General features: G+C 39.4%; 3 protein-coding genes and 1 long non-coding RNA gene across 8 annotated transcripts; 3 read left to right on the top strand and 1 right to left on the bottom strand.

Annotated features, from left to right (window-relative positions):
• The first annotated feature begins 64,333 nt into the window (after positions 1-64,333).
• On the top strand, positions 64,334-83,310 carry ctps1a (CTP synthase 1a). 2 transcript variants are annotated; one of them, XM_081377530.1, is made up of 18 exons: positions 64,334-64,572; positions 65,580-65,760; positions 66,797-66,967; positions 67,631-67,731; positions 68,746-68,862; positions 68,984-69,067; positions 69,150-69,230; positions 71,917-72,068; positions 72,244-72,376; positions 72,516-72,604; positions 72,783-72,877; positions 72,959-73,021; positions 73,112-73,155; positions 73,243-73,339; positions 73,421-73,476; positions 80,954-81,050; positions 82,437-82,581; positions 82,765-83,310. In XM_081377530.1, exons 2-18 carry the CDS (start codon positions 65,583-65,585, stop codon positions 82,847-82,849), a joined length of 1,788 nt encoding a protein of 595 aa, XP_081233656.1. In that variant the 5' UTR covers positions 64,334-64,572; positions 65,580-65,582; the 3' UTR covers positions 82,850-83,310. The 2 variants fall into 2 exon arrangements, with proteins under 2 accessions (XP_081233656.1, XP_081233657.1); XM_081377531.1 differs by having other exon boundaries at positions 64,420-64,572; positions 65,583-65,760; positions 82,765-83,255.
• A 740-nt stretch (positions 83,311-84,050) lies between these two features.
• On the bottom strand, positions 84,051-86,271 carry LOC308697874. Its single transcript, XR_014031003.1, has 7 exons — positions 86,194-86,271; positions 85,708-85,769; positions 85,124-85,215; positions 84,899-84,945; positions 84,637-84,673; positions 84,375-84,461; positions 84,051-84,207 (listed from the first exon to the last, which is right to left on the bottom strand). It is a non-coding gene; the product is annotated as an uncharacterized lncRNA (long non-coding RNA).
• A 1,240-nt stretch (positions 86,272-87,511) lies between these two features.
• rab42a (RAB42, member RAS oncogene family a) lies at positions 87,512-91,538 on the top strand. Its single transcript, XM_081375924.1, has 2 exons — positions 87,512-87,797; positions 89,346-91,538. The coding sequence occupies exons 1-2, from the start codon at positions 87,583-87,585 to the stop codon at positions 89,770-89,772; spliced, it is 642 nt and encodes a 213-aa protein (XP_081232050.1). The 5' UTR covers positions 87,512-87,582; the 3' UTR covers positions 89,773-91,538.
• An 8,000-nt stretch (positions 91,539-99,538) lies between these two features.
• On the top strand, positions 99,539-118,957 carry gmeb1 (glucocorticoid modulatory element binding protein 1). 4 transcript variants are annotated; one of them, XR_014030871.1, is made up of 11 exons: positions 99,539-99,667; positions 102,083-102,234; positions 102,410-102,465; positions 102,734-102,855; positions 102,934-103,037; positions 104,613-104,761; positions 106,374-106,505; positions 106,643-106,780; positions 108,851-108,973; positions 117,090-118,374; positions 118,478-118,783. XR_014030871.1 is itself a non-coding variant. In XM_081375698.1 (11 exons), the coding sequence occupies exons 2-11, from the start codon at positions 102,104-102,106 to the stop codon at positions 117,902-117,904; spliced, it is 1,809 nt and encodes a 602-aa protein (XP_081231824.1). In that variant the 5' UTR covers positions 99,539-99,667; positions 102,083-102,103; the 3' UTR covers positions 117,905-118,951. The 4 variants fall into 4 exon arrangements, 2 of the variants coding, with proteins under 2 accessions (XP_081231824.1, XP_081231825.1); XR_014030872.1 differs by having other exon boundaries at positions 117,090-118,359; positions 118,484-118,782; XM_081375698.1 differs by adding an exon at positions 115,070-115,108 and having other exon boundaries at positions 117,090-118,951.
• Positions 118,958-144,179: the final 25,222 nt, after the last annotated feature.

Below are 144,179 nucleotides of genomic sequence, written 5' to 3'. Positions count from 1 at the left end.
AGAATGGGTGCTAAGGACAGGGCTATACTCTGCAGTTCGCTCGCCGCCCCCTGCGCTTTCAGGCGCGTACCGAGACGAGAGTGAATGTAGAAGTAGCACATCTACTTCGAGCAGAAATAGCGACACTTCTGTGCAAAGGGGCTATAGAACCGGTTTCCCCCTATGAGCGAGTCGGGCTTTTACGTTATTTCCTCGTTCCCAAGAAGGACGGAGCTCTCAGAACGATTTTGGATCTGAGATATTTGAACAAAGCTCTTATGAGAAGACCGTTCAAAATGCTCACAAATTCTCGCGCAAATTAGTCCGAGGGACTGGTATATATCTCTCGATCTAAAAGACGCGTACTTTCAGATCCAGATAATACCCCGTCACAGGCCATTCATGAGATTCGCCTTCGACGGTCAGGTTTATCAGTACACCGTCCTGCCTTTCGGCCTGTCGTTGGCACCCCGTACATTTACGAAGTGCATGGACACGGCTCTCGCTTCCCCGAGGGGTCGGGGAATGCGAATTCTGAAAAACTTGGACAATTGGCTAATTCTAGCACAGTCAGAGGCCGAACTCATCGCCCACAGAACAGTGCTTCTAAGCCACCTGGACAGCCTGGGGCTCACGGTCAACTGGACCAAGAGCTCATTAGTGCCCAGTCAATCAACCTCTTTTCTGGGTTTGGATCTGGACACTGTGGCAATGACGGCCCGCCTGTCGACACAACGCGCGCGCTGCATTCGACACCTGGCCGCGTCCTTCCAGCCGGGCAGCACCGCACCTCTCAAGACATTTCAGAGGATACTGGGTTGTATGGCTTCAGCTGCAGCAGTGCTTCAGCTGGATCTGTTACGTATGCGCCCGCTACAACGCTGGCTGAATGCCCGAGTGCCTCACAGAGCCTGGGCTTCCGGCGGCATTCGAATCAGAGTGACTCAGAGCTGCGTTTCAGCACTGAAGCCCTGGTTAGCAGCCGACTGGTACCAGCGGGGAGTGACAATGGGAGCCATCTCACACCGCAAAGTTATCTCGACGGACGCTTCCACCTCAGGTTGGGGCGCTCTTTTCGAGGGCAAACCGGTCTTTGGCCAGTGGTCAGACCAGGAGAAATGCCTCCACATAAACTGTTTGGAGATGATAGCGGTCGAGAACACGCTCAAGCGCTTCCTCCCATTCATACTGGATCACCATGTGCTAGTCCGCTCGGACAACATGTCCGTGGTATCCTATGTGAACCGACAGGGCGGTGTCAGATCCAGGAACCTGTGCAAGCTGACAGAACGCCTTCTCGTGTGGGCTCACCGCTCGTTGCGCTCGCTGAGAGCCGCGCACGTGCCGGGCCACCTGAATGTCGGTCCAGACAGACTGTCCAGAGACATCATTCCCCCGGGAGAATGGTCCCTGCACCCTCAGACAGTCCAGTTTCTCTGGCGCCTATTCGGCAGAGCAGAGGTCGACCTCTTTGCGTCGAGAGACAACGCTCACTGCCCGAAATTTTTCTCGAAAAGCGAGGACGCGCTGTCCCAGACATGGCCCAGCCTCCCGCTGTACGCTTTTCCCCCGATCTCCCTGTTACCACAGGTCATTACGAGGATCAGGGAAACGCACCACCCAGTGCTTCTTATAGCCCCGCGTTGGGAGAACCAAACCTGGTACCCAGAGCTAGTGAGGCTGTCGCACTCATCCCCATGGCCGATCCCGGTGAGAAAGGATCTCCTCTCTCAAGCCGGTGGATCGATCTGGCATCCCCATCCAGAACGATGGTCTCTGCATGCATGGGTAATCAACGGATACCCGTTGACCTGCCAGAAGGGGTCGTGAACACGATCACGCAGTCTAGAGCTCCCTCCACGAGACGGCTCTACACGTCTAAATGGTCAGTGTTTTCTAAATGGTGCGCTACTAAGAGCTTGGATCCACGTGCATGTGGGGTCCCACGGGTGCTCTCCTTCCTACAAGAGCTGTTGGACAAGGGCAGGTCCCCTTCCACGCTCAAAGTGTATATGGCGGCTATTGCAGCGTTCGCTGAGACGACGCGCGGCCAGGCAATAGGAAGGAACGAGCTTATTATCCGCTTCCTCAGAGGAGCTAGACGGATGAATCCCCCGCGGCCCCCCTCGGTTCCTATTTGGGATCTGTCCTTGGTCCTGGAGGCCCTGAAAGCTTTTCCCTTTGAACCGCTTGAATCCGTGGATTTAAAGTACCTGTCGCTCAAAACCGTTTTTCTGATAGCTCTGTCTTCAGTAAAATGCGTGGGGGATTGGCACGCGCTATCTGTTAGCCCTGCATGTCTTGAGTTCGGATCGAACAACTCGAAAGTCATTCTCAGACCGAGACACGGTTACATCCCCAAAGCGATTGAAACCCCTTTTAGGGCACAAATCATTTCCCTTTCGGCTCTGCCAGTATCCGATAATGTGGACAGTGATAACCTCCTATGCCCTGTCAGGGCGCTGAGAGTTTACTTCACGCGCTCTGCCGCTTTCAGGCGTTCCGAGCAGCTCTTTGTTTCCTTCGGCGGACGCACCAAGGGTCTCGCCGCCTCGAAACAGAGCCTGTCCAGGTGGATAGGGGACGCGATTGCAGCAGCTTATGCCTCCAAACACCTGCAGTGCCCTCTGGGTATCAGAGCCCACTCTACTAGAGGCATGGCCTCTTCGTGGGCCTGGTCCAGTGGAATTTCTATCCACGATATTTGTATGGCGGCGGGCTGGGCCTCCCATCGACATTCGTGAGGTTTTATAACCTGGAAATTCCCGCCTTACAGGCTAAATTGTTGTCAGTATAAGTGACATGTATGCTCTGCCCAGTCGCTTATGTGCAGACTACGTTCACATGCTGGCGATTTTTCTGGTATGGTACTTAGGGTGAAGTGTTTTATACTCAGACCGACTGGGCCGCTCTGTTTCTCATTCCCCGTTACGCGCTGTTTACCGGTGCTGGCCCGCGCTGCTGGCCGACCCGTCTTCCACTCTGTTGCGCTGGGGGTTATTCTCTTCGTAAAAGACCGATGGTGTCGCTCTTTTCTTACCCTAATGTGTGCTTATTTACTGTGTGGGCTCGCGCTGCCGGCCCCACTGTTTTGCACTGATATATACTTATAGACCGGCCGCGCCGCTCTATTTTATACACTGAGTGAAGTGCTTTGTACTGTGTTGGCCCGTCTCTCCGACCGGCCACCTGTTCCAGCAGAATGTTTTTCCCCGGTCTCCCTGGGATTCATGTGCTGGATGCTCGGCGCGCACGGCGTTGACAAGGGGTTCCCGTAGCGTAAGCAACTTACGCAATACGAGAGAACCTCTCATAAGAGAACGTACTCGGTTACCTAATGTAACCTCGGTTCTCTCTAGAAGAGGGAACGAGTATTGCGTAAACTGCCGTGTCGCGCCACGAGCTTTTGCGCTTCAGACTACGAAAACCAGTTATTCAGCCTGTGAGCCCTCGTTATATACACACTGGCCACACCCATCTTGACGGTTATAATGGTGTGGAGGGCACGAAGCGCCCTCATTGGAGGCCACGTTTCACGAGGCTCACTGATAGGCTTAAGCAGTTGCCGCCGAGCAGCCAATGAGCACGCTTAAACAGCCTGCCTTGGTCTGCCGGCTGCCGGCTGCCGCACTGCGTTGACAATGAATACAAAATTAAGGATAATTTTTGGCTTCAGATCTCGAAGAAAGAAGACTTTCCCGTAGCGTAAGCAATTTACGCAATACTCGTTCCCACTTCTAGAGAGAACCGAGGTTATATTAGGTAACCGAGTACGTTTTCACTTTTGCAGATCATTAGACATGGCATTGGATAATTCCAAAGCATGGTGGTGTCTAAAGATGAAGATCGTTTTATTGTTAATTCAAGAGAAGTCTGGATAACAGGGGATAAATAAATTCACCATTTAAACTAAAGATAACTTTAGAAATGCTCCTTTGATAACAAATGGATAGAACCGAGAATGGGAAATACAGAGTGAAATAGGAGATTTCATACTACACTACTTACAAAACACAACCTCACAAACAAGGAACACTCACTTTACTGATTTACAACCCCAAGAGATAGGATCCTTTAACATCAACGTTTGTTTTAGTTTGTTGTTTTGGCCGGGAACTTGAGGAGTTAAGCACTTAACGAGTCGAGGCACTGGTAGAAGAGTTATTACTTTTTCTTTTCTTAGATGATTGGGGTTTATTTTAAATGCTTACACATATACGTTAAATGACACATAGTATGCAGGGACATAACATGGGTTGAGGTTCTTTGTTCTTTGTTTTGTTTTTGTTTTCCTTTCTGTTTCTATTCTTCTGTCCTTTATGTATATTTATTGGTCTGCTATTTCTCCTCACTATCACTTCAACAGGGTCGCAACCTGGGAATGATGGTGTGGAACTGACTGTCGTAGTTCCAGTGGAGGGACTGAAAACTAAAAATTTATTTTTTAGTATTATTTTTCTTCATTCATTTTCATAATAATTTCATAATTTATTTTATGAGTCAGAGTATGTTGTACATGTGTGCTGAACAGAGAAATCTGGAATGAAGACCACCTCTCATGTAACCTTATTCTTCTATGCTTGTTTCTCTCCTATGTCGGATACATGTATAAAATAATAAATAAAGATCTCTTGGCAAAATATCTGTTGTAGCTTCCGTGATTCGACAATAACAGTGAAAGCATGATTTTCAGATCTACACCTATCATCCTCCACCATGTGTTGGCTGTTCAAAAAAGGCTACATCTATGATGCCCTGTCTGGGCCTTGGATGCCTATGTACGTAGGTCCTCGGGTTGGATAAACTATTTATGTGTTTCGGGTCACCTAAGAAGGTTTCCCCTGCCTCTAAGTAGACAATTAGCAGGTGGATTGTGGAGGGTATTCTTCATCGTATGATGCGCGCAGTTTGCCCTCACCTCTCCTGATAAAAGCCCACTCGACTAGAGGAGTGGCATCCTCTAAAGCCTTGCTAAGGGATTTCCCTTCAAGAGGTCTGTGATGCTGCTAGCTGGGCCTCCCCGCACACCTTCAATAGATATTATAGCTTGGATCTGCCGGGTTCTCAAGTCTTCTCGTCCTGAGCTGTGCCTGACAAGCTTCACACAAGGAGAGGCATTATTAAGTGTGGTGCAGTGGGTATTAGTATTGTTAAGTGTCATCTTCGATGCAGCGGGAGTTCCCTCGAAAGGGAATGTCTCAGGTTACGACTAAAAACCTTGTTCCCTGAGAAGGGAACGAGATGCAGCGCCACTTTGCCACACCTCATGAGGTCCTGAGAAAGACTAGCTTTGACCTATCAAAAGCCAACACTGTTTTGTGCCGGTTCCCCTTTGTAGTTTCTGTGTATGCCGTCACGTGGCGTCATGACACAACACCAATCGAGATTGGACTAGTTCCATACATTTCAGACACCATTACACTGGAGGCGTTCCCTAAAGTGTCATCTTTGACGCAGAGTCTCGTTACAGTCGCAATCCGAAACTATGTTTATTTCCAAGGCACTATTCTGGCAGCTCGGGTTGACCAGTAATCTATTTGGGTGGACTAGTGCTCCTTATGTGACCTCGGACCTGAATGGTACTGTCACAACGCTGTGTTGTAGGACACTCATGAACACGATGATGAAGGCAAAGGCAGATAAACCCAAACAAAGAGAACGGCTTTCAACACAGGTACGAGACATGCACATACAAACAAGGCTAATTAAATACACACACCTGAACTTTAGAGAACTAATCAAAAACCATGGCAACTAATTTAACAGTGGAAAAAAGTGCATACTGAAAACAAAGTCCAAACTCAGTAAGACTGTGACAGGTACTATATTAACTACCATTTGGTGGGTAGCAAGCTATGGTAGATAATTAAAGTTAGCTAGTTTTGATTTGCCTACGAATCTCACAACTGTGGGAATTTAGCTGCAATTCCTGTGTTCATTGTAACAGCGACTTGGTTAAATAATTTTTTTAAATCTATCTTACAGTGATTTTGCATGACATTTTTACTTTGGGAGCCATTGAGCTCTGTAGGCATTATATTAAGCATTTGGTAGATAAGAGAGAGACTAAATTAAAAGTGAATAAAACATGAATAAATGAATTTTCCTCAGGCTTTTGGCTCAGGCAATGAGAGAAGAGTGACAGTAACACCCAGAGAGCAGAACAGATGATTATGTTTCCTGTTTTGTCAGTTCATCTCTGAACAGCTGTGTCTTCACTTTAATCATGTTTCACCTGCAATCAGCGACTTGAAGAGAAAAAAAGAGAGAGTTGAAGAAAGAGGGAGGAGAGACACATTCACCAGGGATGAGCTCAATCAAGCTGTTAAGGATCAAAACCAATCATGCCACATCATTAGCATAATGAACCGAAAAAACAGCGTGAGATGGTAAAAGTGTGATTTTTCAGCTCCACATTAAAATTACACATTTAGAAGATTTAACAGAAGTTTCAGTCATTTTGTAGAATAAATCACTGTGTTTCGAGTTTTTATATGAAATTAGTGCAGGCTAGGTCCATTTCCATCATTCAACAAATTGCTGTGCAAAACGGACAAAATAAGTCAAGCTTAAAGTCGGCATGAAATGGAACTTGCAATATAATTTTCTTCCCTATTGTGATGTATATCTGAGTGAAATGTCTTTTTCCGATTGGGAATTGGATCATTTTGGTTTGCTATTGCTGTGATCTCAAGTGGGTGAGAGCTTGTCCCTCCCTTGTGCCAGTGAACACGTCATCAACAAAGAGAATAATTATTTTGATTAAAGATTGAGGGCACATGAATACATGTGCAATTGCAATTTTTATTCCTACAATGGAAGCCAATTGTCAATAAAATGGTTTGGTCATCAACATTCTTCAAAATTGTTTATTTCGTGTTCCACATGAAGAGAGAAGTGCATACAAGTTTGGAACTCGAATTTCATTGAATTTGAGTAAAAACAAAGTTCATTATATTTAGCAATCGGCAAAGTTATAACAAAGCTAAAATTTGGATTAATAATGAGGAAATAAGAAGAGTGTATGAAAATTTTCTAATAGATCATAAATTATGCTGGAAACCACATCTAAATAATATAAAAACAAAAATGTCTAAATCCATTGCAATATTAAATAGAATAAAACATATTTTGAATGAAAAATCATTATATTTATTGCACTGTTCACTCATATTTCCATACATTACTTATTGTGTGTAGGTGTGGGGTCATATAAAACTAATATACATCCAATATATATGTTGCAAGAACTAATACAAAAAATAGATTTATATCTGTCAAACTGTCACGTGTCAGTTCATGTTTGGACTTTCAGTTCGTGTTTTGATTGGTTCCTTTGTTCTTTTCCTGCCACTCCTTTGTTTATATGGTTACTGTCATTATAAGTTAATTTGTCCCATCTGTGTCTGATTAAATATCTCTTTTCTGTTTGCTATTTAAGATGCACCCTTTCTTTCAAACTTTGTCCTATCTCTGTTGCGTTAATGTGTGTTTTCCCTGCTTGTTAGCTTGTTCCAGAGTATTATTATTAAAGTTTGAGTTTGTATCTTTAATCAGAGTCTTCAGTCTGTTCCTGAGATAACCACAGTGTGACAGAAAATCGGACCACCCAAATGGATGAACGAGTAATGTTCCTTTTAGGGTTTTACCAGCTCCCTCGATAACAACACCCTGAGGACCCTGTTCCAGATTGGAACAAACTTCTACCACCCTATTGACCTCCCAGACACCACAGGGCTGAACTGGAGGGAAACCTTGATTCGGTTTCTGGGGAGCGTTGTGTCCCGGTCTCGAACCAAGCCCATCTCTGAGTCCGTTCCCAAGTCTCATCCCAAGATGGTTACCCTTCCCTAGTCTCGTCCCAAGATGGCTGCCATTCCTGAACCCTAGGTCAAAATGGCTGCCGCCAAGCCTGAGCTCTCGGTCAAGATGGTTGCCGCTTCTGAGCCCTCAGCAATGATGGCCGCGCCTGAGTCTCCTGTCCCCATCCCCGTCCTCGTCCACAGTCCTGCCACACAAGGGACATCATGGGCTGGTGCGAACCAAACAGCATCTGAGAGAGTTGTATTGGTGGCCACGAATGGACAACCTTGTAAAATCCTTTCTGCGTGTGTGACCTGCCAGGCCAGTGATAAATCGGCTAAAACATTCACAGCTCCAATGCAGCCAGTGGAGTTCATAAAAGGCCAATTTCAACATGTCACTATTGATAGTGGGACATTTTGAGAAGGGAGCTACTGACTAAGTTTTCAATAACACCGATTGACTATTTCAGCAAATGGCCAGAAGTTGGTTTTGCTCCATCAGTAACAACAGAGACTGTTCTGAAATGTATGACCCCTGCATCATCAAGACAGACAGTGTACCACAGTTCACTTCATCTGAATTTGCTGATATTGTTAAAAGCACATACAGACAAGTGTTTATCAACCTCAGGCTAATGGGGCCATTGAACGGTTCAACAGGGCGCTTTAGAAAATGTCTTCAGGCAGCTGAGATGTCTCGTAAGCCCTGGAAATATGCAGTCCTGACCATGAGGAACAGCAATCGAGCAACACCCCATGCTACAACGGGTGAGGCAACTTTATGCTCATGGTTGGCCCCTTAACTTTTTGAGCGGTACGGTCCCACATATGGGATTTAGAATGTTCAGTGATGTCACACAAATGTAAATCTGACTGACAGGACTCTGAACTGCGGCGCAAACAAACATGGCGTCGCCATGTTGATGACATTGTGTCACGTGACAAGCATGACACATTGCCATGGAAACAATAAGGGAAAACGATCTAAAATAACGGTCGCCTTGAAAAAAACTCACTCTGAGGGCTCAATGAAAGTATTTTAAACTTGCGTGAAAGGGTTAAGAGCAGAAAATGGGTATGTTCTTCTGCATGAGAATAGCCCTGATCAATTAATTTAAGTCAGAGCTCATGTGACACAAAGACAGAACAAAAGCAATACTGATCGTAAGAGAGTATCTAAATTTCTTACGCTTGCAGTTGGAGATAAGGTGAGAGTGAGTAAGCCCCCCTCTTGAGATGTTGTGTTGAAGTATACAATACTTGATGTTCAATTCAGTTCAATTCACATTTATTTGTATAGGGCTTTTCACAATACACCTCGTTTCAAAGCAGCTTTACAGAAAAGCTTTTTTTTTTTGAGTAATTAAACATTGTATCGTTAAAGTTGGTATTATACCTTATATTGCTATCATATACTGTTGTGTACCAACATTAACACATCATTTCCCCAAAATCATGTTTAATTGGAGAAATGAGATTTGACTTGGGAGCAGGGAGATACGAGGTTACTTTGTCATTGATAAAAATGGTACGGACACAGACATCGCTGCTGCCAGCCTTTTGCCTTTGAGCCTTTTGACAAGAGACAAGGCTTTAAGAGCTATCACATGATTGTGGTAACATACATCTTCCTAAACTCTATTTTAAACGTTTAAGAGATATGAGTGATGCAATACCAAAATACTAGGCTGTCTAAAATAGGCAGAAATTAATCTGCACGCAAAGTCGGCGGTCGCATTGAGCATTTTGACAAGAGAAAAGGCTTCAATAGTTAACCAAAGCTAACCACTGTGGTTACATACATCTTCCTAAACTCTATTTTAAAGGTTTAAAAGCTATGAGTGATGCAATACAAAAAAAACAATGAGCTGACTTAGGCTGTCTAATAGGTGGAAATTTGCCTAATCTGCACGCAAACTTACCTTTGTGGCTCACAGCTTCCTTCTGCACCGAAGCATTACAGCTATCGATTTTTAACAAAACAGGCCTACTCAAATGTATCTAACCTAACTATTTTAACTCGTTATTGTCTAAAAAACAGACAGAGTTATCCAAAGATAGGCTTACTTGGCGCCAGTAGACAGCCCTTTTTTTCCCATAAATAAAAACCTTGCTACTTGGGGTATTTTACATACACAGTGCCAAGAGAGGCATAGTTTAGAAGTAGGCCTAACAGCTGAACTTCGAGTCAGTAAAATAATAATAAAAACAATAATATAATGGTGGTATCCAAAACATTCAATTTATTTCAATTATTATATTAGATACATTTTAAAACCTCAATACATAATAAGCCTAGTAATAATAAGCCTAGTAATAAGTAGATATTTAAAATACATCAATTACTGATATCATAGTTTAACACAGATAAAATCATAGTTAAGGCTTGCTTTACTAAGCCCATTACTGAGTGTATTTGTGTTTGTGAATTGCGTGAGCCCTTGTCTGTGTGCATGTATCTGTGAGGCTCTGTGTGTGTTACATTACCATCATATTGACTGTGTTAATACGGCATCCTATATTAAGCTAGTGAAGCAAATTGTCGCAAAAGCAGTGAAAGTCCTTTGGGATGATTTCAGGGTTCGTACACATTTTTACCATTAAATTTCTATGACTTTTCCATGACTTAAAGGTAAATATTCATGACTTAATGTTCCATAAAACATCTGTGTATACATGTGAAATAAGAATAAAAATCCGTGTTCAAATTTACTACAGCATATCTTGAATAAAATAAATGAACAAGCAATGCGGTTTAATACAAAATAAATATTTATTTAAATAATGCTGACACAGTAGCACAATAAAAATAAAGAAATGTCAAACCCTGACAACTCCTTAGACATTTAACATAAATCCATAGGAGGCTATTAACATAAATCAATGGGAGACAACAATGTAAAACCGAAAAATAAATAAAATAAAAGTGTCCAGCAACATTGTCATTAACTTTAAATGAAGGAAATTTGACTTGGCTGGATAACCATTTTTAACAAGTTAACATTTGTATTTGAATTGTCCATTCCCCAAAAACAATCAACAGAGTTTATTTTTTCATTTCTGCAAGCTTCTCGTCAATCTGTTTTCCAATTTTCTGCAGAGATGCTTTCTTTTCTTTTGCAGTTTGGCAGAAACTGTTGGATTTGGTGATAAAGGTGAGATTGCTTGAAGATTCTGCCTTTTCAGCATATTCATCTGCTGATTTCTCAAGAGCACAAATCTGCTTCCATTCTAACCCTCTTCTTTTTCAAATCATCTAGATCATCTGTGAGGGCCTTCCTTTTCCAGTCAACAGCTTGCTGTTCTTTCTTTTTCTTCTCCTCTTCTAAGTAGCCATGGTACTTCTGCCTGGCTCCTGCAACCGAAAGAAGCAGCTCTTTTGTGATCTCTACCTTGGTTATGCCCCCTACAGATCTGACATGGTCAACAATGAGCCTCTGAGCCACCAGAGACCTCTCCCTCTGATTCTCAACAATTAACTCTTTGTTGATGGAAAAGCCTCTTTCCACACTGGCCTGTCCATGTGACAAGACAAGCAGAATCTTCACAACATCCCACACTTTGGAAAATGATGGTTTTGTCCCCATTGTGTTTTTCGGGTCAGGTTCCCTGAACTTAGCCTGCAGAGCAGCCAAATCACAAAACTCCCTAAATTCTCGAAGGATGTCATCACACATAGCCTCATTTACATGTTTAGTTCCTACAAGTATGTGCAGCATTCTTCTCATTTGACTTGCGCACAGTTCTTTACATTCAGCCATACGTCTCGGGTCAAGGCACTGCATGCTTCTCACTAATGTGTGATGCACTGGAGCTTTTTTCAGCAACTTCTCAAGGAGTGCAATCAAGAGTTTCTTGCAGTCCATCCTAATCTCTAGCCTCTGCCTTTCTGAAATGTTTTTGGAAGACTTGAGTTGGTTGAGAGTGACTTGTGCTGCAAATCCAGTATCAGTCTGAGAACTATCCTTGTGCAGACTGCTGTCCTGAAAAGGGACCTGGAGGAGCTTTAGTGTAGATGTGGCCATTTGCAAATGCTTTTCCTTCAGAAATCGTCCCATGAGGCCTGCAAAAAAGTTTTTTTTTTTTTTTTTTACTTTATTATTCAGTTTGATCACTTCATTTGCAAATTTACAATCAAATAAAATTTTCTAAATTACCTTTTGAGCTAAACACTTTTATTTTGTAAACATTTAAATATCAATTAATTTATTGGACTTCAAGAAGGAACATTACAATAACTGTGTAACGCTAGACAAATGAAATATAGTCTAAACAATTACCATTCACATTACTTTAAATAATCATATTTTATATTTTAATTATTTTTTTATCTCTATGACAGAGTATTTACAGTCATTTCTGCTGTTATAAGGGAAAAAGCGACAATAAAATGAAAACACTTTGCCAGTAGGTGTCGCTCAAGTAAAAGAAAATTATAATAATAATTCTCTAGACTTTGCGTTTAATTCATTCCATTGCCCCGTGTCTCGCATTTAGAAACACAAAAACGCGCTATTCTTTTTTAACCTACTTAAACTTATGCAATATCTTGCTCTAGATAAGTTGCGAAACGAAAACCGACAGAAAAAAGGCCAATTTATATATTCGCCTGCGTTTCTAATTACTGCAATGTGTACAATAAAACATTAGCAATCACACAATCCATGTTTATCCTTACCTTTAATCAATTTGCACATGTCATCAGAAAGGAAAGGCAGCATGGGCTGGTCTGACTGATACATGGTGAGGAAGGTGTCGATTTCTCTCGCAATGCTGTTAAATATCTACACTTTCACTGGAAAGAGAGGATCAGCACATCGCATCTTCACCTCATCAAATGACTTCACTTTTGGATTGAGAAGTTCACCTCTCTCTACCATGTCGATGTATTTTTTGACATGTGACCAGAGCAGCAATCCTCTTTCTGACACATTGACATTTTCAATCCACTGATGCTTGCAAAACTTGACCATGGGAGTGTCACATCCGGTTGCTGTCACAAAATCTTTGTGACGAGCAGGGCAATCATGAAACAGCCAATACAGGCTAGAGAGTCCGTGTTCAACTTCCCATCCACCGGATTTACATCCATGTCTGAACGCATTGTGTAATATGTGCAACCCGCTTGAACCTATGTTGATTAGTGACTTTCCCCACATCATTCTGCACTTGCTTCTGGAGAGTTTCAAATACTTTCCAATTCACGTTCGTCCCGTCCATTGAGATTTGGACAAGATTGATTCCGATCTCAGAAAGCAAGTTGTTGATTTTTTCTGCGATGTCTTGAGCTGATGAATGGCCCATAAACTCTGAGCCGATGTATTTAGTCTTCACCTCGGACACGTCCCATAGCCTGACATGCATGTCTAACTGTTTAGCCTGTAAATAGTGATTCAGGCTTTCATCAAATAACATGACATATACTCTTTGCTTTGATACACTAGCCAAAGTCAGTTTCTTAAAATAAGGAGCCAGTCCAAAAGTACACATATACATGGTTCGAATTACGTGGGAGCCAGTGGGAGCTGAGCTCCCATAGAGAGAGGATGAGCTCCCATGAAAGCAGTAAAATCATACACCTGTGGGGGTCTCTAAAAATCATCAGCACCATTATTTTAAATTACAAATAAAGCACTTTTTCCTTCAGACTACTGTAGCATGACTTAAAAGATAGGACAAGATGCCAAACACATGGATCTCACGGGATCTCGGATCGTCATCACACTACATCCTTATGCTTAAATCAAGTGATCAAAGTGCTCGTTGCCGCTGCGATCAGTGGCGCGGATACTGTGTTTGTTTGTGGCTCGCGCATTCTTCACTCAGACGCGCGCTTCAATCCGTTGTGGAGAGACTCTATTCGTTCCAGTGAAATTACAAAACAAAATGCACACAAACGTGTCTCTGCCTGATATACAACCACTGATAAACATAATCGGATTTGACAAAAAGAAAAAAGAAAACCTATACGAGTACGGATTCGAACCCAAAACCTCTGACACGCTTGGCAAAAGCTCTACCCCTGGACCACTTAAGTACACGCTAAAATATGTTGGAGCTGTTTATATCAGACCTCATTAAACGACAAATTAAACCAAATGTACTATTTAAATTGAATTGTGTTTTTTTTTTTATTAAATTTGTATTATATTTACAAATTTTTATATTACATTTTTAAGCTACACCGCCCCTGCTCATAGGCTACTTTTTTTTTTTTTTTAAAGAGACCCCCACAAAGATGAAATCATAATTCGAACCCTGCACATATATGAGCACTTGCGTTCACCGGATGTAAATCTTGCAGCTGTCTGACTGTCGGGGAACATGACCTGAAAAAGCTGGCTTATGTCTTCACAAGACTTGTAAGAATAGTGAGAATTAGCCACTTTTAGCGCCCACAGTACCTCTGCAGTTAGGGTTTCATTTCTGGACACAGCACTCAAAATGGTCCCTTGCTTTGTGGTGGAGGAGAGGGAAGCACTGCAGCTGGCAGAGGGTGTCACATCAGTCACCTAGGTGAAAAAGCCAGCGATCAGGTTGGAAGCTGACTGGCGCGCAGCTGCAGCGACAGACTGGCGCTTTGCACCTTTAGCATGGGTAGATAGCGCTGCTTCTCCCATGTTCGAAAATTTTGCACGTCCCGGGTCCTGGTCTTTCTCAAGCCATGCATTATACTTTTCAGATTGAAGCCAAACATTATTAAATCGACATTTTCCTGGCACTGCTGATTTTTGCTCAGCTGCAACTGAGTTGCCGTAACCCCACGCAGAGAACATAACGTCATGTGATGTGACTGATCGCCCAAACGAAAATAGTATTGCAATTTGTTTAACCAATAGTATCAATTAAACAAATTCAAGTACACAGATATTTTGAAAAAACAAATATTTTCCAAAACTTTCTGAGTTTTTTCTGAGTTTCCAAAACTTTTCCAGGCCTGGAAATTGCCATTTTAAAATTCCATGACTTTTCCAGGTTTTTCATGACCGTACGAACCATGGACTTCCTTCAGGTCTTGGAGGTGTTTGACACAGACATGGTTGCTGCAAAAAATAAATAAATAAAGGTTGAATGACCCTAAGTTATACGGGATGTTTACGTGATAACGAGGCAAGAAGCCAGCTAGCTTGCTTAAAGTGATGAACATGACGGCAGCTACTTGTTGAACATGACGCCATCCCTTGACATTGTAAGCTACAATCCTGACATAGTGCATTAAATCATTATGTTGTTCCTCAGACAAGCGCCAGAACTAGCGGGGGTCGATTTTTTTTTTTTCTTTACGCCCCACAAAAATCACGTTAGCTATCTCACCAAACATGACGACAAAACCAGTGCATAGTGGCAAACTAAGTCAACGGCAGGCAATTTGTGTGCTTTAAATTCATTATCCTCGTCAGAAACAAAACCATGGAAGATTTCAATCAACAAGATAGCTACCGTCCAATGCTAGACCTAGCAGAAAGAAAAATCTAGCATCCTCAGAAACAATACATTACACCTTAGCACTACCATAACTTCAAGATCGAGATAAAACTGTTGTATAATATATAAACTGTTTTAAAATTATATAATTCATATAACTGAATCATGATTAACCAGTGTTTTGAGGGCATTTACCTCAGAGGACGTGTTGCTCGACGAGGATTTCTGTTGAGCAGGCAAAATGCAGCGAAGCTCCCGCGGGGTGAAGAAGAGGTGGAGTTACGAGGCTTCTCAGACAGCTGAAGTGTCCAGTCAAGTCAAGTCAAGTCATCTTCATATAGCGCTTTTAACAATGTAGATTGTTTCAAAGCAGCTTTACAGAGATAAACGTATAATTTAAGGTAACAGAGATTGTTTTGGCTTTATAGCGGTTCTTTAATAAAGTTATTTTCCAGCTAAAGTTAGTTTTGATTGATTCGCTTCCATCGCAACGATCATTTGTTATTAAATTTGGGGCCGCTAAGACAATTCTCTCTACACAGACTTTAAACGCGAACCTGTGAGAAACGCTGATGGTGTCCACATGCGCATTAAGAATTGGTTCTATAGTTATGTGCGTTTGTATATATGTGCGCAGGTTTGGAATTCCCTACAGACCAAGCCTAAACAAAGTACTTGCGTTTCTTTATAATTTTTGATACAGAATTTTATTTTATTTTATCAATTCGACGACGTTTTATCTGTAGAGTGGTAAAAGGATCCTCCATAGGGAGAGACTAGTTGGCACTTCAGCACTGCGTTGGATCGGGTCCAGGCGCAAGTCCTTCATCAGATCTTGATACGGCCTGGATCCGGCAGGCTGCTGGAAAACCTCGGGATAAACAAAGACACTAAAACTAGCGCAGATGCCATTCTTCCTACGATGCAACGAGTACATCAGGACTTACCAGTCCAGTGGAGTTAAGAGATTTGCTCTCAAGCTATTTTCAACACTTTAGATTGGTTAATAATTTGTAATCAATAATCACAATCATAATTGTTCATAATCTGACCAATAGCATCGATTTGTGAAAAAATATGAAATTGACAAAATTTGGACATAGGAGGTTTCCGACCGACAGCGACGAAATGGAAAACAATTAGTGTAGCTGCAGTTCATAACATTAAGCAAGGATAGTCATGTGCATTTGATCTGATATAACTGGAGTACAAGGTTTTGAGATGCATTATATGAATGCTTGGCTAAATTTAAACTGGGAGAGTCTGAGCCCTGAAAATTATCGGGGAGGCTATTCCAGAGTTTAGGAGCCAAATGCGAAAATGCTCTCCCTCCTTTAGTGGACTTAGATATCCTAGGTAGTAGGTACTGCCAGAAGTTCATAGTAATTGCTTACTATAACACATATAATGTGGAATTGCAACACTAGGGGCTCTAGTGAGAAATTATGTTGAGCAATGTGGAGAAGAAGAATAAGGTTTTAGTGTTTGTTGTACACCACATAGGGTGCTTCTCCATATCCCTCCTTGTCTCCTCTCTCCTCCGTCCTCCGTCCTCCATCCTATGACCTGGAAACCGATCGAGCTCAGCCATCTTGAAGGACATCTCAATTCTCTAATTGCACCATGAGGAGGCGAGGATCGAGGAGTGAGGAGGCTTCCTGAGGAGTCATGAGCGAGGATACACAGGTGTATCCTTTGCGGAAGAGTTTTATCGACTAAAACGTGATGCACATATAAATTCTCCTCCCCCATCACATCTGTCACAATCATTTTCATTCATACTTTACCTTTGCAGTTTATACAAACCACACATCTCATATTTCAACAGGACATCTTGCTTTATTATTATTTATTATGAATTTCTTAAATAACTAAACTTTAACAGTATTTAAACAGTTAAACAGTATACTTTTACAGTATTCCAATGTATAAATAAGCTTTCCTTCGATTCCTCCGTCCTCGCTTCTTTTCCTTGCAGTCTTCCCTCGCATCCTACAGGGGGTGGAGCTGAGACGCGAGAAAAGGAAGCAAGGAAAGGAAACGAGGATGCACAAATAAGAATTGAGAAGCACCCATGGAGTGTGTTCTTTAAAAGGGTAAAAACACCACAAATTTGCATTTTTCAGATGTATTTCCAAGAAAAAAAACATTGTCTTATATTCGGAACAATACGGTAATTTCTATTTTTGTGTGAACTATTGCTTTAATAATTTACTGTCAAGTTTGGATAGCAACTTGCAAATTTCACAAATAATACAATCTTTTAGAAATACTTGTTTAGTTATAGCCCTGAAGCCCTAAAAAAGCATTTTCAAAATAAACTAACTAGCTTCCGGCAGACGGCTGTACACAAGTCGACTTACGCCAAAAGAGTAACACTTGATCATGTATGATGTAGCATGTAGGAGTAGCGTATACGCTTTGACATCTCTCGCGGTTCAAATAAACAGGGCTGGGTAACCGCGTTCGACATTACGTTGTGCGTCAAGTTCAAGGTTAGTCTTTCGTCATAAATCGATGCATATGGCCATCTGCCGGAAGCTCATTATTTTAGTCTATAAAGATTTAAATATGGATATTTTTCTTACACAAACGCATCGCTTCACTTCAGAACCCCTTTATTGACTCCCCAGAGCCGCGTGGAGCACTTTTAACATGAATGGATGCGCTTTGATGGACTTATTCCATCAAAATATACCCATTCACTCCCATTATAAAGCTTGGAAGAGCCTGGACATTTTTTTAATATAACTCAGAATGTATTCGTCTGAAAGAAGAATATTATATACACCTAGGATGGCTTCAGGGTGAGTAAATCGTGGGCCAATTTTCATTTTGGGTGAACTATCCCTTTAAGTGAACATCATTCTTATACTTTACCATATGTATAATTTTTGCACTTTAATTACTATGTTCCTATTTAGGTGTTAATTTTCATACTTGAAATATACCTTTAACTGTACTTCAAAACTTTTTATTTGAGAGCCAGCAGCAGTATGTTTGATAATTTTCACAAAACTTTCATGGCCCCCAGAATATTTTGTTATATGAATATCTGAACATACAATAAATCATATATATATAAAAAAAAAAGCTTTAAAAAAATCTAGCTTCATGCATTCATTTATCAACACCTGAATGTGGGTAAGTTTCATAAACAACAAAATTTTGAACAAAATCTGAGAAAATTGGGTTTTTGTCAAAGACTATCCAGATCAGATTCAGACAGGGCCGGAGTGGGGCCACTTTTCAGCCCGGGAGTTTCAGGCCCAAGACCGGCCCACTTTTTCCATGGTGGAATTCCAAATTAGCACTTTTTTCAAATTGGATAAATGAAGCAACAGTTCAGCTCGTACTATTGTGTAGTTAGTATTAATACCATGGGTTAACAAATAATGTAAAGGTTAAATAATAATTCACTTAGACTTTATAAGAAGCATAAGAAGCAATTGCAACTTTTTCACACAATTCTGACGTTATATTTCGCAATTCTGACTTTATATTTTGCAATTCTGACTTTATAACACGCAATTGCTACTTTATATCACACAATTCTGACTTTATATCTTGCAGTTCTGACTTTATAAGCAATTGCGACTTTATTTCACACAATTCTGACTTTATAATTTGCAATTCTGACTTTATAACACGTTTTATGATTTTATATCACACAATTCTGACTCTAGGCTATATCTGGCAGTTCTGACTTTATAAGCAATTGCGACTTTATATCACACAATTCTGACTTCATATTTCGCAATTGTGACTTTATAACACGTTTTATGACTTTATATCACACAATTCTGACTCTATATCTTGCAGTTCTGACTTTATAAGCAATTGCGACTTTATTTCAGGCAGTTCTCATTTTATATCTTCCAATTCTGACTTAATAAGAAGCAATTGCGACTTTATATCACGCAATTCTGACTCTATATCTCACAATTCTTTATAACACGCAATTGCAACTTTATTTCAGGCAATTCTGACTTAATATCTCACAATTCTGACTTTTTAACACGCAATTGCGACTTTATTTCAGGCAATTCTGACTTTATATCTCGCAATTCTGAGAAAAAAAGTCAGAATTGCGAGATGTAAACTCGAGATAAAAAGTCGCAATTATCTTCTAAAATGTTTTATTCTGTGGCGGAAACAAAGCTTCCATAGCTTACCTCCTGGCCTCTTCCTCCCATCCATCCTCCCTGACGCGTACCGTTACGGCCGGTGTAGCAGTCGATTCTGTTCCCTATCGGAATTCCTGTTCCCCCTGAACCAGCCCTGAACGAGCCGTGTCTCCTGACAGCGCATGCGTCAAAGCCTTAATAAACATTACATTGAAATCTGTAATAATGTTTTAAATTTGAAAATAAATAATCTGGATTGAATTGACAGATGGGGGAAAATTCGCTTCTAATAAAAATAAAAAATAAAAACAATAAAAAACGCTTAAATTTCGGGAAAAAATACAATCCTTTTTTAACCTTTTGGCTTCTCGTACATCCAGTTGTGCTTCTTGCTCGTATTCAGTTCTGATGGTACGCATGGTAACTCGACAACTACGCATGATTTGTAGTATGATTTGCGTAAAGGGAACAGGAATTCCGATAGGGAACAGAATCGACTGCTACACCGGCCCAGCTATCAGTAGGCGCCGGCGGAGCCGCGGTAGCCTCCCTGAGAAAACGTTTTGAAAAGACGGGCTATGGACCCAACCATTTCTATAGGAGGGGAGGGGAGAACTCCCTCACATGGTACAACCCATGCTGAGTTGCGCGCTGTGGTGGCAGAATGCGGAACGTGTCCTAATGTAACTAATGTGACATTGAAATGTAAAAAAATAAATAAAAAAAAATTCCTCGACCGGCCCAAAAGTGAAGCGGCCCACCGGGAATACTCCCGATTCTCCCGATTACCCACTCCGGGCCTGGATTCAGAGCGATGATCAAGACCTAGATGGAGTAGATCGAATCCATCAACACCCCCAAAGCTTCACAGTAGTTACCTCTTCATGGGTTCGACATTTCATTCTGTAACGTTTGGCAGTTTTGATGCTGTTTACTGTCTGATGATCGCATTAGATCACATGCACATAATATAAGCAATGCTTCTATCGATTGTTTCTGCTTCTTCTTCGGCAGTATATTGGTCCGGAGATTCTGTACTCTTTCAGAAGATGCATAGTAGCGTCCCCAACCATATATCAGTGAAAACATGGATTGCCGGGAAATTCCATCAATGGCGGGGAAGTGTTGTGTCATAAATGATGGAAAAATCTGTCAATGGCAGGAAATGAGTTAAGTAGATTTTAAGTGAATTGTGCCTGTGAATTTCTTCTGTATCGTAGCATTATTGAACCAGTTCTTATGTATGGGGCTATCTGTTTTTTTAAATATGTTTTCAGACACTAAGAAAAAAACTAGAAAAGATAACAGTTAGCCAGCAAAATAATTGGTGTTTCAACTCCCAGTTTATTTTACTGTGTTTAGTCATTTATGATCAGTAAAGTGATGACAATTATAGATGATTCTGAGCATCTTACATCATTTTACCCCCCTCCCTTCTGGCCATAGGTAAAGAATACCCATGAGTAGAAAGGCCAGTTAGTAAGATCTTTGTCCCTACAGTCATATGGGTTTTAAACAAACTATCATTTCAATGCACATGAGGATCAGCTACTGGTGTGTTATGCTTTTGTCATCCTTTTATAATTTTGTTTAAGTCTGAATGTCCTAAGTGTCATTGTTATATATGCATCACTTTGAAAAAGAATTTCCTCTTTGAGGAAAAATAAATACATCTATCTAATTCCTATATACCAGCTACCAGTGGACTACAAATTCATACTCAGAATTAGCAACAAATCTGTTTTCTTTATAAATCAATTTTTTCAGACAATGTAAGTTTATAAGTAAAACTATGTGAAAAACAAAAACATTAATAGGCTACTCAATCAAATGAGTAAACAACTACAAACCAAGAACTAAGAATGGTTATTTATACTTTTAAGTATTAGCCAAATTTACTTCGACTTTTCTGTCAGTACAAGTTCAAGCACTTAAATTACACTTAAGTATATTTCTGAGAAGTACATAAAAAGTAGACTGAAAGTATACTTTCTTATTTTTAGTTTGTAAGAAGTATACTAATGGCACACTTGAATAAAGTTTTTTGTAAAGGAAGTGTTTGAAAACATGGAAACTGAAGCAGAGCAGGACACAAGCCCATACGAGGATGGGTTATCCCTGTGCTCACAACATGATCTTCACCCCATCACAGTCATTTGTGTGTCCTTTAAGATACATTCAGTCTCTTTGTTTGTACTGTGTGCAAGTGCTGCCTCCCCACTGATAAAGCCTATTCTTCTTACATCTCCTTGTTTTCTCTTGCCCTGCCAGTGGTGTGTCACAGGAAACGGCATTCTCAACATTCCATATCATCTGATTGGCAGATGTGTGCAGCGCCCATAGAAATGGCTTCAGTTCATTGGCAGTGCCTTCCTAATCTTTAATGCGTGCACTGCACTGGAAGATCACTTGATATTCCACCTCTGGCATATGCTAACCACACTTCCGTATGGACCACAGGGACATTTCCACTTGAACAATTTGGCTTGTTTTTTTGACTTGGTCATTGGTGGCAGTGTAAGGATGATTTTAAAGACGCATGAAGTATTTTTTTCCAACAAAGTGGACACTTTAAAATGTACTAACATGAGATGAAGACATCAGTGGCTTTTTTATGGTGGCTGCAATGTTAAGACCACACAAGTGGCTGTGTCTTGCCATTTGAGTCAATACAAACAAACTACAGATTAATTTATCCCAAACTCCCATATTTTCCAGACAATATCCGCTTATGTTCTGCACCGTCAACATACAGTACTATCACATTAACAGTGAAGGTGCTCCAGAGCAAATGTTGTTGTACTGAAGTCTTGTTTTATTTATTTTTTATATACAAGAAAAGATAGGTATATAGGACTGAAGAGTGTCTTTATCTGGTAAAAATAGTAAGAGAGCTTATTCTATTCTATTCTCTTACTATTTCTCTAAATACATTATGTAAAGTAAACTTTAAAATAATATTTTCAGCTTGCTAGCTAAGGGTGCTCCAGAGCTAGCGTGTTAGCTAACTGATCTGTTATCTAGCTATGTATACCAGCTACAAATGCAACCTAAAAGCATGATGGGAAATGAGGCACTTGATCCACATATTAGCACTCACTGACTTACAACAACCATGATGTTTGTATTGCTCTGTATGGACACTTTTGAAATGACAGAATAAATGTTTATCAAATAGGCTACTGCAGATTATGTCTGTGGACTGTGGCAAGCAGGGCTCATTTACACTTGCGCCGCCAGCCCCGCTCTGTATTAAAAGCTATAACTGTAACCATAACTATTTTAGCATACATCAGCAGACGATAACTTTGTTTATCATAAGCACACACTTCAGTTATGTTGCTTGCTGCTTTAAATGGTCAAGCTCTTTAAAGTTGGGTGGATTCTGATTGGCTGTCAATGATTTTATCATTCATCAGCAGAAAAAAAAGAAAGAAAAAGAAAAACTTTCTGAAAGTGATCTTAAAGCAGAACTCGGGCAAACTCTAGCGAACTCTAGTCACTTCTTCGCTGATTTTCCCTTTTGTTGTCGCATGTTTTCCCCACGAGCTCCCCCTACAGCTGTGGGGTGTATACACTCACCTAAAGGATTATTAGGGACACCATACTAATACTGTGTTTGACCCCCTTTTGCCTTCAGAACTGCCTTAATTCTACGTGGCATTGATTCAACAAGGTGCTGAAAGCATTCTTTAGAAATGTTGGCCCATATTGATAGGATAGCATCTTGCAGTTGATGGAGATTTGTGGGATGCACATCCAGGGCACGAAGCTCCCGTTCCCCCACATCACAAAGATGCTCTATTGGGTTGAGATCTGGTGACTGTGGGGGCCATTTTAGTACAGTGAACTCATTGTCATGTTCAAGAAACCAATTTGAAATGATTCGAGCTTTGTGACATGGTGCATTATCCTGCTGGAAGTAGCCATCAGAGGATGGGTACAAGGTGGTCATAAAGGGATGGACATGGTCAGAAACAATGCTCAGGTAGGCTGTGGCATTTAAACGATGCCCAATTGGCACTAAGGGGCCTAAAGAGTGCCAAGAAAACATCCCCCACACCATTACACCACCACCACCAGCCTGCACAGTGATAACAAGGCATGATGGATCCATGTTCTCATTCTGTTTACGCCAAATTCTGACTCTACCATCTGAATGTCTCAACAGAAATCGAGACTCATCAGACCAGGCAACATTTTTCCAGTCTTCAACTGTCCAATTTTGGTGAGCTTGTGGAAATTGTAGCCTCTTTTTCCTATTTGTAGTGGAGATGAGTGGTACCCAGTGGGGTCTTCTGCTGTTGTAGCTCATCCGCCTCAAGGTTGTGCGTGTTGTGGCTTCACAAATGCTTTGCTGCATACCTCGGTTGTAACGAGTGGTTATTTCAGTGAAAGTTGCTCTTCTATCAGCTTGAGTCAGTCAGCCCAGAGTCCTGCACGGGTCTGATTTTGTAAATCCGCACCCGCCCGTACCTGCAGTGTTTCAAACCGCATCCGACCCGTTATCCGTCAACAGCACTAATTAAAATCCGCACCCGACCCGACCCGCTTAAAATAGAACCGACATCCGACCCGAACCCGAAATAAAATCAGTTTAGCCAATCACATTGTAGACACAATTACAAAAATGTTTATTGCCAGGTCATACAGAAGTTATAACGACAAGAATTAACACAAGGACAACTTCAGCCGAAGCTGTCAAAAGGCCGGTAACTTACAAGAAGAAAACTGAGCAGCCTTCAACAGACGCGGTTACAACACTATCTGGCACGCAATATCGTTTAGCCTACATCTGACAATTTTGCGTTCAAACACGCCCTGCACACCACACATACTTAACAGTGTTAAATATGAAAAATACTGTTTGATAGAACTGCTTGCTTTGTTAACTTACCACAGTTATCTGCGTGTTTCCTCGGCGATGAAGCTCCACATTTGCGGCTATCCAACACGAAACTGCATGCAGCAAAGCCTTTCACAATATTGTTTTCTTCAAATAACTCCTAATTTCTCCCACACACTGGACTTGACTTTTGATGACGTATTGTCGACAACTTTACAATCTCCACTAGCTTTCTTTTCTTCAACTCCTCAGCATCTATCTCGACGACTGCAAGCAGATCGCGCGCGCGGTTATGAGGTTTTTTTTTTTTTTTTTAAATGAAAGTAGCCTAGGTAACGTTATAGATCCTGGGGAGCGTGGCGCATGGGCACAAATAAACTGATGTGTATTTCAAATTATTTTATCAACTTGAAATACAGGAATATTTTTGTAGATGTGTTCCTAAAAATATGCATAATATTTTTTATACGTTTTACATTTGCATGTGAGTGTTTTAAACCCTGTTTAGACCCGTGTTTCCCCCGTGTCCGACCCGACCCGCACCCGTATCCGACACAGTTGGATATTTTTCACCCGTTTGAGAAAAAATTTGCGGGTCACCCGTCGGGTACCCGCGGGTACCCGAACCCGTGCAGGACTCTAAGTCAGCCCATTCTCCTCTGACCTCTAGCATCAACAAGGCATTTTTGCCCACAGGACTGCCGCATACTGGATGTTTTCCCTTTTCACACCATTCTTTGTAAACCCTAGAAATGGTTGTGCGTGAAAATCCAAGTAACTGAGCAGATTGTGAAATACTCAGACCGGCCCGTCTGGCACCAACAACCATGCCACGCTCGAAATTGCTTAAATCACCTTTCTTTCCCATTCTGACATTCAGTTTGGAGTTCAGGAGATTGTCTTGACCAGGACCACACCCCTAAATGCATTGAAGCAACTGCCATGTGATTGGTTGATTAGATAATTGCATTAATGAGAAATTGAACAGGTGTTCCTAATAATCCTTTAGGTGAGTGTATTTCACAACACTCACTGTCGTAATAAAACTCACTTGATGTGGCCTCCTCCCCCTCTCTACCGCTGCTCATGTGCGTTTGTTATGATTGGAGCAAGCCAACTGTATCGTGTATCGAGGTGGGTAATCTGGTAATACATCATACATGCGTGTGTGTTTATGTCGAATTGCCGTAAAGCAATTCGTGTTTCGCGCTCACTCTCGTTCTCGCTTCTCACGAGACTTCCAATTTATATCTTGCCGGGACGGTAGTCCCCAAGTTGCGTTTTCCGCCTGGGAACACTGGGGGGAGCAGGGAAAGTCACCAATATCACCAGAACAGGTTGTTTAACCATCCAAATGATTTCTAGACAGTTTTATTAAGTTAAAAAGTTACCAAGTTCTGCTTTAACAACATTTCACATTAGAGTCTGGAATACACTATAATATTTGGTTTTCTTTTATATGTTTCTGCTGACAGACACAGAGGGCCTACATAGTGACAGCAATTATTAAAACAGATCATGTGCTGTGGCAAGCTGTTTTCGTATATTCGTACACTTAGTGTTATTGGCTTTATATGTGTAAATAAGAATTACAGGGATTACAAATGTGTGAAATTTCTAAACTTAATTCACCATTGAAAGAAATAAAATCAATGGTCTTGTCTTCACAGTCATTTCTCACTTGGAACAACAAATTTATGTATTAAAAGACCAGTGAGAGAATCATAATAGGGGTATTTAACCTGCGAGAGAAAGGAGAGGAGAGGGTGAATGATTCATGTTTCTCAGTATCTAAGCTCCAGGAAAAGCACCAGCTGTCTCTAAATCGCTGTGAGAGAGAGAGAAAGCGCAAATGCAATAAGATGATGTCTGGGTGGAGGAGAGGACTCTGTGCCCAGAAAACATGGAGATAGCTCACAGTGTAGAACGCCTGTTCAAATGTCATCGGTTCTACATAATGATACATGACAGCAATGGAGTGCAGGCAAGAGAGCAATAAAAGTACTAAAGACAAACAATGTACAAAGAGCAATGATGTATATGAGCTAATGAAATACTCCAGAGTGTGGATCCATGTTAGCCTACATTAAAATATGCTGCATTTTAGCCTCACAAAGCAAAAAAAAAAAAAAAGGGATACCATGGTTTGTCTGATTAACCTTCGGTCTTTCCTCATTAACTGTACTTGCATTACTGGAATATAGCTGCTTGGAAATGTTACCAAGACAACCGGCAAGTAAACTGACTTGTCTTGAAACGCATGCCAGATTTTAATGGTATAAAATATACCTGGAACTCTTTCCCACAAAAAAAAAATAAATAAAATTAAAGCTGCAAGCAGCATTTATCGGGGTTCAAGCATTTAAGGCCTTTAAGCACATAAGCATTTAAGACATTAAGATTTATTTAGAAAGCTTTTAACCACTGAAATAATAGATGGAAAAGTCCATTTACAGCCAATACAGGCAAGCTTTTTAACAGTTATAGCGCCACCTATAGTCCGATCTCCATGATATTTTGCATGCTTGTTAATGATGTTGTGGCACATATGCTCACCAATTTTCGTGAAGTTCTGAGTTTTCGTTTAGGATTTATAGGCTTTTGAGTGCATTTTGCCACGCCCATTTTCTTTATGACCCAATATACCCATGCGCAAAATGCAAAAGTTCAACTTTTTTTTGATAATTATTGATCTAGAGTGTCCAGAGAATTGTCCTAGACTGGTCTGGTTTCGATCGGGCGAAAAACCTAGGACTAGTTCGTAAAAGTAGGTTTTTAACATAATTACGAATATTTAATAAACGGTTTAATTGACAGCATTAGTTCTTGAGGCAAAGTTGTTCAGCATGAGCAGATCTATCAGATGATATGCATTTTGTGACAATAAGTGTAACACCACGTGATTACAGAGCCATAAAACTCGTTAGCGCCAACTAGTGGCCGATTTCTTTCAAAACTCTTACAGACCTCTAGGGCCATGAGTCGAACATGCCCATCGAGTTTCGTTCCGATCGGCCTCCGTTAACCTTGTTTAATAGGTGCTCAAACCTCATTGGCCAATGGCGGCCATGTTTTTCGAGATATGCCAATATCCTTTTAGACATACATGGCCCCTTGGGCCAAGACACTGCATACCAAATTTCAAGTCAATCGGACTAACGGTCAGGTGTCTACATGTTTTTTTTGTTTTATAGCGCCACCATGTGGCCAATCGACGCAATTTTTTTACTGTGACCTCAGATTGACCTTCTACACATGTTTACCAAGTTTGGTGAAGTTTACTGAATTACTTCTTGAGTTATAGCCATTTTAGTAAAATAGGCTCCTCCCACAACGTTAATTTTGCACCCCCTAGCGACCGTGAATTGAAATTTCAACTTTTTTTCGATAATTATTGATCTTCAGACTCCAGAGAACAATTCTGCACTGGTTTGGTTCCAATCGGGCGAAAAACCAGGGACTAGTTCGCAAAAGTAGATTTTCGACAAAATTCAAAATGGCGGAAAATCTATCATGGCGGAAATAAAATCGGAGATATACGTTTTGTTCGTCAGGCGTCCAGCTTTCCAATGATATAAGACACTTGAGTCTATGACTTACGGTCTAGGAGTTATGAGCAGTTTCGCGCTTTTGGTTGCTATAGCGCCACCTATGGGCCAATCGGGGTCATAATTTGATAACCTCTCCTCGATTTTTGTACTACCATATGGCAAAGTTTCAAAGCTCTAGCCCTTACGGTTTGGGCTGCACGATGCGTTTTATGGCAGAATAATAATAATAATTAAAGCTGCAAGCAGCATTTATCGGGGTTCAAGCATTTAAGGCCTTTAGGCACATAAGCATTTAAGACATTAAGATTTATTTAGAAAGCTTTTAACCACTGAAATAATAGATGGAAAAGTCCATTTACAGCCAATACAGGCAATTTACCATAGGAAATATGTGTTTTTTAAAGCTTTTTAACAGTTATAGCACCATCTATAGTCCGATCTCCATGAAATTTTGCATGCTTGTTAATGATGTTATGGCACATAAGCTCACCAATTTTCGTGAAGTTCTGAGTTTTCGTTTAGGATTTATAGGCTTTTGAGTGCATTTTGCCACGCCCATTTTCTTTATGACCCAATATACCCATGCGAAAAATGCAAAAGTTCAACTTTTTTTTGATAATTATTGATCTTGAGAGTCCATAGAATTGTCCTAGACTCGTTTGGTTCTGATCGGGCGAAAAACCTAGGACTAGTTCGCAAAAGTAGGTTTTTAACATAATTACGAATATTTAATGAACGGTTTGATTGACAGCAATGGTTCTTGAGGCAAAGTTGTTCAACAAGAGGAGATCTATCAAATGGTATGCATTTTGTGACAATAAGTGTAACACCACGTGATTACAGAGCCATAAAACTCGTTAGCGCCAACTAGTGGCCGATTTCTTTTAAAATTCTTACAGACCTCTAGGGCCATGAGTCGAACATGCCCACCGAGTTTCGTTCCGATAGGCCTCCGTTAACCTTGTCTAATAGGTGCTCAAACTTCATTGGCCGATGGCGGCCATGTTTTTTGAGATACACCAATGTCCTCATAGACATACATGGCACCTTGGACCAAGACACTGCATACCAATTTTCAAGTCAATCGGACTAACGGTCAGGTGGTTATAGCCTGTTTTATGTTTTTTTCATGTTATAGCGCCACCATGTGACCAATCGCCGCGATTTTTTTACCGTGACCTCATATTGACGTCTTACACATGTGTACCAGGTTTGGTTAAAATACCTCTTTTACTTCTGGAGTTATAGCCATTTTAGTAAAATAGGCTCCTCCCACAACGTTAATTTTGCACCCCCTAGCGACCGTGAATCGAAATTTCAACTTTTTTTTGATAATTATTGATATTCAGACTCCAGAGAACAATTCTGCACTGGTTTGGTTCCGATCGGGCAAAAAACCAGGGACTAGTTCGCAAAAGTAGATTTTCGACAAAATTCAAAATGGCGGAAAATCTATCATGGCGGAAATAAAATCGGAGATATACGTTTTGTTCGTCAGGCGTCCAGCTTTCCAATGATATAAGACACTTGAGTCTATGACTTACGGTCTAGGAGTTATGAGCAGTTTCGCGCTTTTGGTTGCTATAGCGCCACCTATGGGCCAATCGGGGTCATAATTTGATAACCTCTCCTCGATTTTTGTACTACCATATGGCAAAGTTTCAAAGCTCTAGCCCTTACGGTTTGGGCTGCACGATGCGTTTTACGGCAGAATAATAATAATAATAATAATTAAAGCTGCAAGCAGCATTTATCGGGGTTCAAGCATTTAAGGCCTTTAAGCACATAAGCATTTAAGACATTAAGTTTTATTTGTAAAGCTTTTAACCACTGAAATAATAGATGGAAAAGACCATTTACAGCCAAAACAGGCAATTTACCATAGGAAATATATGGTTTTCAAAGCTTTTTAACAGTTATAGCGCCACCTATCGTACGATCTTCATGAAATTTTACATGCTTGTTTAGACTGTTATGGTACATATGCTCACCAATTTTTGTGAAGTTCTGAGTTTTCGTTTAGGATTTATAGGCTTTTAAATGCATTTTGCCACGCCCATTTTCATTATGACCCAATATACCCATGCGAAAAATGCTAAAGTTGAACTTTTTTTGATAATTATTGATCTAGAGAGTCCAGAGAATTACCCTAGACTGGTCTTGTTCCGATCGGGCAAAAAACCTAGGACTAGTTCGCAAAAGTAGGTTTTTAACATAATTGCGAATATTTAATGAACGGTTTGATTGACAGCAATGGTTCTTGAGGCAAAGTTGTTCAGCATGAGCAGATCTATCAAATGATATGCATTTTGTGACAATAAGTGTAACACCACGTGATTACAGAGCCATAAAACTCGTTAGCGCCAACTAGTGGCCGATTTCTTTCAAAATTCTTACAGACCTCTAGGGCCATGAGTTGAACATGCCCATCGAGTTTCGTTCCGATCGGCCTCCGTTAACCTTGTCTAATAGGTGCTCAAATTTCATTGGTCGATGGCGGCCATGTTTTTCGAGATACGCCAAAGTCCTCATAGACATACATGGCACCTTGGACCAAGACACTGCATACCAATTTTCAAGTCAATCGGACAAACGGTCACGTGGTCATAGCCCTTTTCATGTTTTTTTTCATGTTATAGCGCCACCTAGTGATCAATCGTCGACATTTTTTTACTATGACCCCAGATTGAACTCTTACACATGTGTACCAAGTTTGGTGAAGATATCTCATTTCCTTTTCGAGTTATAGCCATTTTAGTAAAATAGGCTCCTCCCACAACATTAATTTATCACCCCCTAGCGACCAGGAATCGAAATTTCGACTTTTTTTCGATAATTATTGATCTTCAGACTCCAAAGAACATTTCTGCACTGCTTTGGTTCCGATCGGGTGAAAAACCAGGGACTAGTTCGCAAAAGTAGGTTTTTGACAAAATTCAAAATGGCGGAAAAATTTGCATACCTGAAATAAAATCGGAGATATACGTTTTGACCTTCAGGCGTCCAGCTTTCCAATGATATAGGACACTTGAGTCTACGACATACGGTCTAGGAGTTATGAGCAGTTCCGCGCTTTTGGTTGCTATAGCGCCACCTATGGGCCAATCTGGGTCATACTTTGATAGGTTCTCCCCAAATTGAGGACTACCATTTGGCCAAGTTTCAAGGTTCCAGCTCTTACGGTTTGGGCTGCACGATGCGTTTTAGGGGAGAATAATAATAATAATAATTAAAGCTGCAAGCAGCATTTATCGGGGTTCAAGCATTTAAGGCCTTTAAGCACATAAGCATTTAAGACATTAAGTTTTATTTGTAAAGCTTTTAACCACTGAAATAATAGATGGAAAAGACCATTTACAGCCAAAACAGGCAATTTACCATAGGAAATATATGGTTTTCAAAGCTTTTTAACAGTTATAGCGCCACCTATCGTACGATCTTCATGAAATTTTACATGCTTGTTTAGACTGTTATGGTACATATGCTCACCAATTTTTGTGAAGTTCTGAGTTTTCGTTTAGGATTTATAGGCTTTTAAATGCATTTTGCCACGCCCATTTTCATTATGACCCAATATACCCATGCGAAAAATGCTAAAGTTGAACTTTTTTTGATAATTATTAATCTAGAGAGTCCAGAGAATTACCCTAGACTGGTCTTGTTCCGATCGGGCAAAAAACCTAGGACTAGTTCGCAAAAGTAGGTTTTTAACATAATTGCGAATATTTAATGAACGGTTTGATTGACAGCAATGGTTCTTGAGGCAAAGTTGTTCAGCATGAGCAGATCTATCAAATGATATGCATTTTGTGACAATAAGTGTAACACCACGTGATTACAGAGCCATAAAACTCGTTAGCGCCAACTAGTGGCCGATTTCTTTCAAAATTCTTACAGACCTCTAGGGCCATGAGTTGAACATGCCCATCGAGTTTCGTTCCGATCGGCCTCCGTTAACCTTGTCTAATAGGTGCTCAAATTTCATTGGTCGATGGCGGCCATGTTTTTCGAGATACGCCAAAGTCCTCATAGACATACATGGCACCTTGGACCAAGACACTGCATACCAATTTTCAAGTCAATCGGACAAACGGTCACGTGGTCATAGCCCTTTTCATGTTTTTTTTCATGTTATAGCGCCACCTAGTGATCAATCGTCGACATTTTTTTACTATGACCCCAGATTGAACTCTTACACATGTGTACCAAGTTTGGTGAAGATATCTCATTTCCTTTTCGAGTTATAGCCATTTTAGTAAAATAGGCTCCTCCCACAACATTAATTTATCACCCCCTAGCGACCAGGAATCGAAATTTCGACTTTTTTTCGATAATTATTGATCTTAAGACTCCAAAGAACATTTCTGCACTGCTTTGGTTCCGATCGGGTGAAAAACCAGGGACTAGTTCGCAAAAGTAGGTTTTTGACAAAATTCAAAATGGCGGAAAAATTTGCATACCTGAAATAAAATCGGAGATATACGTTTTGACCTTCAGGCGTCCAGCTTTCCAATGATATAGGACACTTGAGTCTACGACATACGGTCTAGGAGTTATGAGCAGTTCCGCGCTTTTGGTTGCTATAGCGCCACCTATGGGCCAATCTGGGTCATACTTTGATAGGTTCTCCCCAAATTGAGGACTACCATTTGGCCAAGTTTCAAGGTTCCAGCTCTTACGGTTTGGGCTGCACGATGCGTTTTAGGGGAGAATAATAATAATAATAATAATAAAAATCAGTACAATTACAATAGGGTTTCAGCACTTCGTGCTTGAACCCCTAATAATAAAAATCAGTACAATTACAATAGGGTTTCAGCACTTCGTGCTTGAACCCCTAATAATAAAAATCAGCACAATTACAATAGGGTTTCAGCACTTCGTGCTTGAACCCCTAATAATAATTAAAGCTGCAAGCAGCATTTATCGGGGTTCAAGCAGTTAAAGCCTTTTAAGCATTTAAGCACAAAAGCATCAAAAGTTAAGATTTATTTAGCAAGCATGTAACCACGGACATAATAGATGGAAAAGACCATTTACAGCCAATACAGGCAGTTTACCATGGGATATATATGGTTTTAAAGCTTTTTAACAGTTATAGCGCCACCTATGGTCCGATCTCCATAGAATTGTTTACTCTGACCTCAAATTGAACCCATACACATGTGTACTGAGTTTGGTGAAGATATCTCATTTACTTCTTGAGTTATAGCCATTTTAGTAAAATAGGCTCCTCCCACAACAATTTAGCACATTCTAGTATTATTTACTATGATTCTAGCATGATTTGCCATATTCTAGCATAATTTACCATGATATACTACATTCTAGTATGATTTACCATTGTTTACTGTGATTCTAGCATGGATTACCATAGTTTATCATGATTTATCATAGTTTACCATGATTTACCCTGTTCTAGCATAGTTTACCATGATTTACCATGTTCTAGCATGATTTACCATGATATACCACATTCTAACATGATTTACCATAGTTTATTATGATTTATCATGGCTTACCATGATTTACCCTGTTCTAGCATAGTTTACCATGATTTACCATGTTCTAGCATGATGTACCATGATATACTATGTTCTAGAATGATGTACCAGGATTGTAGTATGATTTACCTTGATACACCACATTCTAGTATCATTTATTGATTTACCATGTTTTTAGTGTGATTTAACCATGATTTACCACATTGCTAGCAATTATGTGAAGTATCAGTAAAAATGAAGTGATAAACTCTGACAAAATATGATTGTGCTACAATAGTAATTGTTATATAAGTGATTTTTTAGTGTTTTATTGTTATATAAGTGATTTTTAGTGTCTAATGAATGCAAAAGCATATGTGGGTAGACATTAATAAGTAGAATGGCCAGCAGAGGGCAGTAGAAGACCACATATTGGCTCACTTTCACTTTAAACTTCTTGATTTTCACCATTTTTCTGCACTAAAGCAAACCAGTTTTTCCATTTTAAATCCATAATGCATGTTAACACACACACACACACACACACACACACACACACACACACACACACACACACACACACACACACACACACACACAAGACAAATGTTGTTTTTTCAATGCTATTGGGATATGTCATTATGAAAATATATTTGAATGGTCTATAAACATTTCACAAAGTCTTTGTAAGCTATTAATCAGATCATTCAGAATTTATTCAGAAACCTAAGACTACACACACACATTATATTGTAGATACAGACATTTGAAATATATGATGTGATCAAACTGTCAATACTAATAATTTAACAGATGGATTTTTGACTAAATGTAATTGTAAATGTTAAAATAGTGATTTTATAAAGTCTAAATATAAATTATAGAACAATATGACAACATGACTATTTTAAACAGCAGGGGGCAGTAAAATACCACTTCTTGGCTTAATATGTGATTGTCACGGTCACGTTCTTCAGCCTTCATCTGTGTGTGCACTTCATTCCCCAGAATCCTCCATGGCGCACACCTGCACTCACTCACCCAATCACCAATCATCATCACCTGCACTCCCTCATTAACCACCCTTTATATTCAGCACTCTCCCTTCACTCCTTGTCTGGTCTCGTCGATGTTCACCTTAACATGACCCACAGACTTCCGAACACTTACCTGGATTCCTACCTGTCATTTCATCCTCTCCAATCCGTCCTGCCTGCCATCCTGTTCTGCCTTCAGCCTGACATCATCTGCAAAGAGAAAGAAAGACAAGGACATTACCAACCAGCTAAGCATCCACTGTTATTCTGTGTTTCTGTTACTCACCATCTGTCTGCATCTCCACACTCCCTGAAAATAAACTATTAACCTTACCATCTTGTCTGCATCCTCTGTAAAACCCTGACAGAAGACCAGACCCCACGAAGCATGGAAGTTGCTCACTTCACCCTAACCCCAGCTGATCATCTGATTCATTGTTTTCAAGATGGGTGCTCAATCGAGGAATATGTCGCCGGCTTTCTGGAGCTTTCTGTTGGGGTAAGCTGGACAGATGATGTCCTAAAAACAGTATTTTGGGGCGGACTGGATAACCATCTGTACCAGCAAGCTCCAGCGGAGGCAATCCCAGGCTCATTTGCCCAGTATCTAGATCATGTGTTGTGGTTGAGTGGCTCAAGGTTCACCGTAGGTGAGGTTGAGGACATCGCCACTCAACCACCATCTCCAGCCATCATCATCCGGAATTCAGTCACCAGCACTAGCGGGCCCGCGCTTCGCGCCGGTCCAGCCGAGCCCGCACTTCACGCCAGAGCTGCCGAGACCAAGGCAGTAGGCTTCGTGCCCGCCGCCCCTGAGTCTATGAGCGCCTGCCCGCCAGAGCCAGAGCCAGTCGCCTGCCCGCCAGAGCCAGAGCCAGTCGCCTGCCCGCCAGAGCCAGAGCCAGTCGCCTGCCCGCCAGAGCCAGAGCCAGTCGCCTGCCCGCCAGAGCCAGAGCCAGTCGCCTGCCCGCCAGAGCCAGAGCCAGTCGCCTGCCCGCCAGAGCCAGAGCCAGTCGCCTGCCCGCCAGAGCCAGTCGCCTGCCCGCCAGAGCCAGTCGCCTGCCCGCCAGAGCCAGTCGCCTGCCCGCCAGAGCCAGTCGCCTGCCCGCCAGAGCCAGTCGCCTGCCCGCCAGAGCCAGTCGCCTGCCCGCCAGAGCCAGTCGCCTGCCCGCCAGAGCCAGGGCCAGTCGCCTGCCCGCCAGGGCCAGTCGCCTGCCCGCCAGAGCCTGTGAGCGTCATTCTCCCCGAGCCAGAGCCAGAGTTTTCAAATCCCTCTTCATCGCTGGTTCCGTCCAGCTCAAATCCCTCTTCATCGCTGGTCCCATCCAGCTCAAAGCCCTCATCGCTGGTCCCGTCCAGCTCAAAGCCCTCATCGCTGGTTCCGTCCAGCTCAAAGCCCTCATCGCTGGTTCCGTCCAGCTCAAAGCCCTCATCGCTGGTTCCGTCCAGCTCAAAGCCCTCATCGCTGGTTCCGTCCAGCTCAAAGCCCTCATCGCTGGTTCCGTCCAGCTCAAAGCCCTCATCATCGCTGGTCCCGTCCAGCTCAAAGCCCTCATCATCGCTGGTCCCGTCCAGCTCAAAGCCCTCATCGCTGGTCCCGTCCAGCTCAAAGCCCTCATCGCTGGTCCCGTCCAGCTCAAAGCCCTCATCGCTGGTCCCGTCCAGCTCAAAGCCCTCATCGCTGGTCCCGTCCAGCTCAAAGCCCTCATCGCTGGTCCCGTCCAGCACAGAGCCCTCGCCGCTGGTCCCGTCCAGCACAGAGCCCTCTTCGCCGCTGGTCCCGTCCAGCACAGAGCCCTCTTCGCCGCTGGTCCCGTCCAGCACAGAGCCCTCTTCGCCGCTGGTCCCGTCCAGCACAGAGCCCTCTTCGCCGCTGGTCCCGTCCAGCACAGAGCCCTCTTCGCCGCTGGTCCCGTCCAGCACAGAGCCCTCTTCGCCGCTGGTCCCGTCCAGCACAGAGCCCTCTTCGCCGCTGGTCCCGTCCAGCACAGAGCCCTCTTCGCCGCTGGTCCCGTCCAGCACAGAGCCTTCTTCGCTGGTCCTGCCCAGCCCAAAGTCTACACCGCTGGTCCTGCCCAGCACCAAGCCTTCACTGCTGGTCCTGCCCTGCACAGAGCCTTCACTGTTGGTCCCATTCAGCTCAACGCCCTCTTCACAGCTGGTCCTGTCCAGCTCAACGCCCTCCTCACAGCTGGTCCAGTCCAGCTCAATGCCCTCCTCACAGCTGGTCCTGCCCAGCACAGAGCCCTCATCGCTGCCCAGCACAGAGCCCTCATCGCTGCCCAGCACAGAGCCCTCATCGCTGCCCAGCACAGAGCCCTCATCGCTGCCCAGCACAGAGCCCTCATCGCTGCCCAGCACAGAGCCCTCATCGCTGCCCAGCACAGAGCCCTCATCGCTGCCCAGCACAGAGCCCTCATCGCTGCCCAGCACAGAGCCCTCATCGCTGCCCAGCACAGAGCCCTCATCGCTGCCCAGCACAGAGCCCTCATCGCTGCCCAGCACAGAGCCCTCATCGCTGCCCAGCACAGAGCCCTCATCGCTGCCCAGCACAGAGCCCTCATCGCTGCCCAGCACAGAGCCCTCATCGCTGCCCAGCACAGAGCCCTCATCGCTGCCCAGCACAGAGCCCTCATCGCTGCCCAGCACAGAGCCCTCATCGCTGCCCAGCACAGAGCCCTCATCGCTGCCCAGCACAGAGCCCTCATCGCTGCCCAGCACAGAGCCCTCATCGCTGCCCAGCACAGAGCCCTCATCGCTGCCCAGCACAGAGCCCTCATCGCTGCCCAGCACAGAGCCCTCATCGCTGCCCAGCACAGAGCCCTCATCGCTGCCCAGCACAGAGCCCTCATCGCTGCCCAGCACAGAGCCCTCATCGCTGCCCAGCACAGAGCCCTCATCGCTGCCCAGCACAGAGCCCTCATCGCTGCCCAGCACAGAGCCCTCATCGCTGCCCAGCACAGAGCCCTCATCGCTGCCCAGCACAGAGCCCTCATCGCTGCCCAGCACAGAGCCCTCATCGCTGCCCAGCACAGAGCCCTCATCGCTGCCCAGCTCACAGCCCTCATCGCTGCCCAGCTCACAGCCCTCATCGCTGCCCAGCTCACAGCCCTCATCGCTGCCCAGCTCACAGCCCTCATCGCTGCCCAGCTCACAGCCCTCATCGCTGCCCAGCTCACAGCCCTCATCGCTGCCCAGCTCACAGCCCTCATCGCTGCCCAGCTCACAGCCCTCATCGCTGCCCAGCTCACAGCCCTCATCGCTGCCCAGCTCACAGCCCTCATCGCTGCCCAGCTCACAGCCCTCATCGCTGCCCAGCTCACAGCCCTCATCGCTGCCCAGCTCACAGCCCTCATCGCTGCCCAGCTCACAGCCCTCATCGCTGCCCAGCTCACAGCCCTCATCGCTGCCCAGCTCACAGCCCTCATCGCTGCCCAGCTCACAGCCCTCATCGCTGCCCAGCTCACAGCCCTCATCGCTGCCCAGCTCACAGCCCTCATCGCTGCCCAGCTCACAGCCCTCTTCGCTGCCCAGCTCACAGCCCTCTTCGCTGCCCAGCTCACAGCCCTCTTCGCTGCCCAGCTCACAGCCCTCTTCGCTGCCCAGCTCACAGCCCTCTTCGCTGCCCAGCTCACAGCCCTCTTCGCTGCCCAGCTCACAGCCCTCTTCGCCGCTGGTTCCGCCCAGCTCACAGCCCTCTTCGCCGCTGGTTCCGCCCAGCTCACAGCCCTCTTCGCCGCTGGTTTTGCCCAGCTCACAGCCCTCTTCGCCGCTGGTTCCGCCCAGCTCACAGCCCTCTTCGCCGCTGGTCCAGTCCAGCTCAGAGTCCTCTTCGCCGCTGGTCCTGTCCAGTCCAGAGCCGCCTTCATCACTGGTCCTGTCCAGCCCAGAGCCGCTTTCGCCCCCTGCCTCTTCCAGTCCAGTGTTAAAGCCTGATATTTCCCCAAAGGAATTTTGGGGGGGGGGCTATCAGTCTTCTCCGCCATGGCCACCCGAAGGGTCCTCTCCGCCATGGCCACCCGAAGGGTCCTCTCCGCCATGGCCACCCGAAGGGTCCTCTCCGCCATGGCCACCCGAAGGGTCCGCACCGCCATGGCCACCCGAAAGGTCCTTACCGCCATGGTCCCCTGCTCAGCCTGTATCACCATGGTCCCCTGATCAGTCTGCTTCACCTTGGTTCCCTGCTCAGTCTGCACCGTCCTGATCACCTCCTCTGTCTGTCCTGCCACCATCCTGGAGTCCGTACTCCTGAACCTGCTCCACCTTCCCGTCACGGACTCCAGGATGCCCACCCTCCCTCCCGTATGCTGCCTTCTTCGGCGCGGGACGCGCCTTACGGGAGGGGGGAGTAATGTCACGGTCACGTTCTTCAGCCTTCATCTGTGTGTGCACTTCATTCCCCAGAATCCTCCATGGCGCACACCTGCACTCACTCACCCAATCACCAATCATCATCACCTGCACTCCCTCATTAACCACCCTTTATATTCAGCACTCTCCCTTCACTCCTTGTCTGGTCTCGTCGATGTTCACCTTAACATGACCCACAGACTTCCGAACACTTACCTGGATTCCTACCTGTCATTTCATCCTCTCCAATCCGTCCTGCCTGCCATCCTGTTCTGCCTTCAGCCTGACATCATCTGCAAAGAGAAAGAAAGACAAGGACATTACCAACCAGCTAAGCATCCACTGTTATTCTGTGTTTCTGTTACTCACCATCTGTCTGCATCTCCACACTCCCTGAAAATAAACTATTAACCTTACCATCTTGTCTGCATCCTCTGTAAAACCCTGACAGTGATTATATTCATATCATTTTCACCTTTTTAACTGTTATAGAGGCAAATTTTGTCAGATCTGTCTGAAAATTTTCATGCATGTTCAGAGTGATATTTCACATGTTCTGACTTGTTTTTAAGAAGGTTTGAACATTCATTAAAGAGATATAGGCTTTCGGGGACACTTGGTAAAGGCCACATTTTGAAGTGAACCTATTATAGCTATCCAAATGAAGTAGTTCAACTTTTTCTGACAATTATTGTTCTAGTGAGTCCAGAGAATTGTATTGCACTAGTTTTTAACATTATGATATGAAAATTATATATTCAGAGATGGAAAAGACCATTTACAGTCAATACAGGCAGTTTACCATAGGAAATATATGGTTTTAAAGATTTTTAACAGTTATAGCGCCACCTATCGTCCGATCTCCATGAAATTTTGCATGCTTGTTAATGATGTTATGTCACATAAGTTCACCAATTTTTGTGAAGTTCTGGGTTTTTATTTAGGATTTATAGGCTTTTTAATGTATTTTTCCATGCCCATTTTATAAATGATCCTATTACAGCCATCCAAATGCAAAAGTTCAACTTTTTTTTGATAATTATTGATCTAGAGAGTCCAGAGAATTGTCCTAGACTGGTCTGGTTCCGATCGGGCAAAAAACCTAGGACTAGTTCGCAAAAGTAGGTTTTAGACATATTCATGAATATTTAATGAACGGTTTGATTGACAGAAATGGTTCTTGAGGCAAAGTTGTTCAGCATGAGCAGATATATCAAATGATATGCTTTTTGTGACGATAAGTGTAACACCACGTGATTACAGAGCCAAAAAACTCGTTAGCGCCAACTAGTGGCCGATTTCTTTCAAAATTCTTACAGACCTCTAGGGCCATGAGTCGAACATGCCCATCGAGTTTCGTTCCGATCGGCCTCCGTTAACCTTGTCTAATAGGTGCTCAACTTCATTGGCCAATGGCGGCCATGTTTTTTGAGATACGCCAATGTCCTCATAGACATACATGGCACCTTGGACCAAGACACTGCATACCAATTTTCAAGTCAATCGGACTAACGGTCAGGTGGTTATAGCCCTTTTCATGTTTTTTTCATGTTATAGCGCCACCTAGTGTTCAATCGTCGCGATTTTTTTACTGTGACCCCAGAATGAACCCATACACATGTGTACCGAGTTTGGTGAAGCTATCTTATTTACTTTTTAAGTTATAGCCATTTTAGTAAAATAGGCTCCTCCCACAACGATTATTTTGCGCCCCCTAGCGTCCATGAATCGAAATTTCAACATTTTTTCGATAATTATTGATCTTCAGACTCCAGAGAACATTTCTGCACTGGTTTGGCTCCGATCGGGCAAAAAACCAGGGACTAGTTCGCAAAAGTAGATTTTCGACAAAATTCAAAATGGCGGAAAATCTATCATGACGGAAATGAAATCGGAGATATACGTTTTGTTCGTCAGGCGTCCAGCTTTCCAATGATATAAGACACTTGAGTCTGCGACATACGGTCTAGGAGTTATGAGCAGTTTCGCGCTTTTGGTTGCTATAGCGCCACCTATGGGCCAATCGGGGTCATAATCTCTGAACCTCTCCTCGATTTTTGTACTACCATCTGGCAAAGTTTCAATGCTCTAGCCCTTACGGTTTGGGCTGCACGATGCGTTTTACGGCAGAAGAATAATAATAATAATAATAATTAAAGCTGCAAGCAGCATTTATCGGGGTTCAAGCATTTAAGGCCTTTAAGCACATAAGCATTTAAGACATTAAGTTTTATTTGTAAAGCTTTTAACCACTGAAATAATAGATGGAAAAGACCATTTACAGCCAAAACAGGCAATTTACCATAGGAAATATATGGTTTTCAAAGCTTTTTAACAGTTATAGCGCCACCTATCGTACGATCTTCATGAAATTTTACATGCTTGTTTAGACTGTTATGGTACATATGCTCACCAATTTTTGTGAAGTTCTGAGTTTTCGTTTAGGATTTATAGGCTTTTAAATGCATTTTGCCACGCCCATTTTCATTATGACCCAATATACCCATGCGAAAAATGCTAAAGTTGAACTTTTTTTGATAATTATTGATCTAGAGAGTCCAGAGAATTACCCTAGACTGGTCTTGTTCCGATCGGGCAAAAAACCTAGGACTAGTTCGCAAAAGTAGGTTTTTAACATAATTGCGAATATTTAATGAACGGTTTGATTGACAGCAATGGTTCTTGAGGCAAAGTTGTTCAGCATGAGCAGATCTATCAAATGATATGCATTTTGTGACAATATATCTAACACCACGTGATTACAGAGCCATAAAACTCGTTAGCGCCAACTAGTGGCCGATTTCTTTCAAAATTCTTACAGACCTCTAGGGCCATGAGTTGAACATGCCCATCGAGTTTCGTTCCGATCGGCCTCCGTTAACCTTGTCTAATAGGTGCTCAAATTTCATTGGTCGATGGCGGCCATGTTTTTCGAGATACGCCAAAGTCCTCATAGACATACATGGCACCTTGGACCAAGACACTGCATACCAATTTTCAAGTCAATCGGACAAACGGTCACGTGGTCATAGCCCTTTTCATGTTTTTTTTCATGTTATAGCGCCACCTAGTGATCAATCGTCGACATTTTTTTACTATGACCCCAGATTGAACTCTTACACATGTGTACCAAGTTTGGTGAAGATATCTCATTTCCTTTTCGAGTTATAGCCATTTTAGTAAAATAGGCTCCTCCCACAACATTAATTTATCACCCCCTAGCGACCAGGAATCGAAATTTCGACTTTTTTTCGATAATTATTGATCTTCAGACTCCAAAGAACATTTCTGCACTGCTTTGGTTCCGATCGGGTGAAAAACCAGGGACTAGTTCGCAAAAGTAGGTTTTTGACAAAATTCAAAATGGCGGAAAAATTTGCATACCTGAAATAAAATCGGAGATATACGTTTTGACCTTCAGGCGTCCAGCTTTCCAATGATATAGGACACTTGAGTCTACGACATACGGTCTAGGAGTTATGAGCAGTTCCGCGCTTTTGGTTGCTATAGCGCCACCTATGGGCCAATCTGGGTCATACTTTGATAGGTTCTCCCCAAATTGAGGACTACCATTTGGCCAAGTTTCAAGGTTCCAGCTCTTACGGTTTGGGCTGCACGATGCGTTTTAGGGGAGAATAATAATAATAATAATAATAAAAATCAGTACAATTACAATAGGGTTTCAGCACTTCGTGCTTGAACCCCTAATTAAAGCTGCAAGCAGCATTTATCGGGGTTCAAGCAGTTAAGGCCTTTAAGCACAAAAGCATCAAAAGTGATTAAGTTTTATTTAGCAAGCATGTAACTACTGACATAATAGATGGAAAAGACCATTTACAGGAAATACCATAGGAAATATATGGTTTTAAAGCTTTTTAGCCGTTATAGCGCCACCTATGGTCCGATCTCCATAAAAATTGGCATGCTTGTTAATGATGTTATGTCACATATGCTCACCAATTTTTGTGAAGTTCTGAGTTTTCATTTAGGATTTATAGGCTTTTTAGTGTTTTTTTGCCACGCCCCTTTTCTAAATGACCCTATTACAGCCATCTACATGCAAAAGTTCAACTTTTTTTTGATAATTATTGATCTAGAGTGTCCAGAGAATTGTCCTAGACTGGTCTGGTTTCGATCGGGCGAAAAACCTAGGACTAGTTTGCAAAAGTAGGTTTTTAACATAATTACAAATATTTAATAAACGGTTTAATTGACAGCATTAGTTCTTGAGGCAAAGTTGTTCAGCATGAGCAGATCTATCAGATGATATGCATTTTGTGACGATAAGTGTAACACCACGTGATTACAGAGCCATAAAACTCGTTAGCGCCAACTAGTGGCCGATTTCTTTCAAAACTCTTACAGACCTCTAGGGCCATGAGTCGAACATGCCCATCGAGTTTCGTTCCGATCGGCCTACGTTAACCTTGTCTAATAGGTGCTCAAATTTCATTGGTTGATGGCGGCCATGTTTTTCGAGATACGCCAATGTCCTCATAGACATACATGGCACCTTGGACCAAGACACTGCATACCAATTTTCAAGTCAATCGGACTAACGGTCACGTGGTCATAGCCGTTTTCATGTTTTTTTCATGTTATAGCGCCACCTAGTGATCAATCGTCGCGATTTTTTTACTGTGACCCCAGATTGAACTCATACACATGTGCACCAAGTTTGGTGAAGATATCTAATTTCCTTCTCGAGTTATAGCCATTTTAGTAAAATAGGCTCCTCCCACAACATTAATTTATCACCCCCTGGCGATCAGGAATCGAAATTTCGACTTTTTTTCGATAATTATTGATAATCAGACTCCAGAGAACATTTCTGCACTGTTTTGGATCCAATTGGACAAAAAACCTAGGACTAGTTCGCAAAAGTAGGTTTTTAACTAAATTCAAAATGGCGGACAATTTGCATACAGGAAATGAAATCGGAGATATACGTTTTGACCTTCAGGTTTCCAGCTTTCCAGTGATATAAGACACTTGAGTCTACGTCATACGGTCTAGGAGTTATGAGCAGTTTCGCGCTTTTGGTTGCTATAGCGCCACCTATGGGCCAATTGGGGTCATATTCTCTGAACCTCTCCTCGATTTTTGTACTACCATCTGGCAAAGTTTCAAAGCTCCAGCTCTTACGGTTTGGGCTGCACGATGAGTTTTACGGCAGAAGAAAAATAATAATAATAATAATAATAATAATAATAATAATAATAAAAATCAGTACAATTACAATAGGGTTTCAGCACTTCGTGCTTGAACCCCTAATTAAAGCTGCAAGCAGCATTTAGCGGGGTTCAAGCATTTAGGGTCTTTAAGCACATAAGGCAGTTTAGTGAGTTGTCTGAGTTTTTGTTTAGGATTTACAGGCTTTTGAGTGTTTTTTGCCATACCCATTTTCTAAATGATCCTGTTATGGCTACCCAATGGGTAAAGTTAAAGTTTTTTATATAATTAATAATCTAGAGCTTCCAGAGAATTGTACTGCACTGGTATATTTCCGATCGGGCGAAAACCTAGGACTAGTTTGCAAAAGTAGGTTTTTAACATAATCGCAAGTATTTAATGAACAAATTGATTGACAGTAGTAGTTCTTGAGGCAAAGTTGTTCAGTATGAGGAGATCTATCAAATGATATGCATCACGTGATTACATAGCCGTAAAACCTGTTAGCGTCAACTAGTGGCTGATTTTTCAAAATTCTTACAGACCTCTAGGGCCACGAATCGAACATGCCCACCGAGTTTAGTTCTGATCGGCCTCCGTTAAGAGTAAACTAACAGCTTTGAATTAAAATGGTGAGGTATCCTGTTGTAAACATCAACCATGCCTGTTGACAGTTCTCTTTTGTGGGAAGGGAATGAAAAGTTCTCAAATCCGCAGCACAGCCTCAGACATAACATTTATATCCATGATCTGCCATTTTCACTATTGTCCTTGCTTGCTTCTTCACAATACCTGCAGATCTTCTGATGATTCGGCTGTGCAGGTCCACATTAACACTGCCTGGCCTAGAACATGGACTGGAAAATGCAAATTTGGGGGGTATAAATATTAATGATCCTGACTCCAACGTCACAGTCGGTGTTATGGTGGGATTCACTCATTTTTCAGCGGTCTTTTGCAAACAAGAGATTTACACATGAAGGAGGAAACAATGGTGTTTGAGGCTCACGGTATGTCAGTTCCATGTCCAGAACTCTTATCATTCAACTATGCCAAGATAAATACAGTTTTCAATTGTATGGCACCTTTAAAATAGATGATTAGTAATATAATGCTTACTTGGAGTCTGAAATGGCTTTAACAAAAGAAGAAAAATATTCTTAGATTTCTGTTCATTCTAATCATGTACAAATAAAGTAGCACAATAAGATTACATTTATTTGAATGCATTAGTGAGTGTGTGATTGTGCTGTGTGTGCAGCGTGTCAATACTAAAAGTGAAGGTTTAGTTGATATCTTTGGTGATAATATCTGTAGTAATCATAAAAAAACAATTAAGAAATAAAGAATTAAAATTACAAATAATATTCTATTAAGATATGAGTTACAATAACATGATTTGCAATAGTAATAATATCAATAATATATGCACAACACACACAGATTAGACTATCAGGTCTGTGTTTTACAAAAACATTAGTATTGCAGCCAATGTGAGTCTGTGGGATTTATAAACAGACAAAATATTATTTGAAATGTTATTTTAATGATTTTATTAAGTTTAAACAATATTTCAAATGGAAAATATTGAAAAATTTCAAAAAAAAATGAAAAATAATATTTTAGTGAGCAGAATGAACCAATGAGTGTTCTTCTTCTGGTGGTTAAAATGTAAATGAAAACAATAATACTTAAACAATAATACTTAATACACTAACCATGCTTGAACACACACATGCACACACATTTTGTTGTAGATGTAGATATTTAAAATAAAAGATAGGTAACAAAATGATAATTGCAAATCTCCTCTGTATAACACCATTTTCAGATTTCAAATTAATTACTGAGAGGCAGAATTGTTCAAACTGAGAGCTCAGTAAAAATGAAGTGATAAACTTTGACAAAACATGACTGTGTTATAATAGGTGATTTTCATGCAAGTAATTTTATATAGTCCAAAAACTAATGCAAAAGCACAGATGAAAATATTTTATTAAGTAGAATGTCCTGCTTCCATAGTAGAAGACCACTAATTGACTCACTTTCATTTGAAAGACTTTTTTATCCACCAGTAAAACAAAGCAGTTTCTCCATGTTCTTTCCATTAAGCATGCTTACACACACAGACACACACACAGACACAAACACATCCACACACACACACACACACACACACACACACACACACACACACACACACACACACACACACACACACACACACACACACACAAAGACAAATATGTTTTCAATGTTTTTAGGATGTGATATTGTGAAAATATCTTCATCTCCTCATCTTGAACAACTTTGCCTCAAGAATCACTAATGTCAATCAAACCGTTCATAATCATAATAAAAAAATAAAATATATACAAATATCATAATAAAAAAAAAACATCATAATAAAAAAGATTGCTTCTTAAAGCATTTGTTTATTTCCCAATACTGAAGCGAATTAAAAGATCATGCGTAATCCTGCTGCTCCCTCTAGTGGACAACAGTGGTATTATAGCTTACATTTTACAGTTGAAGTGTTTGAATGAATGAATGGGAATTTGTTTTTTTACTTATATCTCAGGAACCAAAAGGCGAAAAATTCTGAAACTCAGAGCATAGATAGTGCTTGAGGAGCCCTGTTGAATGAGACCATCAAGGTGTTTTTGGGCGATTGGGGCTGGGAGTTATGACTGTTATAAGGCATATCTGTTCGGGCTATTATCTCTGGAATGCCCAGGGCAAATAACACCACATTTGAATCGAAGCTAGCCAAGGACGCGCCCTTTCCAACGAGCTCTCACACAATGTTCGGGGTGGTCTGGGTCGGGAGTAATGGCCGTTCAAAATCGGGGGTCCCGCGGATTCGCGATGCGCGGGGGGCGCGCTCCCGAGGCCCGCGACGACACGTTTCGATCAAGAGCCCGGAGAGGTCCTCACCATCAAAATTTGAGCGCGCAACGACTTTCCGTTTTCGAGTTATGAATGAATTTGTATTCGGGGGCGTGGCTTAAATGCCGTTATACTTTCGTTTCATTTCATTCATTTACTTTCGTCCATTTCCATATCTCAGTGTAACACAATTGTCAATAGTAATACTCAATAGATGAGTTTTGACAAAATGTGATTGTAAATGTTAAAATAATGATTTTATAAAGTCTAAATATGAATTTTATAACAATATTAGGGAGTAGTATGATGAAATGACAGCAGGGGGCAGTAAAATACCACTTATTGGCTTAATATGTCATTATATTCATATAAAATCACCTTTTGAAGAAGTTAAACTTTTTTTCTGATAATTATTGATCTAGAGAGTTCAGAGAATTGTGCTGCACTGGTTTTGAACATTATGATATGAACATTATATGATAAAAGATAGAAGACACCATTTACAGCAAATACAGGCAATTTACCATAGGAAATATATGGTTTTAAAGCGTTTTAACAGTTATAGCGCCAACTATGGTCCGCTCTCCATAAAATTTTCCATGCTTCTTAAGCAGGTTATGACACATATGCTCATCAATTTTCGTGAAGTTCTGAGTTTTCGTTTAGGATTTATAGGCTTTTGAGTGCATTTTACCACGCCCATTTTCTAAATGACCCTGTTAGCCATGCGAAAAATGCAAAAGTTCAACTTTTTTTTGATAATTATTGACCTAGAGAGTCCATAGAATTGTCCTAGACTGGTTTGGTTCCGATCGGGCGAAAAACCTAGGACTAGTTCGCAAAAGTAGGTTTTTAACATAATTACGAATATTTAATGAACGGTTTGATTGACAGCAATGGTTCTTGAGGCAAAGTTGTTCAACAAGAGGAGATCTATCAAATGGTATCCATTTTGTGACAATAAGTGTAACACCACGTGATTACAGAGCCATAAATCTCGTTAGCGCCAACTAGTGGCCGATTTCTTTCAAAACTCTTACAGACCTCTAGGGCCATGAGTAGAACCTGCCCACCGAGTTTCGTTCCGATCGGCCTCCGTTAACCTTGTCTAATAGGTGCTCAAACTTCATTGGCCGATGGCGGCCATGTTTTTTTAGATACGCCAATGTCCTCATACACATACATGACACCTTGGACCAAGACACGGCATACCAATTTTCAAGTCAATCGGACTAACGGTCAGGTGGTTAAAGCCTGTTTTATGTTTTTTTCATATTATAGCGCCACCATGTGGCAAATCGCCGCGATTTTTTTACTGTTACCTCATATTGAGCTCATACATATGTGTACCGAGTTTGGTGAAGATACCTCATTTACTTCTGGAGTTATAGCCATTTTAGTAAAATAGGCCCCTCCCACAACGTACGTTTTGGCGCCCCTTAGCGTCCGTGAATCGAAATTTCGACTTTTTTTCGATAATTATTGATCTTCAGTTTCTAGAGAACATTTCTGCACTGGTTTGGTTCCGATCGGGCGAAAAACCAGGGACTAGTTCGCAAAAGTAGGTTTTTGACAAAATTCAAAATGGCGGAAAATCTATCATGGCGGAAATGAAATCGGAGATATACGTTTTGTTCGTCAGGCGTCCAGCTTTCCAATGATATAAGACACTTGAGTCTACGACATACGGTCTAGGAGTTCTGAGCAGTTTCGCGCTTTTGGTTGCTATAGCGCCACCTATGGGCCAATCGGGGTCATAATTTGATAACCTCTCCTCGATTTTTGTACTACCATCTGGCAAAGTTTCAAGGTTCCAGCTCTTACGGTTTGGGCTGCACGATGCGTTTTACGGCAGAAGAAAAATAATAATAAAAATCAGGACAATTACAATAGGGTTTCAGCACTTCGTGCTTGAACCCCTAATAAAAATCAGCACAATTACAATAGGGTTTCAGCACTTCGTGCTTGAACCCCTAATAAAAATCAGGGCAATTACAATAGGGTTTCAGCACTTCGTGCTTGAACCCCTAATTAAAGCTGCAAGCAGCATTTATCGGGGTTCAAGCAGTTAAGGCCTTTAAGGCATTTAAGCACAAAAGCATCAAAAGTTATTAAGATTTATTTAGCAAGCATGTAACCACTGACATAATAGATGGAAAAGACCATTTACAGCCAATACAGGCAATTTGCCATGGGATATATATGGTTTTAAAGCTTTTTAACAGTTATAGCGCCACCTATGCTCCGATCTCCATAGAATTGTTTACTGTGACCTCAAATTGAACCCATACACATGTGTACTGAGTTTGGTGAAGATATCTCATTTACTTCTTGAGTTATAGCCATTTGAGTAAAATAGGCTCCTCCCACAACGATTTGCCACATTCTAGAATTATTTAATATGATTCTAGCATGATTTACTATCATATACCATGTTCCAGAATGATTTATTAGGATTCTAGCATGATTTACCTTGATACACCTCATTTCAGTATTATTTACTATGATTTACAATGTTTCTAGCATGATTAACCACATTACTAGCAAATATGTGAAGTGTCAGTGCAAATGAGGTGATGAACACTGACAAAATATTATTGTGTTATAATAGTTAGTTATATACGTGATTTTTAGTGTGTGTGTCCAAGTATGAATGCAAAAGCACATGTAAAATATTTCATTATTAAGTAGAATGGCCAGCAGAGGGCAGTAGAAGACCACTTATTGGCTCACTTTCACTTTAAACCAGTTTTCTGCACTAAAGCAAACCAGTTTTTCCATGTTAACTCAATGCATGCTTACACACACACACACACACACACACACACACACACACACACACACACACACACACACACACACACACACACACACACACACACACACAAACACACACACACACACACACACACACACACACACACACACACACAAACACACACACACACACACACACACACATACACACACAGCATAGTTAACCGTGATTTACCATGATATACCACGTTCTAGTATTATTTACCAGGAGATAAACGACAATCTAGTATTATTTACTTTGATTTACCATGTTTCTAGCCTGATTTATCACATTACTAGCAATTATTTGAAGTGTCAGTGCAAATAAAGTGATTAACACTGACAAAATATGATTGTGTTATAATAGTTATTGCTATATAAGTGATTTTTTTTGTGTGTATTCAAGTATGAATGCAAGCACATGTTGAAATATTTCATTAATAAGTAGAATGGCCAGCAGAGGGCAGTAGAAGACCACTTATTGGCTCACTTTCACTTTAAACCAGTTTTCTGCACTAAAGCAAACCAGTTTATCTATGTTAACTCAATGCATGCTTACACACACACACACACACACACACACACACACACACACACACACACACACACACACACACACACACACACACACACACACACACACACACAGAGCATAGTTAACCATGATTTACCATGATTTACCACATTACTAGCAATTATTTGAAGTGTCAGTGCAAATAAAGTGATTAACACTGACAAAATATGATTGTGTTATAATAGTTATTGCTATATAAGTGATTTTTAGTGTGTATTCAAGTATAAATGCAAGCACATGTGGAAAAATTTAATTAATAAGTAGAATGGCCAGCAGAGGGCAGTAGAAGACCACTTATTGGCTCACTTTCACTTTAAACCTCATGATTTTGACCAGTTTTCTGCACTAAAGCAAACCAGTGTTTCCATGTTAACTCAATAATGCATAATTGCTACATATGCTACACACAATAATGCTACACACACACACACACACACACACACACACACACACACACACAAATGTTTCAGTGATATTGGTGTCACATTCACCTTCATCACATTCACCTTCTGTCTTCATCACATTCACCATCTGTCGTCATCACCTGCACCTGCTCCTCATCACCCTCCTCATCATCACCTGCTCCTCATCATCATAACCGTCACCTGTTGTCCTTGTCTTGATCTGTGTATTTAAGTTCCCCTCTCATCCATTATCATTGTCGGTTATTGTTTGTGCACTAGCACTCTGTTATGTTTGTTTTCATGTTGGAAAATAAAACCTTTGTTATATTTGTACCACACACACACACACACACACACACACACACACACACACACACACACACACACACACACACACCATCATTTATCATGATTTACCATGGCTGATACCAATACCAATATGAGAAAATGACTATTTTAAACAGCAGGGGGCAGTAAAATACCACTTATTGGCTTAACATGCCATTAAATCATATCATTTTCACCTTTTTAACTGTTATAGAGGCAAATTTTGTCCGATCTGTCTGAAAATTTTCATGCTTGTTCAGGGTGATATTTCACACGTTCTGACTTGTTTTTAAGAAGGTCTGAGCATTGATTAAAGAGATATAGGCTTTCGGGGACACTTGGTAAAGGCCAGATTTTGAAGTGAACCTATTATAGCTATCCAAATGAAGTAGTTCAACTTTTTCTGACAATTATTGATCTAGTGAGTCCAGAGAATTGTATTGCACTAGTTTTGAACATTATGATATGAAAATTATATGATCAGACATGGAAAAGACCATTTACAGCCAATACAGGCAGTTTACCATAGGAAATATATGGTTTTAAAGCTTTTTAACAGTTATAGCGCCAACTATTGTCCAATCTCCATAAAATTTTGCAAGCTTGTTTGTGATGTTATGACACATATGCTCACCAATTTTTGTGAAGTTCTGAGTTTTCATTTAGGATTTATAGGCTTTTGAGTGTATTTTGCCACACCCATTTTATAAATGACCCTATTACAGCCATACAAATACAAAAGTTCAACTTTTTTTTGATAATTATTGATCTAGAGAGTCCATAGAATTGTCCTAGACTGGTCTGGTTCCGATCGGGCAAAAAACCAGGGACTAGTTCGCAAAAGTAGGTTTTTAACATATTCATGAATATTTAATGAACGGTTTGATTGACAGCAATGGTTCTAGAGGCAAAGTTGTTCAGCATGAGCAGATCTATCAAATGATATGCATTTTGTGACAATATATCTAACACCACGTGATTACAGAGCCATAAAACTCGTTAGCGCCAACTAGTGGCCGATTTCTTTCAAAATTCTTACAGACCTCTAGGGCCATGAGTCGAACATGCCCACCGAGTTTCGTTCCGATCGGCCTCCGTTAACCTTGTCTAATAGGTGCTCAACTTCATTGGCCAATGGCGGCCATGTTTTTTGAGATACACCAATGTCCTCATAGACATACATGGCACCTTGGACCAAGACACTGCATACCAATTTTCAAGTCAATCGGACTAACGGTCAGGTGGTTATAGCCTGTTTTATGTTTTTTTCATGTTATAGCGCCACCATGTGGCCAATCGCCGCGATTTTTTTACCGTGTCCTCAGATTGACCTCTTACATATGTGTACCAAGTTTGTTGAAAATACCTCATTTACTTCTGGAGTTATAGCCATTTTAGTAAAATAGGCTCCGCCCACAACGTTAATTTTGCGCCCCCTAGCGACCCTGAATCGAAATTTCAACTTTTTTTCGATAATTATTGATCTTCAGTCTCCAGAGAACAATTCTGCACTGGTTTGGTTCCGATCGAGCAAAAAACCAGGGACTAGTTCGCAAAAGTAGGTTTTCGACAAAATTCAAAATGGCGGAAAATCTATCATGACGGAAATGAAATCGGAGATATACGTTTTGTTCGTCAGACGACCAGCTTTCCAATGATATAAGACACTTGTGTCTACGACATACGGTCCAGGAGTTATGACCACTTTCGCGCTTTTGGTTGTTATAGCGCCACCTATGGGCCAATCGAGGTCATAATTTGATAACCTCTCCTCGATTTTTGTACTACCATCTGGCAAAGTTTCAAAGCTCTAGCCCTTACGGTTTGGGCTGCACGATGCGTTTTACGGCAGAATAATAATAATAATTAAAGCTGCAAGCAGCATTTATCGGGGTTCAAGCATTTAAGGCCTTTAGGCACATAAGCATTTAAGACATTAAGATTTATTTAGAAAGCTTTTAACCACTGAAATAATAGATGGAAAAGTCCATTTACAGCCAATACAGGCAATTTACCATAGGAAATATGTGTTTTTTAAAGCTTTTTAACAGTTATAGCACCATCTATAGTCCGATCTCCATGAAATTTTGCATGCTTGTTAATGATGTTATGGCACATAAGCTCACCAATTTTCGTGAAGTTCTGAGTTTTTGTTTAGGATTTATAGGCTTTTGAGTGCATTTTGCCACGCCCATTTTCTTTATGACCCAATATACCCATGCGAAAAATGCAAAAGTTCAACTTTTTTTTGATAATTATTGATCTTGAGAGTCCATAGAATTGTCCTAGACTCGTTTGGTTCTGATCGGGCGAAAAACCTAGGACTAGTTCGCAAAAGTAGGTTTTTAACATAATTACGAATATTTAATGAACGGTTTGATTGACAGCAATGGTTCTTGAGGCAAAGTTGTTCAACAAGAGGAGATCTATCAAATGGTATGCATTTTGTGACAATAAGTGTAACACCACGTGATTACAGAGCCATAAAACTCGTTAGCGCCAACTAGTGGCCGATTTCTTTTAAAATTCTTACAGACCTCTAGGGCCATGAGTCGAACATGCCCACCGAGTTTCGTTCCGATAGGCCTCCGTTAACCTTGTCTAATAGGTGCTCAAACTTCATTGGCCGATGGCGGCCATGTTTTTTGAGATACACCAATGTCCTCATAGACATACATGGCACCTTGGACCAAGACACTGCATACCAATTTTCAAGTCAATCGGACTAACGGTCAGGTGGTTATAGCCTGTTTTATGTTTTTTTCATGTTATAGCGCCACCATGTGACCAATCGCCGCGATTTTTTTACCGTGACCTCATATTGACGTCTTACACATGTGTACCAGGTTTGGTTAAAATACCTCTTTTACTTCTGGAGTTATAGCCATTTTAGTAAAATAGGCTCCTCCCACAACGTTAATTTTGCACCCCCTAGCGACCGTGAATCGAAATTTCAACTTTTTTTTGATAATTATTGATATTCAGACTCCAGAGAACAATTCTGCACTGGTTTGGTTCCGATCGGGCAAAAAACCAGGGACTAGTTCGCAAAAGTAGATTTTCGACAAAATTCAAAATGGCGGAAAATCTATCATGGCGGAAATAAAATCGGAGATATACGTTTTGTTCGTCAGGCGTCCAGCTTTCCAATGATATAAGACACTTGAGTCTATGACTTACGGTCTAGGAGTTATGAGCAGTTTCGCGCTTTTGGTTGCTATAGCGCCACCTATGGGCCAATCGGGGTCATAATTTGATAACCTCTCCTCGATTTTTGTACTACCATATGGCAAAGTTTCAAAGCTCTAGCCCTTACGGTTTGGGCTGCACGATGCGTTTTACGGCAGAATAATAATAATAATAATAATTAAAGCTGCAAGCAGCATTTATCGGGGTTCAAGCATTTAAGGCCTTTAAGCACATAAGCATTTAAGACATTAAGTTTTATTTGTAAAGCTTTTAACCACTGAAATAATAGATGGAAAAGACCATTTACAGCCAAAACAGGCAATTTACCATAGGAAATATATGGTTTTCAAAGCTTTTTAACAGTTATAGCGCCACCTATCGTACGATCTTCATGAAATTTTACATGCTTGTTTAGACTGTTATGGTACATATGCTCACCAATTTTTGTGAAGTTCTGAGTTTTCGTTTAGGATTTATAGGCTTTTAAATGCATTTTGCCACGCCCATTTTCATTATGACCCAATATACCCATGCGAAAAATGCTAAAGTTGAACTTTTTTTTGATAATTATTGATCTAGAGAGTCCAGAGAATTACCCTAGACTGGTTTTGTTCCGATCGGGCAAAAAACCTAGGACTAGTTCGCAAAAGTAGGTTTTTAACATAATTGCGAATATTTAATGAACGGTTTGATTGACAGCAATGGTTCTTGAGGCAAAGTTGTTCAGCATGAGCAGATCTATCAAATGATATGCATTTTGTGACAATAAGTGTAACACCACGTGATTACAGAGCCATAAAACTCGTTAGCGCCAACTAGTGGCCGATTTCTTTCAAAATTCTTACAGACCTCTAGGGCCATGAGTTGAACATGCCCATCGAGTATCGTTCCGATCGGCCTCCGTTAACCTTGTCTAATAGGTGCTCAAATTTCATTGGTCGATGGCTGTCATGTTTTTCGAGGTACGCCAATGTCCTCATAGACATACATGGCACCTTGGACCAAGACACTGCATACCAATTTTCAAGTCAATCGGACAAACGGTCACGTGGTCATAGCCCTTTTCATGTTTTTTTCATGTTATAGCGCCACCATGTGATCAATCGTCGAAATTTTTTTACTATGACCCCAAATTGAACTCATACACATGTGTACCAAGTTTGGTGAAGATATCTCATTTCCTTTTCGAGTTATAGCCATTTTAGTAAAATAGGCTCCTCCCACAACATTAATTTATCACCCGCTAGCGACCAGGAATCGAAATTTCGACTTTTTTTCGATAATTATTGATCTTCAGACTCCAAAGAACATTTCTGCACTGGTTTGGTTCCGATCGGGCGAAAAACCAGGGACTAGTTCGCAAAAGTAGGTTTTTGACAAAATTCAAAATGGCGGAAAAATTTGCATACCTGAAATAAAATCGGAGATATACGTTTTGACCTTCAGGCGTCCAGCTTTCCAATGATATAGGACACTTGAGTCTACGACATACGGTCTAGGAGTTATGAGCAGTTTCGCGCTTTTGGTCGCTATAGCGCCACCTATGGGCCAATCTGGGTCATACTTTGATAGGTTCTCCCCAAATTGAGGACTACCATTTGGCCAAGTTTCAAGGTTCCAGCTCTTACGGTTTGGGCTGCACGATGCGTTTTAGGGGAGAATAATAATAATAATAATAATAAAAATCAGTACAATTACAATAGGGTTTCAGCACTTCGTGCTTGAACCCCTAATAATAAAAATCAGCACAATTACAATAGGGTTTCAGCACTTCGTGCTTGAACCCCTAATTAAAGCTGCAAGCAGCATTTATCGGGGTTCAAGCAGTTAAGGCCTTTAAGCACAAAAGCATCAAAAGTGATTAAGTTTTATTTAGCAAGCATGTAACTACTGACATAATAGATGGAAAAGACCATTTACAGGAAATACCATAGGAAATATATGGTTTTAAAGCTTTTTAGCAGTTATAGCGCCACCTATGGTCCGATCTCCATAAAAATTGGCATGCTTGTTAATGATGTTATGTCACATATGCTCACCAATTTTTGTGAAGTTCTGAGTTTTCATTTAGGATTTATAGGCTTTTTAGTGTTTTTTTGCCATGCCCCTTTTCTAAATGACCCTATTACAGCCATCTACATGCAAAAGTTCAACTTTTTTTTGATAATTATTGATCTAGAGTGTCCAGAGAATTGTCCTAGACTGGTCTGGTTTCGATCGGGCGAAAAACCTAGGACTAGTTTGCAAAAGTAGGTTTTTAACATAATTACGAATATTTAATAAACGGTTTAATTGACAGCATTAGTTCTTGAGGCAAAGTTGTTCAGCATGAGCAGATCTATCAGATGATATGCATTTTGTGACGATAAGTGTAACACCACGTGATTACAGAGCCATAAAACTCGTTAGCGCCAACTAGTGGCCGATTTCTTTCAAAACTCTTAGAGACCTCTAGGGCCATGAGTCGAACATGCCCATCGAGTTTCGTTCCGATCGGCCTCCGTTAACCTTGTCTAATAGGTGCTCAAATTTCATTGGTCGATGGCGGCCATGTTTTTCGAGATACGCCAATGTCCTCATAGACATACATGGTACCTTGGACCAAGACACTGCATACCAATTTTCAAGTCAATCGGACTAACGGTCACGTGGTCATAGCCGTTTTCATGTTTTTTTCATGTTATAGCGCCACCTAGTAATCAATCGTCGCGATTTTTTTACTGTGACCCCAGATTGAACTCATACACATGTGCACCAAGTTTGGTGAAGATATCTAATTTCATTCTCGAGTTATAGCCATTTTAGTAAAATAGGCTCCTCCCACAACATTAATTTATCACCCCCCGGCGATCAGGAATCGAAATTTCGACTTTTTTTCGATAATTATTGATATTCAGACTCCAGAGAACATTTCTGCACTGTTTTGGATCCAATTGGACAAAAAACCTAGGACTAGTTCGCAAAAGTAGGTTTTTAACTAAATTCAAAATGGCGGACAATTTGCATACAGGAAATGAAATCGGAGATATACGTTTTGACCTTCAGGTTTCCAGCTTTCCAGTGATATAAGACACTTGAGTCTACGTCATACGGTCTAGGAGTTATGAGCAGTTTCGCGCTTTTGGTTGCTATAGCGCCACCTATGGGCCAATTGGGGTCATATTCTCTGAACCTCTCCTCGATTTTTGTACTACCATCTGGCAAAGTTTCAAAGCTCCAGCTCTTACGGTTTGGGCTGCACGATGAGTTTTACGGCAGAAGAAAAATAATAATAATAATAATAATAATAAAAATCAGTACAATTACAATAGGGTTTCAGCACTTCGTGCTTGAACCCCTAATAATAATAATAAAAATCAGTACAATTACAATAGGGTTTCAGCACTTCGTGCTTGAACCCCTAAAAATCAGTACAATTACAATAGGGTTTCAGCACTTCGTGCTTGAACCCCTAATAATAAAAATCAGCACAATTACAATAGGGTTTCAGCACTTCGTGCTTGAACCCCTAAAAAATCAAGTGTTTTAGGAAAAGGCAAGTTTACCTAAAACGTTTTCTGAATTATTTTCACTATACACTGTTATTTACCAAAAAATAATATTTTTTTTTACCAGAAAAGTTTCACAATTCAGAAAATATCAGTTATTACAGCAGTGAATTTGTACGCAAAATTGTTGTTACTTGTTTTTTTACTATTAAATGTAAAATGTATTTACTATTTAGATATTAAATGCTTGACATCAGCTGTGTACCACAGAATAGCACCGTGCACACAAAGGTGACTTGGTTCCAATAGTCTGACATTTGCATGTTACTAAGTTAATGATACAATTGTTATGACGGCGAACTCAGAAACAAGGTTGAGCTGAATCCAAATGCAGAATTTACTGTAGTAAAAATAAGATACAAAAACAAACTTGGGAAACCAAGGAATACAAGAAACAAAACTGAGCAAACCAACGAGACATCCATCCATGGACAAAACCTGACAAAGAACATATGAAGAACAAAGGCTTATATACACAGGGGGTAATTAACAAAAGACATACTTGGAAACATTTAGGGAGTAATGAGGGGAGCCAAATGAACTACAAGCACTACAAAACAGAGACAGGAAACAGAAAACTTAGACTAAACATAAAATTCCAAAACGGCACACAACAAGTGGAACATGTCACAAAAGTCCAACGGTCCCAGGTCCTGTGGTCCTGGAGGTCATTCCACTGTCATCAGTGTTACCTGTGATGGCAACCGCAATCTTGTGTGTTTAGGCTACACGTCTGCATCTCATCTGAGGCAGTGGTGTCTGTTGTATCTACCTCTTGCTAAAGCAAAAATATGAATGGGTCTATTTTGTAACATAGGCTCATTGGGAAAAAAAAGACAGGAGATTTGGAGCTGGGCTGGACCAACAAGAAAAGTGACATGAGATATTAATGAGAAAACCACACAAAAAAAAAAACCCGTCAGTCTCACTATTTTTGCTGCATCATGAAATAAATCAGGAATCTGGTTTGGGGTTAACTAAGTGTGATAAGTGTGCATTTATTAAGCATGTCAGTTAAAAATGGCTCAAATTTAGCAGGTATTGCGTTAAAGTCGCCCTTTTTATTCATGCAGTTACAACTGCTTATCAACTAATTAGTCAACAAACACCTTTATAAACCCTTTACAAAGGGAACCTTAATGCAAAGTGTTACCAAGAAGTCTAGTATGATGTTAAGTTCCCCCCCAAAAAAAAAAAAAACTAGTACTTTACTGAGAGTATTCTTTAAAGTTTACCTTTACTTAAATATACTTACAAAAATTAAGTATACTTCAAGTTCATTTTATTAAGGGTTGAGCTTTTGAAACGTTTCATGTACAGACAACAACGTTGTCAAAATGATCACACGGATCTGGAAAACCGACTAAAAATGCTGTATTATGCAAGCCAGGCCAGTAGTAGGTGATGTCAAAAAACACTATGCACGTATGCATTCTGATCACATATTACGTATGCACATGATGTCACTATTTTCACAAATTCACATTTTTGTAGTTTAGCCTACACAGAGACAATAACGGTCTCGTTTTCCAAAACTTGAACTTTGAAACCCGTTTTCAAAAGTTTGCATTTTCAGGTCTCCAAAACGCTGTTGTTGTGTAAATGAACAGCCAAAATGCATAAAAAGTTTAGTTGAAAACGGTGTCATGTAAAAGCCCCCTCAGAAGGAGGCAGCATTGCAGTACCTGTTCTTTGTGTCAAGAGCATACCTATGATGCCTTAAAATGCTTTCAATTTAGGCAGCTCACTAGGTTTTGGAGTTTTATGAGAATGTTCATGACTGATGTATTATGTAAGATTTGTCTGACTGTACCTCTCCAAATATGGTTCTTCTGGTTGAGTTTTAATTAGAGGAAATGACTTGAGAGAGCTGTTGGTAGAGAGGCTTGAACCGCAAGGGGCAGGGGGATGGGGGAGTTAATTAAATCAGCCTTGTTGTCGGAGATGAACTAAAATTATCTTATCTCTTACTCTGACTGTTCAGATCTGAGTGTGTTAGGTGACCATTTCCTCCATCTACAGTTAAGAAGACCCAGTCTGTCTGTTCTTTTTCTGCCCCTTGGCATTTCTCTACATTTGACTTCCACCTCCTCTAGAGCAGCTCTCTTCATTGCAGCAGGAGATCGGAGCCTGTATAAATAAGCGAGCCATCTGATGGGGGTTAAAGAGGACAATAAGTCCTCTGCATGGGCTACTGAGAAAATTGGCGTTCACTTATACACCATTACATATGACAAGATGATCTGCATGGTCATCTCTCACTCACTGCTGTGTTGGGATCTATATTTGCGTTTATGCAAAAGTGGGTTAAAGTCAATATTAATTTCAATATTTTCAATAGTGATTTACTATTATTTTCACATATTTCACATTATGGAAGTAAAATGAGTTGGAAATGCCATTTCAGGTTTACTTTGAGCCGTTTTTAGCCCATCAATTGAAATCCAGCCAATCAGACTCCAACACCTCCCCCTTACCATTTCTTGAAGAACCAGTAGGCCTATTGATTGGTTTTAACTTTAAATGTGGACCTTTGTCTCCAAGTACCGATAAACTGAACAGTTGTTCCCGCTACTGAAACTAAAATTACATTGAGATGTTTTTAGATGTCAAGGCAAACCTTATGAGTTGGGGTGAAGTTAGCTTAGATGAGTATGAGTACGTGCAGGCAGCACGTTTTCAAGGTCAGTTGTATAGATAGAGTAGTTGAGTAATAATGTGGGGAACACTGCCACCTGCCTATAAACACTGGAAAACAGGATTACATCATCAATAATATGGGGGGGGGAAGGATAAATTTACAGATCTAATCCCTAAATCAAATCCTAAAGTTCTTATTACTTGATAAAACTAAAGAGAATTTTAGAAGATTGCGATAATAAAAGATTGAATTATAGAAATTACCTTTAAGTCCAACATTCTGAGCCATCAAAAGGTCAATTTTAGGTAAACAGTTTTGAGGTTTAGTCGACATCTGTTGGTTTAACCAGAAACTGCAGACTATTAGATTGAGAGTGTCTGTGGATACCAAGTATTAGGGTGTTGTTTACAGGACACTGTATGCTGCCTATATGGAAAAGATAAATAGTATGCATAAAATATAGAATGCAATGATACATGTTTCACACAGTGATGCACTACTTTGCAGTTTAATTAAGTTCAGCAATCAGCAATTCAACAACGATCAAAATACATTAAATTGACCAAAATGACAGTACAACAACGTTAACATGATAAACAGTGAAATTAACACGTCCATTATGTCCAATGTCTAATACTTGCCCCTTAAAGGACAAGTTCGGTATTTTACACTTAAAGCCCTGTTTACAGATCGTTTCTGATGAAATAGAACGGTTAAGATTAAAATTTGGACACATGCTGCTGTCCCGAGAATTTTAGGTTTATTTCGCTTCCCCCCACCACCTACACAATGGCAGCCTATGGGCACTGGAACAATCCTTCATAAAACGCATTAAACTTTCGTTTAATAAGACGTGAAACTCACCGAGTGGTCAGGGGTGTTCACTGATATGCTCACACAAAAATCGCTGCAAAAGATGCTTTCCAACAGGTTTTATCGTAGTTTTTGTCCAACTCCATTGACTTGTATTGGGTGCCGAGTTCACGCGATTGCCGAGTTCACGCGCGTGATCATAGGTACTAAACCTATGCGCGTGAACTCGGCAATCGACTACTTTGGACTTCACCCGAAAACAGGATGTAAACAAAGGTATTTGCGCTGGCTTAAATAACATCATTTTTATACATTTCTTTCACATCTACTGCAGTCAGATCCACTCGTGTTCACTCAGAAGGAATCACTCACATTTTCTGTGCACTTGTAATGACACATCAAGGATGTTAAGAGGCTAAAAGCAGGTTTAGTACTTGCCCTATTGAAGTCAACAGGGTGCAAATTTATAAAATAGAATAACTCGGTGTAGGCAACACCGATTTTTGTCGTTGTTCTCTGTATTGACAGCACTCCAAATGTACAAAAAAATGAGCTCAATGTTAAAATTGACCGGAGTTCTCCTTTAATTCTTAAAATGTGCATAAAAAAAAAAAAAAACCTAAGCGCTCAATTGAGGCGGATCATTTTATATCCGACAAGACGAAAAGATTAATCCCTCAATGTGCGAAAAAACTAAACAAAACTTAAACTGTTCCCTAATGGTTTTTGTTATTATTTCGCAATAAAGTTTCTCAGAATGTTGGAGGGAGTTATTTTTTAAATGGCCTAAAATAACAAAAGCCTTTATTTTTAAAGGCATTAGTGATGGGACGGACTATATTAGATAGAACTGTATTGATCCCACACTTGTATACATGTCACGGACTACCGAAGCGTTGTTTGGTCACCTGCTTTTTCTGCTCTGCGGTGATTTGTTAGATATGGTGGAGAAAACAAGTGTGACCACCAGATGTCACTAATGCACAATGTGTTAAAAGCTTTGAGTAATGAACCTTTATTCGGCACAATTTGATGAAAGCCTCAGACGCTTCAGAAAGCTTCGATTTCCCATCACTAGTTATTTTTATAACCAGTTATTTTATAAACTAACCTTCCAGTTGTCACAAACTGCTCCGAGACTTGGCTTGAAGATACAAATGCAATTTTACTGGGACAATCCAGAATCATAATCCATACAACAGGCAAAAGGTCAAACTCATGGGCAAACAATCCAAATGAGCAACCAGACCAAAAAGACCAAAACACAGGAAAACATAACGCTCAGAAAGGCAGTGTATCATAAAATACAAGACTTCACAAAGAATGAGTGAAAAAACAGGGCTTAAGGCAGGCATTAACAAGATAATGAGACACAGGTGGAAGTAAAACATAATGAGTCAAGACATTGGGTTATGGGAATTGAAGTTCATGATGGGAAAGCAAGGGAGTCAGGAGGAGTGCCCTCTGGTGGAGATCATGGGCACTCCAGCTGGGAGATGTAACAGTTAAAAAACATTGCAAATGTTTTGTGTGATAAATTTGAAAAAGAGACCTAATACAGCATTTAAGAAAATGTAGAAACTAGATCAATCAAAATGCGTCATAATGAAGGTATTTATTTATATAAAAAATATTAAGCCAGCGTTAAGCGCAGTGTGAAAAGCACAGAAATCATACATTTATGCTTCTGTCTTCATTTAGCCTGCTGTGCGCCTCTGATCTGCACACACTTTTTTGTTTATGGACCAAAAGAAGCCTGTCCTGCTAATCTGTACAATTCAGTAATAAGAAATAAATTTACTGAAATCTACTTTAAGTCAAATAATTGTTTATTCGTTTTACTCTCTGTGAATAAATGTCATCTTTTATTTAAAAAAACATATATTATGTTAAAGTCCTTGTTATTTGCTGCTGGAGAAATATAGTAAATCTTCCATATTAAAATAACGTTGGAATAACGTTCTACAAACCAAAAACTAATGTTCTATTTTCATTCAGAAAACGTTCATGGACAACCAAGACATCACTATAGTTATTGCTCATACTTAAAATCCGGCACGCTACTCCTCCCGCACCGTTTCTCGTAGCCCCATGAATGAGGTATCAAATCGGCTCATTGAGGATAATTGTTCTCTGACTTTTCTAAGTAATCGGCTGTACGATGTTCGTCCAGCGGGGCGATAAATCAGCCAAAAAATGTCCCATAGACTTAACATTGGCACAAAATTTGTAAGATCATATTTTTGGATTAGAAGGTCATAGAGACTTGGGGTTGGGCTCTTTTGATTCAGTCTATTATGTATTCAATAAGTAGTGACATAACAACGTCATAGCCATGCCCTAGCAACCAGTTACAGGACCCTAGTAACCATTAAACAACATTAATAAGCAAAATATCAGCACCAGAACATTGTAGAAACACAGAGTTGGCATTTTCTGACTCAGACTGGCAAACAGTCGTTAAATATCAACCCATAAACTATATAAGCAAACCCTAGTAACCTTAAAGAGTACCCTAGCAACCGTACAAACACATGAATAAGCTATATCTCAGCACCAGAACATTGTATAGACATGGGCTGTTTCTCAATTCCAAGAACGCAGAGAACGGACTTGTGTTCTCGTGGAGACCGGTCTTGCCAAGCTTCCTTGGAAGAACGAACTCGGAACCGGCCGCAATGACTTCTGGGACACCAGGCGAGTACTAGCTCAAGTCTGCATTCGATGCATCCTCGGTATCAAGAACACATCCGGGTTCTTTCATGCGTCCTCTGTACTTGCGTTCTTGAGAATTGGGTCTGAACCATAGACTGTAAAAAATATGGACAAAGCGGTCTGAACCATAGACTGTAGGTCTGAACTTCGACGGTTATGATGACGTAAAACGAGAACACAAGGACACAAGATCGCTGAAGAACGCATATTGAGAAACATGGAGGTGGGCTCGTTTGTTTCGGTTGGGAAACCAGTCTGTAAATATCACCATGGTAACTGTGTAACCATACCCTAGCAACCATTTAGAGCCACTTAGCAATCATATAACAACATATAGAAACCATATTTCAGCTCCACAACATTGAGACTCGTACGCAATCATACAACACGTACCCTGGCACCGAGTGCCAAGTTTTGCAAGCACCACTCACATTTTCTTCAGGAAATGTATTCTAGTTATTTTTATTATTCCTTTGAACACAAAACGATGCTTTATTCGCAAATGCTTTATTCTAGCCAACAATTTTGTGCATAAGTTAAATTTGCAAATTTGCATGGAAACATTGGCGGGTGTGCCTTTCCAACCAATCAGTTACGCCTATTCTTTAAACGTCACAGTGCGTAAATGAATTCATATTCATCATGATTTCGCAACTCGGGCTTCTAACAAAGCTCTCTGCATTTACGAAACGCGCTCCGGTTTGCCGTAGATTTCCCCTACTGAGGTTAAGCACTGAGCAGCACGTGTAGATGAGCACTGTGTTGAGTGTGTTGTGAACACGTTTATTATCGCTTTACAACAACGGCTATTGTTCTGCAGAGATCGTTGAAGATCTGTCGCATGAAACCAGTCAAGTTATTTTACATCAAGTATCCAAACAACGCATCTTGAAATAATTTGGTAAGTTATACGTTTCTTAGCTTTGCTGTGGAAAGCGAAGTAATTTATGTGGATCATATCCATAGGACACACCTAGTGACAACACAACACCGTATATAAACTATATAATACAATGATGTGAACTTGTTTTTTATTCAATTATAGCAATTGGGGTTGTTGCCTTTACAGATGTGTAACAAACTCGTGGTCCTATTGTTAGCACATGGTACATGCATACATCATGAATTATGATAAATGATGGCTGAATTTTAATAGCCTAACTTTACCAGTTAAGTTATACATTTGAGATTTGAGAAGCGAAATTCCTATAATTGGTATTCTGAGTTACTACCACAGTTACTGCTGTTTTTAAAATGTGTTAGCTTCAGGTTAGTACGAACACTGCCATCAAATAGTTAATCAATAAAACGACATCGGAAGATTCAGAAACCGTATTACAATAATTAAAATGGGTCATTATTTATATTTCAAGCAGTGACTATAGTAAGTAACTATGGCATTGTGGCGCAAACTTTTGGTTCCTCAAACATTTTGGTCCCCAAATCTTCCTCATGTCCACAACATCATGTAAATGATCAGCTGGATTGCAGTGACTTATTCACAGAAAGCTTAAGACATATATTTATTTGTGTATCTGCAATGTTGTTAATGTTTGATGATTAATGATACGATGTTCTGTGAAGAAACCATAGATCATTGATTTGATATCTATGCAAAGTGTTTCACAATTAAGCCTGTTTGTTTCTTCAGAGAATTGATAATGTTGGTGTCATAACTGTGAAGTGTTTGCTCATCATGAGATGGGATTTGGCTTTGTAAGATAAGATTATTTTTAGAAATTGATCTTCATTAAATGATTGTGATTTTTATTTGAACAAGAAACAATAAAATCAATGTTACTTTAAATTCTGCAGTTTGGTTTTATGATCACAGTATGTTATTTTTTTATTTATTTTTTCTCTCCTGTCAGATTAATCATATCCTATCATTTCTTTTCATTTATCCAGCAGATGATTAGCAGTATGAAGTATATTCTGGTGACGGGTGGTGTGATCTCCGGCATTGGGAAAGGCATTATAGCCAGCAGTGTGGGCACGATTCTCAAGTCCTGCGGCCTGCATGTCACAGCCATCAAGATCGACCCGTATATCAACATAGATGCAGGAACCTTCTCGCCATATGAGCACGGTAATCTCACACAACTCATCGTAAAAGCTCCTTCCACTTCTAAGACTTTTACAATTAAATGTTACAGTACATGTAAATCATATCTTGACCATTAAAGGGTTAGTTCACCCAAAAATGAAAATTCTGTCAGTAATTACTCACCCTCATGTTGTTCCAACTGCGTAAGACCTTCGTTCATCTTCGGAACACAAATTAAGATATTTTTGATGAAATCTGAGCCATGTCTCACTCCTCCATAGGCTGCTATGTGACCGAAACTTGCTGGCCCAGAAAAGTTATTAAAGAGATCGTTAATATAGTCCAAGTGACTCCAGTAGCTCAATCTTAAGTATATCAAGCGACGAGAATACTTTTTGTGCGCAAAAACAAACAAAAATAACGACTTTATTCCACTATTCATTTCCTTCTCTCTGGACCTCTAGTTGGTTCGCGTAGTGTTTTTGCGCAGCGCGTCTGTGTTACACGTCACCACGTAGGCTCACTATTGGCCGACGCCGGTCATGTGTGTGATGCGTGATGACGTGCAACACAGACGCGCAGCGCAAAAACACTACGAGGCCCAGAGAGAAGGAAATGAATAGTGGAATAAAGTCGTTATTTTTGTTTGTTTTTGCGCACAAAAAGTATTATCGTCGCTTGATAAACTTAAGATTGAGCCACTGGAGTTCCTTGGACTATATTAACGATCTTTTTAATAACTTTTCTGGGCCAGCAAGTTTCGGTCACATAGCAGCCTATGGAGGAGTGAGACATGGCTCAGATTTCATCAAAAATATCTTAATTTGTGTTCCGAAGATGAACGAAGGTCTTACGCGGTTGGAACAACATGAGGGTGAGTAATTACTGACAGAATTTTCATTTTTGGGGGAACTAACCCTTTAAAACTTTCCATAAAAGAATTTAAAGAAACAAAAAAAAACAGAAAATGTAAAAAATGATCATTAGGTGTAACTGTTATAAAGCATCTTTATTATTTATATGGACGATAATCATATAACTCCTTGGTCTGTATAAAAATTCGTTTTGTTTTTTGTAGGCGAGGTGTTTGTTTTAGATGATGGGGGAGAGGTTGATTTGGATCTGGGGAACTATGAACGTTTTCTGGACATCAGGCTTACCAAAGACAACAACCTGACCACAGGAAAAATCTACCAGTCAGTCATCAACAAAGAGCGCAGAGGAGATTACCTGGGCAAAACCGTACAGGGTGAGAAGGGGGTGTTATATTAATGTGTGTAATAGGGGTTGCACAGACTAGTCGACTTTAATGCTCTGCCATGACGCTTTAAGCTTGACGTCGACTAGTCGCTGATAAGAAATCTTTGAAGTCCACTTTTTCACTCTGTTTCCAGCAGTTAAAATGACAAATAAATGTATACCATCTGGATGCTCAGAATTGATTGGGTGAATGCACGTTTAATAAAGCTTATTGTACACGTATGTTAATCGCCGTTTTAAACTAATGCGCTGCTGCATTATAACCCACACACATTCAGACAGTAGCTCGCACATAGAAACATTCAGTAGCGCAGAAATGTATTGTCAACACTGTTCTGTGATTTAACAATAAAGAAACTGAAACGTTTTTGCATATATTTCTTAGTAACTATAACCCACGTCTTGTGGCTGTACTTGCAAAACAAACAATTTCAAGTTTTATTCAAGGGCATTCCTTGTCCCATAGACTTTCATTGTAAGTGCAGTTTTTCAAACTGAGAAACTGTAAAAATGATTTTCTGTGGCAATTAACAGCATGTCGCATACTGTCTGTAGATCTTAACATGTATAGAACAGTCGTCTAAATGGGCTTTAAGCATGCTGTGTTTGTCTATGTTCTCCATATGTTTCATTATATAATCATTTGTTCCAGTGGTGCCACACATAACTGATGCTATTCAGGAGTGGGTGATGCGTCAAGCTAAAGTTCCTGTAGATGTTGATGATGTTGAGCCCCAGGTTTGCGTCATTGAGGTGAGTAAAGATAAAGTAAATATTTTAGGGCTGTGACAATTCCTAGATTAAATTAGAGTAGTCGATAAAAAAAAAAAATTGCAATTGCCTCGATTGCAATTTACCCGTGTCGAGTAACCAGCAAAATACCGGAAGTGGCGCATTTCACAGACGAAAAACCATGAACCGCATTATTAAACACACAGGGCATATATTTATTTAATTGAATCGCAGCCTTTGAAATGAATTACATGCGTCTCAGAGCGGCTCCGTTCACAGTAAATGCTGCTTCACGTGAACCGTTATCATTAACATGCTTAGAACACGTCTCAAACTCCATCTCTGCATATGCTGTGAGTTTGGTTTGCTTATAACATTCATCTGGTAAAGCAATGTGCTCCATTTCATCAGATTTGTAAGGTAAATCATATATAAACCTACCCCAACATAGGAGAATATATCAATGTTTCTAAATATGTGAAATGTTTATCACGATTTCAAAATAAAAGTTTAAACCCTTGCTCTGAATTTGCATGTTTTGATATCCACATATTCTTCTTATAGAAAATGTGAACTGTTCACCGTTCAAGAAAAGTGGCTGTAGGATTTCTGTCATAAAGTTGTGGCTAAATGTTAAGCAAACATTTTAATTAAATGTTGTTTCTCCAATATTAAACAAGGATTTAATCTGCGTGTAACAACACCAGGCCATTGGTGCCTTCTGCTGGAATTTGTTATAAAGCATAATGTACATAATATGTTTGTTTATATCATGTATATTATGTATTTTAAGTGTTGTTCTATAAAACCGTATAATAACTTGCATATGATGAACCAAATATTATTGGCTCATTGTTATTATATGTTTTTTTTTTTTTTAGCTTAGGTCTATTTTTTTATTACCACAAAAAATATCTGATTACTTGTCAAAATAATCCACTGGTTACTCGTTTACCAAAATAATCGTTAGTAACAGCTCTAAAATATAAGTTTAACAGGTTTCTGATGACTGAAGTTTTGTACGTCTTTTTGCAGTTGGGTGGTACAGTCGGAGACATAGAGAGCATGCCTTTCATCGAGGCCTTCAGACAGTTCCAGTTTAAAGTGAAGAGAGAGAATTTCTGTAATATTCACGTCAGTCTGGTACCACAGGTGAGGAGTTGTGCGCATTTACATCAGCGTGCACAGAACAGTGCATTATAGACCATATCACATTACATGTACGCATGCCCTGGAAATGTGAATGACATAGTGTCTCGATCGTGATGTCCAGCCCAGCGCTACAGGAGAGCAGAAGACCAAACCCACTCAGAACAGTGTGAGAGAGCTCAGAGGACTTGGACTGTCACCTGACCTGGTGAGTCAAGTTTCATAGAGCACGCGTATGTAAAATTTTTTGAACGAGAGTTTTGAGTGTTCTTTTATTTTTGCTGTTGCAGATAATGTGCCGATGCTCCACTCCACTTGAAAACTCTGTTAAAGAGAAGATATCCATGTTCTGTCACGTGGAACCTGAACAGGTTAGTCTGGATCACGCAGAACGGAAAACCACCCATAATGTCATAACAGTTTATTAAAGGGATACTCCACCGTCTTTTCATATTAAACTATGTTATTCCCTTAACTAAGACGAGTTGATACATACCTCTCTCGTCTCAGTGCGTGCACTCAATCGCTCTGGCGCGCGGCAAAACTTTGTTCACTCAGTTCATTCAATATGGGCTGTGTTTAAATAGGGAAAACGTGGAGGTGTTTGGTAGCTTCTCTGCTTGGCCCATATTGAATGAACTGAGTGAACAAAGTTTCGCCGCGCGCCAGAGCGATTGAGTGCACGCACTGAGACGAGAGAGGTATGTATCAACTCGTCTTAGTTAAGGGAATAACATAGTTTAATATGAAAAGACGGTGGAGTATCCCTTTAAACATGATTATCGAAAACGTGTAAAACGCTGCTTTTTGTTGAAGCTGATTTAAAATAGGTCTCGAGGACAATGAGTCTCATAATTTATAGGTACAGGAGAACTGCTCAAGAAAATTCCTGCCTAATTAACAACATGTGCGTATGCACATGAATTGGTTCTTAACCTCGTTCTAATGTTAACAAGTTTGTAGTATACGAACCATGCGCTCGAGGTTAGTAATTTGGATAAAACACACCCAAAACATGTCCATATACAGTTGTGGTCAGAATTACTGGCACCCCTGGTAAATATGATCAAAAATAAACCTGCATTGTTTATCCTTTTGATCTTTCATTCAAAAAATTTGCAAAAATCAAACCTTTCATTGAAGTAAAAGAATTGAAAGTGGGGAGTAAATCACATTATGAAATAAATACTTTTCTCCAAAACACGCTGGCCATAATTATTGGCTCCCTGTTAATAAATACTTTTTGCAACCTCCTTTTGCCAAGAAAACAGCTCTGAGTTTTCTTCTATAATGCCTGATGAGTTTGGAGAATAACTGACAAGAGATCAGAGACCATTCCTCCATACAGAATCTCTCCAGATCCTTCAGATTCACAAGTTAATGTTGGTGCTTTTTCTGTTCAGTTCACCCCACTCATTTTCTATAGGGTTCAGTTTAGGGGACTGGGACGGTCATTTTGTCCTCATTTACCCATTTTTGTGTTGATTTTGATGGGGGTTTTTTTGGACCGTTGTCCTGATGGAAGATCCAACCACGGCCCATTATAAGATTTCTAGCAGAGGCAGACAGGTTTAGATTTTTTTTTATCTATTGGTATTTGCTAGAATCCATAATACCATGTATCTGAACAAGATGTCCAGGACCTCCAGCAAAAAAAATAGGCCCACAACATAAAAGATCCAGCAGTATATTTAACCGTAGGCATGGGGTACTTTTTATCCCTGTTTGCACCAAACACATCTGGTGGGTTTGCTGCCAAAAAGCCCTTTTTGTTTCATCTGACCATAGAATCCGGTCCCTTTTGAAGTTCCAGTCATGTCTGACACTTGAATATGCTAGAGTGAGGAGGATTTTTCTTGAAACCCTCCTAAACAACATGTGGTGATGCATTCCCATTAGGCCTGTCGCGATAGTCGATAAGTCGATTAATCGCACGATAAAAAAAATGAGCTCGATAATTTTTCCGGCCGCGATAATTCCATTTGCATGCTTGTTTGTTTTCCTCGTCTCTCTCTCTCTCTCTCTACCAAAGAGACTGGATGACCACTCTCGCTCGGTTCTTTAGCGTATAGGAGGAGTGAACCCTCTTGTTGTCAGTTGCATGGTCTTTGTGTGAGAAGGCGGCGCCGCGGCGCTCAGTCACATGGTCTTTGTATGGGAAAGCGCCGGCGGGAGTGTTTGCGGCTACTGCCGGGAGAGAGAGAAGACGCTAGTTGTGAGTTGCGACAGCGAGCCCTATCACATGAAAATGCGTATCTATACCACGGCACGAATGTTATTTCTCGTGCCATTTATACGCCAAAACTAGTTTTTGCGTGCATATGATACGCTCTTTATGGCGTGTAATACGCACGCACTCCTCACCCCTAATCCTAACCAAGTATTTTCAGTGCGTATCATACACGCAATAAAGTGCGTCTCCGTCTTCCCGACAGTACACAATCACTTGACAAAGTAACAGGAGGACAAAGTAACAGGAGTAACAGTGCAAAATTGTGCGATATGGCTTGTTGAGGCTTTTTTTTTTGTTTGTTTACAAAGGTCCTAACTGTCAGTTTTGCCTGTTATGGAATGTATCACTATTTAAGCCTAATGTCTAAAGCCTAATGTTTAATATTTTTTGAAGTGCAATTTTGTTTACATCCATTTTATTTATTAACAGACATTTATTTTGTTAACAGACACTAAGAGTCCATTGCTTTCATTGTTTTTGTTCATTTTTTTGGATATTTAAAATGTTTTCCGTTTTCAATGTTTAATATTCTTTAGAAATAAAAGTTTATAGATCGTTGAAAAGGTGTACCTGCATTATTATGCCATTATAATTATATTAAATGAAAATGGTCTCAGAACGGCAATATTATCGTTTATCGCGATAATTTCTTGGACAATTTATCGTCCAGCAAAATTTGTTATCGTGACAGGCCTAATTCCCATTTATTTAAGTACGAAAGTCATTGAGTAATCATGATTTGTTGTGCAAATTTCATGCATAAGGTTGTGAGTATGTAAGCTTAGTGAATGAAACTCAATAATCTCAGTTGGTCTTCTCTATAGGTGATCTGCGTACATGATGTATCGTCCATCTATAGAGTGCCGCTGCTCTTAGAAAACCAGGGTGTTGTGGGTTACTTTTGCCGAAGACTAGACCTGCCCATTGAAACCAGACCCAGGAAGATGCTTGCACAGTGGAAAGAGATGTCAGACAGGTTAGAACACATTTAAAACTTTCAGGATCAGTTTCAGTTCATAAATTGATATTACGCCATATTGGATCATGTAGGCTAAGATTATCTTCTTTTGCGATCTTTCATATCATGATGAGGGCAAAAAAGACCAACAAAGGCTTATTTTAATGTTGTCTGCATTGTGTTTGTATGGTAGATCGGACAGGCTATTAGAGCATTGCTCCATTGCTCTGGTGGGGAAGTACACCAAGTTCTCAGACTCGTATGCCTCTGTGATCAAAGCCTTGGAGCACTCCGCTCTCGCCATCAGCCACAAACTAGAGGTTAAGGTGGGTGAAACCTGGCCTATTGCAATTGGTTTAGCACACGGGTAACTACTAATTCAACCTTTTAAAGAATAGTTTTTTTAAATTCTGAATATACAATTGAATCAATACATCTTTCTCTTCTTCTTGCTTCTTTCTCTAGTATGTTGACTCTGCAGATTTGGAGCCCAGTACATTACAGGAAGAGCCGGTGAAGTACCATGAGGCCTGGCAGAAACTCTGCAGTGCGGAGTGAGTAATGCTTCCAAATACAATGACTGCATTTACATGGCTGATTTTACACATTTTAACATCAATCACATCTATTCTGCTTAGTAAGATGACGTTAACACGGTTAAAGAACTTGATTTTCCTAGCTATCCTGATGTAGTTTTGTTAATATTTTTGCCGCTGTCTTTCATGCCATCAGTGGTATTTTAGTTCCGGGGGGTTTTGGAGTACGAGGGACAGAAGGCAAGATTCAAGCCATCAACTGGGCCAGGAAACAGAAGAAGCCTTTTCTGGGTAGGACTTTAAAAATGGATTTTAACTCCAATGTCCTGGAGCGGCTGTGAATGTAACCCATCTGTACTATTCATCGTTCAGGTGTGTGTTTGGGGATGCAGCTAGCTGTGTGTGAATTTGCTAGGAACATGTTGGATTGGACAGGTAAGTTCTTCCTTCACAAAAGAATGTTGTACTCATGACTCCATTTACTAAGCCATGTTGAATAATGTGTGACTCTTCTGGTTTACCTAGATGCTAACTCCACGGAATTTGACCCAGAAACAAAATATCCTGTTGTGAGTAAATGTGGATTTCTGGTTCATTTTGGATTAGAAACAGTAGAGCAGATATAACTGTAATGTTTTTAATTGGTCATCTCACAGGTTATTGACATGCCAGAGCACAATCCAGGGCAAATGGGTGGAACTATGCGGTTGGGGAAACGGCGAACTATTTTCAAAACCAAAAACAGCATACTTAGTAAGTGCATTTCACTAACTGTAATGCCATATTGATGAATTAATAGAGAACTAGTTTAAATGCATGATTTATCTCTCACAGGAAAACTTTACGGAGACGTAGATTATGTAGAGGAAAGACACAGACATCGCTTTGAGGTACGTAATCTCTACTTTAAAGACAAAAAAAAAAAAATTAGGTGGTTGTACACTGTAATAGTGAATATAGGACTATGGGAGTATTCACACTGAATCTGTCATGATTTTGCTTGTGCTATAAATTAAGCACTCTTAAAATTTTAATGTGCTTTTTATTTGACTGTTTGACAATTTCACAGTCCTTCCTTCCTTTCGTACATTAAGACTGATTTTTTTTTTTTGCCTAAAGGAACACTCCAACGTTTTTTCATAATTAAACTGTTATTCCCTTAACTAAGACGAGTTGATGCATACCTCTCTCGTCTCAGTGCGTGCACTCAATCGCTCTGGCGCGCGGCGACACTTTGATAGCACTTAGCTTAGCCCAGTTCATTCATTAGGATCCAAACAGAGATGAAGTTAGAAACGACCAGACACCTCCTCGTTTTCCCTATTTAAATACAGTTACACGAGTAGTTATGACGGAATAGCACTTGGGACTCGGGAGCACTTTGACTCTGCGCAGTAAAAAGTCACGTTGGTTCTAATGACAGAAGTGAGAGGGAGAGAGGATTTTTACTGCGCCGAGTCGAAGTGCTCCCGAGTCCCAAGTGCTATTCCGCCATACATTATAGTTATCCTTTTTACCCGCTTAGAAAAGCGCCACGTTTTATTTTGTGTCACCATACTTGGTCGTGTAACTACTCGTGTAACTGTATTTAAATAGGGAAAACGTGGAGGTGTTTGGTCGCTTATAGCTTCATCTCTGTTTGGTACCTAATGAATGAACTGGGCTATCAAAGTGACGCCACGCTTCAGAGCGATTGAGTGCACGCACTGAGACGAGAGAGGTATGTATCAATTCGTCTTAGTTAAGGGAATAACACAGTTTAATATAAAAAAACTGTGGTGTTCCTTTAATGCAATATGATTTTTTTTCTCTTCTGCTTCAAATATGTTGTTAGATATGGCAGATATAGTTGGTTTATTTCTGTGAATCAGTTCAAAATTGAGTCAGTTTCAGTATATCATCTGATGGGTTTGCATCATCTCTTAGTTCCCGTGAGGCATTTTGCTTGGTATATAACAGCCTTTTCTCCATCAGTAGCTCAATCACACTGAAAAGGCTGAACACCTCAATCAGTCCAACTGAGCTCAATCCGATTTAAAAGGGGTGATGTAAACCTGAAATTATCCCATCGACGGGAAAAAAAAGCATGTAAATGCTTGATTTTCCAGGCGCATTGACATGATGTGTGTTAACATACATTTAAAGGGGTGGTTGAGTGTGATTTCACTTTTCTAACTTTAGTTAGTGAGTAATGTTGCTGTTTGAGCATAAACAACATCTGCAAAGTTACAATGCTCAAAGTTCAGAGCAAAGGAAGATATTTGCTTTTAAAGAAAAGGACTACAACAAACGGCTGGTTGGGACTTTTTTTTTGTTTTGTTTTTTCACTTTTGCAATCTTTTTTTTTTTTTTTTTTATTAGAACATGTAAATAACATTACAGAAAAAACAGGCATAAGTAACAAACTCCAAAGATGACTAGAGAAAAAAAAAAAAAGAGAGACATTCACAAGACGCCAAATACAGATTCATAATATCTTACAATAGACATAGCTTTTGAATTGTTTACAATTTTAAGAGACTTCATTAACAGAGTGAGTTCGTTAGAGAAAACCTTGTATAAAGGAAGAGATTTTGACAATCTACATTTATGAATGAAAAATTTGCCATTCAAGATGATAAAATTTACAAAATTGTGAATATTTTTATCATCATTCTCAAAATAGCAAATAATTTCTTTCACATTCAGTGTTATCGTTAGATTAATTTTAACTGAAAAAGCAAAAAAACAATCTTTCCAAAATGACTTTACACTGTGGCAATCAGCAAACAGATGGTTTAAAGACTCCTCACAATTGTTACAAAAGGAACATTCTTTCCCAATATCCATAAAATTAGAAAGCCACATATTAGTTGGATATATTTTGTGTAAGATCTTCAGGTGAATTTCTTTTACTTTGTTAGAAATACAAAAATTGTAAGGGAGCAGCCATGCTTTCCTCCAATTAACATCACTTAAAATGGAATTCCAGTAAAATTTCCCTCTTGGAGTAACTCTCTTTTGTTCGTTAAATACTTGTCTTATATCTTTGTTAGTACATTTTTTATCAAAAATATATTTACCATTAAGGAGATCGTAATCTTTATTTTCAACTTTATAATAAGTCAGGTGGCTGCACATTAAATTAATAAGCCCAGAGGGAATAGCTTTAATTACTACAGAAAATTCTTTAAATTTTATAGGAAAATTGAATTTGGACAAAAAAGAATTATAAGAGTGAATTTTAAAAGATGAATCAAATAAATCACTTAAATATATTAACCCGTGATCCAACCATTTCTCAAAAAATAAACTCTTGCCTTTAACTGTAATCAATTCGTTGTTCCATATTTTCATTCTGTGAGGAGAAAAATTATGCACAAAGCACAATTTCCAGGCCAAGAGTGCTTGCTCATGGAATTTAGACAGTTTTATAGGTAATTTAGATGGTACATAATTGCAACTTAAAAGAAATTTAAGACCACCGACCCTCTTAAAAATATTATGTGGAATAAAAGACCAAATTGAATCAGTATCAATAACACACTTTTTGATCCAATTGATCTTAAAAGTATTGTTCATGTCTACATAATCCAGCATTTCAAAACCTCCTTCAGATTTCTTTCCAACCAATAAAGTTTTTTTAAGATGGTGGTGCTTATTTTCCCAGCAAAAATCAACTAATAATCTATTAATTTCTTTACCAGTAGAATCTTGAACAAATAAAGACAGCCCAGGAAAAATTAATCTGGATAAACCTTCAACTTTTGTTAACAAGATTCTGCCTAAAATAGATAAATCCCTTCTTAACCAATTGTCAAAAATCATTTTTGTTTTTTTAATTTTGTTATTAAAATTGATATGCTGTCTAACTGTCAATTTTTTAGATATGTAAATTCCTAAATATTTAACATATTCTTTCACTGGAATGTTAAACATTGAATGTTCAGAAGAATCATGCACTGGGAGAATTTCACATTTTGTAATATTTAACTGGAGACCCGAGGCATCAAAAAAAGTTTGAACCAATTCGATTGCATTCTTAATTTGAGTCTTATCTTTTAGAAATAAAGTTGTATCATCAGCCAATCGTGATATTTTTATTTCTTTATTAAATAATGTTATACCATGTAAATTTGGATTTTTAATTATACTAATCGCTAATAGTTCCACAACAATTAAAAACAAAAATGGGGAAATTGGGCAACCCTGCCTCACTCCTCTGTTGATGGAGAATCTTCTAGAAGTATTGTTCTGTAATATAACGGAACTATTTAAATGCCTTTGTAAAACATTTTAACAGTCTGAATGAATTTATTTCCAAAACCAAATGTATGTAAACTTTGTAATAAAAATTGGTGATCAATTGTGTCAAACGCCTTGTAAAAGTCAAAGAATAAAATGAGTGCATCTGAATTAACAAATTGGTTATAATCTAACAGGTCCAAAATAAGCCTAATATTTGAACTAATATGACGCTTTGCCATAAAACCAGTTTGAGATTCTCCAATTATTTTATTTAAACCACTCTTTAATCTAGTAGCATAAACTAAGGCTAAAATTTTATAATCAATGTTCAATAATGTTATTGGTCTCCAGTTGTCAATGATCAAGGGGTCTTTGTCTGGTTTTGGAATTAAACTGATAATACCTTGTTTCATTGTTGTGCTCATTTCCTTCTGTTCTAAACATTCTTTATACGTGCTGAATAAAGGGTTTTCTATCAGATCCCAAAAGGCACAATAAAATTCAACAGTTAACCCCTCTGGTCCAGGGGATTTTCTTTTTTTCATTGAAAAAAGAGCTTTAGAGATCTCAGTATTCACTATAATCATTAGAAACTGTTGGAACAAAATGTTTAACTGTTTTTATATAAGTGCTTATTTTTTCATTGTCAGAATGGGAAGTATAAAATTTTTCATAAAAGGAATACACAAAAGATGCTATATCTGAAGGATTATTAGAGATTCTTTCATTTATAGTCAAAGATGAAATAGAGTTTCTTGTATGGTTTCTTTTTTCAAGAGAAAAGAAATAACTAGTATTTCTTTCCCCTTCCTCAAACCATTTGGCTCTTGATCTCACATAAGCACCTTTAGCTAATTCTATATATAGATTATCTATTTCTAAATTAAGAAGATATAATTTAGACTTGTCATCTTCGGATAGAGTATTTTGTTTAATTAAAATATTAAGTTGCTCTGTTATCTCTGTAATCTTCCTAAGTTTATTTTCCTTTAATTCTTTACCTCTTCTCATAGCAATTACCCTGACTTTAAACTTAAATAACTCCCACTTTTGGACAAAATTTAAATTATTATTTTCAAAAATATTTGCTATCAATTTAACTTGTTCCACAAAACAATTGTCAGAAAGTAGACTGTTGTTAAATTTCCAGTATCCACGAATAATACTACTCTTACACCCATCAAAAAATATTGATATCAATTTGTGATCTGATAGAGGGGCACAACTAATTTTTGTTTCTGAAACATAGCTGATTAAGTCATAAGAAATCAACCAGTTATCTATTCTTGATTTTAAAGAAAAAGTGCTATTATTCCAAGTATAGTCACAACAATTTGGATTCAAATATCTCCACACATCAGAAACTTGTAATATGTCAGTTATAAAATCAAATAAATCTGAAATTCGTGAACTATGTTTGGGTGGAAAGCGATCAACAGAATCGTCTGGAGCATCATTGAAATCACCACCAATAATTACATATCCATCCTTATACTTCTTCTTTAAACCTGTTATTGTATCACAAATCTTTTTAAACATTTCTAAATTGTGTACTCGAGTATTAAATCCATAGACATTGCAAATTATTAAAGTGGAATTGTCCAGTTTAACAGTCAATATAATCCATCTTCCATTATCTGAACGAATAGACTCTAAAACATTGCCTTTGAATTTGTTAAAGAAAATTGCGACACCTGCTGAGTGATTGGATCCATGACTAAAAATTTCATAATCTCCCCATTGGGTTTTCCAAAAATTTGAATCAGAGTCACAAGAATGAGTCTCTTGAAAAAAAAAAAAGTATTTGAGCTTCTGTATGTCTTCCAAAAAGAAATATAGCTTTTCTTTTAACAGCGTCACGAATGCCTCGAACATTTAAAGAAATTAATTTGAACTTACCAAACGTGTAATCAGCCATTGCAAAAATTAACTAATTAACCAGTAGGCTATAGAACAAGTACCTTTGGAGAAAGTGAAAGCTGAGAAAGCATGAAACATTACGTCAATCACAACACTTGAGTTGACCCCGATATGTATCCATAACTGCTGACGGCCACCATCTGCTCAGGTAATGTCAGGAACACTGATGCGCACACCCCTTCAATATAGGCAAATCCTCCTCGAAAGCCGGCCTTCTTACCCTCTTCTCTCGCACGTTTCACCAGTGGCCATGCTTTTTTCCTTGCGGCTCGTTCTTCGAAGACAGATCTTCTTTGATTTGTAGCCCGTTTTCCTTCAGATAGTGGTTGTCTTTGGCATCTCTCCACACTGTATCTCGATAAAGACGCATGGCGAACTGAATAATTATCACTCTGGGGCGACCATCACCTCTTCCCTGTCCCAGTCTATGAACCGAATCCACGACATCTGGAAGTTTGTGCGCGATCTTTGGAGACACTTTGGAGAGGATCTTGATAACAATATCTCGTGTGTTACTCTCCTTGTTCGGATTACTTTCCTTTACCCCGTAAATCCTGAGATCCCATCTTCTTTTGTAGTTCTGCCTCCCCATACACACCTCCTTCAATTGCTTATTTTCTTGCTGCAATGCAGCAACATTTTTTTCGAGTTTCAGAATCTTCTCTTTGGGACATGCTCTCACGTAACAGATCACTTACGGTGGTAGAAAGAGAGGTAATAGAAGAAGCCGTACTTTCCAAGACCTTCTCCATGGACTCAACTCTCTGAAATGTGCCGTCACACTTCGATGTAAGTTCAGCGACAGCATTAATGAGTGAATCAATTTTCTCGTCAATGTTCATCTTTAATTTCCCCTTTTTTCCCGGTGGACTTTTACTCGGAGTGCATGGAAAAGGTGTCGCAAATTCTTCTTCTGTGTCCATCTCGTCGACACTTTTGCATTTGTCACTCGTCATGTCTGTATTAACCTGAGTCTTATCTCTGTTTCTTTTCTTACCCATATGGGCCTGACACACCACACAATAGAAGAACAACTAAACTAATAATCAATCAAATTTATCGGGGTTTTTTGAAGTAGTTTCATGTTAATCTCTTAGTTGCCTGACGGACACGCTCAAAACGTGTCTGCACAGATGAACGCCATCTTGGCCCCCCACGGCTGGTTGGGACTACATGACATTCCTCTTGGGTTAGTGACATCACTAACCCTAGAATTGACATAAACCCCGCCCCCGGGAACACGCAGTCCATGTTGAGAAGAGGGAACGTTGTTGTATAAGAGTACATTTGTGAGTCAGCTCAAACTTTAGCATCCATCTTTTCACATGCAATAGAAAGTCACTCTGTGTGCATCTCACAACAGTTCATATATGAGTGATTTATAGATTTATCATGACAGAATATCTTAATTGAAGATAGTTAACTCCACATCAGCAACATAAATTCATCAACTAACCATTCAGAGACGTCCTGTTGCATTCTACATGTTGTCACTTCTTCTCGAGTCTCTCCATCCTTATCTGACTCCGTTTAACATTAAAGGCAGAACAGTTTCTGTCATTTTAGTGTGTCTGCGTGAGGTAATAGCAGCTGCTAACTGACACAAGTTCTTGAAACCCCGCCCTCTGCAGCAGCTCATTTGCAGTTAAAGGGCCAGGCACAAAACGGTGTGTTTTCGCAAACCCTCAAAAAGTGACAACTTTAACTTGCTATATAAAAATATCTGTGGGGTATTTTGCACTAAAACTTCACACACACACTCTGGGGACATCATAGATATATTTTACATCTTGTGAAAAGGGCATTATACCACCCCTTTAAACATGTCCATTTACATCTCATGTCTTACAAACTGGTCAGTGAATGAAATTGAATGTTTGCAAAAAAAAAGCTTTTCTGACACGTCAGCTTTCTTTTTAAATATTTCAAGGTAAAAGCAGCAATTAAACTCAATGTAGATCCGGTGACATTATCATCGCAACGGCTTTCTCCAGTTCTGAAGGTGGCAACTTAACATTGTGTATGCGCTTAAGTTTTGTTCAGAAATCTTGTAATGCACATGTAAACATAAACCTGATTGCAATGTTTAGGGTACGGACCGGATTCTAATTGACAAAACTTAGTGTATGTAAACATACCCAATAAAGGTACAAATAATTTGTAATATACTTAGGTGTAGTAGCATGCATGAGCCCAGTATTATTCCTTCTGTCTGAGCAGGTGAACCCAGAGCTGAAGCAGCATTTTGAGGACAAGGGCTTCCATTTTGTGGGTCAGGATGTGGAGGGAGAGAGAATGGAGGTCATAGAGCTGGATGGTATGTAAAAGAACACAAGACAAATTCTCAAGCATACTAAGATGATTCGAAATGTTATGTTTTGTATTTTTAGGTTTGGTGTTTTAAAATGGCAGTGTGAATTTAAAGCGAACCAGGACTATCATTTTCTTTTTTTTGTTCGAAACTAAAAGAACAATTAGAACTAAACTGAAAGTATGAACAACCTTATTAACATTAGCTGCTTTTCCACTGTCGGGCCATTGCGAGCCTTGGCTTTCAACGGGCGGGCTGGACTAATAGCCTCGGACCCGTAGCACCGAGCCCAAAACAAAACTGCGTTTCCACCGTCGGGCTGTTTTTGTTGTTTACTTAAGGATTTAAAACCAAAACAATCGATGTTTTACCACGTTTACAATAAGAAGCAATACATTGATCATAATGAATTCATTTGTGTTAAGATTGCACATTAGTCACAGCAATAAAGTGGTTTACCATTATTTCACAAAAGAAAGAGGACACGCATACTTATTCAGTCACGTCTGTTTATTTTTAGCTATTTGTAGTCCCAGCACAGTATGTTTACATCACATTTAGAAGGAATATGCCACCAAAAATACAACCTGAGGAGCTTATATTTTCAGTCAGAGAAACAGAGGAAGCTCCCGTAAAACCGGAGTTGCTTTGTTTTAGGACATATGCAGAGTTAAATATGGATATCAGTCTGGTATAAAGAGACGAGACGTACTGACAGATAAAATAAATACACGATTGTGATAGCCTATATGATTTGTCTGATTTTTTTCAAGTGGTCATATTTACCATGTTTACTATGGTAATGGTTAGCGCACAGTCTTTTGCATCGCAAATATTTCTGCCTTGTACAGTGTTTTCAAACACTTGCTGCTGTCTGAAAGTGAGTTTTGAGCTAAAATGATTTTAAAAGTCTTTAATGCTGGTATATGGAATAATCCGCGGGGCTCCCGTCTCCAGACTGATAAACTGGCCTTTGTTCGTAACCAATCCTCAAGCCTGAGCTGGTCCACTTTGGACCAAGGTATTCGTGGCCAAAAAACCCTGGCCGTTGGCCCAGAGGAAGCCCCTACTGAGGCCTGATCAAGCCCCCGGAAGTGACAGTGGAGACGCGGCTAATGTTATATTCAACTCCTGTCATGACCAGTAATTTTCTCCACAAGAATACCAAAAAACAGGAACCGTTTTTAAGAGATTTTTAAAGCATTATGTTCATTCATCTAGAGCAGTGGTACCAGCACTAAAATGCAATTTTTACAATTGAAACAAGCACATCAACAGAAGTGTGATTTACATTTCTGCAGTAATCGACAGCATGCCAGAGACTGCCCATAGACCCTCAATTTTTTTGTCCACAGAATTGATCATTTTGACACTACTTTTTTTTTTTTTCAGATCACCCGTATTTTGTTGGTGTCCAGTATCACCCAGAATTCACATCCAGACCGATAAAACCATCTCCACCATACTTTGGCCTACTGTTGGCCGCTGCTGGAAGGCTTCCGGGTTATCTCCAGAAAGGTTGTCGGTTGTCGCCACGGTATGACGTTCCCTAAGCAACTAAATTTAACCCAATGTCATCCCAAAATTTATCAATTAAAAGCTGGGTTCTGTCACTGGAAAAGAGACCTCATACTCGAAGCTGTAGATCATTATCTATTATAACAGCAGCTATTTGACAAGCTTTGCATGATACTAAATTATAGTTGTTTTCTATTCACAGAGACACATACAGTGACCGAAGTGACAGCAGTTCTCCAGACTCAGAGGTTGCAGATTTTAAACTATGTTCAATTGCTCAGGAATGAAACCATTACTTTTAATGGAACATGTTACATGCGATCTTATCTGTAAACAGCATGATTGCTGGGCCTGCTTTGTGAGAATGAAAATGTGTGCTGATGTGGTTTTAAATTGTCCAGTTTTAACAGTCAATGGAATGGACTGAGGATACATGATCAGCAGTTTTGTTTAAGCTGTCCTTTTTTCCTTGTTTGTGCATGTAATCATGCCAATTAAATGACTTTCTTTGGGCAGCTGTTAAACGTTTGTTCATTTATAAATAAAAACAAAAACCTTTTCAATATGTATAGTTAAGTGACACGGTTATACGTTTGTCAAGTTTCAGTAACCGGATTTGTAATGTTTTGCTAGAGTGTAAATAAAGTAATGCATTCATTCCACTGTCTAGGTTAACAGATTCAATAGTTTGACTAGGAGTAACTGACTTCTAACCAAAAATAACCTTGAATTGTTTTAGCCAAAACTTGGTGTAAGCAAAGTCAAATGTGAAAACGTCAAAGAAATGAAACCAGCCACCTTGAAATCTTAATTGATGACTAGTCTATACTTGGGTTGTTTAGATTATTATTCTAAACTATCTATTATAGGATTAGTTCACTTGAGAAATTGATAATTTACTCCCCACATCATCCAAGATGCTCATGTCCTTCAGTCCAAAAAAAAAAAAAAAAAAAAAATTGCCATATAGCGGACTTTTGAAAGTTTGAAAGTCCAAATTGCAGTTTCAAATGATCATTTTGCACATATGTATCAAGTTGAAATGTCACATGACAGGCAGAAGTACCAACCCAGTTTACAAGGCAAATGTGCAAAGACTAAGTCAAAAGCAAACCTAGACCTTTCTGCACATCACATGCATTTGTGGTTAAGTATATTAGTTTAGCTAGATAATACCCTTATTCCTCAGCTGGAATTGTGTAGAGCCCTTTGAAGCATCAATTTAGACCTTCAACATTGTACCCTTTAAGTCCACTACATGGAGAAATCCTGAAACACACACCAATTTCTTTGAACAAAAGACAAAGAACTTGATGTGGGGTTTAGTCACATCAGGAATTTCATTCTGAAGTGAACTAGTCCTTTAAATTCACTTGCAGCCCAAATTACCTTTTAGCCTAGATGTCTGGGCGGCTATTTGATGTCTTCAAACACAATTGTTCGCTCCGTACACCACTCACTTAGAAACATTTTGCAAGAGCCAAAATTGTCCAATATAGCACCAAGTGCTTTAGTTTATTAAAACAAGTCAAAGCCACAGATGTATTAGACAGAAGTCTTATACAATTTACATTCAGATTAAGTTGGACTTGCACCACCCATGTAAAAACTTGAACTTCCACCTGCTGGTCAAAAGCTTGAGAACCTAAAGAGAAACATGCAAAACAATTAGCTATAACATACACCAAAGAGACAGTTTTCACAAGCACTGATCTCAGACCCATTTCCGTAGTTTCATCCAGCAGTCACCATCAAAAAGTGATCATCATTGATCAGGAATCAATTACACCATCAAAAGCAATAGCAACATACCTGCACTTGCACTCAAGGTTAGGTTTGACTTGGACCAAACATGTAAACACTTGAACTTCCACCAACTGCTCAAAAGCTTTAGAGCACCTAAAGAGAGAAGCAGGCAATACAATGAGCTATAAACACACACCAAAGAGACAAAGTTTTCACAAGCACTGATCTCAGACCCATATCCGTAAGTTTCATCCAACAGTCACCATCGAAAGTGTGATCATCACTGATCAGGAATCAATTACACCATCAAAAGCCAATAGCAACATACCTGCACTTGCACCACCGTTACCACAGGTAATCAGCACCTTTGAGGGAACAAAAGCACCATTAACACAAGCCACAAATCAAAATGCAAGAAAACTTCAGCAGCTAATGCTGAATGTTGGACAGTAGAGTGACCTACACAGACACTAGCAGACAGGTGGTCAAAGTCTCCCCATTAATTTAGCACGTAATTTGAACAACCGGGTGCACAAAGAGCACCGATTATCAGAAAACGTGCAGAAAGACATTAATGACAATGAACTTACCAGCGCATGGACCCACAACAGGCATCTTGCAGGCAGCACTGCACCTTCTGATGAAGAAACACAATGTTAAAGCCAAACGAGGACTAGATTATAACGCTGAGCAATTAGAACAGTTAAAGCTGGCTCAGAACGTTTATGTGATTCTCATAATAGAGCTGTTCTCTCAGAGAGGGCAAGTTTGTCATCATAGCCAACACAAACAGAAAGCCTAAAACAGAAACCAACCTTTTACAGAAGGCTCACTCAGCCCATCTCAAAGAGCATGATGGCAGGACACTTCATCCATCCGAGAACAGTCTTATTTTGCACCACCCAACCTGCATGAAAAAAAAAAAAAAAAGTAACTGTTAGGAAGGGCTATGTAAAATAGGACATCCACGAACACACAAAATAACGTGTTTTTTTGTATGTGTGTGTAGAACCAGTTTTACTAATACCATTAAACTATTCGTGTAGTAAAGCCATGGTTAATTTGTGGTTACCATGGTTTAACTACAATAACCATATTTTTTGTAGTAAAACCATGGTTGATTTTCGTAAGGGTTGTCCTTTTCCTTAATGTTGCTGGGACAGCTACAGGCTAACTGTTCAGCGACCGTCGGTAAAAGTTTTGCTATCGGCTCCTGTTTGACCGCGCCTGCTATAGATGAACAGGAACGGCTTCGATCAGGGCCGTGAATAGCGACTTCATTAAATCACCAAATTTTAATATGCCAGAGCCAATATTTCAAACTAATTAGTATTCGTTAACCGCTAAATAAGTTAACGTAGCGTACAACAATATATTAACGTTAAACTCGAATCAATACCTCTGCAGTAGTGGGTACGGTGGAACCTCGTGGTGAACCGAAACTCCAATCTTAGCGAGCACCTGAAAAAAAAAAATAATAAAAAAAATAAATACCCACATATTTAATCAAGCAAACTATGGATCTATAAATAGTAACGTGTAATACGTAAAATGGTAAGTTGCCGTGAAAGGTAAATATGATGGTAGCCTAAAATGGCGCCGATTTGCTAGCTACTCTGCAAGTAGTGTTGCACTGAGCCACAAAACCAAAATGTTACTTTCAAAACATTAGAGATTACAAATAATTCACCTTTATTAACGCGAAATTGTAAAACTACTTAATTTGAGACAACCTAACCGCGCTGTAATGCACTACATCCCGATTACTACTAAACGCCAAAATATGCTACGATGAACTCACAAAGAAAATATTGCTGTAACAACCAAACGATTTATATTTGAAAACTAGCTATTGAAATGTACTACATAGTTGAAGAAAACTCACCTTCATTCTTTGAGAAAGCAGTTCGAAAGAGGAAGTTATGAATGTGACCCGAACTTTTATACAGCGAAACCTAACTCTGATTGGTTGAACGGGCTCATCGCTGATTGGTTGAATGAGGTGGCTTGGTCGCAAAGGTTGATGGGATTTGTATTTCTGATTGTATAAAATTAGTTATGGGATTTCCTCTCTGACTAAAATAGGCCTATTTGATAATATCATATGTCTCTCTTTTATTTAATCAATTGAATGTTTTAATTATGAAATATATATTCTTACTGAAAAATAAATGTATATAAAAGTAAGCAATAAAGTAATTATCATGTTGTTGTTGTTTTTAAAACTGTGTTCTTAGCTCAAATATGCATATATCTAGATAACATATATATATATGTTGATCTAAACTACTAATTACGTCTGAATTAGTGTCATAGAATGTGTCATACAGGAATTCATAGAGGGAGAATTCTGCGATCAGGATTGGATAGTGAGATACCGGTCAGATGATTAAGATAGCCTCATTAAGCACTTTATCTACTTTTCTTTTTTCTTTTTTCTTTTTTTTTTTCTTTTTTCTTATTACAGGCTATTAATAAGCATATTTTGGGGGATGTGCTTGTTGAATTGTTTGATGAATCCCCGGCTGCCCCAGTGTCACGTCTATTTCAGTACCATGGACAGAGCCTATAGCCCACTGCACCCTCCGCTTGGACCGAGACAAAATAACAAGTCCAGTAATCTTCTATAAATAATGCATAAAAAAAAAAAATGCAAGTGGGCTATTTAGCCAAAGGTTGAATATCCTTACTAAAATAATGTTTTAATGAAAATTATTTATATCCTTGCTAATTCATTGGAATGAATTGTTTAATCCGAGTATTATTAAATATATACAATTAATTATTAAATACTGGTGTTTTTATTATATTGCTATTTTATACAAGCAATACACCACATAGGTCTTGAGTTACAGGGACTTTACCCCCTTCACTCCGCTTCTGTTTACTAGTGGTGAAATCATTTTATCGCACTGTTTTTCGTGGCTTATTTGTTTATAAATACATAAATATTCACGAATATTATATAAACTTATCCTAAATCCAAGCGTATAGGCTACAGCTAGTCCTGCTTATATGATATAATGTGTAATAAAATGCTTATGTCGCAAAATAGGTTTCGCGGCTTCCTCCAGTCCTCAAATGAAAGTAATTCAGGTCATTTGCTGTAGTTACACATTAGTTGGAATTGAGATGTGAGAATGAGTGCATCACATGACTGCAGCACATCCACCTCACCGCCCCCGCCGCTCCGCTCCATACACTCAATGTAAACACCGTTAGCGCTCCTGCTTTGTCTTTGAGCCTGTGGCTGGAGCTCTCGACTCACTATGCCATGGATATTTTATGGCAATACCAGTTCAGGATCATTTTGCTGGGGGACTCGACGGTGGGCAAATCATCTTTGCTTAAGAGGTTCACGGATGGCATATACAGCGATGTAGCGGACCCTACGGTCGGTGTGGATTTCTACGCCCGTTCAATAGACATCGAACCAGGGGTTAAAATCAAACTACAGCTGTGGGATACAGCCGGTCAAGAAAGATTCAGGTTAGTGCTCTAATAATAATAATAATAATAATAATAATTATTATTATTATTATTATTATGTTCTGTCTGCTGGCTATGTCTCCATGATATGGATTGAATGTGAAGCCTACATCACTATGATTGTATCACACAGAATGACGACAAGTAGCCTATCCATGCATGCTTTTGCGATGTCGTTGGTTGTGTAATCTTGCAGGGTTATGTTCTAGGTTAGCCCTTTATATCATAGCCTATGATTCTACTTTTATGTGCATGCCTATTATATCATTTACCTGCTGGGTTCACATTCACAGGCCTACCAGTGAATGAGTTAAACTGGCTCATCTCATTGATTTGTTCAAGTGTCATATGCCTCACCTGTTTGTATTCAGTAATGAGGGTGTTTGGTTTAGTTCTGTCACTGGGCTCAGATCCTGATGTCTCTGATCAGCTTACCCAATTTTTGAAGCACCGCTTGCCTTCAGGGAAGCACAATCATCCACCCTCAATGCTTTAAAGGACCATTCATGAAATGTAAAAATCAACCACCACAAAAGCCTTTTTTTTTGTTTTTATAAATGTATTCAGAATGATCAGACTCCCTCTTGATTTTTCCACATATAGGCCTATCATGCACACTATAAGCACAAATGGACATTTAGGTTCTCTGCTCAACATCCTTTCAGATATATGATCTATTGGCATTAAATGTATATTTGCAATAATTTTAGTATGGATTATTGACCAGACACCTAGAAACAAGCAACTGCAAATGCAAAAATGTGTATAGAAAGTCACACTGCTTGAATGCGTGCCAGTGCTATTGCCACACTGTGAAATGTGAAATAGACAAATTAAATAAGGTCAAAGAAATAAGGAATGCATACATTTCTATAGCATCAGTGCCCTGTGAACACCCTTTTGCAGTTTTAATGCTGTATACTAGTCCTGATATGATCTTATGTTTGTGTAATAGATTATTCCAATATGAGTTTATTCTCATAAATATAATTTTGATGCAAATTATAAATAATTGTTTTAATTACATCTTGCCAAATCCATCCTTCAATATAATTACGCTGAGATGTCTGCTAGGTAGCTAAGTTAAATTACACAATTAATAATTAAACACAACTGAAGCCTCAATGGCTTCTGGTTTCTGGTTTCAGATGTAAATGAGCAAGGAAACAAATTAGGTATTAAAAGAATTGTCTAGGTTCTACAACAACTAGGCCTATATTAAACCAATATGCCAGAAGATTTTATGTAAGTGATTATATAAAATTCTTCAAGAGCTTCACATTTCTAACACAATCTTACTGCAGTTTACATTTTGTATCTATTTTATGTTTTGGCGTGAATATATATATGTGGTGGCTAATTTTTATGAATTTTTATGATCCCAATTATATGTTTTTTGTACCCCACTGATAGTTTGATGTAGGAATGGAGCTGCGTGCTTATTTTTTCGATTGAGCTTAACTTAACAAAGAATCTTGGAATTATTCGGTGCATCCATGTAATCAAAAGAGATATTCAAAAGAAATATTATCTTCTTTTTCCCCTCAGGTCAATCACTACTTCCTACTATCGCAACTCTGTTGGCGGGCTCTTAGTATTTGACCTGACGAACAGGAAGACCTTCGATCATGTGCGTGAATGGCACCGAGAAGTCAGCGAGCACATCCTGCCTCATCACATGGTCTACATCCTGATTGGCCACAAGAGCGACCTGAGCCGCGACCGCAAGGTGACGCGGGACGAGGCGGAGCAGCTGGCGGCCGAACTCGGCATCCGCTACGTGGAAACTTCAGCCAAGTGCAACAGCAATGTGGAACGTGCTTTCGAGCTGCTCACACGGGACATCTATGAGCTGATGAAGATGGGTGAGATCTCCACCCGTGACGGCTGGGATGGGGTCAAGAGTGGCCTCACCGCTAAAGTTCTTTATCCAGCCGAAGAGGAGGCGGAGCGAGAAAAGAGCTGCAACTGCTGACTTCCACAATCCACCTGTAATTGCTCACCTGTGTATCAGTCGGTCGTTGCTCACCTCGGCTTTCACCAATGTGTCGCATCATGGTCACTGCCTCAGGGTCTGGACCGCTGCACTTACCTTGTTGTTGCTGTCTGAGGTTGATGGTACAAGCCATTCAAAGGTGTAGTATATTTAGGCTTGCATGGACAGGCCCTGCTTCATATTGTTGAAATTCACCCCTGTTCTGAAGTTTGCAGCAATCTTGTGGATAACGTGTGGATAACATTTTTTACATTCTAGTTTGAGCTGTATGTGTCATTGTACTTCCCATCCTCTGGAGCTATTATGGTTTATTCGGCTTGTTCATTTCCCTTTAATCAATGTAACTGTGATACCATTAGCATTTAAAAAAAACATCTAGTGATTACAATCGACACTGTCCATCCACTTACAGATTTAAAGATCCCATAAATTGGCTTGAAAACATGGTTTTCTTTCCTGTGTTGACATTTCTTATTGAAGCAGGTTGTTGGAGCTGGACAAAAGACTTGTCCTCATCCAATAGCTTTTAGCTTATGTTAGTGCTGTGAACCATGATTTGCTACTTCATATTGCTAGTCAGTTGGCAGGTATTAGGAGGAGGACATTGGAGAGCATTTGACCTGACAAATATGTCATCAATATTATTTGGTCCGTTTCCCTAGTAGCAGTAAAATTTGCTGCTACTTGGACTGAAGAGACTTGGACTGAAAGCCACAAAACTCTCATTTTAGATAAGAATTTGAGACAGCAAGGACAGTTGTTGGCTGGTAGACATCATTTCTGGGTAAAAAGGCAAGACTAAACCTCCTTTCTAACTAATCGCTGAGTTTGCAAATGTAATTACACAATTTCATCCATTTCTGTTTCATTACTTTTTTTATACCACTTTGTTATAACAACCCAACTTCTGCAGACATTATTATGTGCACCAAACCAAAATATTTCATTGTAATAATTCAGGAAATAATCGTAATTGCAACATATTTTAAATTGTCACCTGTTCATGGATAAATACATATATTGTCAAATCTGTTGATGTAGTATTCATTCTCCAAAAGCATCTAAAACCTAGTGATCTGCCCATCTAGACAACATTGTAGTGCATCATAGATGAATTCCTTAAACACAGACTGTTCCAAAAAACAGACAGAACAATTATGCTGCTTCTAAGACACAGTTTCTAGGCAGCATCATGTGTATCATCCAAGATTAAGTTAAAAGAAATGTTGATTATAAATATATCGCATTCAATCTAATTAAATGGACTGTTTTACCCAAAATTTGTGTGTGCTATGTATGTTTGTGCTTATGACTATCCAGTATCATTAGCTCAGCAACATGCTAACAAGTTGCTACTTATGTGTAGCATTTCAAAACCATTGGTTAGTATGTCACCTTAAGCCCAAAGTATCAACTTTACGACACAAATAGCGTATGCTATATGAAACGCATAGCCTTTCAAACTATACTCCATTCGTAGCGATAGCACGAACACAGGCACTTGACACATGCGAACTAGAACATTTCATCCTTGTTCGGTGTCTGCGCTATTTCTCCAGAAGTTATTAGCGATAACAGTGTTTTTGTACTCAAAATACTTTGTACTAGAATTGCAGGTATCTATCCCCCAGATTCATGCAATGAAATGTAAGTTGGTTCAACTTAATTTGATCCAATACAGCTTAAATGAAATAGATTATAATTTGATTTTATGCTTGTCCAACTCAAACTATAAAATGAAACTGAAAAATAAATTATGTCGAAATGCTTCCAATTTTGTTCCCCCTATATATGTAGACAGTAGACAAAACATAGTTGAGGTGTTTTTAACTAAAAGTCATAAAAACAGGTATAAAACAGTTATTTACTGTAAAACAACCTAAAATGTTAGAAAAAGGAAAAATATCCAATAGCTGAATTGAATAACATTCAATATGATGAATAAACATCTGCTGTTTGTTAATGAGTTATTGAATTCAAAACTTTTACATTTTATGTTTACACTTATTCATTTAGCAGATGCTTTTATCCAAAGCAACTTACAAATAGGAATACAACAAGAAACCAAACGTAAGGAGGCAAACACAAGACGTGCTACAAAAATACACAAATTGAAATATTGATCAGAATAGACTGTCAGCAGGATTAGTGCTCATGGAAGAGATGAGTTTTCAGCCATTTCTTGAATATTGTCAGGGATTCAGCTGTCCGGATATAGGGTTAGGAAGATTGCGCATGTTGGAAGTCCAGCCAGAAGAGCATTGCAATCCAGTCTAGAAATGACAAGGGTCTGAACAGGAAGTTGTTTGGCATGCTCTATTAGGAAGGGCCTGATCTTCCTGGTGTTGTGCAGTGCAAACCTGCATGATGGTGCTGTCTTTGCAATGTGGTCTCTGAATGTCTGCTGGTCATCAAAGATTACCAAAAGCTATTTGTCTAAACAGGATGGAATTATTGATGAGCCTAGATGGATGGTGAAATTATGCTGAATCGTAGGAGTGTCTGAGAAGAGATTCTTTGCTAGATTGAGTTGCAGGTGATATTCTTTGCTGGGATGTCCGCCAGGCAATGCAAGATCAGTGCAGCTACCGTCAGATCGTCTACCTAAGATGAAAAGTAAAGTTGTGTTTCTTCACATAGCAATAGTAGGAGAATCCACGTGCCTGTGTAACCTAGCACTGACCCTTCAGGTACCCCCATGACTAGTTGATGGGCTTTGTATTCCTCCCCTCCCCAGTAAACCTCGAAAGAAATATGTGAGGTAAGATTCGAATCAGCAAAGTGCAGTTCCTGTGTGGCCCAGTGATTAAAAGGTGGACAAATTTATAAAAAAAGGCATAAACTTAGGCATAAAGTCTCTGCCTTATTTACAATCCTAAAAAGAAGATAATGACATAAATAAATCCGATTTTTAACTTACTTATCACTAGGAAGTTGTCACAATGATGTTCATCAAACTGTGAAAGAAGATTTAAAGTGCATTTGAATACACATATGACAGCAGAAGCTTTTGCTTACATGGTTTTATTTTCCCCAACTCTTTATGTGTCCTGTTTTTAATATATCAACAACATTTAGATCTGGTTCTCCATGTTATTCTGTTGAAATATTCTGTAAGAAAAATGTCTGATGTGTCATATTTAAAAAAATATATATAGAGAGAGTTTGGGGACATATTTCAGTTATTGTTCTTGGTGTGAATGGGCCTTTACACTGAAGCTATTTCTTCAGACCAGAATATCATACAGACTTGCAGATGGGCATAGTGTAACTCACCAACACCAGGATCTTGTCTCATGAACTGAATGTACACTGTATGACACTGATAGTCTCTGAGTAATGAAGACCATGTGCTATGCCTACTTTAGATCAGGGCAGATGTACAGCTATAAGACCCCCATTTCAGGACACTCCTCATTCCACCAGCATGTCAGCGAGACTTCAGTTATGCCTGCTGTAAAGAGATTTTGCATGCAGCATAGTTGAGTGTCTTAGCTCCATCATGTGCTGACGGCTTCACTGGATGTGTTTGGACGTACATTTCTGAATGGCTACATTTATTGTAAATAGCAGCAGGGCACAATGTTCTTAAATGTCAGGTGAGTGCTTTGGTGGAAGCTAAAAGGTTTTTGTGGCTTAACCGCAGGTCAACGTAACGTCTAGTATGAAAATCGAGTTTGGGAAAGTCTTCTTTGTGCCACCAGAACATAAAATTATGAACAATAATTAGCCTGAACACAGCTTTTGATTTTACAGATCAGGTATGAAATTCTTCCAAGCTGCCAGGATCTTCTATGTAATAGAAGTTGATCATATCCATTCTGCAGACTTTCCCCTCAGAAAATTGCTGTAGGAAAATCAGGTTTCTGTGCTCATTTTCACTCCTTTGTTGTGCAGATGAAAAACTTTCTAATAAATGTGAACGAATTAAACTTTTACAGTGAAATGAGTGTTTTGAAGCAACAAAAACACAAAGAAAGGACTGGAGAAATTACTGATCAATCTGCTCAATGTGAACAATTTAAATAAGTTGGGAGCTGTGGATTTTATGTATAGGAAATGATGATAGATTGAAGTTAATATGCTGAGAATGAAGTTAAGACAAAATTTATCAACAAAACTCACACATAATAATAGTGTGACTAAATGCAGTGTGAAAAGCCTTGTGGAATCACTTTCTGAACATGATATTTCAAATTCTGATGAGTTGAGTAAATTAGGTTATTTTACATTAGTAATAGTTTGTGTATACATTTATAAATACATAAAAAATTGACTCAATGGACTGAGATATGTGACCACACTGCTGTTGTGTTGTGGCCACTGAACGGTTTTGCACAATTTGACAAGTTTCTATGGTAACTGCATTCATTAAATATGTACACATGGCATATTTCTGCACATTGCTCCTCACATAGGCTACTATTTCACAAATAAATACATTTTATTAAACAATATATATATATATCCCACAAATCTTTCAAAATGGTGGTGCCAAATACTTTTTACATGCCCCCTTGTGGTCTATAGAGAGCAGCTCTATGACTGCATTTTAAGAAAATGGGTTGGAGTGAAATGAATAACAATGATGTTAAATAGCCAGTGTAAATGAAATAAGATAATTGTGTATTATAGATAGAGAATAGGACATTAGTATAAAAGCAGGATTTTCATTAGTCACCCACTATAAACCCTATCTGCCACTCGATTCTGATCATATAAACACGTCTGTATACATGTCTACCTTTAGGGGCTCATCAGTGATGTGGATGAGCAGAGTAAAACGTATTGCACATTTTAAATGTTAAATCAACTGTAATGAATGCTAAAGCCAATAATAATGATGTACATCAAGCTCTGGGCATTGTAAACTGTCAATATATTTGCATTGTAATTCGGTAAATCTATAAGATTCAATATGTTTCAATAAAATTAGCATTAAGATCTGTGTTCTCATAATCTCTTGCAGTAGTTTGTTTGTTTGTTGTTGTTGTTATTTTTGAAAAACAAGCAGTGTAATATGACATGATTTCACCATTGTGACTTTTCAGATATTCTTTCTGCAGGTTACTTCGTAATGCCAGTGGCGGAAAGTGAAGTAGGTGCATCCCAATTCACATACTTCTTTATATGCTGTATTTAAAAACCTCCCTAATATCCTTACACTACTCCACTATTAGTCCACTGAACGAGTGAATGAAAACGGGTGAGTGATATAATGAGTGCACTCAATAATGTACACTATGGTTTTGGACACTACTACAAATGACTGCCTCCTCAAATAGTCAACTATATAAGGGATTGGGGCGATTACGGACACATGCAGCTGTTCATCCCATTTATTCAATGTGTATGGTTCCAGGTTTTTCAGAGTTAACTCTGTTGTTGAATCCATTTACTGAATAATACAAGATTGCAGTCGACACAAAAGCCTTAAATTACCCTTATTTAAACAACACACTTTTAGTGTGACTGTCCAAATAGTCCAATTTAGGGGATGACTTTACAGTGAAATGATGAGTAGCCTATGCTTGCTCTCAATGTCATACCGTTGCCGATACCTAATTTTACAGAGGAAAAAGACATGAGAAAACAGCCATGGTCGAATATTATGTCAGAATCAAATATACAAGAAAGAAGGTATTCTTTAATTAATTCATCTCATTATAATGGTCTTAAAAAGCTGCTTGATATATAGATTAAAACAGGGGTTCCCAAACTTTTCCATGCCAAGGCCCCCCAAATACCACTAGGTTCTGGCCAAGGCCCCCCTTACGGCACATGTAGAAATAAATAAATAAAACATCTAGGTGAACATCAGATTATGTGATGGTGTTTGATACCAGCCAATCAGAAAGATTATAGAGATGCACCGATTACAATTTTCAAGGCAGATTCCAATTTTCATTTAGTTTGATCTGCCGATACAGATTTTAGCCGATTCTGATTTCATTTTTTCTAACCACTTTACAGCACACACAAATATTTATTTTCTATATATATATATATATATATATATATATAGAAAATAAATGTACCAGTCAAAAGTTTGGAAACATTACTATTTTTAATGTTTTTGAAAGAAGTCTCTTCTGCTCATCAAACCTGCAGTTAAAAAACAAAAAAACAAAAAACAGTAATATTATGAAATATTATTTTAATTTAAAATAATGGTTCTTTTTTTTAATATACTTTAAAATGTAATTTATTTTTGTGATGCAAAGCTGAATTTTCATCAGCAAGTACTCCAGTCTTTGGTGTCTTATGATCCTTCAGAAATCATTCTAATATGCTGATTTATGATCAATGTTGGAAACAGTTGTGCTGCTTAATATTTTTTTTATAACCTGAGATACTTTTTTTCAGGATTATTTGATGAATAAAAAGTTAAAAAGAACTGTATTTATTTAGAATAGAAATCTTTTGTAACAATATACACTACCGTTCAAAAGTTTGGGAACAATAACTTTTTTTTTAAGAAATTAGTACTTTAATTCAACAAGGATGCGTTAAATTGATAAAAGGTGATGGTAACGATTTATATTGTTAGAAATGTTTTTATTTTGAATAAATGCTGTTTTTATGAATAAATGCTGTTAACGTTTTACTCATCAATGAATCCTGAAAAAAGTATTCCAAAAAAATATATTAAACAGCACAACTGTTTCCATCATTGATAATAACTGAGTATCAAATCATCATATTAGAATGATTTCTGAAAGATCATAAGACACCAAAGACTGGAGTACTTGCTGATGAAAATTCAGCTTTGCATCACAAAAATAAATTACATTTTAAAATATATTAAAAAAGAGAACCATTATTTTAAATTGTAATAATATTTCATAATATTAGTTTTTTTTTTTGTTTTTTTTTTTTTTTTTTTACTGCAGGCTTGATGAGCATAAGAGACTTCTTTCAAAAACATTAAAAATAGTAATGTTTCCAAACTTTTGACTGGTACTGTATATATATATATATATATATATATATATATATATATATATATATATATATATATATATATATATATATATATATATATATATATATTGGTAAATTTTCTATAAATATTTTTGTCTTCGTTTTCTTTTCTGACATAGCCTACTCCAGTGCTTGTTAAAACACACTATACATGCATATTATGCGCATATTTAGGTACTTTTTGTGTGAAATCATATTTATTTTGTCCATCAAAGTGTGCTTTCACTTTAATTGAGAGTAAGCAGCGCAGCAAAAATAGACTCGGCGCCGAAACCCTCCGCTTCACTGCTGCTCACGCGACGCTCCTGCTTGACGCTCACGCGCTGCTCCTGCTCGCGGTGTGAATGCACTCACTGAACATGCACGCCGGAAAAAAATCGTGCTGCTCACGCGCCGCTGGCGGTCTGAAACGACCGTAATTCACAAGGTTTCCTACATGTGCGTTCTGTGTGCATGTGTGATGCTGATGTCCCGCGATGTTATTCATGCGGCGCCAGAGTGCATCTGAATCGGCTTATGTCAGACTGGAAATCACGTGAAAATCGGCCAATTCTGGTCACTAGCCGATCAATCAGTTCATCTCTAAAAGATTAGCATTAAAAGTATAATGTTCAGATAGGCTATGCAACAAATTATTATAATGTTATTTCTTAACAATACTCATATTAACAAATATTTATTTTTGTAACGTTTTTTAACTTTTTTTTTCGCTTTTTTTTTCAACTTGCTGCGGCCCCCCTGGCGCCCCCTGGCGGCCCCCACTTTGAAAACCCCTGGATTAAAAATACAATACAAAAATACCTAATGTAGCCTACACTTACTGATGTGGTTATTCTTGGTGTGAATTTTGAATGAGTAATGCTTAGATGATTATGAACACAAATAGCTTATAGGTATGTGTGTCGAAGCAGTCGTGGCCTATAGCCAAAGGTTGCTGGTTCTATTCCAGTACCGGCAGGAAATGACTGATTTGCCCTTGAGCAAGGCACCTAACTCCTAAACGCTGTCTGTATTAATTTGATAGTAGGCCATAGGCTATAATTTATTTCACTTCCCTAGACCCTAGCTGTTATTTACTTAATAAGATTCGAAAGCAATAAAAGCTCGTCTTACACACATTTCATACATAATATATCAAATTATTTACTTAAAAATAATGCTTTGGTCAATGAAATCCACGCTTGTTTCTTCGCGGGAGGCGTGGGCGTATTTGCAGGGGTGTCGGATGTGGTTTGTAGAACTGCAGATGGCCGCCGAATAAACGTGAAAGATTTGGAATATAGAAAATGAATGCTGAAGAAGCCCAGCAGTAGTTTAGCAGCAGTATGCTTCTTAATGCTGCAGTGTTAATATAACAAGAAACATTTTAATCCTTGGGGTCAGGAATAGATATAATTTACTATGCATATGACCATGCATTCTCTCTCACACTCAATCATAATATGAAAAACATTTACAGTAGAACGAATTAATAATAAAAATATTTTAACCTCTTAGATAGTTTAGCTATTATTATTAGATGATGTTTAACGTCTGTAATTATATTCTCTTTCTCCTTTAAAGTTTGTTTGTAATCAATAGCCAATCAGACAACAACGACGAAACATCCAGGGTTATGTTATTGGCCAAAGTGCCTGTCAATCATCCCCGTTACCGCCCCAATCCCATGATGCTTCACTTCAGGATACATTTCTACTCAAGTTTTTCGAGCTAATTTAGCGTATTAACCAACATATATATATATATATATATATATATAATCTTGTACAATTCATTATACAGCATACAATTAATGGGGAATTGTGAAGTATAATAAAATGTATCGTTGTTTTGACTGTCCAGATAATTGTTACCCTCGCTGAGACGCATTGACTCCCAGAATGTGAGGTCCAGCTACACACCTTCATTTTAAAAAGGGCATCTGCCGTGAATGGCATAGCTGTGAAAGGGAATCTCTAACACAGTTACGGAATCGCTATCAAGAGATTTCGGATGCATAATTTTTACAAATCGGAGCTGCTAATGACCGTTGTTCTTGGCGCTCCAACCTTTTAACTGTCAAAAGAAAGATTAGTATTCTAAACCGTTACTACTATGAAACGAAGGAATAACATAAAACTTGTTTATCAAAGTAACTGTATTTTGTTTTTATATTTACCTAGTTGAAAATTGATTTATTCTCTTAGCAATGAGAGTTGTTATAGAGCTTTTGTAAATATACTTCTGAAGTATATTTATTATTTTTATTTGAGTGGGTGTGTTAAACAATTTTTTGGAAAACATTACTGTAATTGTATCAGATGATATTATGAGGGATTGCCATATTCATGTACAACGCATAGGCTACATAATGGTACTGCAGCTGCTTATTTTTTATATTTAATGTAGATTGGGGTGGATTACCAAATTGCAAAAAAAACTTTTTAAAGAATAAAATAGTTAATACAACCCAAAGTTATTGTAATTATTTTTTTAATGGAATTTCAAATGCTTGTAGATACCACGCTAGTGAATTAATGAGTTTCAACAGGTAACGTTATTATAATAATATCAGTGTGTACAAATATCTCCAGTAGATCCATTCAAGGTATGTTCGAATTGTAACTTTACTCCACACAAGCAGACGCAGAGCAATTATTTACAGGAGACTTATTATAGAAACTGTGACTTTTTAAAGTTTTAAACTGTACCATAACATCACAGAGCTGATACTGATAATGCCATGAACCTTGTATATATTAATACGAACAGTCCTGTGTGTACTGTAAAGTCTCTCATGGCTTGAGCTGGAACAGGGACGAGCTTGAGCAGGAAGTGTAATTCAACAAACTGCGCATGTTCACTCAAAGCCTCTCGCTATGTAAGGATGACACCGACTGCGATCTAAACGGTAAGGCCAATCCATCGTATTTTAACCTCTCTAATGTAACGGTTAAACATGACTGCGTAACGGAGAACTTCGTCGGGACGTCGACTAGAGGTGTTCGCGGCTCGAGTGGCAGCGGCAGCCCCCTCGAATGGCGGAGGAACGTCTTGTCGTTTGTGTGTGTGCGTCCCGCCGCACGGGAGACGTCATGAGAACAGAACACCGCGGCGCGACGCCAGCGCGTCATTTAGATACAGTCCGCCCGTACGGCCAGCGAACGCTTCATGAATTAGCCGCGCTTGAGGGTGTTTGAGAGTGTGATGTTTGTTTGTAAACACGCACATTCACCCACAAACAAACAAGCAGTGAAATGAAGGTGTGTGTTAGCATAGCACGTTAGCATCACGAACAGCAGATGAGTGTTATTGAAATGGCGCAACATATGAAGAGCTAAAATGCTAACTGAATTAGCCACTGAAGAGCACAACACTAAAGTGCAGTCGCTCAGAAACATTCACCATGGCAACCAAAACAGTTATCCCCACAATACGATAGGTACAACAATTATTGTTGCTACTGTTAAATCATAATAAATGCATTAGGGGTCTCTTTCTAACAGTGTAATATTTTTTTTCATTTAGGTAACGTTAAATACATTTTTGACAACAGGTGGTTCTTAACACCAGTCACTATCTAGTAATTTGACGGAATCTGTTGTTACCATGCATGGTATACAGAACTATCCCGTTCTGTGGTACAGTGAAGATATCACTGTAAGTAACGTTACTTTGACGTAAGTTACTATGAGGCTGTACGATGTTCATATTCATGTAACGTTACCATGTCATCTACTCTAACGTAACGTTACTTCATAGAATACCATGGTATATGCGTTTAATCAAAACATGGTATTACCGTGTATTTGTTATTTTATCTGATAGCATTAGCAATGCAGTCGTTTCGTTTAACAGTCATCATTAGACAGATATATTTATAATATGCAGCAATAATTTGATAAACTGGTCTATGTATATAATTTAAAGCACTCTATATCCTGACATAAGTAGCCTATACATTATTTTAATTGAAAATAGTTTATGTAAAACATTTAGTTATTTTATTTAAACCATACTTATTTTAAATGATAGCCTATATTTTATAGTTTTATATTTGTTTATCTAAATAGTGAAATGCTTGGTCATGTAACAGTGACTTGAAGTCATTTTTAATCTCAGGCCATTTTAATAATGAATGGACCACTGGTTTAGGTTCGGGTAACTTAACTGGCTTAAGTTTTGGAGTAAAAATTATTTAAATGCACATTTTCCTTATTTGAATATTATGTGCTTAGACACTAGCTTGAAGATTTGCCTTATCACACAGTCCACTTTCATTTGTTCATACTGAATTAATGCTACAGATGAGACCACTGTATAATCTGTTGTTTATTACTGTCTGCGGTCTGAGTTACCGTCTTTGAGATAACCTGACACCTTTAGTGGGTCTTCCAGTTGGGGAATATGAAAGATTGAAAAAGGCAACTGCTCTGACTGGCATAACTGTGGGAAAGGATTCTTTGACACAGTTACGGAATCACTATCAAGAGATTTTGGATGCACAATTATTTTTAACTTTAGGCTACCATTGATTGATGTTCTTGGTTCCTTGCTTTATAACTGTGAAGAAAAGAAAAAAATGTTTACAAAAGCAATTCACAATGGTGTTACAAGTTGATATTTTCCATGTCAAGCTTAGTCACCAAGTTTTATGTGTTTATGTTGTTTAAGAGGTGGAGCACATTGTAAAATTTATATGATTTACTACATTTTTGGAATAACACGAAGAAATATTTTTTTGCACAATAAGACCAGGACCGTGGTTTAAGAAAATGATAGGGTCAATGTTGATTTTAAATGTCGGACATTTCAGGCAAAACACCTTCTGAAATATAGGCTAATCAGTAGTTTAATGGAATATCATGCATATTATTATTATTATTATTATTATTATTATTATCATCATTATTATTATGTACACTACCGGTCAAATGTTTGAAATAATTATGATTTTGAAAGAAGTCTGTTTAACAAAGTCTTTGTGTTTGAAAGAAGTCTTATGCTCACAATGGCTGCATTTATTTGTTTAAAAATACAGCAAAAACTGTTATATTCTGAAATATTATTACTCTTTAACAGGACTGTTTTCTATTTTAATATGATTTTTTAATAAAAATGTAATGTACTCCTGTGATAGCAAAGCTGAATTTTCAGCAGCCATTACTTCAGTTTCCAGTGTCACATGATCCTTCAGAAATCCTTCTAATATTTGGTGCTCAATTATTATTATTGATATACTCAATTATTTTAATAATAATAATCTTAATTATTCCAAACATTTGACCGGTATAGATAAAATATTCACCAGGAATTTCATACTCAGTGTTGAAGGAGAGCGCGGGCTATGGCAGAGACAGAAGTCACTGTGTCCGTGGAGGACATGGTGATGATGAAGAGCACAGAGGAAGAGGATGTGGAGCCTGACAACCAAAGCAAGACTCAAATGATCCTACAGCTGCAGCCCATCACAGCTGGGTAGGTGTGAGGATCCTAAACTAGACTGCTAGGTATATCAAAAGAGACACGCATATAATAATACTTTACATATGTCATATTAAACAAATGACTCTTTAAAAGGACCAAAACAGCTTAATTCTTGGGAGTTAACAGGTGGAGATTGATGTTATAGATGGATGTTTTATGTTTGTAGGCTTGGAGATGAAAGCAGTGAGACAGATGCTGCAGTTGTGGCAGTGGAGACACAAGGTAACCCTGTCCCAAAACTTATTAGTGATAGTCTTTGTATTATGTCGGTGGGTTTTGCACAGCCAAGCACCACTCATATGTTCTTCATTTAATGTAGTCTTGTAGTTTAAACAGTCAATAATTCACATCATAATTAGACGGTAATATATGTGTAGTTTCCTGCAAACGCGTCCAAGCAGCGGATTATGCTTCAGTTTCTGTCACTAAATACACCTTATGCAGTATTACCCACAATATTGTTGTGTGTGTGTGTGTGTGTTATGTTCAGATGAGGCATCTGCTGAAGGAGAGGATTTGGAGCTTGGTTATCCCATTACATGTGGCGAGAGTAAAGCCATCCTTCTATTCAAGAAGTTTGTCTGCCCAGGAATCAATGTCAAATGTGTGAAGGTTAGTCTCGTATAGACCTTAATGCTGCAGATAACAGTTGCTAATGTGTTTAATCTGGCTTTCTCTGTTTCTCTGCAGTATGAGGATCAGTTGATTAGTCCAAAGCAGTTTGTGCACATGTCGGGTAAAGCCACTTTGAAGGACTGGAAGCGAGCGATCCGGATGGGTGGGGTTATGCTCAGGTAAGCATAAGCATTCTGGGTCTCTTCAGGTCAGACCTCAGTGCCAGCTATCAGTGTTTGTTGTTTGTCCCATTACAGTATTGGTAGCCTTTCATAGCATATCATATATTTTGATTTTTTTTTTTGGTGCCACTTTATATTAACTGTATTTCCCCCAGTTTCACAGACAAGGCTTAAGCCTAGTCCCAGACTAAAATGCATGTTTGATCTGTTTTAACTGAAAGCAACTTGCACTAACATATCTTAAAATATGTCAATGCCATTGTTTTGTTTCAAGAGACACACCAGTAATGTTTTTTTCTAAGGCATGTTTATAAAGGCTACTTAAATATCCTAATTTGAACTAAGTGACTTGAAGGCCTGAGTCTGGCTTAATCTAACTTAACTACTAAATTATTAATTAGATAATAGGCACTATATTTTTTTACATTGTACTCATATTTAAAAAAAAAACCTTTATGTAATTACAGCTGTAATTAATTTCTATAGCTACATCTACAGTATAGTTACACTGTTGACCCTTTCCTTACACCTTAACCCACCCTTAAAGCCCCAATATACTCGCACCAAAGTTCTTTTTCGTTATTTGTTTAGGGGTAAAACGAAGTTCGAAATACGTGAGTAGCGATATACTGTTAGCGAACATCCGACGACGCCCGCCCCACACTGCTGAGAGTGATGGTTAGATGAATATGTAAATGTGTGGTGTGCTCTTTCCTCTCAGTAACAAAATAAACACAACAAAATTGAGAAAACAGCAAGCATTTTAATAAAGCATAAGAAAAACATCTGATCATAGCAACGGGGTTATGTGGCACTCCATATACGTCACGTCACGTTTATTTATATATCACTTTATACAATAGATTGCTTAAAATCAAGCAAATTTACTGTATTAAATATGAAAAACAGTGTCAGTGTTTCGTTTCATCAGAAGTACAACTTCATTTTCTACTATAAAACTCCAGTGTGTTCATGTTTTCACTCAACCGACTGAACAGGCCAAATGAACCAGAAAAGATTTTCACATGAAAGAAGGCGGAGCCTCCGCAGCCCACCTATTACGTAATCACCACGGACCAATGGTAATACAAAGGTTTAGCAAGCTTTGGCAAGCTGTTTCGAACTCCCAGAACGAACTCAAAACGAACATTGTTTCAGTGTGATTTCGTTTGATATGAAGTCACATCATTTCGTTCTTCGATTTCACTTGGAAGTGTATGAAGGCCTTTAAACCTAACCAAACCGCCAAACCTGTCCCTAACCTTACCAGTGTTTTGCGATTCAACATGAACACAATAAGTACAACATTTATTTTGAGATAGGTGTGACACGTTTTCCCCCTTACTCAACAGAGTAAATCTACAGCTTTTAAAACAGCACAGCAAAGTACCATATGAAAAAATAAATTATGACTGAATTTGTAGTAGAAACAAAGTGTGTCTAACATTACGTTAGGAAATAATAAGGAAAATTCCCCATTTTGACCCCTCCAGATTTTTCAATAAAAAAACAAATATTCTTCAGCAAAGTATTAGTCTTAACCTCTTAAAGCTCTGTGTGTTTGCCATGTAGGAAAATGATGGACTCGGGTCAGCTGGATTTCTATCAGCACAGCACTCTCTGCACAAACACCTGCCGCAGCACCAAGTTTGACCTGCTGATCAACAACACACGCTTCCCACCGGACGGCAGTGGGCTCAACACACCCACCACAGCTCAGGGTTAGAACACACACACACACACACACATACACACACACAGACACAGACACAGTCACAGTCTGGTTTACTATCTTTGTGGGGACTCTCCATAGACTTAATGGTTTTTATACTGTGCAAACTGTATATTCTATCTCCTTACACTAACCCTACCCCTAAACCTACCCATCACAGAAAACTTTCTGCATTTTTACATTTCCAAAAAAAAAACTAATTCTGCATGATTTATAAGCTTGTTTACCCATGGGGACCTCTATTTAGGTCCCCACTGTGACACGAGTCCCCATGAGTCTGTGTGCATTCAGGTTTAAGTCCCCACCGGGATAGAAAAACATGAACACACTCACACACACACACACACACACACACACACACACACACACACACACACACACTCACACTCACACTTACACACACACTCACTCACTCACACTCACTCACACTCACTCACACTACAGCTGGGTGACATAGTTACCAAATATTTTTGTTCAATATTTGTTTTATCCTTTAAATTGACAAATGATTTATTTAATTAGTACCATAATTTTGACCAAACAGCTACTGTTGCCAATTAAATTCAAAAGTAAAAAAATAGTCAAAATAGGGTTGGGCGATAAACAATATCATATCGAGATTGTGATAAAATGTACACCAATAACGGTGATTAGCTCTGGACATTTTTACTTGATATGGATTAATCTAACAGCTTATCACAAAGCAGATATAAACGCAACCAGAGTGGTGTCAGTGCATGTTGTTAATAAGTGTTTTCAGCGTGTCTCTGTGTGAATAAACACGCAAACTCACACACGTTTGCCGTCTCTATAAATGAGGACATGAATACACAAACTTCATCTCCAGAGCTGCTTTGAAAGTCACTTCACAAACTTTTCATCGTTTGATTTGAGTAAAACTACCATCAAATACACACTGAAACTGAAACTAAAACTGAAACTAAATCTTCACAACAAACTGTCAAAATAAAAATTTGGTTAAACTTCAAGAAATTATGACAGAAATATATCAACTGTAGTCTAAATATACTTCTCAAAGTAATAATAATTATAATTTTATTTCTAAGGAATATCATACAACCAAGATATTTTTTCATCTATGTTTTAAATGTATAAAGTTTTTTTGTGCCGCATCTAATTTAACAAAAAAAAAAAAAAAATTACTTGTTATATTTTCATTTGATAACATTTTAAAAGCTTGATTGAATTGTTAAAGTGTATATGAATTTGTATTAAATCATAACACACAGAATCCACCCCACCCCCAAAACACAGAATTTAGGGGAAAATAAAAAAGGATTTCATGGGGCCATAATTTAAAAGGTACTCTGTGGAGCTTAATTGTGAACAAACAAGTTTACATGTTTACTTTCATTCTCAAAGTCTAACAAATATGTGGTTAGCATTTCCTTCCTCAGGTGGGTAAATCAATATATCGTGATAAAGATAGATATCGTATGATATGGAAATAAATATTGTGGTAATATTTTTGGCCATATCGCCAAATGATCAATGCATATTTTCCACACAATTTTCAGTAAAATAGATTTTCATTGTTTTCATTCACCACTATAACAATACATATTGTGTGTGTCCTGCAGGGCATGTTTCTGTGGGTAACGGATGTCAGATGGCCACAGTAGAAGAGAAGAAAGAAGACGTGATTGGTACTGTGGAGTGGAGCCCAGCCACCATAGAAGCCTCAGAGAAAAGGGACACAAATGACATCTCAGGTAAACACAGCAAAATAAAACATTCAGAAAGTCATGTAGTCAGTGCTTCCCATCAAACATCACTCATGAGTGCCATACATAAATGATGTTGGCATCCACAGATGTAATAAATGCTATACTGTGTTTGTGACCCCTAGATGAGACGCTGAATTTCTGGAGGGGTATCGCTGAGGTGGGGATGATGGGGGAGGTGGTGCCTAATATCCGCTCAGAGCTGTTGGGTCTGCTGAGAGGAGTTCAGCTACGCACTGATCAGAGCTCTCTACAGGATGCAGGTCAGTATGTCAGAATATGATCTGTGCCAGGTTTGTCTAATCCTGTCCATGGATTCAGCTCGGCTCTAACCTTAATCAAACACACCTAACCAGCTCATTAAGTACAAAAAGTACAAAAATAAACTTAAATGGCACAATATCAAACTCTGCGACTCTTTATTGATTCTTTGTAAGAGTTATATAACTGTCAATTGCTGTAACAGATACCACAAAAATGACCGTAATACCGTAAACTGAATCCTACCAGTCACAAAATTGTCTGTGACTTTCCTAAACCTATTTTTTTTATTGTGAACTCCAAAAATAGATCAATTCAAAATGAATGTTTAATGGCAAACATGTTGAAGATTAGCAGACAGGCTTACAATTAATTAAGTTGTTTATTCAGCAGTTAATTTATTGTAGGAGCCTAAGACTTTTTGCAAATAATATATATATATATATATATATATATATATATATATATATATATATATATATATATATATATATATATATATATATATTAGGGATGCACCGATACCACTTTTTCAGAACAAGTCCAGTACCATTACTTTTTTTAGTACTTGCTGATACAGAGTACCAATACCTGTATTTTTATTTTTAATGAAAAGAATATGAATCAAATTAGTTGGCTTAGCAAATATTTCCATCAGTTATTTTCATGCCTAATTATGCCTGTTAAAATGCATTGTAGGAGCTACTGTTACTTTCACTGTTCATATTATTGCTCTATCATATTTCATCTTTAAATTAATAGCACAGTGAATATTTAGAGCTGCTCCAGCAGAGCTCAACCAGTCAACCAGTCTTTTGTTGTTAGAGTAACATTGAGGACAAAGACAGCAGTAGGTTTATAAAGGCTGCTGTCACTTTAAGAGCTGCATGTGTCCAATATACTGTTACACACGCATTTTCTTTTCAACGGTTTATGTTCACTTAAAGGAGAACTCCGGTCAATTTTAACATTGAGTTAATTTTTTTGTACATTTGGAGTGCTGTCAATACAGAGAACAACGACAAAAATCGGTGTTGCCTACACCGTGTTATTCTCTTTTATAAATTTGCACCCTGTTGACTTCAATGGGGCAAGTTTTAAACCTGCTTTTAGCCTCTTAACATCCTTGATGTGTCATTACAAGTGCACAGGTCATGTGAGTGATTCCTTCGGAGTGAACGCGAGTCAATCTGACTGCAGTAGATGTGAAAGATATGAATAAAAATGATGTTTATTCAGCCAGCGCAAATACCTGTATTTACATCCTGTTTTCGGTCGAAGTCCATAGTAATCGATTGTCGAGTTCACGCGCGTGATCATAGGTACTAAACCAATGCGCGTAAACTCGACAATCGATTACTATGGACTTCGACACGGTGTAGGCAACACCGATTTTTGTCGTTGTTCTCTGTATTGACAGCACTCCAAATGTACAAAAAAATGAGCTCAATGTTAAAATTGACCGGAGTTCTCCTTTAACTGACTGTTTCACGAGGATACTTGCCTATACAGGCATTTTGACATAATTTTCTGTGAATTTGTCCGTTCATGTGCAAAAAGACATAAAAAATAGCTTGCATAGCTAGTTTGCATACAGAAAACTTGAAAACGTCATGTCTGCTGTTTGCTGTTGCCAGTGTTTCTTTGTCACAAGCACTGTACTGTAGACACTGCGTGGTATCAGAGCATTTTAACAAGTACACGAACGCAGTATCGATGCTTCACTAATATATATTGAAATAAATAATATAATACATTAAAAAATAATATAACCTTTATGATAGGACTGTCAGTCAATTTAAAATCTTTTAATTCTTTAATAAATGTAATTAACTTAATTTAAAGACAGGCTTCACAAGATTAACTCCATAAGTGTATTTTCTTTTTGGGGCATCTTGTAGCCTGTAGTTTAAATAGAGGATTAGAGATCCATGAAAAACACATTTAGTATGTCAAGTTATTTTGTTGTGTTGTTATTCAGGTGCAGTGGTGAAAGTGGAATGTGGCTTAATATGTAGTTTGTTTTTTGTATGTGTGCATGTGATGTGATCATCACATGGTCTGTCTTGCAGAGATTGCAGTTCTGAGCAACCTGGCACAAGTCTTTAACCTGCTAGACTCCATCAAACAAATTGTGAATGTTCGACGGCAAATGACGGACCCAGAGCAGACACAGATGCTCCGAACACTGACAAGTGAGTGAAGTGACCAAAGGGAAGTAGGGACATTTGGTGTGGCCTGTTGGACATGCTGAAACTGTTCCTATTAATTGTGATTGATGTAAAAGTGATTTTTAAAGACACAGGTGTCGCAAATATTAAATCTCAACATTTGAAAATAACATACCACCTACAATAGATTGATCGTTAATTCAAACACCCACGCAATCTCTTTCCAAAATGACAATGATTTGGTTGTGTCTAATAAACCTTTGACAAAATCACACCGCAACATTCAAATCTGCGTTCGCACTGCTGCTGACCCAGAGTGTGCAATTGTCATGTATAGGTATGAAACAGCTTCACAAACAGTCTTTTCAACCACACATTATCATTATTTCTGTGTTACTAATATTCATTTTATCACAGAAGTACTGGGATAAAAGTTTATAGTTTGGATAAAAACACTGATATCTACGGAAGCAATCAAAATAGATCAAATGACCTTTTGTTTACATCGTTACACCAGCAGGGGGACAAGTGACTGTTACAAATTTATTTTTCATTGAATCATTCATTCAAGAGATTCGTTCAAAAATGCTGATTCATCCAGTAATGAAATAAGTGAAGTCTTTGAGTGAGTGATTGAATCATTCATTTCAAAAGATTTTTTTTAAATAACTAATTTTGTTTAGTTGTCTGTTCAGAATCGTGAGAGAATCGTGATCTTTATTTAAAAAAAATCATGATTCTCAATTTATCCAGAATCGTGCAGCTCTAACCTACAGTAATCCCTACCCTTAACCTAACTGATAGTAGGCGAGAGATGAAAATGCCATTTTAGCTTGCTTCTACAAGTCTTTGAGCCCTTTTATCGAGCGTCGTCCCTGACCTATAGAGCTGGTAAGTCCCGCCCCTTCCGCTAACTCCACTGGACCTCTAGGTTGAAAAATCGTCAATGCAAGTGAATGGGAGAAAATAATTATTTTCTGGTCCCGTTTGAATTGTGCCATGAATGTGAACATATGTTGTCTGTGAATTTTTTATATAATTTTTCGTGTACAGAATGCTACAATTTAGCGGGTAGACGTTTGATACGGTTAGACTTTGTGTGAGAGCACTTTGTGGACTACAACTCTTCGCTGCTTTAGACGCGTTTGAAACGTCAACACCACTCGCACACGGACACTAGCTCACGGATCCCGCTAAACATGGCTGTGTCTTTGGTTCACTTCACCGCCTTCTTTCAGGGAGAGGACAAAATCGTTGAGGTTGGCGAAAACCACGGGTAAGTCAACTTTATGGGGTGACGTCACATAGGTGACATGTAGTCTTTCTCGTTATGTCTTTTCCACAACTGTTAGCCGAAGAATCATACCATATAATGTCAAACTCGTAACATGAAAAATTATATAAAAAATTCACAGACAACATATGTTCACATTCATGGCACAATTCAAACGGGACCAGAAAATAATTATTTTCTCCCATTCACTTGCATTGACAATTATTCAACCTAGAGGTCCACTTGGGGTTTTACGGATAGGCGGGACTTACCAGCTCTATACCAGGTGAGCTCCTGAACAAGTTTAGTGCATTATAAAAGCCATACATGTGGAAGCTGGTTATGCGATGCAAACTTTAAAGTCCCCCGTAGTCAATAATTTTATCCCTTAAAACTCATCTTTGATCACCAAAATTACATATTTAAAAAAAAAAATTCTTCATGCCTTGAAATAGCTTGAAAGAAACTCTACACCCTTGCCTCATTTAGTATTTGCGGTTCTATGAATATGCAAATGAGCCCCGCCTCCACTCATTCACACCAGCTCAGAGCCATAGAGAGAGAGAGTTGCGACAATGGAAGTTCAAAATGCTTAGTTGTCACGTGATTCGCGTAGACCTCAGATAGTTCCAGGAAGTTCTTCGGCGCCAATTCAAATTGATGGAGTTAGAGAGCAGAACTTTGATTTTTGGTAGTTTGTAGTCAATAAATTAATTGATTTACAATATGTATATAATACACTGATATGTGAATGTAGTATGTGTTTGTAGTTATCGCAATGTTGTTTTTAAAAGATAAAAATCTGCTAGTATTTAATGTTTATAGTGGTCAACCAGCGTTGCCTGCCGTTTGTTAACATATTTCTGGCTAACGTTACCTTGGTTAAAGACCGTGTTGCAGTTGTTTTGAAGTAGGCCTAAGTTATTTCAAGTATTTCATTTAGGTTCGCGTGTAAAGTCTGTGTAGAGAGAATGGTGTCGTCTTAGCGGCCCCTAATTTAATAACAAATGATCGTTCCGACGGAAGCGAATCAATGACCAATAAATTTAGCTGGAAAATAACTTTATTGAAGAACCGCTATAAAGCCAAAACAATCTCTGTTACCATAAATTATACGCTTATTTCTGTAAAGCTGCTTTGAAACAATCTACATTGTTAAAAGCGCTATATAAATGAAGATGACTTGACTTGACTATTTTTTGTTCTTAAACTAGAATGTTATTTAAAGGTATCATGTAATGTTCACTATGGTTTCACAAGGACAGAGACTTGCAGGTAACAGGTTGCAAACAAGTAAAATGTAGAATTTAATTAAGTGAAATTTCATTAATCTTAATGTATTTAAAATGGTGTCTTAAGAATAAAAAATTAAAAACGAAATTATATGGCATCATTTAAACCTTTCATATAGACAAAGTTTATAAAGTCTAAAAATTTAAGTAGTTTTATAGCTGTTGAGATAATTGAAAAACTTTTGTCCAGCAATTTGCATGTCAGGGTGGCACAACTGCAAATATGGTTATTTTATTATAGTAATTACAGTATACATGATAATGCATCGTCCAGAGGAGTCTTAACCCCTTAAACCCTAAGCGTCCCGCCGGCGGGACGGCACCCCATGAAACAAATTCATAATCAAATTACTAAGCAACCACTGAATGATATGATACAAAATAGGTATCATTTTAAAGCTTAGAATCTCAGCTTTTCAATGCACCTATACATTTTATTCAACTCCTAAAAGGTGCTGAGTTATTCCTTTAGAACGGATTATACCGCCGGAGGGCGCCCCCTAGCTATGGAAAAAATTAATTGTCATATTTTTCAAAACTACTGCATTGATCAACACAAAATAGGCATCATTTGAAAGCTTAGAGTCTAAACTTTACAATGAATGTAGCCATTATGATTATCTCCAAAGTAGTGCTGAGTTATTTGCTGATAAAATGATTTTTTTTAATACATAATTTATGAGGAAGAGTAAATTATTATGTACTGCAATGTGTCAAAAACATCATACTGCTCAGATAGTCATGTGTCATATGTCATTTGAAAGGTCTCAATGAGTAGAATACAACAAGCATAATTGTTTCAGGCTTTTACTAAACTTGAGCAAGGTTTTTGTAAAATAAGCCCCTCAAGAGACCCATGGGTAAACCATATATGGATGCTGAATTTTAGACACATTTCCGCTTGTAACTTCATGAAACATGCTCCGATTGTGGAAAATGACACATCATTATTTACAGCAGATGCTTATAATTAAAATGAGTCCAAACTCAACGTAATCCATCACTCAGAACTAAAGATATTCCTCATGGAGTTCTAATTCACAAAAAATACACAAACGCACGTAGCCAAGCGAGGTAGCTTAGACTTGGCCTTTTTACTCGTATCTTCATGAAACATACATCGATCATGAAAAATGACACATCGTTATTTACAGCAGGAGCTCATGATTAAGACGAGCCCAAACTCATCAGTCAGATCTAAAGATATTCTTCATGGCGCTCTAACACAGAAAATACCAAAGACGTACCTAGCCAAATATATACTCATGAAGCACTCGCGTTTGGTCTTTACTTATAACTTCACGAAGCATGCACATATCGTAGAAAAATGCACATCATTATTTTCAGCAGACTCTCACGATTAAAAAGAGCCCAAACTCAGCATAATCCATCACTCATATCTAAAGTTATGCCTCGTGGAGTTGTAACACAAATGCGCACATAGATCTTTATTATAGATGTAGCACTTATGTCGCGTTCTAACTCATAACTCAATGAAGCATGCATCAATTGTGGAAAATGGCACATCATTATTTACAGCAGAATGTTACGATTAAAAAGAGCCCAAACACACCATAATCCATCACTCAGGTCTAAATATATTCCTTATAGCGTTCTGACACAAAAAAATACCAGAGGCGCACCTATGAAGTAGCAATAGCAGTGATGCTATGTTGTTTTGATGTGACGTTTCAGCTCATAACTCAATGAAACTTGCATAGATTGTGAAAAATCGAACATCTTTATTGACAACAGATTCTCACGATTACAAAGAGCCCACACACAACAGAATCCATTGCTTTGATCACGAGATATTCCTCACGAAGTAATGCATACTTGGCTAAAAAACAAGTCTCTCATCCTTCTGGGGAGCAAAGTGTTTTCCAATTTTCCCGGAACCGTCCGCGCTCTTTTTCAAACGTGGAATAACACAAAATATGTATCATTTTAAAGCTTAGAATCTCAGCTTTTTAAAGAATCTAACCACTTCGATCAACTCTGAACGAGTGCTGACTAGTCTCTCTAAACCGGAGTGTACCGCCCGTGTGCGCCACCCATGGCGCCCCCTAGCTGCGAAAATATTCATTATCATATTTTTCAAAAATATTGCCTTGATTCAAACAAAATTGGTGTCATTTGAAACCTTAGAGTCTGAACTTTACAGTGAATGTAGCCTATTTGAAAAACTCCAAAGTATTGCTGAGTTATTTGCTGATAAAGATATAAAAAAAAATTCATAATCTATAAAATACTTTTTTGTACTATGTACTGCAATGTGTCAAAAACATCATACATCTCACGAAACATTCAAAAATCGTTGAAAATGGCACTTCATTTTTTACAGCATATTCATACAATTAAAATGAGCCCAAAATTAACTTTATCTATTGCTTTTATGACAAGATATTCTTCATGGTGAAACACTATAAAAAATGCCCATGAGGGGGCGTCAAGGTCTCAACAAAAATGCTATCTTGGTTCCAAAGGCTGTAACGTTTGATTACTTTATCCAATCACCACAAAATTTTATCCAGATGCAGCTCATATGTAGAGGGACTTCCCCAAAAAAGAATTTTCCTCCTACCTTATTTCCTTCCTGAGTTATTCCATGTCAAATAAGAAAGATATGCATTATCATTATAAAAATTATATTTATTTTTTGTCTTTTATCAGCAGTTTCTCGGCAGAAGAATGTCCAAATGGAATTTAATTTATATTTTCAAAAAATGTGAAAAGTGTTCTTTTAAACGATACCTACCTTTTGACTCTCCTTGCTATAGTTTTGAAGTTATGAGTCTTTAGTTTTGTGTATGTCACTCAGAAAACTCTTTTTTTTTATTGCTTTCCAAATGTGTGAGGACTAAACAAAAAGGCTACCTTTGTTCCAAATGCTGTAACTTTTGAGTACTTTATGCGATCACCACAAAATTTGATTCAGATGCAGCTCACATTTAGGGGTACTTCCCCAAAAAAGAAAATTTGTGCTACCATATTTCCTCCCCGAGTTATTGCATGTCAAACAAGAGAGATATGCAAAATCATAAAAAAATCATGTTTTTTTTTTTGTATTTATCAGCAGTTTCTCGGCAGGAGAATATCCAAATGTAATGTAATTTATATTTTCAAAAAATTTGAAAAGAGTTCTATCAAACGATACCTACCTTTTGACTCTCCTTGTTATAGTTTTGAAGTTATGAGTCTTTACTTTTTTGTGTGTCACTCAGACAAAAAAACTCCAAAAATGGCTCAGGGTTTAACTTTAAGGGGTTAATGATGAGTGAAAGGGGTTGTAGATCTCTCTCAAATACTGGTAAAAACTGCTTTCAAGTATGGGTAGGTTGGTACACTTTCCATGTCAGGTGAATTTAAACACTTAGAAATGTTTACAGCTGAAACTTGTTTAAATTTCAAAAAGTCAAAGTTCATGACTCAAACATATACATTACATCAATTTAATATACTTTTGCATTGATTTAGCACAATGGGATTTATAAATGTCTAATAAACTGCACGTCAAGCATGTTGTCTGTCATTTCCTCTATGTTGTTCTTGTAGTGTCTGACACAGAGAGGAGAAAATATGCTGAAACTGAAGGTGAGGGTACAGCGTCAGTGCAGGGAGTCTTCAGGATCCACTGAATCCCTTTATGCTTCTTGTGTTGAAAGAGATAAAGGAGACAAAAACGGGACAAATTATATACAGTAGTAGTATATATTACATGTTGTGGTATTTAGAATTATTCCCCATTTAGTCTAGTGTGATTTGTTTTTGAAAATGGCTTGCTGCTTTTAAGCATTGTTTTTAATCTCACAAATAAAACTTCCATTTCCCTTTCCCATCAATCCAAAAATCAGCTGAGCTGAAACATAATATAGTCAGGTAATTGTCAACAGAAACACAATGTCTAAAAAACTCCACCCATACATTTTTGTTACTCAAATATGCAATCTAAAATAAGGATTTATTTTTTTTTGTTTGTTATTGCCCATTTAATGAGGAATGAAACGGATATTCTCATTTTATCACTTCCACATATCCACACTCCCCAATGTTATATTTAACATATTTGTTTAGAAGCCTTTCCCTCTTATTACACAACAAATGATAAAAATGCATTAATTAGAACGGTTTTAACCATTAATAGGCTGTTCGTGGTTTGTTATGCGCTACTAACTTTATCCAATGACCTATCTTTTATCTGATAACGTCCCCTAAAACTACTATTTTAGAGAGCAATAATCAACTAGCATGGTTTAATACACAAGTTAATTTGATTCAGATGTACTGATAATATACAATCTTATTCTTTAAACGTCTTACCTTTTAAAAGTCCATCACAAACGGTCTGTTTCTACCACGCTGCTGCTACTTCCGGGAACTATTGAGAGACTCTACGAGCCGCCATTGCTGTAAAAAAAGCGTTCCATTGTAGTCAATGGAGTTGCCGCAACTCTCTCTCTCTCTCTATGGCTCTGCACCAGCTCAGAGATCCACTTGTTGACGATCACACGTTGACGTGATTGGTTAGTTTGTGACGTCAGAAACACCAGTGATTTCAAACCACATTTTTGAGACTGTCTTGTTCACTGCAGTTTTAAAGGGGTCATCGGATTACCATTTTCCACAAGTTGGTATGATTCTTTAGGGTGTTCATGTAAAGTTTGTAATATACTTTGGTTAAAATTCCTCAATGGTTGTGTAAAACAACACCCTTTTTACCTCCTCAAAAACAGCTCTGTTCCCAGTGAGCTGTTTCGGTTCATGTCTCTTTAAATGATAATGAGCAACTGCTCACCCCACCCCTCTCTTCCATGGGGGGTGTCGGATTGCTGAGGGCAGAAATATGCTAATACGGGACTGTCCGTCAGTGGTCGTGGGCGGAGCATGAGCATTTTGACATCATAGTGCTCAGAAAATCCAAATGGCTTGATTATTGAGAGTGTTCAGACTTTTTGAGGATTAATAAAAGGAGTGAATGGATTTGTTTCATTGTATGTTGGTTGTGTCCACACACTGCAAAGACACATTATATACAAACACCATATAAAAGTGAATTTTGCATCTGATGACCCCTTTAAGGAGAAAATTCAGCAATGGTGTTAACTTATAAATTTGGCCTTAAAGCATATTAAAAACACCACATAGATATATAAACAACATTTAAAAGCTTGATTTTCACCACAGGGGGACTTTAAAAAGTATTAGTTTACAAATATACAATTGAGCAAAAAAACGTTTGAACCGAATTCTTTATTAACCGATAATCTTCCTCTGTAATTGTAATTTGTGTGAAAATGGATAAATGGAAAAGTTATTGGCACAATTGCATGCCGACTTCACGGGGGTTTTAGAGACTAAAACTTAATGGAATCTTTGTTCCATTAATTTTCTATTATCACTATAAAGCTGTTTTGAAACAATCTGTATGGCAAAAATCACTATATAAATGAAGGTGACTTGACTCTGCTTTGCATTATGCCAATTAGAGCACTTGTTACCCGTGCTAAAATCATTGTAACACATAGATTATTGCTTAAATTCTTTGAAAACAACAGTGTCTCTTGTTTTTGTTTAGCATTGGAACAGCAGGTAGAAGAGCAGAAGAGGCAGCAGTCCCTCAGCTGGTCGTCTCAATCACAGGTCCTCAGCAGTCTGGTTCTCCCCTCCACCCCTCCAGCCAAACGCGCTCCCAAACGGCCCCGCCTCCAGCGGCCCGCCTCTACCACCGTGCTCGGCACATCCATAGCCCAGCCTCTAACCCTCCAGCCCCAGCAATTCACTGTCATTTCCCCCATCACCCTTTCATCCATCGGCCAGTCGTTTACAGTGGCTGGCCTCAATCAGCCATCTAATACGGTCACCCTACATGCTCTACCCGCAGGCTCGCAGCTCTTCACGCGAATTGCTGGAGGTTCTGATGGAAAAACCGAAGCCATTGCTCTCCATCCTGCATCTGGGCTCACGTTGCTGGGTGCCACAGCCATGCAGGACCACGCACAGCTCGGGACAGTCATGAGCCCCGTCGAGCTCGTCCAGTTGACGCAGAAGATGACTTCTGCAGGTGTAGCCCAAGACGGTCAGGTGGTCGCAGGTACGGTTGTGATGCAAGACGGCGTCGTCAGGGTCATGCAAGAAGACGAGAACCAGGATAACACCACCTTGATTGAGATAGACCCCGCATCCGCTGACCACAGCGTGAGCGTCATGGAACTGCAGCTTGAGGGAGACGAAGCGGGGGATGGTGCAACCGTAATGGAAGGAGGAGAGGAGGTGGTGCAAGGCGAAACAGAGGAGACAGGGGAGATACAGTTGGATGCCAATGGTCAGTTCCACAATTTGCCCATTGTAGTGGTGGAGGAAGAGACACAGGACGCCGGCAAAGCCAAGTGATTCACCGACATGCTCACACAAACCGCCCTCAGAGACTGACGGACCGAATCAGACAGGGACGGGGATTGTGTCGCCCCAGGTGGAGTGTGCTTTTGCCCCTCCAGCAGTCTTGTTTTTTCATTACTTACTTCCTGCACAGCCAAGCTCAGCTCTTCAAGCCTGCCGTGTCATGTATTTGTAAAAGCAAATTCAGTATTCCTTTTTTACACGTAAAAAGCAACAGTTTATGATGTTTTGTTAGAACACATTCAGTATTTGCTTTCTGTTTTTGAGTGTGGAAGTTTAGGCACTTATTTTCCGGTTTCCTTTTGTTTTGGTGCCAAAATGTCACATAGTAGCCATGTCCAGATTTCAAGTTCATGACTCTCTGATCTGAAGGTGAAGACTGATATTTAAGACACTCCCATAATAATAATTTACACTGTCTGTGTCTCTGTGTGTTTTCTGACATCAGGGTAAATGGCACTAATGCAGAATTCTTCAACCCTGCTCCTGGAGAACCACTGCCCTGCAAAGTTTATTTATAAAACTATATATAGAGTTATAAAACTCTGCAGGACAGTGGGTCCCCAGGAGCAGGGTTGAATACCTCTGCCATATTGTTAGTGATATTTTAGCACAGTTGTTCTCAACTCTGGTCCTTGGCACCCACACCCCTCCCTTATCTGATAGACTGTGTTCAGTTCATGCAGCTCTCTGCTAATGATCTGATGATCTGAATTAGGTGTGTAAACAAGGGAGACAAAAGAGCAGTGCTTTGGGTCCCAGGCTCAGAGTTGAGGACCCCACTGTTAGCACATATAATGAAAGATGTGTTAAGAATGTTTGTGAATGGATCATGTGTGTCCTTCACTGAAAATAAAATAGATATTCCTTTTCCTGCGAGTTATATTGTAAATGATTGTAGAATGCGGGATTGTGCATTTTAAAGTCTGTTACTTTACCGAGTTATTTTTTTGAACAAAAGTAGAAGCAAAAATACTTGATTTGGAGGTTTATAAGTGCAAAGATGTATTAAAGTGATCAAGAAACAGTAAAAACATTTAAACATTTAAAATAAAATAAAATAAATAAAAATAAAATAAAAAACCTAAACATATAAATAAATAGTAATAATAATAATAATAAAAAAGATTTCTAAAGGATCATGAGACTGAAGACTGGAGTAATAAATATTGTCATCACTGAATACATTTCTATTTTAATATATTTTAAAATACAAACAGTTATTTCAAATTGTAATAATATTTAACAATTTGAATTTTACTGTATTTTTTATCAAATAATTTAAGTTAGTTTGGTATGTGTAACTTTTACTCTGTTCTATTGGGTTTGTTTTGCACATGGCTTTTGAGTTTATTGTTTTGTTTCATGGTGCTGTCTGTTTTTTTGTGAGAGCTATTGTGCTCCGTCTTATCATGAATTTCGGTCTTACACTCAAACAGAAAGAAGCATAATAAAATTAAAAAGTAATTTTCTTTCTGGTGAATTGTACAATAAAAACAGTAGTTACCAGAACTTACATTTACAGTAAAAAGTGTGTTTCATTAACTGATATAATGTTAATATACCAATCTACTAAAGTACTAAAATCTGTTTTGTACCTTTATAATACACTGACAACCACTAAAAAATAGAATTGTCAAAGAGAAAACCACATGATGAATCAAAGCTTATCACTAGCTTTTCCACAGACTGAGGTAAAAACCAATAAATGTGCACACGGTATCATAAGCACAAACACAAAACACCATCATGGTAGCAAATATGATACTAAAATCATGCAATGATCATTAATTTAACAACATGAAACAAAACTATAATCTAGAAAACTAAGAAGAAACAGTTATTTCAATGAAAAAACATCAAATGTGAAGCAAATAATTCCAGAAATGTCAATTTACGTTTTTCCCCCCATTACATTATAATGACTTGTTCTTTTTCACTTCCAAGAATTGTAAATTTATTCATATTTTATTGTAAAAATACATGTCCCGTTGGATTTTTACGGTTTTCACTGTGAGTAAAAGAGCAGTAGCCTTCTGAACACAATTAACAGGTCTTTATCACAGCATTTTTACAGTCTTTTGCTTTCAAAATTATGCTAATTTTAATTCTTCCGTTTTTGAGCAGAGGCGCCTCCAGAAAATCTCCATGGTGCAGCCAGGTGGGAACCAGAAAGGCTGTAAGAGCGAGGGCTGAATCTGAGGGCTTTGCCTCCAGCTGCACTGCTGCAGTTTTGATTATTCAGTATGTGTCTCCCAGTGAATCATTGCTAGGTAAAATGTTTATTGCCAGAACAGTTAACACTATTGTATAATTTAACCAATAATACACTGTAGATTTCAAAACTTCATGGTTACAACATGTGGTTTAGCATCAACAGCAAACCTTCCATGAAACATGTTCATGTGGGATAATCTGAGTGCTGCTGTGGAGGAGGGGAAGATTGTTTAGTTTTGTAATTTAAATTTGGTTATGTTCCTAACACTAATCATATGAAGAGAAATCGTATGGACCATTCGTGGTATCTTCATGGCGCTTATTTTGACATTACACATGGCACTTATCAGTCAGAGACTGAAATCAGTCCAGCCCTTTCGGGTTGATTGATATTGTTGTGACTGTGATTGACAGGTCATCCAGCCAATCACAGGGCTAATTGAATAGATCTTCTCTTATGAATACACTAATATATATAAGTAAATAGACCAGATACTACCCTGACACCTAAAAACCAGCAGCTATATATATATATATATATATCACTGATTCTTGAGAGTCGGGACAAAACACGTTTTAAAAAACTTTTTTTTTAAATACACACTATATCAATTAGAGTTATATGTTTCTGAAGAGAAAGGTCTTAGCTATTTAACCATGTAAAGGAACAGGTTCTAAATAAAAACACATTTTTAACAAATAAACATGTTTCCCTTCAGAACTGGATTTCTGTCAACTCCGTCAGACACACTAAAAAGTATGCAATTTTAATTCTTCAAATCCAACAAGAATTTAAAATTCTTAAGTATATTGTAATAGTGTTTAGTTACTCTGATATGTAAAAAAATTACAATATATAAACTTACTAAGTTGTGATGTCACACTATTCTGAAAACTCAGATTTCTAAATATTTGCATTTTTAAACTTTGATTTTAATTTCAATATTGTTTAAACAAATTCCTTAAATAAATAAAACATAAGAGGATGTAGATCAGATGGTCCTTTATTACAAAAACAACATAAACTGAAGGAAGAATATTTTTTTTCCCCAAAAAAATAACAAAAACATTCATACATCCAACGCTGTTGACGAAGATCTGACGGTGTTGACGGAAAAACTGATGGTGTTGACGGAAAAACTGACGGTGTTGACAAAAAATGTTTGAATGTTTTACCTCAGATTTGTGAAGTGTTCACCTGTTTGTCATGATATGTTCTGACAATAGAGAGTAGTTTAAAACCACAATTAACGCTTTGTTTTCTACAACTTTCACTTAGGAGCAAAAATCTGCCTTTAAACTTGAAAAAATAAAGATTTGACATTTATCGTGATAATTATCGATATCGACTGATATAAAAAAAAATTACGGTGATCATTTTTTTTGCCCATATCGCTCAGCCCTACACTGGCTTCTCATTTCTCTATCTCTGTCTCTACATATAAATATATATATATATATATATATATATATATATTAAAGTGCTGGCAAAGTTACACGTTACACAATAATAAGCAGACCACTGCCTGCCCATTCTCTACAAGTCAGATGTGTATGGTTAAATAATGTAATGCATGCTATGTATGTGCATTTATGTGTAAATAAAACCCTGAAATAACAGTTTAACCCTTCACTATATTCACAAATAATATTATATTCGCACATTAAGAGGTTATTGGTGGATTTGTCAACTCCGTCAGCTTACAGGTCAACTCCGTCAGACATAGAACCTGACGGAGTTGACGTCAGACGGAGTTGACGTAAGGGCATGTATTTTCCTGCCAAAACATGTATTGTACACTGCAGCTAGGTAGTTTTTCCTCAGTTGCTAGCTGTCCCAATAACCTCACTAAAATGCTTAAATTCGATCCACTATGGTTTAAAAAAAGTATCTTAACAGAAAGATGGTATTGACATGGTGCAGCTGTGACCATAGGAATATTGACATTGTTTGTCTAAAATAAAAAAAAATGTAAAATGCACCAGAGCATGTGTGGTAGTGCTGCATTCACCACAGGTAGGGAGATGAAAAGGGATCTTCAGGGATATAGCTGACCATGCTATTTCCTGATTTAAAGAGCTTTATGAAAAAATCTGACGGAGTTGACAGAAACTGAGGACACAACTTTAAAATATTGTTTGATGTTCACTTCATGCATTGTTTTTTATATGTATACCCCTTATTTTTTATTTGATATACATGTTTTCACAATTGTAGAGCTTTATTAAAGTTTTTTGGGATGGTTAATATTGTGACCTCTTGCTGAGGACAAGTGCAATAACATGGACCTTCTAACCACAGACCATACATTTAAACAAATTTTACCCAAAAAGGTAAAAAAGTTTATTCTAAAAATCAGATAGGTATATACAATTCCTTTAGATTTAACTTTGTAAGTATGTAAATCATGATGAATTTCTTAATTTTTGCTATAAATTAGACTTTTCTATGTGGGACATGTTTTGTCCCGACTCTCAAGAATCAGTAATATATATATATATATATATATATATATATATATATATATATATATATATTAGGGTGCATCAAATTTGAATGGGAAATTTTAATTTTAAAATATCAATTTGGCTGGCATTGCATTTTGTTCCAATTAACATAAAAATGACTTTTGCAAAGTTTTGAGGGATTCCATTGAGATTTAGGGGTGCCACCTAACACATGAACTTTGACGAAATTTCGAAAAATGTGCAATTTTTAGTCTAATTGCCAAAAGGTTGACCTGGAAATGTTGAGTACAGTGAACTTTTATACAGTAACATGTTCTATAGGGTTATCAAAGTAAAAGTTGTTTGTTTGAACCCTTTGGGCAACTTGGGCATTTCTCAGAATTCAACTTTCAAGATTGTCCATTCATTTGTCCTATAGACAAAATGAATGGAGGTCAATGGGACATGTTCATGTGGCCTTACCCTGTTAATTTACTGTAACAACTACAATGCTACTCTTAATACACATGAGACATCTACAGTGGGGAGAACAAGTATTTGATACACTGCAGATTTTTCAGGTTTTCCCACTTACAAAGCATGTAGAAGTCTGTAATTTTGATCTCTAAAGTTGACTCTACAAACTGTGAGTGACAGAATCTAAAACAGAAATCCAGAAAATCACATTGTATGATTTTTAAGTAATTAATTTGCATTTTATTGCATGACAAAAGTATTTGATACATCAGAAAAGCAGAACTTTGGTACAGAAACCTTTGTTTGCAATTACAGAGATCATACGTTTCCTGTAGTTCTTGACCAGGTTTGCACACACTGCAGGGATTCTGGCCCTCTCCTCCATACAGACCTTTCTCCAGATCATGCAGATGTCGGGGCTGTCGCTGGGCAATATGGACTTTCAGCTCCCTCCAAAGATTTTCTATTGGGTTCAGGTCTGGAGGCTGGCTAGGCCACTCCAGGAACTTAAGATGCTTCTTACGGAGCTACTCATTAGTTGCCCTGGCTGTGTGTTTCGGGTCGTTGTCATGCTGGAAGACCCATCCACGACCCATCTTCAATGCTCTTACTGAGGGAAAGAGGTTGTTGGCCAAGATCTTGCGATACATAGCCCCATCCATCCTCCCCTCAATACGGTGCAGTCGTCTTGTCCCCTTTGCAGAAAAGCATCCCCAAAAAATGATGTTTCCACCTCCATGCTTCACGGTTGGGATGGTGTTTTTGGAGTTGTACTCATCCTTCTTGTGGAGTGGAGTTTAGAGCAAAAAGCTCTATTTTTGTCTCATCAGACCACATGACCTTCTCCCATTCCTCTTCTGGATCATCCAGATGGTCATTGGCAAACTTCAGACGGGCCTGGACATGCGCTGTCTTGAGCAGGGGGACCTTGCGTGCACTGCAGAATTTTAATCCATGACGGCGTAGTGTGTTACTAATGGTTTTCTTTGAGACTGTGGTCCCAGCTCTCTTCAGGTCATTGACCAGGTCATGCTGTGTAGTTCTGGGCTGATCCCTCACCTTACTCAGGATCATTGATGCCCCACAAGGTGAGATCTTGCATGGTGCCCTAGACCGAGGGAGATTGACCGTCACCTAGAACTTCTTCCATTTTCTAATAATTGCGCCAACAGTTGTTGCCTTCTCACCAAGCTGCTTGCCTATTGTCCTGTAGCCCATCCCAGCCTTGTGCAGGTCTACAATTTTATCCCTTATGTCCTTACACAGCTCTCTGGTCTTGGCCATTGTGGAGAGGTTGGAGTCTGTTTGATTGAGCGTGTGGACGGGTGTCTTTTAGACAGGTTCTGAATTTTTGTTTTATTCCGTCTCTCACAGTTAAAATGTACCTATGATAAAAATTACAGACTTCTACATGCTTTGTAAGTGGGAAAACCTGCAAAATCGGCAGTGTATCAAATACTTGTTCTCCCTACTGTATACTCTGAATATGACAGTGTCCACTCTAGAATACTGTTGATGTTAAGTTTAATAGCTTAGCTAACATAGATAGCTAACTGGTTAGCAAACTGTTGCTAGCTAACGTTAGCTAGATGTAATGAGCACCAAATACCTATAAATATGACTTAAATGACTTATAATAAATAAGTATACAAAGACACAATTACAGATATGATAGTAATTATGTAATAATACACACCCAACACAGAAAGATTACCTCAAACAGAAAGATCATCTCAGTTTTCTTGAGCTGTAGTATTGTTTACCTCAGATCTCCATTGTGACCATTGAGCACTGTTAAGCACTTTATCCAACAAAAACAGATGTGCGGTGGCACCCCTAAATCATCATGTACTGGACAAATATTTTGCATGTGTTGTTTCTACATATATTGGAACATTTTTAGCACCCAGCCATATCAAAATTCAAGAATTGTGTTTTTTGATGCACCCTAATATATATATATATATATATATATATATATATATATATATATATATATATATATATATATATATATATATATATATATATATATATATATATATATATATATATTCGACCTAATCTCATGAGAAAACACATAAATGTTATGGCTTGTGAAGAGAAAGAAATATGTATACATTTTAAAAAAATCATTTAGCATATACTGGTCAAAAGTTTGGAATAATTCAGATAATTAATTCTCTGGTCAAGAAATTGTAAAACATTATACTAATACCTTTTCTATTTGAATATATTTTAAATTTTTATTTATTCCTCTGTTGGCAAAGCTGAATTTTCAGCATCATTACCTCAGGCTCACATCATTCTAATATGCAGTTGATGCTCAAGAAACATTTTTCTTTTGCCATTATCAATGTTGAAAACAATAGTTTTGGAAACCATGATACTGTACCATTCAAAATGGAGTAAATAAGATTTTATTTTATTCAACAAGGATATATTAAACTGATCAAAAGTGACAGTAAATATGTTTAATGTAATGTATATATTTCAAATAAATGCTGTTCTTTTGAACTTTCTATTCATCAAATAATCCTGAAAAAAAGTATCAGTTTCCACAAAAATATTAAGCAGCAAAAACTGTTTTCAACATTGATAATAACCATTAATTGAGCACCAATAATAATTAAGCATCAAATGTAGACCAATGTTTCTCATCCTTGGTCCTGGTCCAACACTGCACATTTGGATGCCTTGCTCATCTGTCAAATATATTTCCGATCCTTGAGTTTCTTCTAATGAGCTGGTGAAGGACCAAGGTTGAGAAACACTGATATAGACGAACTCAAAGCTAACAGACAGGGGAAAAAGCCAATTCCAATATTGATTTCATTATGTCTTCAATCAAATGAGCATATTAGTCACTAGGGGGCACTTGAGCTCCATTGGGACCATTGAGAGAGGAATGCACTAAATATGTAGTAATCCTCTTTGTAAGTGGGTATCATCTTTCTGTGAGTGTGATTATGAAAATCTGAACTATGTGTGGGTGCATCTGCTTTAATGAAGAGCAGAAATAAGTTGAGTAGACTGCTGTAATCGGCATGTCCCCGTCTCTCTCTCAGTGATACGGCGACTGCTAAATCAGGGCTGTCAGCTCTTGTATCTTTGATGGGCGGCTGCAGTTTCTGGTTTTGAGCCACTTGTCATCACAGCCGCAAGATCTAAACGCCCTGAGACAGTGGGAAGTTGCACTCTGAGGACGCTCAGGACTTTAAGGCATATATGCCTTTCTAGGTGAAATCTTTCCCTCTTAAATCTTAGTTCTTCGTGAAGCGATTAAGCTAAGTCAGGTCAGATTCATGGTATTTACGAGATGAGCACTTGAACGGCACCAAAAATTCATAATTACTGGTGGGAAACTCAGGAGCCTACACTTTTCTTTCGCATAACAAGTGATATAAAGCATTGATTACTCATCTAATGCACGTCTTTTGATTTTCATGTTCGTAGTTGCGCTGAAAGGCTTTCTGTTTTTTGTTGGAAAATAAAAAAGAGAGAAAGAAATATGAAATTGGTCATCACGTCCATATTATTCAGACCAAACGCATATCACACAATAATGATTTCTAAGCTCATAAGTAGAAACTTCTCAGAAGGACTTAAAGGCTGCAATACTTGCATGGCATGGTAATTGCAGTGCATTTATTTTTATCTTGTGTGGTCATGGCAACGAAACCATGCAACTATTGTAAATGATGAGTAAACCGCATGTTTTCTGAATCTATTCTTTAACATTCTCTAACGAGCCTCATTCACATAGAAAAGAGGCGTTTTTGAGAAGAATGACAGTGAAATAATGTACACTGAAGTGGCAACTGTTAGGTGAACTTGCCCCAATGTGAATGAAAGACGATTTATAAATATGATTTTAAGATTCTTCCTATGTAGCCAACAGGCAGGTCTATACCAGCCAGAGTTGGACTTCATTGCCAGCCCCTTTAAGACCCAGACTCAAGACTATCCCTCTAATCCCAACAACACTTTTTTTTAACACTGAGCCTCTTCCGTGCATATCGGAGTTAAACGGCTTCTACCAGAAAGATTTAGAGGGCAGGTGAGCGTTTACGTGGTATGTATTTCATAAAGTATTAACAAACGGTAGTGAGCTACAATGATTTATGCCTAGTTGTATAGAAAAGTTATTTGGCGTAGGCCCCGTCCCTAGTCCAAATACCGGGGAATGCAGATTTGGCTGATCCTGCCTGAAGATGAAGGCAGGGGCGAAGCCTACCACAGACAGATGAACAGGAACCGGCTCCATGATAACAGATTATGTTGTTACCTGAGAAAATCACTAGAGGTCACTGTGTGCTATGTGATGTGTGTTGTAACTAGGGGTTGCACGACTACTGATTTCTGCTAGTCGATTTCTTATCAAAACAATACTCGAGTTACTCGAGTACTCGTGGTTCATGCTACTGTAAATGAAAAGACATGAAATAGCTAGATCTTATCAATAAACATTATTAATTCATAGCCTAATGCAACAATTACATAAGTAAACTCTCAAAACATTATAATTATGACATTTCATTTTAAAATTTTCATGTAACAGTCTAAAGCCAAATAAATAGCCGTTCTTGCCTTTCATTTCAGACAGGGCCGTTCACATATCGCGTCTTTTTCGCGCTCAAGGTCGACATTTCAAATGTAGGCGCGCGGCGAGCGCGCTCACAATGGAAGCAATGTGGTGCGCTAGTTTTTCCAGGCGGGTTTTTCCTTCTCATCTCCCGAAATATATCTAGTAGTAAAGCTAATGCAAGGGCTAGAAATCAATTAATCCTTTGCTGATACTACTTCGTCGTCGTCATCATGGAGAGCGCAGTTCATGGTTAGTTGCATAGCAACGACAGACGCCACGGGAGCGCAAGCGCTTGTAGGAGACAGCGGCACGGCCGCGCTTTCCACACGTTTTTAGACGCAATATGTGAACGGCCTCTTGCAGAGTTGGCCAATTACTATATTTTTGTCATGCTTGATGAAATACTTCCACACATCTGATGTGTGGTGTCTGTTGGTGACGTTCGCCATTTTTAATTCATTTATGGTTAATGGACGCTCGAGTAGTCGATTGTTTCCGACAGCGTCGACTAGTGGTTGAAGTAGTTGTAGGATTGAGTGCGAAACAAACACAAATGAATCTTCCAGGTGAATTGTTCAAACATAATTTCTCACAGAACTGAACATTCCAGACACCAAATCACCAACCCCAGAGGCCAGAGCCATAAAAGAAGGCTCCAGCCAGCCAGTCTCCGCTGGCCAACGAAAACCCCCAGCTAAGAACTTTATGGCCATGCAAGCTTCAAAGAAGATGAGCCCAACTAAAGGAAGAACTGGTCAATGTAAGATAGCTTGGAAAAGAATGATTGGCTCAGAGATAGCACAATTTAGCCCGATCAAGATAACAGCAGAAGCTGCTCGAGCCCACAACATTCCAGACTTCCCCCTCCTTAAGGACCTCTGATAGACCTCAGGGTGTAAAATCGTTTCAAACCACAGAGCTGAGATTTTACCTATAACATAAATAAAATCATTCAAGAACAATTTTCAATGGACTTATAGATCAAGCATCATGCAACGACATGATTCTATATTGTTCCTACCAGGGACGTCACTAGGATTGGAAGAAAGGGGGGGCTTAGCCCCCAGGGTACACTTTACAGGGTTTTTCCTGGTTCAAAATGAGGCGGACGTGGTAAAATCCTAATAATGTATTTTAATAATAAGGTAATTAAATTTGTATTTTTTGTATATCATCATGGTGTTTCTCACACTATTTTTGTTGGCGTAGTTTGGTACCTCTAGGGGGGTCCGGGGGCATGCCCCCCCGGAAGAAAATTTTGTACATTTTAAAGATAAATTCATTAATCTGGTGCACTTTGAGTCACCCGAAACTATTAAAAATAAATAATCCACCCGCAAACCGCCCATATTCTCTGATTTAGATATCTGCATCTGATCATCACATTACAATTATTCAAATTCTCAGTGTTAAGCATGATAATATGGTAACATATCACACTGAAGTAGGCTGATTTAAAATGAACATTTATTTAAAATAAAAGTTCTTCTTTTGGCAAAATTACATTTCCTTAATAGCCTAAACAGAGGCTTTACTCCCTTCAAACTTAAATTGTCAATGTTTCATTACATCACTGTTTGAAAACACTCCTTTATAAAGGGCATTTTTCCCTAATTTTATTAAATGTTTGCTCCATCTTTCATTTCAAATTCTTAAATTTGATCAATATATTCAATTAAAATAATAAGACACTAGGCTGTTAGTTATACCAATCAAATTAAATAATTTACATTGAAAAATTATAACTGTATTAAATGAGATTATTTTAAATATTTTTGAATATACACATAAGGAATGTTGAAAAGAATGATACTTTATGAAACTAAACCGCCAGTAGGAGGCGGCAGGCGACAGTCTTAATGAGCGAGTCATTGAGTCATTCATTCAAACGATTCGTTCAAAAGGCTGATTTATTCAGAATGAGGCAGTTTATGAATGGATAATTGAATCTTTGACTCAATAGATTCGTTCAAAACGCTGAATCATTCATTAATGAAACACGGCTGAGTGTTGCTGTGAGATGCGCTATTGTTCTGTTGTTTGGAACTATTTTCGCTGATGCTGAAACAGAACAAAAACAGTCATTGCATGTAAGTGATTTAATTTTAATTATTTGTTTATTGAACTGTTATGAAATCAGTCTCGTTTTCAATCTTGATGGCATTCAGGAAAACAGCTCTCTGGTCGTGTGTAGCCTAGGCTATATATTGTTTCTTAACTATAATAGCCTATGTTATAAATAACAGCGCGAGCCTCAACAGCGCAACTTTGTTACCGTGGGCATAGATTAGATAGGCTATCTATGACCGTCAGTAGCCTACATTATAGGGCTTTCAATCGCCACTTACAATAAATGAAATAAAACAGAATCTTCCTCACGTTTTCGGTGATTCCCTAGTTTTTTTTATTTTTATATTAAAAATTGTTTTAATCAGGGCATTTGTCCGGATGGGCTACAATTCTCTCTCACTTTTCCCTTCAAAAAAAAAAAAAAAAAAGCGGTATTGTCGAGTCCTTGTTTTCGATATGTTCGATGTTTGCCTTGATTGGTTTTCCCTGAAGAGAATTACGTTATTGAAAACGAAAGTAGAGTGATGCACGTTTCATTGTGTTTTACCGTGATGAGGGGGGAGGGGTGCATAGCAAGTTCAACTTCAGACTAGAGTAACGACGAGACGAGATGAATCCTCCAGTTTCTTGCAGCGCTCCGGTCTGCAACGCTCTGAAAGCTGCCACAGTTCACACCAATGCAACGAGACGGTGCGGTGCATCATCTTTATAGCACAACGACTCTTTGTACTTCAGTCCAACTTCCGACTTTTCGGCTATTTTTTGTAGCTGTATATATCATTTGTTGCGTCTAAATATGAATGAGGATACGGTTATTGATAAATCGAATTGTTATTGTTGTTCTTATTTTCATTTAGGGGGGCTTAGGAACATTTTGGGGTAGCTTCAGCCCCCCTAAAATAGGCCTAACGACGTCCCTGGTTCCTACAATAGATGGGTGTATCTGATATGCTTAGATGCCATACAATTCATGTAATTGTTATAATTGTTAGATGTTTGAATGAAAATGTGTTGTGTTTTATATCAATATGATCGTATGTTCTTAATTCAAAGGATGGCTTGATTGAAATCTGTGGAAAATGTTTCGGATTCTTATAATAGTAATAATGTCTTAGCTGTGGCCTCTGTACTCTTTGCTAGAGCTTAGAGAGTAAGGAGAGCATAGATAAGCTTGATTTATGATAAGAAGTGAAGAGAACGCCACCTCCTAAACAAAGACAGTGTCTAATTGGTTAGAACTGATCCAGGAGGCTGGGCGGACATTTGAGTTTAAAATCTTAACACCAGAACAAAGTTTAGAGTTTCAGTGCAGAACCAAAAATGCAGCGGGAGATGAAGATCTAAGACAGACAAGTAACCATGTAAAACGCGCAGACGAAATAACCCAAATCAAGATCTGAAGAACATGGGTTAAACAGCTTCATTCAAGCCATCATCTACTCTTCTCAATTTCCTTTCTTTTCTTAGTTTCCTTTCTTTTCCGTTGTGAGTCTCGGTTCTAAGTTAAGTTTTGCGACAAGATTTCGAGCCACGTTTCTTCTGCAAAGCCAGCTTCAAACAAAGACTTTCATTCCGCCAGCACGCCACGTGACTGACCACGTGATCCAGACATCAGGCACGCGGAGACCAGCCAACAAACGGACCGGGAAAACCCTTTACACGCAACAAAAGGGAATCCCCAAAAGCAAAGACAAGCAAGTACTGCCTCCAGACTCTTAAACTGAACTGGTGTATTTGATACTGATGTAATAACCTAGGAAACGATAAAAGGGTTAAACTAATGATTGATGGTTCATTCAGGTTGTGTTTTATAAGTGCATAGAAACTTGGGATTACATCATCTCACTCTTAAACTCACTCTTAAAACTTAATCTTTCCTTACTCTCTTTCTTTCTGCAACGCGTATGAACGTGTGTGTCCGTATTAGATATTAGTTGTATGTGTTAGAATAATCAATAAAGTATTGTTTGAATTTGAAAAGAGATTACTTGTGTATGTGCTTATCAAATTTAATGTCTTAAAATTCTGATCTAAGTTACCTTGCTAACTATATAGTGTTTCACTATAGTTCGGATATTTATATCCGTTGCAGAGTTGATAATTGCAGCCAGTTCAAATGAACCGCGAACGAGTCATTTGCTCGGTTGTAATAAGTGACTCTTTTGAATTCCCTATAAATTAATTCATAATTCCTTTGAGCTAAATTGTAATCACTACAAATTACAAATATCTTACATAGTCGATCTATCGACTACTCGACTAGTCTATGCAAGCCCTAGTTGTAACATACAATGATAGGTACAGAAGAAACTGGGCACATGTAGAAATAAAGAAACACTTGGGCTGCGTTTCAGCCCAAGTGTTTCTAACTTCGCTAACTTCCCTCCGTCTCGTTCACTCGGATGTACGTCATTGCTTATGTTGCACGAGTGCCCACTAGGGATGGGCAAATGAAGCCTCATGAAGCACTGAGGCTTTCCCCTGAATGTTTCGGGAAAAGATTAGAAGCATCAAGAAAAAATGTCGAAAACAGCGCCATCTTGTAGCAGGTCAAATTTATAGCAGCCATGTTTATGAGCAGTGCGCAGCGCAGTTGTTTTATCCATTAAGCACAAAAAAAAGCCTGACAACGCTAAATATTCAGTTTTCTGATAATATGCACATATTAGTAAAGTTACACAAGTTAGTAAATGGACTTAAACTTCCAAAAACCTGTAGAGTAGTGGTCTAGGTTCAAACATTCCGACACGCAAAGTGAAGCATTCACGTGACTGGAAAGAAAGTGAGGTTTCGTTTTTCGTTGATCATGTGTTTCTCTGAAAACAATACGGCACGGAGCTTAATGAGAAATTGCGCTGCGTACTCGATATGCACTTTAAAGCTTCAGTGTCAAATGAAACATCACTAGTGCCCACTACTGGCGGGAACTGCAATGGGCTGAACTGAAACGTCCTAAGCCCTTGATCACTTGGAATTAATTATGGAGTTGATTTATTATTTAAAAAATGTTTCGCTTTAAGAATTTGTTTAATGCAGCATCCAAATGTATATAGGTGTGTTTGGGGTGTTTTAAATTAAAAAAAATATTTAATTAATATATCATAGAGTTGTTTGTTGTGGTGGTGATTAGACGAGATATGTGGTGACGTCACAATCGTACTACATTGTGGGACATATAGGTGCCTGAAGTGTGCATTATGAAGTAGACTCGCTCCCTCGGTCAAAATCGAGGGAACGAGGGTCTGTCCATATAAACTTCCCTTGTCCACTTCACGAAGTGGAACGCACTTCAAAATGGCGGCAGGGATTCCCCTGAGGGGAAGTGCTTAGGGAAGTTTGCAAGTGCGTGTCTAAAAGTGGACTGGAATGCAGCCCTGTTGTTACTGCACTGCAGATGGTTTAATTAAAGCAGCAGTCCGAAGTTCCCTTTCAGTCGCTCACGTTCGACATAACGCCGACGTGACGACGTAATTGGGATCACTTCAGGGAGCCCTATCAACTTCGAGTGTCTACAGAATGAGCCAATGAACGTTGGCGTGCGTGAATCGCGTCACGCGCCCCCGCCCCGCAGCGCGGGTATAAACAGGAAGCGGGCGCACGCACACATTGTCTTTTGCTTTCACTTCCGAACTCTACAGGAAAAAACTGCCTTTGAGAACAAGAAGAGGACTCTCCTTGTGTTGGTGTGACGGCGCGATCAGCGGTGGCCGCGAGCATTGCAGCTCACAACTGCTGTTTTCACAGCACTGTTGTTCTGTGTCTGTGTGTGTGTGTGTCGGTTCGGTGGGCGTTTCCCTGTGTGTTCATTCACACCGCGGCTACCCCTGGGTGCCTCAGCACTGAGAGAGTAATTTTTCTATTTTTAAATTTTTTTGTTTTCACTAAAAGAATAACACAAGCGTGACCCTGCGTCTTTTTCAAGACGTCATTCCGTTTGTGCGTTTCTGGATGCCGTCGTTCCCTGGCGCCAGCAGATGGCCACAGTAGTTGCCTCTTGTGTTTGGGCATTCAACACGCTGAGGTAGCTTTTGTGGATAGTTCATGTTCCCATTGCGGGAATATGACTATCTCAGCGCTTAGATCGAGACTCGCTTACCTCAAGGGAGGTGCAGTCCCCTCGCCTATGCCCCGATCTAGTGTTTATTCTGCCCCGCAGAATAGACCTACTTTGGTGCCTGACCAGGGTGATCTGAGGATTACCGTGAGGGCTTCCCTGTCGAGTCAACCTCCACGGGCCCCTCACGCCTCACAAGCGCTGCTGCCATTGGAGTCCCTTAGCGAACGTCTTGGTCCTTCTCCGGAATGACCAACCGTTTCCTTTGGGGCTCCTCCTGATGACCAGATGTCGATCGCAGCATCGGAGGGGGAGCTTCAGTCCTCTGGAGATGACGACTCGGCTGTGTTACCCCCCTCGGGGCGTGTAGCGTTGTCCGAGACCGATCCAGAATGGGCGGCTATGCTTTCCCGGGCCGCTGAGAAGGTTGGGCTTGCGTGGAACCCTCCACCACGTCCCGAACCTTCTCGGTTGGACGATTGGTTTCTCGGGGTGGGCCGTGCTGGTTCTCAGTGCGCCGCCCCGGTACCTTTCTTTCCGGAGGTGCATGAGGAGCTTTCTAGGACGTGGAAGGCACCGTATAGTGCCCGAAGCCGTCTTAGTGGCTCCTCTCCCCTCGCCACCCTCGACGGCGGGGCAGCTAAGGGGTATGTGGATATCCCCCCGAGTGGAGCGGGCCATCGCGATGCAACTGTGTCCGGCGTCCGCCTCCTCTTGGCAGGGTAATCCATGCCTCCCGTCCAAGGCCTGTAAGTTTGAAGGCTTACAAGGCCTGTGGACAGGCTGCTTCCACCCTCCATGCCATGGCGCTCTTACAGGTCCACCAGGCCCAGGCGCTCATGGACATGAACGAGGGTGGTTCTGACCCAGAGCTCCTCCGGGAGCTCCGTGTGGCAACCGCCCTCGCCCTCCGGTCGACGAAGGAAACTGCACGTTCAGTCGGTCAGGCAATGTCCACCTTGGTGGTCCAGGAGCGCCACCTTTGGCTCAACCTGGCGGATATGGGGGACACTGATAAATGTCGGTTCCTGGATGCCCCTCTCTCCCAGGTTGGGTTGTTCGGCGATGCGGTCGAGAGCTTTGCCCAGCAGTTCTCAGCCGCACAGAAGCAGACGGAGGCCATCTGGCACATCCTGCCCCGGCGGACCGCTGCTGCTCCCACCCGTCCGCCGGCCGCAGACCCTCCGTCTACTCGTTGCCGAGGTCGGCCTTCTGCGGCGTCCTCCGCTCCCGCTAAGCCCCAGCAGCAGCAACAATCCAGGCCTCAGCGTGGAGCAAGCCGTAGGAAGGCGACCCCGCCATGGATCAAGTTGCTCTTCAGGAGATGGCGAAGGCGCCACTCCTTCCCCCGGTGGAGGGAATTATTTATACACAAAAATAATACACATTTAACAGAATCGATTGATGTATGAAACTCCAATGGAAAATCAAAGTCAACCGAGTATTTATGAGTTTCTTTTACACTGCTAAAAAAAAAAAACGAGCTGGTATCGCCGGCGATACCGCCGACCTCAGGGGGTTAAAGTGTATGTTGCCGCTATTGCCGCACATCACGATGCTGTTGATGGTAAGTCTTTGGGAAAGCACGACCTGATCGTCAGGTTCCTGAGGCGAGCGAGGAGACTGAATCCTCCTCGCCCACTCTCTATACCCTCTTGGGATTTGTCTCTGGTCCTTTCGGCACTTCAGAGACCACCCTTTGAGCCTCTGCAATCAGCTGAGTTAAAAATCCTGTCCTGTAAAACAGTACTCCTGGTTGCATTGGCCTCTATCAAGAGGGTAGGGGACCTGCATGCATTTTCGGTCGACGAATCGTGCCTAGAATTCGGCCCGGATAACTCTCACGTGATCCTGAGACCCCGGCCCGGATACGTGCCCAAGGTTCCTACCACTCCCTTCCGGGAGTAGTGAACCTGCAAGCGCTGCCTTCGGAGGAGGCAGACCCAGCCCTGGCTTTTCTCTGTCCCGTTCACGCTTTGCGTCTGTACGTGGACAGAACGCAAAGCCTCAGGACCTCAGATCAGCTCTTCGTTTGTTACGGAGGCCAGCAGAAGGGAAAGGCTGTCTCCAAGCAGAGGATGGCCCACTGGATAGTGGATGCCATCGCCTTGGCTTACGAAGCCCAAGGCGTGCCCTGCCCGCCCGGGTTGAGAGCCCACTCCACTAGGGGTGTCGCTTCTTCCTGGGCGCTGGCACACGGCGCCTCGCTGACAGACATCTGTAGAGCTGCGGGCTGGGCGACACCTAACACGTTCGCTAGGTTTTATAGCCTACGTGTTGAGCCGGTTTCTTCCTGTGTGCTCGCTTCAACTAGCCGGTAACCCCGAAGTTCCCGCTCTAGTGTCGGCTTGCTGCGCCACTCCATTCCTAGGAATGGATATGTGCGCTTTTTGCTCCAGTCGAGTTCCCCAATTGGCGAACCCTGTGAGTTCCTCCGCACCCCTTCGGCAGTCGGACGTCACAGAGCGTCCGACGCCAGGCCTAGTGCTCGTATGCTTGTGTAACTTGTGCTAGGCTGGGTTCCATATGTGGTGATCCCTGCGGCGATCCCATATGTGTATTCTTCCACGACCAGCTCCCTGCGGTGACCCCGCGTCTTTCCCTCGGCAGAGTCTGCTCTGCCGTCACTGTCGGTGTAGTCTCCCCCTTCGGGTGGAGCCACCCCAGTGACATTCCATATGTTGCACTGCCCCTTCGGCCAGTCCATATGTGTATTCTCCACATGTTACCTCCCTTCGGGCAGGATGTGGCTCCGCAGCGTCCTTTCCCCTGGAAAGGTACGCTTTCCCCTGGAAAGGTACGCTTTCCCAGTGTTATCCAAGAGTTCCACTGTGTGGGGTATAATGGAACAGCAGTTGAACTCCCTCTACGCAGGTCTTCCGCCCCAGCAGTTGGGGGTCTGAGAGTCTTGCGTAGGGCGCTGGATGTGGCAGCAACCGTGGCGTTTTCCATGGGATCCCAATTACGTCGTCACGTCAACGTTACGTCGAACATGAGCGACTGAAAGGGAACGTCTCGGTTACTAATATAACCCTCGTTCCCTGAGGGAACGCCACCGTTGCTGACCATCACTGCATGGCCGTCACAAATCTCGGCTCCTTAGTGAAAAACAATGTGTGCGTGCGCCCGCTTCCTGTTTATACCCGCGCTGCGGGGCGGGGGCGCGTGACGCGATTCACGCACGCCAACGTTCATTGGCTCGTTCTGTAGACACTCAAAGTTGATAGGGCTCCCTGAAGTGATCCCAATTACGTCGTCACGTCAACGTTACGTCTCCCGTTCCCTCCCTCAGGGAACGAGGGTTACATTAGTAACCGAGACGTTTTTCCTCTTTGTCGCCATCTCTGTTCGAAATCTGCAATTGCAGTTATTCGTGGAATTATCAACTTTACATGGGTTGTGCCTTGGCACTAGACTGGGTAAACCCAGCCTGATCTGCCGGCGATTTGATTTCGCCCTGCAGCTCAGACTTGAGCTGAGTCATTTGAACTATGCCTGTTGATCACGCCTCTTGTGCAGTGAAAATACAGAGCAGACTCCCCAGACTAAAGTTCATTCTTAAAAGATTGAGCTACCTCGGCATGGCACAGCGCGGATGAATCCAATGTTTTGAGAAGAATGTGTGGCAGTCAGTCACAGTGCCGGTGTGGATACTGTCATTCGTAATCACAGATTCTACTTTTTGGAAGTATGACCAACATAATAATTTTCACCGTAAAATGTCATCTGAACAATTAAGTAACATCCACTTTTGTTCTGACCAACTAAGGGGAAAAAAGCATTGCAGTACATCGCGCTGATTAAATCTAACGATCGCTTATCAGATCACGTCAAACCGTGTCAATTATACTTTGTTCTCAGATTGTTAAAGGGTTACTTCAGGATTTAGCATTAAGCTTTGTATTAGTAGAAAACCTGTAGTATTTTCGAATTACCATGCTTTCCACCCTCATATCCCCCTGAGAGGAGAGATTTATGTATTTTTTGTCTGGAAAAAATCCTCCGATGACGCAAAAATCGTCATTTTGCGTCATCGGAGGATTTTCTGGACAGAGGCTAAAGACTACAGGCAGTAGATGGCGTTGTTCCGCATGTTTTCAGCCCGCCCATAGAGGGTAGGATCTCACTCACAGAATGTACACAGTGTCAGCCGTCTTTCATTGGAAGCTAAGCTAGCAGGCTCTTGTTCTGTGGAGAAAGCTGAATAGTAGGAGAAAGCTGAGTAAGTAACCATCCTCCTTTTCCCGGACTTGTCCGGCGGGCGAGATCGTTCAAAATGTCCGGGATTCAGCTTTTGCTTTCTGCGGTCGCCATTCATTGTTTACATGCACACCTTTCAATCTAACTGAATTCATTCCGATTGGTGAATTTGAATGTAGTGTTTACATGAATGCTAAACAAGTGATCGGTTGATTTGCGTTTTACCATTGCTAAGAAAAATTCCCGCTCCTCCGTGAGAGATGCGAGACCCGGCGCGTCTCAGTAATGACGCCACCGGCCTCGCGCCATTCTCCCACGGCCGTCAGCCTCGTCCTGCTCGCCACAGTAAACATGATGAATGGCGACTGTAGAACGCAAAAGCCGAATCCCGGACATTTTGGACGATCTCTAAATCCCTCGCAAACTCATCACGTAGGCTAGCTTTGTTGTTTTCATCTGCGCACTCTTACCGGTAGGCGTGGCCTCCTAAGGCAGCGAAGCAAGTGCATTCTGGGAGTTGTTGTCTTTCATCCACATAAGCCAAAAATACATTTTCTAGCTATACTCAGTCTAGAAAGCTCCAAATTAAAAAATTTCTTCACATTTCTTCTACTTAAATTACCTATTTTAAATACACATTCATCTTCCCAGAGGTGAAGTATCCCTTTAATGTTAACAACATCAGCATTGTGTGACTACATTTAATGCCCTTCAGATATTTAAGGGTTCAAGCACGAAGTGCTGAAACCCTATTGTAATTGTAAGGATTTTTATTATTTTTCTTCTGCCGTAAAATGCATCGTGCAGCCCAAACCGTAAATGCTGGAGTCTTGAAACTTGGCCAAATGGTAGTCCTCAATTTGGGGAGAACCTATCAAAGTATGACCCCGATTGGCCAATAGGTGGCGCTACAGCAAGCGAAAGTATGAAATTGCTCATAACTCCTAGATGGTATGTCCTAGACTCAAGTGTCTTATATCTGTGATCAATGGCTCAAGCCGGACATAACGTATATCTCCGATTTCGATTCCGGCAGCAAAAAATGTCTGCCATATTGAATTTTGTCCAAAACCTACTTTTGCAAACTAGTCCCAGGTTTTTCGCCCAATCAAAACCAAACCAGTGCAGAAATGTTCTCTGGAGTCTGACTATCAATAATTATAATTTTTTTTTTTGAAATTTCGATTCACGGTCGCTAAGGGGCGCCAAAACGTACATTGAGGGAGGAGCCTATTTTACTAAAATGGCTATAACTCAAGAAGTAAATGAGATATCTTCCCCAAACTCGGTAGACATATGTAGGAGTTCAATTTGAGGTCACAGTAAAAAAAAAATTGCGACGATTGAACATTAGGTGGCGCTATAACATGAAAAAAAAACATAAAAAGGGCTATGACCACCTGACTGTTAGTCCGATTGACTTGGTATGCAGTGAAAATTGGTATGCAGTGTCTTGGTCCAAGGTGCCATGTATGTCTATGAGGACATTGGCGTATCTCAAAAAAAATGGCCGCCGTCGGCCAATGAATTTTGAGCACCTATTAGACAAGGTTAACGGAGGCCGATCGGAACGAAACTCGGTGGGCATGTTCGACTCATGGTCCTAGAGGTCTGTAAGAATTTTGAAAGAAATCGGCCACTAGTTGGCGCTAACGAGATCTGTAATCACGTGGTTTTACACACATCCACACAATATGCATATAATTTGATATATCTCCTCATCCTGAACAACTTTGACTCAAGAACCACTGCTGTCAATAAAATTGTTTATTGAATTTTCATGATTATGTCAAAAACCTACTTTTGCAAACTATTCCTAGGCTTTTCGCCCGATCAGAACCAAACCAGTCTAGGACAATTCTCTGGACTCTCTAGATCAGGGGTGTCCAAACTCAGTCCTGGTTCTGACTGTTCTGCAGAGTTTAGCTCTAGCCTGCCTCAACACACCTACCTGGAAGTTTCTAGAATGCCTAGTAAGACCTTGATTTTCTGGTTCAGGTGTGTTTAATTGGGGTTGGAGCTAAACTCTGCAGGACAGTGGCCCTACAGGAGCAGGATTGGACATCCCTGCTCTAGATCAATAATTATCAAAAAAAGTTTAACTTTTGCATTTGTATGGCCATAACAGGGTCATTTAGAAAATGGGCGTGGCAAAATACACTCAAAAGCCTATAAATCCTAAAAGAAAACTCAGAACGTCGTGAAAATTGGTGAGCATATGTGACATAACATTCTGAACAAGCATGCACAATTTTATGGATATCGGACCATAGGTGGCGCTATAACTGTTAAAAAGATTTAAAACCATATATTTCCTATGATAAATTGCCTGTATTGGCTGTAAATGGTCTTTTCCATCTAGTATGTCAGTAGTTACATGCTTGCTAAATAAAACTTAATAACTTTTGATGCTTTATTGCTTAAAGGCCTTAACTGCTTGAACCCCGATAAATGCTGCTTGCAGCTTTAATTATCCTTGTTTTCGCATGGGCCCGGTTGCAGTCTCTTTTTTTCTGTAGCCACTCCGAAGTCCGAAGTCATTGCATTTTACAACGGGTGAATCTCCAGTTGTCACTGGTGATTGTTGTTTGAACCTTTCTGGATCCGCCATCAAATTGATAAGTTTATATCAAGTGCTGTGAGAAAAGGCTATAAATCTCCACCTCCAACATCCTCACACGCAATATAGCCTACTAGCCGAGACACCTTCTTTATGTGTACAGATGTGATGTAATGACGCAAAGACATGCTCGAATTTCCCACGGAAATCCACCAGTACCACTGGAATTAATGACATTATTACAAGTTTACCATTTGAATCGAGCTAAGGCAAGCAGATTGGTTATGTACTTGCTCAACAAATTATTTTGGATAATTTTTAACCCAAAAAAAGTTACGGACTGCAGCTTTAAGAAAGTATTAAACAAAACATGGTACCAGGAGTGAAATCATCCAAAGATTACCTGTCGTGAAAGTGACAAGATGGATACTTTGAGACCACCGGAGAATTTGAAGCTCACGGGAAATGTTGATTGCAACTTGTGCAGTTTCAGGCAGCAATTTGAGCTATACATGGCAGCCATCAGGATGGACATGAAGCCAGAAGCATGTTAGGTTGCTTTATTGCTGACGATTGCTGGTCCACAGGCTACTGAAGTGTATAATACCTTTGAGGATAAAAACTAGCTTGAAGATGTGCTAAACAAATTTACTGCTCACTGCTCACCGAAGAAGAATGAAACGTATGAGAGATATATATTTTGTTCACGTGTGCAACAACCACATGAAACATTTGATAACTTCCTGACTGACCTGAGGCTCAAAGCGAAGACATGCAATTTTGATCAGCTGAATGACTGAAAAGAGATCAGATTGTGTTTGGCATAAATTATGTGTTTGGCATAAATTATGTGAAAGTCAGACAACGCTTACTGAGAGAAACAGAGCACACGTTGCATGAAGCAATCAAAATTTGTTAAGCCAGTGAACTTGCTCAGCTGCATGTGAAAACATTTGGTGAAATGATGCCAAAAAGCGTGTCTACGAGCTCAGATGCAATGATCAGTGCAGTGTCGTTCAAAGGAAAGTGATACATGTCCAAAGCTGTAAAACAGAAGGATGATGTGTACAATTGCAAATGTTGTGGTACAGAACATCAACCTAAACAATGTCCAGCTTTCAGAAAACAATGTGTGAAGTATAATGGTAAAAAATATTTCGCAAAACAATGTTTCTCCAAAGGAAAAAAATAGACAAAAAAAGAGATCTGTCAAGATGATAGAGGAAACTAACCTCAGCAATACATTCTTCGTCGGCATGGTAAATTGTCAAGAAACACAGGAATCTGAAAAAAAAACTAAAAAGTCAACAGTGCATGCACAAAATCAAGAGGATGCTGACAAAAGTGACAAATGGACAACATAACTAAAGATTAATGAAACGCTGGATACATTAGCAAATCTAATCAGCATGTCAGACATAAAAAGGATGAAAGAAAAACCAAAAGTAAGGAAAAAGTCGATACTTCTCAAAGACTATAATGGACAAATCATTGACTCTCTTGGCATATGTAAACTGAAAGTAACAGTGAAAGAGAAAGTGCACCAGCTGTTCTCTGTTGTGGCTGAAGGGCTAGAATCTCTGCTAGGTGACAAAGCATGTGAAAACTTGAATCTTGTCAAAAGGGTGTATTACATCAACCAAGACTACTCAGTGGTGAGTACAAGTAATTCTGTGGATGACATAGTGGAAAGCTTTACAGACGTCTTCAAAGGGTTTGGTGTTTTACCTAATGTTTACAAGATCCAGTTGAAGGAAAATGCGCATCCTGTAGTGTATTCTGCTCGTCGAGTTCCTGCACTTCTCAAAGATCGTCTGAAAAAAGAGCTAGACAAAATGATCACACTTGGGGTAATAAAAAAAAAAAAAGAGCCAACAGACTGGGTGAATTCAATGGTGTGTGTTAAAGGAACACTCCGACTTTTTGGGCCTTTAGCTTATTCACAGTATCCCCCAGAGTTAGATAAGTCCATACATACCTTTTTCATTTCTGTGTGTTCTGTAAGTGTTATTTGACGCACCCACCGCTAGCCTAGCTTAGCACAAAGACTGGATGTAAATGGATAAGGTAGCATACTAATCCCAATAAGTGACAAAATAATGCAAACATTTTCCTATTTACATGTTTTGATCTGTATAGTCACAGCGTGTACAAATAACAAGGCTATATGAGACAGAGACCGTTTTTAATCGTATAAATACTGGGAACTATATTCTCACTAGGCGTAGGAGCACAGCTACTTGGGCGGAGTGATTAGCGCAGCACAGGAGACGCCCTGTGGTGAGGAGCAGAGAGTTCGCTCAGAGTTGGATTAATAGAGTCAGCAATTACTAGATAGTAAATTTATAGTTTACAATCATGGGTGTTCGCTGTATCTTGTCTTACAGCTTCCAAAGTTTGTAACTCCTCGTCTGTGTATTCTGGCTCAAAACTGTATGGTTCTGGATCTTGGTTTGATACCCAGTAAAATTCCTCTGACAATTCATCAAAGTCAGCCATGATCACGAGTCACGTTCGCTACTAGCTAGTTAGTCACGTTTGTTTTGTTTACGGAACCATCAACAGGGCGTCTCGTGTGCTGCGCTAATCACTCGGCCCAAGTAGCTGTGCTCCTACGCCTAGTGAGAATATAGTTCCCAGTATTTATACGATTAAAAATGGTCTCTGTCTCATATAGCCTTGTTATTTGTACACGCTGTGACTATACAGATCACAACATGTAAATAGGAAAATGTTTGCATTATTTTGTCACTTATTGGGATTAGTATGCTATCTTATCCATTTACATCCAGTCTTTGTGCTAAGCTAGGCTAGCGGTGGGTGCGTCAAATAACACTTACAGAACGCACAGAAATGAAAAAGGTATGTATGGACTTATCTAACTCTGGGGGATACTGTGAATAAGCTAAAGTCCCAAAAAGTCAGAGTGTTCCTTTAAGAAAAATAATGGAGAGTTAAGAGTGTGTATGGATCCAAAAGATCTAAATGACAATATAAAGCGTGAACACTATCAGATACCAAAACAAGAAATAATGAGTGAAATGTCAGGTGCCAGGTATTTCACAAAGCTTGATGCTTCACAAGGATTTTGGCAAATACATCTGGACGACGACATAGATATTCTTTCCTCAGACTACCTTTTGGAATTGTCTCTGCATCAGAAATATTTCACAGAGCGATGGAGAATATCATTGAAGGGCTTGAAGGAGTCAGAGTATATATTGATGACATTATTATATGGGGATCTTCACTGCAAGAGCACAATAGAAGACCGACCTAAGTGTTGTGGAAAATCATATTAAGTGGATTGAAACACAACAAAAACAAATGTCAGTTTGGTGTGCAATAACTTGTGTTTCTTGGAGATAAGCTATCAAATCAAGGAATACAGCCATACAGCAAGAAGATCAATGCCGTTCTAGAAATGAAAAGTCCCACTGACAAAAAAGGTGTACAACGAGTAATGGGCATGGTGAATTACATAGGAAAGTTCATTCCGAATCTTTCTGCAAGAACATCACACATACGGCAACTCTTACATCAGACTTTGAGGGGACAGACAAACATGAGACTGAGTGGCAGCAGTTGAAAATAGCATTGACATCCGCACCCGTACTGCAATGCAATTCTTTGATCCCACAAAGAAAACTAAAGT

This window comes from Scardinius erythrophthalmus, assembly GCF_964197995.2.
Source record: "Scardinius erythrophthalmus genome assembly, chromosome: 10".
Lineage (NCBI taxonomy): Eukaryota > Metazoa > Chordata > Actinopteri > Cypriniformes > Leuciscidae > Scardinius > Scardinius erythrophthalmus.
Note: the sequence above shows the minus strand (reverse complement) of the source record. Positions and strands in the feature narration are given on the sequence as shown.

Excerpts from the sequence above, each read along its gene's own strand:
- ctps1a (XM_081377530.1), top strand. The coding sequence starts at position 65,583 with ATGATTAGCAGTATGAAGTATATTCTGGTGACGGGTGGTGTGATCTCC. Across the intron at positions 72,605-72,782 it reads CAGAAACTCTGCAGTGCGGA|TGGTATTTTAGTTCCGGGGG; the intron begins GTGAGTAATGCT and ends TCATGCCATCAG. Across the intron at positions 73,477-80,953 it reads GACACAGACATCGCTTTGAG|GTGAACCCAGAGCTGAAGCA; the intron begins GTACGTAATCTC and ends CTGTCTGAGCAG.
- rab42a (XM_081375924.1), top strand. The coding sequence starts at position 87,583 with ATGGATATTTTATGGCAATACCAGTTCAGGATCATTTTGCTGGGGGAC. Across the intron at positions 87,798-89,345 it reads GCCGGTCAAGAAAGATTCAG|GTCAATCACTACTTCCTACT; the intron begins GTTAGTGCTCTA and ends TTTTCCCCTCAG.
- gmeb1 (XM_081375698.1), top strand. The coding sequence starts at position 102,104 with ATGGCAGAGACAGAAGTCACTGTGTCCGTGGAGGACATGGTGATGATG. Across the intron at positions 102,235-102,409 it reads CTGCAGCCCATCACAGCTGG|GCTTGGAGATGAAAGCAGTG; the intron begins GTAGGTGTGAGG and ends TTATGTTTGTAG. Across the intron at positions 102,466-102,733 it reads TGTGGCAGTGGAGACACAAG|ATGAGGCATCTGCTGAAGGA; the intron begins GTAACCCTGTCC and ends TGTTATGTTCAG.